This window comes from Genypterus blacodes, unplaced genomic scaffold, assembly GCF_046128005.1.
Source record: "Genypterus blacodes isolate CSIRO-AG114 ecotype Tasmania unplaced genomic scaffold, CSIRO-AGI_Gbla_v1 ptg000118l_1, whole genome shotgun sequence".
Lineage (NCBI taxonomy): Eukaryota > Metazoa > Chordata > Actinopteri > Ophidiiformes > Ophidiidae > Genypterus > Genypterus blacodes.
The window spans coordinates 414419-529130 of NW_027466921.1; the positions used below are offsets into that span (position 1 = coordinate 414419).

General features: G+C 41.7%; 2 protein-coding genes and 1 long non-coding RNA gene across 3 annotated transcripts; 1 reads left to right on the forward strand and 2 right to left on the reverse strand.

Moving 5' to 3' along the window:
* Positions 1-2771: 2771 nt before the first annotated feature.
* Positions 2772-9331, reverse strand: LOC143009822 (uncharacterized). Its single transcript, XR_012964732.1, has 3 exons — positions 9197-9331; positions 3974-4085; positions 2772-2974 (listed from the first exon to the last, which is right to left on the reverse strand). It is a non-coding gene; the product is annotated as an uncharacterized LOC143009822 (long non-coding RNA).
* A 1029-nt stretch (positions 9332-10360) lies between these two features.
* Positions 10361-103155, reverse strand: LOC143009841 (glycerol-3-phosphate dehydrogenase, mitochondrial-like). Its single transcript, XM_076161937.1, has 7 exons — positions 103041-103155; positions 96616-96769; positions 42161-42248; positions 33532-33618; positions 33132-33202; positions 14136-14253; positions 10361-10524 (listed from the first exon to the last, which is right to left on the reverse strand). Exons 3-7 carry the CDS (start codon positions 42168-42170, stop codon positions 10361-10363), a joined length of 450 nt encoding a protein of 149 aa, XP_076018052.1. The 5' UTR covers positions 42171-42248; positions 96616-96769; positions 103041-103155.
* nr4a2a (nuclear receptor subfamily 4, group A, member 2a) lies at positions 26521-30658 on the forward strand. Its single transcript, XM_076161987.1, has 6 exons — positions 26521-27390; positions 27805-27934; positions 28133-28296; positions 28639-28841; positions 29051-29229; positions 29344-30658. Exons 1-6 carry the CDS (start codon positions 26521-26523, stop codon positions 29598-29600), a joined length of 1803 nt encoding a protein of 600 aa, XP_076018102.1. The 3' UTR covers positions 29601-30658.
* Positions 103156-114712: the final 11557 nt, after the last annotated feature.

Sequence of the window (114712 nt, forward strand, 5' to 3'; positions counted from 1 at the left end):
TTTTGTTGTACCCTGAATGCTACTCATGATATATAACGGTAGACGATGCTCAGTCAATAACCAAAACTCCAGATGACAAAGGGAAAAGTGAAGATGAGGTAAGAAGCTGCTACAGTTCAACAAGCCCTGAATCTGCCAGAGCAGGTCAAATGCAGAAAAATAGGTATTTAATATCAGAATTTGATTAAAAGATTCTTATGAATATGTAACTTCAGTATTTGCTGGTGCAGAAATGTGTTTAATTTAGATATTGTGTTGACAGAAACTCCCACACGAGCCCTGCAGCAAACCCACAGCTCAATTAGCAGTGCAGCAGGTTCACTTAGAAAGACCTGCCGCTACCCTGATGTGTTTACAGGTGAGGCAGAGGATGAGGAGTTCATTTGCAAATTATTAATCATTTCATATTTTTATTTTGCTTTCAGGGTCACATCCATCAAACCTTGTTTTTTGTGTTTTTGTGGTTGTTTTAGATTTGTTTTCACCCAAAATCTGTTTGAATGATGTGACTGTGAATGTGCATTTTGTGTTCATATATTTAGACTCACACTTACATTAAATAGTTTAAACCGATGACAGGAACATATTACAGTTTTATTTTATACCCCAGTGGTTTGGGAATACCACACACTGAATATTACTGTCAAAAGATACTTGCAGTGTTACCTCAAAGCTTTAAGTTCCCACCTGAAATAAAAGGGTGCCTAACACGGCGTGACAATTACATTTAGTAATTAAGACAGCCAGTAACGCTGCCGGATCATTTTCCCTGCTGCGTCTATACGCACACCAGCAGCCGGGAGGATTCAGACTGGGGCCATAATGCTGTGAGTCCTACTACACCAGATGAGTGTCATCCTTTAAACTCTGTGCCTTCCTGTAAAGTGCAGACTTTAAACTTGAATGACATTAATACGCAAATGCTATGTCAAAAGAGGAAGAAACAGAAAAGGGACCAGAAGTCATTAGAGACATGAAACAGTGACGGATGTGAGGACGTCTGTGCCCTTGTGTGCATATATGAAATTCTCTGGACCCCCCAAGCATGTTGATCTACTATGTGGTTAACGTGTGTTCCATGTAGTAGACGTAGTTTAAGTTCACACATACACAAAACTTTAAATCTCTGGTCATTATATTCCTCCTTATTGTGTTATCTGACTTTTATACTTCAATCAAGCATGATAACATGTTCATATTTCAGCATGTTAAGTGTAATCAGCAGCTGCTTAGCCCCCCGATCGTTGTTTAGTCATTAAAAAATTGACGTTCAAATCTGTTTAACAAGCATACGTACAACATCTCAATCTGTGTTTATAATGTTTATATCAATGCATCTATACTTTATACAGTACGGGAGCACGCTCATACAGAACAATGTAAACAACATGCATGCCTCACTAGAAAACACTGAAACGTAGCAGTTCATCATTTTCACAATATAGTTACTTCTTTTCAAATATTTGCTATTTAAGGCATTTGTTTTGGATGTGTTGAGTTATATGTGGCGTGTTTAGAAAATGTATGTCCCGGGAAATATCTGGTAAAAGCACCTAGGCACCTAAACTGCTCTGCCCGCCCTGGGAGAGACATCAAACACAGTGTTAGATTTCTCACAACTCGTTCATCATCTGATGGTACATTTCAGCAGCACTGTTCTGTATAATCCTTCCTCAAAAAGCAAAGTGCTAAAGCGGATCATTTACGTTTCCCTTGCAGATGTTTTTTGCAGAATAATGCGTGGCTCTTGTGCATTGGCTCATTAGCATGCAGATGTTCATTGGCTGTTACCTGCTGCACACCTCACAACAACACACCAGTAACAGGACACCGGTGCACTAATTAATGTAAGGGAAGCGTTATAGAGCACAGTGTTTCCACAGTATTATGTGAAAAGCTAAGTTGTTCTTATGGGGTGTATTCTTCAAAGGTTTACAAATAATCACATTTACACAACATATCTTGGTGAATGTTTTGTATATGGGAGGAAATATGACAGCACTGATGTGCGGTGAGGCCGATGGCTTCATTATGGACGTGATGAGAGCAGTATACTGTGTGTGTGTGTGTGTGCTGTGCTTGTGAACAGCTGGAGCAGTGTTAGTTAACTTGCATGTGCCTGTGAGTCTGAATGTCATGGTTACTGAGCTAAAAGAAGATCATCAGCACAGGGTTTCTATTAAGCTGGAGAAATCTTATACGCCCACTGGTGGTACTCGCATACGGCCACGCTCACACACACACACACACGCACACGCACACACACACACACCCACACACCCTGATCTTCACCTCCAATATTACTTCAGCATTAATGTTTGTGATAATGCCTTTGTTTTTTTGCATTGACTTCACTTTTGCTTATACAGGCTGAGGCTCGTGCCTATGCAATAAAGCTGTGTGTGTATAAACAGAATTAAAAGCAATATGCATGGACTCATATTACACAAGACATGCTGCATATGGAAAATTACAGCTCAGTGTGCATGTTGAGCGCTACCTGGAAGGCTTTAGGATTCAAAATCATAATCAGTATGATTACATGCACTCAGGGCTCTGATTATTTGTCTGTACTGCAATTAATGCAAAAAGAGAGAGAGAGAGAGCGTGCGTGTCATGTGATGGTGTCTTACTCTGAATATGATGTTTACATGCCTGAATAAAGTGACTTACAATCACATAATCTTAGTCTGTTACTTAGAGTAAACTTATTTATTGCCTTACTCAGAGTGTATCCATATATAAAAGAATATGCATATTGAATGTCGGCATGAGGTAAACTTTCACAAACTTAGGTACTTAGGTATTGGCTCTGTGTGAAATATGACATTCACAGACAATATATGTTGGAAGTGATTTGTTTAGATCTCTATGTTTACATGCACAAGGGAGAGAGAAGTGTGACTCAGCTGTTCAGAACGGACCTGTAGCTCAGCTCACAGTCGAGGTCCCACCTGGCTGCAGTGTGCTGCTCCTACAGGGGCACAGGGGGAGGAGGGAGGCAGAGTTAGTACCATACCAGATATAGTAAACACATATTGCAGTGTGCATAACAACCACTAATGCCTGACACACAATTAATTTATGCCAAGCGAATCAGATTATCAAATCATCACAAAAATGACAAAGTAAATAGTTCACTTTGCTTCTCGGAAAGGTGCGACAAGGAATGCAAAGACAGCAATCTGACCAACATCTGGAGAACACTTCAGGTTACTTATTATGGAGAGAATGACAGGAAGGGTGCGGTTTCATCTAAACTCAGCAGAATCAAACTCGATCAAAAGTAGCGCTAGGTAGGGTTCTATTAATAGAGCAAAACAAACAAAACTCCAGACGGGAATAGAAAGATCAAAACAATACCTATTTAGTGCTCACACACAAGCAGTGTGAAAGGCTTTTGTGTGGTGGTTATTGCGATCTCAGTGTAGCAACGGTACAGAGCAAATCTCAGTAATTAACCTATGGTAATGACAAAAGCCAATTTATGGCTCTTAAAGATCAAATGTATCTGGGTTAATGTGAGGTCAGTGTAATGCATGTGTGGGAATAGCACTGCAGAGGCGGCTGGGAGCTGTGCTTTGGGATTACACACAGTCTGAATAGTGCTGTCAGAAACATCCATTCTAAAGACACCATAATGCACCGGCTTATGTCAGGCTGAATATACCCTGACACAACAATGCACAGTCAGTGAGTACATTTGTAAACCACATTATTATCCTGTACATGGTGAGATTCACAAACAAAAACACCCAGAACAAGACTGCCTGAATAGAAGAGTGAGAAGAATAAAAAATAAATAAAAAAGAGATTGAACCAGATTCTAATCTAATGCCAAAGCGGCCACACATCGTCCTTTAAAGAACTCCCATTGACTACAGTCACTACACACACATCTTCCTCCAAAGACTGCTGACATTATCAATACATAATCTGATGACAATATCAATAAACCACTTGCTAAACTCACTTTTGATGTCAAGAAATTCCAGAATGAGCCATTTGTCACCTCTTCTCTGTCACGTGAGCGATACTGACCACTTCATAGGCTCTCTGTACATAGGAGCCAGATGTTGGACCACCTGGACACAGTGACAGACAAAACAGTCATTAGCTATTCAGCCAGACTCCAAACAGAACCCGCTGACAGATCGTAGCTCCTGGGGAGTTACACTGCATTTAAATAGCACCTTTTGATATTAGATCAATACGACGGATTAACAGTCAAGTCACTCATGGGGAGATGCTGAGGGGAGACAGCATGCTTTGACTGTGATACATTATGTGCCAGAACTAAACAAAGAAGTTATTTCAATTCCAATGGTTTTGTTACTTTTTTTCACAAAAGGTCAAGCACTGTCAAAAATATCAGCATACTGACCTTTTTAAACATTCCAGAAACATTGGGATCATAGATTATGCTTTCTTCTCTTCTTCCTTGCTAAAAAAGGGTTAAAACTCATTCACACCAAAGTCACAGGGGGCTGCAACTCTCCGTGCTTGTCATTTGCAGGTCATTGTACAGTTCATTTGAAGTCTAACACAGCACGGATCACTCCGGTGACGTGTGTGTGTGTGTATCGCCAAGAGGACAACCAGACACGGCGGGATGACAGTCGGCTCTGACGGGACTTTTTTTCTCACACACTGGTGTTTCTTTCACTCGCTGCTCCAACGCCAACACTCCATCAGTCTCATTATCAGTGGTTTACTGTTCGTATCATATCTGGACATGTGGTGCAGGACACACTTGTCAGTTGAGTTTACAACTCTTACCTCTGCTAGAAAGTTTTCTGCAGGTATACAGTAGCTGCCTGGCCATTAGCTACTCCAGAGTTGTGGTCTGACATTGATGAAGTAGTTTGGAATAAACATGCTTTAATATGGGAATGACTAATCCTCATCATTAACATCAATTAAATATGCGTAGCTATTAATTAAATGAACAAGGAAAATACAACAGTGGAGTAATCATTCAATTGTGAAATGCCAAAATTACATTTAACGCATTCTTAAGCATAACGAAAATATATAGCTCACCATATACAAACATCATTGACTTACAAAGCTTGACTTCACTATTAAAAAATATAAAAAAATAAGAAACAAAGAAACTCCCAACCAGAATTCAGACCTCAGCATCTGCTCTCCTGATTTGACCCCACTCAGACTTTAAGCTCTTCCCAAATGAGACTAAGGCCTTAGCTGGTGACATCATATGGACCGTGAAGTAAAGGGTTAACGTTCCTCCATCATCTTTAGCAGAAATATCTTGAGTTGGAAAAATATTAACATTACATCACTAGATTATATTGTTCTAATGCCAAGCTCAGAACTTATCAATCAACCCAGATCTCTAATGGGACTAAAACCAACAAATCACTGCGACTTTCATGTTGACTTTGTAGTTTCTGCACACGGACGCCGTCCTTGGTTTGTGACCACGGGACAAAAAGCACTTCAGGCTGACTGAGCCAACAGGGACAGGCATGTTAGCAAACATGCATATGTGGACACCCATGTCTGAGATATGGAGACACACACGTCCTGCAGCAGTGTGTGTGTGTGTGTGTGTGTGTGTGCGTGTGCGTGTGTTTGCAGGCACACACCCCTGAAGTGAATTGTCTGCTCTCTCTAATTCACGACCACAGCAGGAAAACAAACGAGCTCCAGCTGCTGCTCCTCAATAATCCACTTTTGCTTGTATCGTAGTGACATATAAAGGATTAAATATTAATACGCTATTGTGTATCGATTGAAAGAATACCTGTCACTGTAATGGGCCGGTTGATATTTCTGAATAAAACAATGACAAACTCGTTATCAAAGGGCATTTTTTAAACATTTATGACAGTTGAGTAGCTGTGGAGCAGAAGGCCTCACAAGGGCCATAAAAAGCCTGCAGATGAAGATAATGACCATTTATAGTTGTTCAAAGTGAAAATTATACATGATAAACAATGTCTCTTGAGCGGAATTAACCTTGGAAGACCTAGCACGAAGGATCCAATGGTCCAATTGATTATTTTGATGGCTGAAAATGTTGCAGGGATTCAACTGATGCGCCTCCTGAACCTTAACAAGTCGATGCAGTGTGCAGCTCTGCAGACAATAAAGCACATTTAATGGAAATGATTACAGTGAGGGAAGCAGAAGCGCTCTTTTGGATGTGGAGGCCCAAAGAATCTAAGACTGAAAGTATTTCACTGAAAAAGAGTTTTTTCATTGTGGACTTCAGAGGCAGAGCGAGCTACACTGATGTCCTCTTTGTTGGGCTGACTAATGGTTGGGGAATGGAACTGTTGTGTGGTGTGGAAAGATTTCACCACAAGACAGAGAGAGTCCACTTCAGAGTGCAGGAGCTGAACAAAGAGAGCCCAGTCCTTACACATGCCAGGCCAGTCAGTGGCGGCTGGATTATACTCACACTGTGGACAGTGGAGTGAGGATCCGCTGCTCAACGTGCATGTGTCACTGCAGACGCTGGTGTTAGAGTGTGAGAAGACACGGAGAGCCCACTCCCGTAAGGGAAGGACTGGGAGAGACACTGGCTGTCCACTCTGGGGCCAGTGTCACCGCCATACAACGTGACAAACCCCCGTGGTATGACCTTTCTTCACACCCCCATCCCCTCCTTCCACTTGCACAGACAGATGAGTGAAGACCCCCGCACAGGCACTACCACAGGCAAGGACGGAGAGCGTATGGAGTCCGCCAGTCACAGCCTCTCGCCTCACCACTTCACACGTTGCTCCCCCACGCTTCCCTCTTTCCTCTGTTCCCTCTCTCTTGTCTTGTCTGGGCTTCGGGGGCTTCTCCGCTCAGTTTGTGGCTGCAGGACTTTACCAGGGTCTCGCCCAGACATACGCCGCGTGTCACCCTGCCGTCCCCGGCCACACTGCCTGAAGCTGGATGTCGTCTGGGGCCTGAGCCGGAGAAGCACAGTGACACCTCCAAACATCCCACTCTGTCTCTCCAGCTCACACACTTATGGGTTTCTATCCGTCTTTCTCTCCCTCTGTTCCTTGTGCTTGTACTGTCGTTCTCTCTGGACCCGTCTGATGATTTGTCCTGCAAACCTTACAGTAGATCTTACAGTCGCTCCATTTTTTCCCTTTAGCATATAGGGGGCAGAGCTAATATTGAGGAATGCAAAAAAAAAAAATCCTTGAGGACTAATCTTGTGCTGAGTACAGCCATGATAATGATGATGGATTAGAAATACGGCAGTGTATTGGGATTACAGTGCTATTAACTGGCCAGGGGAGGAGGATGAGGAGGCAGACCAGTATCAAGCTAATCAATCAAATAATCGGGACAAGCCCTTGTCTACTAGAAACAATTAGACCACTTCTCCAAAATCAATAGCTTCGCATTCTGTTTAGATGCCCACTGGTCACTCATTCAATAAAGCCTCCCTGGTTTTGATAAGCCCGCCAGTCGGCAAGGGCCATTTGAGGCTCCGAGTGGGAACAAAATACATCAAAGAGGCTCCAGGAAGGCCTCATAAAGATTGCAAATCGAAAACAATATAATTTAATGTGGCAAAGGTTATTTTTCTACTTGTTCATTATCAAATGTCTCATGTGGAAGCATTGCTATAAAGGGGAAAAATCCATTTTGTCTCGAGTGTTTGGGGAAAACAGAGGGGACATGTATTATATCTAAAGGAAAACAAAATAACGATGAAATCAGAGGGGTTCATAAAGTTGCTCTGAGAAATAGTCCTTCTAGTAGAGGTGTCTCCTGCTTCCAGCACGGCTCCCATACATAATTAAAGCAGAAATTTGTATCTGTCTGCACTCTGTGGCCTCCTGATGAATTAATATCTGGTGGAAGTCCTACACAGCCATCAGATTAGCTCATTTATTTCTGTCAGCTGCTTGCTCTATCAGCTATTTGTAAATCAGAGAGGGTGGCTAGGTAGATGGGAGGGTGGTGGGGGGGTTGTTGAGATTGTTGGACGTGTATTTATTATCATAAATGGCTGTTATGAATTAGCTATGATTCAAACATCCAAGCTATAGTGCCTCAAGTGTAAGTTCACAGTGATGACTCATTTTTTTGCCTGGGAAAATGTTATGTTGACACTGTTGTGTTATGTATACCATAGCATCACGGCCTTCCCATACATTTAACAACATCCTGTATGGAACATGGCAGCTTTACATGGAAGGTTGTGAAAAAAATTGAGAACAATATTGAGATTTAATTTGTGCTTATTGGTTTTTGCAATATTTGGTGTGCATGTGTTCATTTGCTGGATTGGAATGGTTGGGTAGTCAGCAGGGATGGGGCGCTGTGTTGGGGTGTGTCTGGTGTTCCGGTGATTGGGCATCCTGTCCCAGGACCGTAAGATGATGACGTGAGCGTTGGTGGTTCAGGAGCTCTGTATTGTTGGGACTGGAAGTGTGTGTGCGTGTGTCTGTATTTGTGTGTGTGTTTTGTTCTTATGTGCACGCGCCTGTGTGCGTGTGTGTGCGCACGCGAGGGAGACTGGGTAGGGAGGGGAACAAACAAGAAGACTGCATTAACCTTTGGTCTGCTGGGGAGGGGAGGGCACGAACGGGCCGGCTGGTTGAAGGGACACCCCATAATCAGGCTCCTGTCAGAGCTGTTTCCGAGAGATTAATTCAGCTGGTTTCAATTCCAGCCACTGCTCCCCAAGCTTCAACACAGAGTGCACACATTGTCCTGTTTAAAACACATGCACGTGGCACCGACTCAATTTAACACAGGAATAGTGGAGGGGGAGAGGCTGGGTCATGGGAGTAGCTTTCTTCCATTGCAAACACAAATAACATGCATCAACAGGAAAGCACAAATCCCAGACCTGGTAGAGGGAGAGATGGATTCAACCTAAGAGTCTATGTACACTTCCATAGAAATCTGCATATGCCATTAATTAAAATCCACATCTCCAGTTTTCTTGATGCATTTGATCGTCCCTAATTTCTCCCCCAAATTATTTGGAACACGACTTCCATGAAATTACACCCAAACCCTAAAGCCCTGCTCGGAGCCACACGGAGCGGCAGAGACAGCAGGAGCTGCCAGACAGTGCCAGGTTGTTGTGGCCAGAGTCTGAGGAGTCTCTGCTGGAGCTAGCTAATGAACTGATGAGACGGTGGTGCTAAGGAGCATGTGATACAGGGGGACAGTGACAGAGACGTAGGGGCCCACCGTTAGTTACCTGTAATAGCCTGGGATGACGATGTGCACCCCAGCACTGAGCTGACAGATGTCGGGGTTCTTCTGATCATCCATTTTCCGCAGCGCGTCTGTAAAAGGTCCCGTGGCATTGATAACACATTTGGCTCTGACATCAAATTCCTGCCCTATGAAAGAAAACAGCATCAATCACCAGGGGCTATTCATCTGTGGCTGGTGACAAGCCGGATTATTAATTTATCAGCGAACGCCCCCCTCTCTCCGTAATAGAGTGGCTCGAGTGTGTCCATGGGAGACTTCCCAGGATTGTAATTAATAGGAAACAGACATACCTAATTTCCCTCTTGCCTCTTTGTGTCACAGAGTAGCTCGGTGGCAGTGACTGAGGGAGTCTTTTGAAAGTGTGGAAAGGAAATGTTTGTTAATGCGATGCTTGATGTTGACGAGCAATATAATGGGCCGAATATCAAAAGATACCATAGGATAGCATATGATGTGTTATGACAACAAGATGAACGACAGACTACCCTTTCTAATTTGACACGTGGCGCCGCTGCCGCTAAAGCAGCGCGACGAGGTTTTGGAGCAGACAGGTTCTATGAATTTACCATTGTAAGCCTAAACTTCACAAATTTGCAAGAAAGGAGGAGAAATTTTGAGAAAAGATGGGAGAAAAAAAAAAAGAAGTGATGACAAAACTGTTATTATCCTTTCAGTCTAAGCCCTCTCTATGTGGGGCCTCCCTCTCACATTGTGAAAAGTGAGACATGTCCTCTGAGAGCACACTTCCATCTTTTAAAACATCAGGGGGTGGTCATGTGTTGAGATCCTCAAATCTTGGTTATTCATGAAATGTTTCAGAATACCATCTTTGTTCCTTAACTGCTTTATTCTTCCAAAGCCAGGCCTATGCATGACATTTAAAAGGTAAGTAAGGCCATTTGGAGTACGCTAATTCCGTCTTATGTTCCTCCCTACCAGATCTGAAGGAGCCCACTACACCATAAAATGCTTATAAAATATTAAAAGCCCCTGCATTAGATGTGCTTTGACTATGTGCAAACTAGCAGTGAATAAGAGGCGCTGGGAGGGCCCCTGCTGTGAGGGTTAGAGAGAGAGGGCAGAAAAGGGAGGCAGGAAGGGAGGCAGGAAGGGAGGCAGAGGCTTTTGTTGGATTTACCTGTGATCACGTCCCCGCAGTGCTTCTCCGCAGACCCTCTCCCTCTTCCCCCGTCTGAGACTCTGCCCTCTTCCGTAGGTGCACCACTTCAGTGTAATTGGCTATGGCAGCCCCATACCTGGCAGCAGTGAGGGCGATGGCAAGGTTCATTCGAGCATCGTTGTGTTGTCCTGCAGCGGGGGGACGGGACCAGAGCAGGGGGGATGTGAGTCACCCCGAGCCTGTGACTGGTGGTATGGAAGTGTGTCGGAACCGATATGTCACATCTGTCCCTGTCACTTCGCATCAGGGCGATGGCTGCTCCGGCCACACAGCCACAGCACACTTAAAGCCACAGTGGCCCTTTGGCCTGAGAGCGGGGCCAGACCAGCCCTCCCCTCCCTGCTTCACCCTCCCACTACCTCCTCCTTCACTGGAAATGGAGATGTATTGGGGGGGCGGGGTTTGGGGGGAGAGTGGGGGGGTGGGTTCAAAGGTAAGAATTCACAAACCTGTTCTCTTGTCGAGTGTGCCTTGACATTATTACATCACTCACAATGTGCCATCACCGAGCTTCTATGCATTTCATTCCATTCTTTTCTTATTAGTGCAATTAGGTTTTAGAGAGCTCACTTTTCACACATTTTTAAATACCGACAAAGGATAAAAACAACGTGGCATGAATCTGTACCGTGCTACCTTTAAAGAGGAAAGAACAGGTGACTGAAAACAATCACTCCTTTCCTGTTAATCACATCCTTTAATCTATCAGGGTGAAGGCAAACCTCTCCTGACAGCAACTGATCTGCTTGTAAAACTGGAGATCCCTCGGCAGAATCCTTTTAATGAACAGAAGAATCTAGTATCAAGATTTATGGATTAATCCCTCTTCAGCTTTAAAATACCAGGGATCTATATTCAGAGTCACAAGGTCACAAGTTTTGTAATTTAAATGAAAGGGTCTAAAAGGTGACAAATGAACAAAGCCCAGTTTCATTAGGAAGTGATTCTTATGTACATCTTTGAAGATTTATTGCTGGACAATCCCTTGGTTCAAAAGTGAGGAGAGAATAGAGATGATTAATCACTTTTAATGTTGGTGTCTCGGGTGACTTTCTTTCTATTTGTTATTGCCAAGGAAGTTCAAGTCTCATTGTTGGCCGGGGAAAATGTTGCTACTTTGCAGGAATGAGCAGGGTCCTTTGTGCCCTGATTTATTTTACGTTTGAGCGACTTGAGGCTAGCTAGCTGCTGGGCTGAGCTTAATGCTACAGCACGCTGGAAGCCATTCCACCACTATGGGAAATAAATAATTAAGTTGAAAGTAAAAAGTACAAAAAAAAAAAAAAAAGCACGGAAACAACAGATTTAAAGGCCACATTTTAGAATGAATTACATACAAGACTATGCACCCTGCCATGATGTATTAGAAACTCTGTGGAATCCACTGCTTCATCTCTGTGGGGTGAATGTGACCATTATAGTATGTATTTAGCAAACCTATGCCACCGGTGCTGTGTGTGCGCGCATACGTAGACACACACACACACAGACAGCCAATGGTAAAGACGCCCTAAACACCAGTAGGCATTTTGTGTGATCCCTGGTGATTGCTGAGCCTCCTAATGACCTTTGACCCCATGATTCACAGTTCTCTGTTGTGAGCCTGTCACAGATTGGCACCGGACAAAGAACAGGAACATTAATACAACATTAAATGTCAGGAATTTAAGGATTAGTCAGATACGTGGCGGCAGGATTTATGAATGAACAGCATAGTATGGCTGTAATAATAACCTGACATACTGATGAAGATAACAATAATGATGATGATAATTATCATGTGCAATTAAAAGGCAAAATGGCGAATGACAGAGCAGCGCTAAATGAGCATCACAGCTCCCTGGAGGACAGAAGCCCCCCCCACTCCACCCCCACACACACACACAGCCCCTACCTCCGCTCGGCTCGGCTCACACCAGCGCTCGTTTCAGCCTCCTGGAGGTACGAAACTCAGTGGAGTGAGAGGAACTCTTCGGCTGGACAAAATGCTGCAAAATGACAGGGACAATAATGACAATGAATTTCATGTCTCCCAGTCATAGAGCCAGAGATGCTTGGCTGGGCTGACTTGTCCAATTAAATTGTTACAGGTACAGCGGGAGATGGAGTTATTATCCCAGATGCTTTTGTCAATTACTCCTCTGGCAAAAAGGAGAAGGGCACGGCTGAACGGTGTATCAACACATAAGAGGGATATTTCCTTAAAAGATTTAAAATACAGCACATAGAATTATTTACCATATTATTTGTATCACTGTGTGCAGTTTCCATATAAAACTACACAATATTCATAAGATGTTTGCTGCTTTTCGAGTTGAGTTGGGTTCTTTAGATCCTTCATGAAGATATTTGTCTAAACACGTGCTTGAAATCTGACAATCTGCTGTCATTTCTTCCTCAACCGTGTTTACAGAGGCTACGCTTTCTTGGGCTAAAGCATGTCCACATTTTGGAACTACTGACCATGATGGCTTGGAAAATCCTGAGGAGATGAAGCAGCGAGCGAGCGAGCGGGCAGTCAAAGCCCCATCCCAAGTACAGAAGGTCAACAGAGAAAATGTCACTGCCATAATGTACCCAGCTGCATATGGGAAAAGGGGTGGAAAAGACAGCTGGAGGAAATATTAAGAATATGTAACCTGCCTGATGTTTTCGCTTTTAAATTTGTTCGTCCCTTTGAAAATATTTGGAAGAAAATATTTTGGAATTTTTTTAATTATTGTAAAATGTTATTGCTGTTATTACAAAGCTGAAGGGAAATAAACATCTCATGTATTCGACCCCCCTCTCCTACTTACTTCTGCTAAATGAATAAGCTTGACAGATCACTGCTCAGATAGCAGCCGTGCTCCCTCACAAGTATGTTGCCTCTCTGCAGTGCATGGGAATCCACATGTCCTCAAATGCTAAATGAAGTCTGACAGATAGCCTAGAGAAACAAAGTTGGGAGTTTGCAGCTAAAAGGGAGACCTTAAGTGAACAGGACATGCTATGTACACCCTGGCTAACAATCAACATATGCTTTGTTTTGCTGATGCCAACATGAGGCACGGATAGCCTGGAGAAAGATGGGTCCTGGGACCGGTTGGAACGCGATGCCTACTGGCTATTTCCCGTTTTAAAAATGTTGTTTCTGATTTGTTTACGCTCACATACACAGCAATTACACAGCCGCAGCAGAGACGTTACACTGAGGCGATAGTTTAGGATTTACCATTAGAGATGAGCAATAATAAAACACACATTTTGGTGTTTGGTATGTATTTCCTTCTGTTTTATTTTTTATAATGCTATAATTATTTAAAATGTGCTTTTAATTTCAACTGGTTTGTCGTCATTTGCTGGGTTTGTTACTGCTTGATACACAGAGAACTCGAAATGCAATAAATAGCATAGAGCTCCTTTACGTTTGGTAATAAATGTCTTATTGCTGAAGATCTACAAGGCTGTTGTTCTAATAATCAGGTAATTAAAACGACTCTTCACACTCATTCATTTAAGACCAAGGAAACAGGTTTTGCAATCATATAAAAGCACTAACAAGGCAGGATTAGGTTTCCTCAATTTGCAGTTAGATTGCTGCTGCCAGAATAAAGAGGGCGTCTCCAGCTGTGATAAGTGCTATCATTCTTAACACTACACAAAGTGTTTCATACACTTTCATGCTGCATGGTAATGTACAGTACACACCATCCAATACAGGTATGCTGCTCAAAGATGGATGTGATGATTGGCCTACCGTCATCATAAATAATAGCTCCCACCAGCTTGTATTGCTTGAGCATCTTTGGGCTCTGGGCTCCTGCCACCTGGACATACATCTTGATCCCGGCCCCACAATAGCAGCTGTCACCGCCCTGCAATAATGGCAGAAAAAAGACCTCATCAGTGGTGTTGCGGAAGACATGTTACCACGGAGTCATCAGAGAATCTTTCCTTATTGCCTTCACCAGAGAGGTTGTGTGTGGATTTTTTGTTACTGGAAAAAGTTACTCAACCGATTTTAATGAAACTTGGTGGAAGTGAGGGGCATGACCCAGTAAAGACCCTAATACATTTTGGAGCTAATCTGGATTCAGGAATTAAAAAAAGGGGTATTTTCAATGTTTTGTCAATTTCTATCCAGACAATCAATGACTGCAATTTGGGATCAAGAAATACTTTTTCTTACATTTTTCTTAAACATTTACGGATTTGTGGGTGTCGCAAATTCAGGGTCCTGCTCCTGCCCTTGGGTTGTGTGGGATTGTTTGGTATTTCTCTTCTCTCCATATTTAATACAGCAATGGTCTGGAACATACAACCCCTCTTTCCTTATTTTTGTTTTCTTTTTACATCAATATGTCCACATTTACTCATTCTCTTCACAGTCAATCATAGCTAACACATTGAATAGCTTAGTGCAAAGTAAAAAAGGGAAGTGTAAGATTGGAACAGCCCAATCAAAAGATCTTGCATATTTGCCTATCTTCAGCATCTTAAGGCAGTTATCACATTTTTACAGGGGACACATTTGACTATACAAATCAAGGGAGATTAAGGAAGTCTTGGATGGGACAACTGTTTCATTCAAAGTTTAGTGCTAAAGCAAGAGGCACAGACATTTTAATTCACACACGGATGGATCAAGTTCCAAAACAAACAGCTGTGTCTGGTCATGCTCCCCTTATACTCGATCTCACCTTTGCACTTCATCATAATACCCGCCTCCCTTAGAAGCTAAACTCAGCTCTTTTAAGAGATGAGTCATTTTGTAATGTGGTATCCAGGGCTTTTCATAACTTTCTTGAAACAAATAAGATTCTACATCCCCATCTCTACTCTACTACTTCTACTCTTGGAAACACTTAAGGCCATCATAAGAGGGGGAATTGCATTGCTCATTGCTGAATACGGTTAGAAGACAGAAACAGGAACGGCTCACAAACTCTATTATTGAGTTAGACAATTCAACATTTCCATCCCCCGAGTTATAAAAGGAAAGGTTGGGGCTACAGGCCCAATATCACCTACTCTCCATAATCAAGACTGAGCAATTACAACTACGCTCTCATGGGTTTGTGTATGAACATGAAGAAAAAGCTGCCAGACTCTTGTGCACCATCATAAATGCAAAACTGCATTCCAACAAATTTCCTCAAATCAGAAACCATCCCGCAATCTGACTACAATCCCACCCGAAATTAATGAGACCTTTAAGTCGTTTTACTCAGATTTATACTCCTCAGAATTCCCTGTGGACAACTCGGATATGCTAGAATTCTTTAATAGCTTTGAAGCTCCCACAATAGGCTGTGCTCAGAAAGAGGAAGTGGATCAACCACTTCAGTTGAAAGAGATAGTTGATTCAATGAAGTCTATTCAGCATGGCAAGGCATCTGATCTAGATGGTTATCTGGTCAAATTTTACAAGACATTCTCAATTAAGTAGGGTCCTTATTCCTTGAAATCTGGAAGGACTCCCTGGACCAGGCGGCATTGCCACAAACACTGTTACTCTCCTACTGAAGCCAGGTAACGACACAGCCGCATGAAGATCCTACTGCCCAATTTCGCTGACAAATGCCAATTATAAAATCTTAGCCAAGGTCATCCTGCTTGGGGCCTCTTATGGCTGATATTGTTTCACCTGATTAAAGGAATCACAACTCTTTTTTAAATATTCTGTTCCACTGGTCTACTTTAAGGATTTGGGCGCAGTTTAGGATGAATTTGAATTGAATACGATGCCACGATGCTTCTGCAGACCTAACTCATATGTATTGGTCCTGTCTCTTCTGGGTGGCCAACTGGGCGACAATTTGAAGACACTCTCTGAGGCAATGGATATAGATTTGAAAGCCAACTTTGCATGTTGAACATAGGGCATGGACTGTGGGTAAAGTGGCGAAGTAGTGTGTAGCAAGACCTATGGACAGGGTGGGGGAGATAAAAATGTGGAGAGAAAAAAGAAGTTAATTGTTTTGTATTAATCACTACTCTTGTTCAATCAACACATTTTCAAGGAAATGTAATATTGGGTAATAATGTAGTATTAGAACAAGATCAATTTTGTCTATCCTTATTCAGCCTCAGCAGAGGTGTGTATTCCATTGAGTGTCTTTGTAGTTCTTTGTAATACAGTCTCAGATGAATTCTTGCTTGCTTAACACTGCTTTCATGATATTTCCTTGGATTTCGTGACAGGCCTGTACAGGGTGTACTGAACTGTGGTGTGACTGATGTTGTTTGGGTCAGATATGGCTTCGTGCGAGTGAAGGAGGGGGTCTGTGATGGTGACAGGCAGTATGATAAGTTAAGACGCTGCCGCAGCCCAGCAGTGAGAGAAAAATCAGAAAATCTCCTTTCCCCCTCTCAGTAATGAGCCACACCTGTACACTGCTTTAAATACCAGAGAGAAGCTTTAAATGTCAGGTGCAATTAAAGCTTATGATTCAAGGCTGCACCAATCAAATCAAGGCCCCTGAGTTCACCCAAGTCTTGGAAAGCTGTGGTGAGGTGGTGCAGAGATGCCATGGACCACTCTTCTTTTACCCTCCACTTCAATGGGCCTCTCAGTGCAAAGGTGACTGTAAAGTTTACTGCCAGTCTGCTCAACTTCTCCATCTTCTAAACTCCACGTCTTCACCAAAGGGGAAGGTTTACGGCTTTTCCAGGTATATGGGGTGAAAAATGATCAGGGAGATGGGGAATGATGAAAGAATATTGGTCTTACTGGTACACTGAAGCTTATGGACCTGGGCGCTATAAGATGGGGGTACTTCTCTCTACATCGTAACCACTCGCAGAACGCAAGGTTCTAAAATGTTCTCCAGTGTCACAGTGTGATACTAAGAACCACAACGACTTCTAATTAACACAAAAAAATTAAAATAATTACCATTATGTACATAATATCTGTAATTATTATTTTATTCAGCGTGTGATAGAGTGTGATGATAACATTACAAGTATACAACAAGGGACAATTAAATTCAAGGAAGAAGTAAAACCACTACCAATAGAACAGGTGTTACAAATATAACAGTGCAACATGGTGTGAGAGGGCAAACGCTGAGGCAAGTAGAGGTAAACAACTGAGTTTTCGGTCTAATTTTGAACAGTAAGGCGGCAGAGTTGGGGTGGAGGAGTATGGGAGCTAAAAGCCTGTGCACCAAAACAGAGAGGCGGGCTGAGGGAGGTGTGCAGTAATTCAGACGTAGACAATCGTCTTGTTCTAGGAGGAATGTTTTTTTGTTGGAGATCACTGAGGTAAGGGGTGTGAACCATGAAGTGCTTTGAAAGTAAGTAGGACAAATTTGAAGGCATTTGTTTGTTTTATTGTGAACCAGTGAAGGTCACAGAGGATTGGGGTAGATGTGTTCCAGTGATAATGCAAGCTGTAGAGTTTGGAACCTGAATGTATTCATTAGTATGGTGGGTAATCCAGCAGCATTGCAACAGACCTGTCGGGAGATGGCGATGATGTGGACGAGGGTTTCTGAGGGGCGGCATCTTGAGATATTGCAGAGGTGACAGTAAGCTGTGTGGCTCAGGTTTTTTATGTGGGGTTCTATAGTCAGGTTGCCTTGGATTTTAACATGGGTTGATACAGGGATCTGGGCGCCATTGACAGAGATGTGGAGATTCTGTGACTTGGTAATGGTGATGGCAGTGGAGGGCAGAAGATAGCAGGTTTGGTGGATATTTAAGTTGGTTGGGTGTCATCAGCATATCAGTGGAATGGGATGCTGTGATATCTCATGATACCGCTGAGGGGAAGAAGGTGGATGAGAAGAGGAGGGGACCCAGTGCTAACTCCTGAGGAACACCATGGGTGATAGGAGCAAGTGAGGGGTGAATGTGATGAACTGCTTTCTACGACAGAGATGTAAGATGAATATTTCTTTCCTGAACCTTTGAAGATAACGGAGACCATCTCACACTAGACACTGGAAAAGACATTCATCAAATCACTACAAAGTTCAACATGTGTGAAACCTTGTCACAAGTGTCACTAGAAACCACTGACACCTCAGTTACACCCTGTAGCACAAGGAACACACTGCTTCCTGTGCTTTTGGGTGGGAAGAATTGTGGAGGCAGGTCTGGGGTGCAGCAGATATTTTCCCACACACTCCACAACCTGACTGCTGATTTAATTTCTTTCTTTATATCTTTAAGATCTGCTCCGAGTAACAAATGAAACTGAATCTGTGCATATACTTGGAATGACAGCAACGACCTATTACAGTTTACCAGTCACGCTAATATTCTGATAAAGGATTTGACTTCTTCCCCGTGCTTCTTCTCTTGATTAGATGAGGCTGATAGACTTGAATGACACCATAAGTCTGAATTTCTTAGCCCCAAACTCTATTGCCTCAGTTTGCCCTCTGTGTTATCACAGACATGTAGCATAGCCCACATTTTACTCCTGAGCTGCTGACTAGGCAGTTGCGTTTCTTGCAATCACACTAATTGGTCTTTCTGCTGCTCACCTCCAGGACCCTCGTATGTTCATACAGATCGCAAAATAAGGCTCCCAAAGAAAACACAAGCTGAGAATAATGAGATTCCTCAAATACTGTGAAATGTAACAGAAATATTTGACATTTCAGCTTGAACCTGGGTGACTTGTCTTCTACGATTCACAGATAAAGGAGGATCTCTACCCATTGCTGTGAAATAATTTAATCTATTAATTCAAAATACGATAACAACAGAGATACTCTGCCAAGTTGCAAGAATTCTTAAAACAACTTGAGAAAATTCCAGGCAGGCAGTCATTCAAGGCAAACATGTCAGGGCTTCCCATGAATGAAAAATGAACATGGGAGGGTAAATAAAGCAATATGACCAGAGGGACCAGGAATTCTGCGGATAAGTGTCAGCTGCGGAGAAAAAATGAAGCATTTACCTGTTCGTAATCTAATTTCATGATGGCTTTCTGTAGATATCGGACTCCTCTGTGAATGCGCTCGGTGCTCCGGCTGCTGGTGCCTGATGAGAAATCGCCTCCCTGCACAGGGACAGTTTTGAGATTTGACAATGGGAGGCAAGGAAACACATCAACATTTGGCTACTTATTGTACCAAATATTTAGAAAGGGATCAGATGCTACTCACATATGCACAACCTTCCACTGTAATATTCATGACCAGAACAATATTGTGAGGCCATACATATTCCATTGGTTAAGAACAACAATCATTTCTACCAGTATGACAGCAAGAGTCACAACAAAAAGAAGCCACATGTTTGGAAAACAGGGAATGAATCAAAACTTTGAAAATAAATCAGTTTTCTTCCATCCAATCTTGTAAACTGCACAACATCAATCTATTTGAGTGAAATTATTTGACTTTCATAACAATTTTAAGACCGAAATTGCTCTCTGCTTTGCCTATTAGAAGCCTCTTTGCGGTCCCTGATGGTCTGTAAATCCCAATTTTGAAAAGAAGAAAGAAAGAATGACTGAGGATTAGAAGACGGGGCTGTAAAACCCCCTCTACACCACCATTAGACAACAAGAGTACATACAGTAAAGGGGCAAAACAAATTGAAGAAGCCTCCAACCAGCAGCATACATAATTGATTTTGTATGTAATGGTAACCACTAGAGGACACTTCCCCTTGTTGGAGACGAACAAAAGAATCATCTTTAAATTTTGGGGGTGATTGGAGTGGAGCCTGTAGACTTGTTAAGGGGAGAAATCCTCCCAGTCTAACCATTGTGCAGCTCCAGACTTACAGATGGAGCCCCAGAGAGACGGCATGGATGCAGCATCCTCACAATGACAAGGAGGTTATGCAACATCAGGATGGAGAATGCCCATTTGAGGTTGTGAGTAGGGGCTGAAGAAGAATGTGCTGTGAAAATTCCTCTCAAAATGCAGCTCCCAAAAATGATGGCGCTTGTGCTATAAATAAAAGATGTGATTTACACCCGACAAACTGCCTCGTTTAGCAACTTAAACACTCATATTATGAATAACGCTTGAGTAATCCTGCTATCTAAGAAAAAAACAAAACAACAGACCAACAAAGCAAGTGGAGCACACATCACAGGGGAGTGGCAGGAGCTTGAGACGGAGAAACAAGCTTGTTCTGTCATCTCTATAGAAACTGGTAAAGGGTATGCGGTGTATATACTGTAGGTGTGAGGCTAAGGCCCAGAAACAGCCAGCGGACTCAAAAAGAGCAACTTGCAGCTGGGATGAGCTCTACACATTGTCTTCTGTCAAACCTGGACAAAAGTATCTCAATGTGAATGGATGTCTGCAGGTTTAAAGTGAACCAGGTCGTTCCTCCTTCAACCAATGAACCCATCAAACTCGTCCAGTCTGGATAAGGAGCTCATCCATGGAGACCATTTCTACCTGTTCAGCCACCTCTACATGCGACACTCCAGCCTATAGCATCCACGCAAAAGAAAACCAGTCATCCATTTTATTGTCACATGACTCCGGGGGACAGTACACATTAATAAATGTGTTTCATTATTTTGCATATGTCTTTATATTTCCCATGATGGATTTAGGAAAAAAGAAGCCATGTATTTTCTGTGACAAAGCCGTCAGACACCATCATGCAATAAAAAACAATACATCACTCGCTTATTTATATTCCAGTCCCAATAACATTTCAAAAATATTGTCTATCTAAATTAATCACAGAATCTGCATGTGGCAGGCAGACTAAAGATAATAGGATAATATGACAAATAGTACGACTTGTACTGGAGATGGTGGCAGATAATCTAAAATTAACAAAACACAAAAACAACAGATGATGTGCATTCGCAAGTTCACTGTAACTGTTAGTGTCATACACACACTGCAGTTAATTTACAGTATTATAATTGGTACCAAATGGTATAAAGCAGAGGGATATGAACAGGGTGCAGTGTGACTGAAATAAGCCCCCATGTTGCTTTTCTTATAGGGACAGTTTTGGAAATGGTGTCAAAATATACTGTTAACCATATCTACTGTGATACTGCTTGTACGCAGATGACGAAAATTCTTGAAAAGGACCAAAACAAACCATTCAACAAACTATCCAGAGGCGCAACATTATCTTAATTACAGAAACACATGAACCATTCTCCAGCAGCACACTTTCTCCTCTTTCCTACCACTTGAGTAAAGCTCTCAAATAAAACAAACAAGCCTTCTCTAGCAAAGACAGCAGTTCCCATTACTGCCCTGCAGAATCCCACGCATCCCCCTTCAATGAGCACAAGCAGCTCAGCTAGTTATCAACATGAAGAAAGAGCCAAAGAACACAGTGTAAGAAATCCATAACTGAAACAAACTGCATGCAGCATCTCTGCTAAGGCAACACAACTGCATCCTTTCTAAGCCTCCTTAAGTTTCGATTTTATCAGAGAAACACAACTGCTATAGCGCTGACTTGTAGCGCCTCAGCTGTTCTGGAACCATTTCCCCCTCTTAACACTGCAACTTGAACTGTGAAACACACGAAAACGGAGCCACAAGGAGGAAAAATCCTCCCATCCAGCTGCTTAAAGGAGAATCCATGCAGCTTAGGCAAAGCTTTAGCCAATTCCCTCATCGTCTACTTTGGAACGCTTTAGTGGGACCGAAATGGATTCCCAGCAAATTCCGACACAAACACAAATCTGCCACAGTGTGCCCACTATCAGGCTGTACACACTGCTTACGCTACTCACACCTCGGGTAACCTGCATAAAGGACAGAGTGAATGGTGTGTTAGTACAGAGCATATTACACATCTAGATAAAATGATCAGATCATCTCGAAGCAGTAAGATTTTTTTTTGTCAGAGTCAAATATAATCAATACATTGTAACAGTGATCTTTTAAAAGCTGACCTTGCCCAATAGCCAGTGGCAATGACATGGTATATAGATGTCCTTAAGATCTACATACATAACAATTACAAAGAGATTCAGCTTAACCTATTTGGAGTCATCTCACCCTTTTATAATTCAGATAGATTATTAATCAAAGAGATTGACAAAGAAACTAATGGTTTGTCTGATTTTCACTTAAGTACAATCCAGCCAGCAATTGATTGTGGCACCGAGGACACCTGCAGCTTCAGAATACATTTCCACTTTGAGGGGGAAAGAAAAAAACAGCACCGTGAGGAAATATTGCCCCACTACATGAATATGCAGGGACTTGATGCCAGCAGTGTCATTACTAATGTTGCTGCCAATTACAGAGCATGTCATGACACTGTGATTCATGAATATTCATCGTTGACTGATATAGACAGCAGCACTATGCAGGGGCCTCTATCCCCATTTTACTGTCTCATTGTGAATGGTGAACAGGTACCTCCATCATGCCATGGAGGCGCCTTCCAGCTGCAAGACAAGCTGTTCCATAAGGCATTGCTAGTTAACAGTGTGTTATATAAAGGTGTATAAAAGTGATGAAGTGCTCCCTGGCTCTAAAGAGCAGGCATTAAAGCATATTAAGTAGACATTTAAGCTTGTAAAGTGGGATTCTAGAAATGGAAAGAAGACACTGGGCAAAGGGATGCCTTCAGGGATGGGCTGTTCAATTCTCAGAAAGTTTGATACCCGCTAGTGCTTAGAAATGAAATGAGGTTTGTGGGACCGACCGGCAGATTTTGCAAATTAAGTAAAGTGGAACAACCCCCACCCCGCCTCCCCACGCCTCCCCCTATGCCGAGATTCTTTCAGCCATAAGGAAATTACACAGTTCAAAGTAATGACAAAGGGTGACTAAGGAATTGTTACATCTAGTTTTGAAACACTGCTATATAAATTACTTGCACAGGCCAAGATCATATACAGTATGATCCACCCAGAGCTGTGCACAATTATAATATGCACCAACTGGATCAGCTGCAGATATACTGTATCTTATAGTCCGATCTGCTTATTTTCTAATGTCAAATCACTTTGTATCCATCTTACATGTTAGGGTAGGGATCACGTGATGCTGACGGTGGAAACTGAATGTCAACTTGGAAACTGGAGACGAGTAACAACCTGCTAAAATGAACCGGATCCCAAGGTGACCAAAGCCTAGGTAAGTACCGTCACATCTGGGACATGTCCAATTTGCTACCAAGCATGCAGAGGGCAAAGCCAGTAAGATCTATAAATGGAAGCATCCTATCCAGGGAGTGGAGTGTGTTGACAGACCAGTTCACCTGCTTTGCTGGCGTGGACCCCAAAGCAACAGATACTGATACTTGTGAGAACATCTAGCGTCTATGGAGGGATTAAGAACCTTTGCTGCAAATTGACTTCTTTAAGAAATGGTTACATGCAAGAAATGGAATGGTTAGCCAATGAAAGGGAATAGATGCATCATGAACCCCCCCCCGCCCCCCCTCCACACACACACACACACACACACACACACGCACGCACACACACATTCACTCTCTTTCTTGAACACACACAAACACCTAGACTGGCAAGTGTCAGTAGCGATTTCTTCAAAGAGTGTTGAGTATATATATATCTCAGGAAATATCTTGGATGTGATTAAAACTAGCTCCCCACTTTTAAATGACTGTCAATTAATTGCGCATATAAATGGGAAGTTAATTATTCCTCAGTAAAATGGCCAATTAAACCGCTAATTGTTTTCATTCTAAATTCTAAATGGTAAACGGACAACAGCAGATTAAGCCTATTACACCCTGTGACCAGCGACCTGTTTGGATTGTTTTTCAGAGAAAATTGTTTTCGTATTTCATATTAAACGGGCAGATCTTTAGCATGGAGAGTAGATATACAGTATCTATATGTATAAGGACACATCTGAACTGGACCAGTGGAGTATGTGGAATAACCTGCAGCAGGAACTGGACTAAATACAGCCTTCAGCTCAAAGCATGCAGGCTTTTTCAATTTACAAAGCATATACAATAATTATATCCTAACTGAAATGATTGGATGTGACCATTAAGCCTTAATGGGGTTAGGTTAATTAAAAGGTTCATTCGAGGAGGAGGAGGTAAACAGGGGGGTTGATGTATGGGTGGTGAACAATAGTGTCCTCTAGAGGTGAGTGTATCCAAGAGGAAGAGTTCTCCTTTTTTTTCTCTTCTCCCCCCATCTTCCACTTTCTGCCCTTGTGTGTAAGGCAGAGAGTGGCTGTGGTACATAAAGAGCAGCACTGAGGCAGAATGTCCCTTTAACATAGCAGTAGTATTTACTTGCCCTCTGGTGCTCTGTCCTCAGCTTGGATTGCTGCCCAGGTCAATATGCACCTACCAAAAAAAAATCAGACCTGCTGGATTGGCTTCCATGTGTTGCAGTGAGATTACACCCAGATCAGTAATTCCATCGCACTCGTGTCGTTGGAGAACAATAAGGCCAAAAAAAGGCTCTTTTGGCGACTGCGTCAACGTGAGCGTTTTCTGCGTCACTCTCCATTCTGGTCGCTCCTATCACGTTTCCCTCTCTGGGGACTAAATTGGTTCGCCCATGACAACTGGCTACAGGCCCACTAATTATCCCCCTTTCCTCCCCCAGCAGCACACACACACACACACATTCACACACAGTATACGGGGCTCTATGAATAGGCAGCCCCCCGCATACACACACGCCATTTGAGGTCTAAATTTGGAACACAATTGAAATACAGAAGTCTTGTCAGAAGATAGCGAAGAATAATATTGACCCCTGCTGCGGCGGGCCTGTGCGGGTCCACGCACCTCAGCTTCATTGTGACATAACTATATGCCTACATGCGGGCAAGCGGAATGATCCATCTCAGCTCAGATTTAGACTAAACAAATGTCAATAAATCAAATTATAAAATGAATAAAATCTGTTATTCGGCTTGAAAAGTGTTCCTGAAGATATCATCTCCAAAACACACCATAAGATTCGATTAACAGGTACATGCTAAACTTTTATATTCGGTTATAAATGCGTCAGATTCAGTGTTTTGTCCTTTGACGTGATAGCAGTCCGGTGTGAGCCAGAAGAGCAAAGCATGAACCCGGTATAAAGTATAAAGTTACGTAGAGAATAAAGTATTAAATGATGATTCTTATCCGCTATATATCGTGTTAACTCTCTGGTATGAAAGTCTTCGGTCGGGTCCGCTGAGTGTCCATGTGCAAACCGACACACGGCTCCACACAACATAAGACAAACATACTCACCACAAACACCGCCGAGGCTCCGGCAGCAGTCCCGGCACGCTGATTGGTCCGTGTCGACGGCGACGCGGATGACGTCGCTCTGTGAAACACGTGGGCCAAGACAGCCGGAGCTCACATAAACAAAGCCACATTGGTCATACCGCTAGTCGAAGCTTGTGCCGCTGTCAGTGCGCGGACTCGCACCGTTTCCCTTGTTGGCTACCGACGCTCATGATTTGGAACTTTTTATTGAAATTTGATGAACGTCCAATGCAAGTTGATCGCATGGACTGAAACGCACGATCCTGATGTGAGAGAGGTAAGATTGTTTCATCTCTGCTTCTTTTTTGCTTTACGCGTCACTTTGTGATTTGAGACATTTTCTGTAAAAACTCTGTTCCGCTGTTAAACTGTAATGATTGAATATTATTACATTTCGCTCAGATTGCGGGTGAGATTTACATTTCAGGAGGATTCGCAGCATTAAGTTGTCATTGCGCGAAGTTCATCGGTTCCAGCTGCAAAACGCGCTCCTATATCATAACAAATCTAGAATTAATACTTATTCGCGCTATTATTAAACCCAAATCCCTTTAACACCTTCATGTTGTGGTGATATTAAAGCTGTGCGCGGGTACAAACTGCACCGCTACATTTTGTGCGTAATTATCCGCCTTGATTTGGATCGTCTTGCTCTTCTTCAGAGGCTGTTTTTATTTTTTTAATAATCTTTAGTAAATGGTGATGTGTTTTATTAGGGGAAGATTCACAGCAGAGTCGATTTCCGGAAGCCTGACACCCATACAGCAGCTGGTATCACCCATTTCAAGAGTCACCGAAAAACTGTCAGACTTGAGGTAGGACACCCGGAATTACCCACTTACTACAAATGCTATGTAGTTGATTCTATTCTGAAAATCTTGCATGACAACTGTTTGGATTAATTGGAAATTTGGGAAATGTCTTTGAGTAATTCTGAGTGTTTCTTCCCCCCCGGTTGTTCTGCAGCCATGCCCTGCGTTCAGACCCCGTATGGATCATCACCTCAAGGCGCCAGTCCTGCTTCCCAGAGCTACAGCTACCATCCCGCAGGAGAGTACAGCTGCGACTTCTTAACGCCCGAGTTCGTGAAGTTTAGCATGGACTTGACCAACACTGAGATCACGGCGACTACATCTCTCCCTAGTTTCAGCACATTCATGGACAACTATAACACCGGTTACGACGTCAAACCGCCCTGCCTGTACCAGATGCCCCACTCTGGAGATCAGTCCTCGATCAAGGTGGAGGACGTCCAGATGCACAACTACCATCAGCAGAGCCACTTGCCACCTCAGTCTGAAGACATGATGGCTCATTCTGGGCCTATGTACTTCAAACCCTCCTCTCCGCACGCCCCAAACACGCCAAACTTCCAGGTGCAGCCTAATCACATGTGGGAGGACCCCGGTTCCCTCCACAGTTTCCACCAGAACTATGTCGCGGCGACGTCTCACATGATGGACCAGCGCAAGAACCCCGTGTCGAGGCTCTCCCTCTTCTCCTTTAAGCAATCCCCGCCCGGCACCCCGGTGTCGAGCTGTCAGATGCGCTTCGACGGGCCGCTGCACGTCTCCATGAACCACGACAACCCGGGCGCGCACCGCGGCCTGGACGGCCAGAGCTTCGGGGTGCCCAGCGCCCTCCGGAAGCAGGCCGGCCTGGCCTTCCCGCACTCCCTGCAGCTCGGCCACGGGCACCAGCTGGTGGACAGCCAAGTGCCATCGCCCCCGTCCCGAGGATCTCCGTCAAACGAGGGTCTGTGCGCCGTGTGCGGGGACAACGCAGCCTGCCAGCATTACGGAGTGAGAACCTGCGAGGGCTGTAAAGGATTTTTCAAGGTGGGCTGACAGAGATCATGAATCAGTGTGACTGTTATTCTTCAAAGATATGCTGCGCCTCTCATTATGCACTTTATTATCCACGGCGCCCCGCGTGTTTAATGTGGAAACACACACACACTCACACTCACACACAGACGTTGCATTTTTCAGCCTGAGCCACACACACACACACACACACACACACACACATTCCAAAATGCTGCTCGATGTTTTCAAGTGCGTAAAATTGATATCAGAGTCAAACTGTAAACGTAAATCTGACATGACAGTGATGTTGAGGGGAATATGAATATGAGCACAGCAGCTTTAAGCATTAAGGGAAAGTCAAGTGCTCACACGAGAGACACATTCATTCATCTCCTTCACACACACACACTTTCTGACACTGTCTCTCTCTCTCTTTTCTTCCAGCGCACCGTCCAGAAAAATGCAAAATACGTGTGTTTAGCAAATAAAAACTGTCCTGTTGACAAACGCAGAAGAAATCGTTGCCAGTTCTGCCGTTTCCAGAAGTGCCTTGTCGTCGGAATGGTGAGAGAAGGTACGTTTGGATCAGCTGATGAGTTAGAACACAAATATGGATGTTTTTATTTCCGAGTCATCTGTGCGTAAAAACACAAAACTGGATTATAATAGTTGATCCAGATTGAGCCGTTTTTACGCGCGGTTAGGAAGACAATGGTGGTTTCTGTCTCACTCACTCACTCACTCACACACATTCATTTCTCTTTATTGTCAGTTGTCCGAACGGATAATCTGAAGGGTCGGAGAGGCCGCCTGCCATCCAAACCTAAGAGTCCCCAGGAGCCCTCCCCACCCTCGCCGCCGGTCAGCCTCATCAGCGCGCTGGTTAGGGCCCATGTGGACTCCAACCCCTCCATGTCTGCCTTGGATTACTCCAGAGTAAGTCACTTTACACACTCTCTCTCACACACACACCTAAATAAAGTAACAGCAGGACTTGACGGCCTTTTTTTTTAATTCAACTCCTACTTTTTTGGACACAATTTATTACCATGGAAACTTTTTTTTTGTGCAATACATGGTTGGATTCTTAACTTTGTCAGGCTTTTAATGTGGCATATTTTATTAAGTAAATTGCGTTGGAATAGAGAAGTCAATAAAAAAAAGAGAAGAGGTGAATTTAAAAGCTCTCTCTCTCTCTTCTCTCTTGGAAATTGCAATTTCACGGATTATATATTTTAAAGGAGCTCATTAAAGGCGCTGTTTTAAATTAAATTCCAGTTCCAGGCGAACCCTGACTACCAAATGGCCGGAGACAACACGCAGCACATCCAGCAGTTCTACGACCTGCTGACGGGCTCCATGGAGATCATCCGGGGCTGGGCGGAGAAGATCCCGGGCTTCTGCGACCTGCCCAAGCAAGACCAGGACCTCCTCTTCGAATCAGCCTTCCTGGAACTGTTCGTCCTCAGACTGGCGTACAGGTAAAAAAAAAAAGACGCGTCAATATATGAGAAGTGAAATAATAAAAAGATATAAAATAAAAATATAACTTGAGCTTTGGGTTTGATCAGCTTTTTCCTTCACGCTCCACTGCTCTGGATTTTACGAGCTGCCCGATAATTAGAAAAGCTCTTAAATCCTCATTTACCGCCGAGCTGTAATTAACGGCACTTGTGCTTGTTAATTGCAGGACCAACCCGGTGGAAGGCAAACTTATCTTTTGTAACGGAGTGGTGCTGCACCGGCTACAGTGCGTCCGCGGGTTCGGGGAGTGGGTGGACGCCATCGTGGAGTTCTCTTCCAACCTGCAGAGCATGAACATCGACATCTCGGCGTTCTCATGCATCGCGGCTCTGGCCATGGTGACAGGTGTGTGTAACGGGGGAGACGGGAACTGGGAACCGGGAGCCGATCACTGCTATGGAATAGAGCGTCTCATCCTCTCTCTTTCTCTTTCTGTGTGTCTCTCTATCTCCGTTCCAGAACGACACGGGCTGAAGGAACCCAAGCGAGTGGAGGACCTGCAGAACAAGATCGTCAACTGCCTCAAAGACCAAGTGACGTTCAATGGCGGAGGACTGAACCGGCCCAACTACTTGTCAAAACTCTTAGGGAAGCTCCCCGAACTGCGCACTCTGTGTACCCAAGGTCTGCAGCGTATCTTTTACCTAAAGCTCGAAGATCTGGTCCCTCCGCCCGCAATAATTGACAAACTCTTCCTCGACACGCTCCCTTTCTGAGTCTGACCTCTCGAGCGAACTTCCACACGAACAAACAAACAAAAAAAAACAACAAAAAAAAGAGAGAGAAAGAAAGAGAGACATTTTTCCCCACACACGTGATTTCTGAATATTTGCCAGCTTCGTATAGGCTCATAGAACAAACTATCATATTACGAGGCTCCTTCAAAAAAAATATTAATAAGAACGTTTTTGATTGTCACGCAGGGAGGAAATCTGTGATATGATTGTGAGGGGGATCATCCGCCGGGGACAAAGATTCCATCCAACCACTCACTGTTTTATTTCACATCGACTCCCAATAATAATAATAATAATGACGCAGATGTAATATATTCCATTTATATAAATATATACACACTGTATATTATTATGATAGATTATGTGATGCCTCCAATTGCAGCATCGGTTTATATCATGTGTACAAAGTTTGTTATAATGAGAAGATTTGGATTTTTTTTTTTCCCCTTTTGGTGCCGATGTGTTTCTGACAGGATCCAGAGGAAAACAAAGCGCATGTTCTCTTCTTTTCTCCTCGTTTCTCTTCATTTCTGTTCTGTTCTGTCGTTATAGGCACTTGCTGAGGTGATGTCTATATACTATATATACCGGACACTATGTAGTCTGCTAGATTTGATACAGATTCGTAGTACTGACACACCTTTTGTGTATGACGCATATGTGGACAAATGTCTCCATCTGTATAGAACATGAGGGACTCATGGTGTTTGTAAACCTGTCACACATTCCTTGTTTGTATGTGTTGTAAGTATATTGTTGCTGTTGGATATAAACGTTTCTATATATTTATTATTTCTATATTGCCAAGAGCTACACTAAGCATGGTGCAATTTAAAAACGATTCAACTCATCCGAATTCATGCTGAGCACGTTGTCTATGTTTTTATGTCTTATTAACGTCGAGCTGTAGTTATGATTTAACACATTTGGAGATTCTTCTTCTATCGGAGGCTTACAGGTGTGTGTGTGTATGTGTGTGTGAGGCCCACATGCACCCGCGCCACCATCCTGTTCTTATAGGCTCCTGTAACGCGGTTTTGGTGCCCGATCCTATAACACTTTAGAGAGAAAGAAAGAAATATTTAATGTTTACAAATAAAACTTTTGGAAATCGATTCCTTGCTAAATAATTTTCTGATTTTCTGGATTTGTTATTCAAATTTAGACCTTTTATGATTCAAATCAGCCACTGTAGGAAAACTAAGTGTAATTTTAAATCTCCAAATTTATACATTTCTAATTGAAGTATTATTCTGATCAGCGGTCTGGATGCGCCAATAATAACTAAGAATAATAATAATCACGCAACTGGTTTTACTTTAACTAGACGTAAGATTAAAACCCCATCACTAAATTAAGACACTTTTTTCTAGGGCCTATACCCGTATAATTTAACTACTTTGTTTGATTCAAGTAAATTCTTTCCCTACGTTATATTTTTATTGTTCATTCTTTTCAACAGCTCGCGCGCTGCGTTATTCGGAATATTTTAACAATTCAACAAGAGGCTTTTATTTTGTAAATCAACCGGACACTTGACTTATTTTCTAAGCGACTATTATCTGAAAAGGGAAAGAGACGCGTCGAATTAAATCGCAGGAGTCCCATCAGTTTAGTTTCACAGCGATCAGATCAAATCCCTGTAAAGTTCAGTGTGACGCCGCTTTGGTTGATTTGCTGGTGCGGAAGTTACTGCAAATAAAAGTTTTGGTTTGTATTTCAACAGAACTTTCCCAATTTCCTTTATACATCAAAATCAAAGCGTCAGAACTCTTTTCATGTCAACTTTTGGATTTTTTTGGCCCCCCCACCCCCCTGGTATTTGATGACGATGAAGTCGCTCGCTCCTCCTCTTCCTCACCGTTTCATTTCGTTTCCACGCAGCGATCTAACAAACTCCACACACACTTCATAGGCTCGACTGTAATAACTTAAACTAACCAAAAAAACGTGTATTGTGAAACGTTAAAGGTGATAGGTAGCGACCACACACACACTCACACACACTCACACACACTCTCATACACACACACACACACACACACACCTTCCCACGTTTGAGCAAGTGATAAGGAGAGAAAATCAGACTTTATTGGTCCAGATGTGTCCAGAGTGAGGCTTCTGGCTGATGTTAAAGTGTAAATAGTCCAAACTGAGCTGTTCTTTGATTGCAGTTTAATAAAGCTAAAGTTATTACAGTGAACCTCTACCACAAACCCTCAGGGGACATGGAAGTCCAGCTACTGTGAGACTACTGTGCGACTCCTCTACAAATAGACTGACCACTCCATCTCGTATAGAACACACGGAGGCAAACAGAACCTTACACCTGCTTTCCGAAGCCCTTTTGACGTGCGGCTTTAATTTGCTTCACGCTCGACTATAATTTAAAAGGCAGTAATGTTAAATTTGTTACAGAAGTCGGTGGCGGCGGCGGCGGCTGCGGTTGCCATGCTGAGCTGCTGTCACACTCCTTCCCCTTCAGTCTGTGGCAGCGGCGAGGTGACACTCTGGCTCTGAGGCATGTCTGCCACTGATCCACACTGATTCCACATTTATCACATGATCCAGACGAAGGGAACAGCTTCTTTTGAGAGACATTAGCAGCAGGCAATAAATTGTCTAAATAATTAGACGGTAAAGTGCTAATTCCAAGGCAAATTGGGATTACGTTCAGAAGCAGTTTGCTGACATTTAGCAGATCTGTTGAAAGGCTGCGTTACAATGTCACAAGTTCCCTCTATTGACTCAAAGTACAGTTGGGTTTTAACTGCCGCCGCACAATACAACACCACACACGGAGAGGAGACTTTGTGCAGTGTCTGTGTAGGAGAATACAGAATAGAGGATTCTGGATCTAAATTCATTAACGCTCTTAATTTCCTCCTTACACATGACATAAGTAGGGGGGTGGGGGGGGAGGGTTCAGGCGTTATCATGCCAGAGGAAGTGGGGACACGAGCAAAGAGCAGAAATAAGATTGTGGCTGTGCAGGTGTTTCTACTATGGAACTACAAAGACGACAGGTGAAGCTGCTCGTCGCCTCTCTGTGTCCAAACTGAGGGAGGGATCAAATATTAAAAGCTGCTCAGACACACACACACACACACACACACACACACAGACAGACAGACGCACGCACACACACACACACACACACACAAGCCCACGCACACACACTGTGATGATAGCGTATTGCGTTGGATGCTCTGCTGCACTCTTGTCTTGGTCTGTGATGCAGTGTGACAGGTTCACACGTGTGATATAGGTGCGTGAGGAACCCTGCAGCCGTTTCGCGTGTTTAAACTGACCGTCATCACCTACGGATACACCGAGAACAAAAACAAGCAGGGGATAGATTTTGTGTTTTAGGGGTAATGTGGAATTATGTGGACCAGCTAGGAGATTCTATACCGCCGAGGCTGTAAGGTTGAATGTGTGAGGTACCAGAATGAGCTCGTCTTTCGCTTTTCGCTGTTTGGTAGAAGTGGAGACGTGAATTTTACTCACTTTGCTGCTGCAGCTGAAGGAGAAACGCGTTGCTTCTTGCACCACGGAAGCAAAGGCGGCGAAGATGTAAACTGATGGAGAATGAATACAAAGATGTAGAAAGACACAACAGAAAATAGTGTTAATTTGTGCAAACCTGTGTCTGTTGATGACCTTTGATAGTTGGATTTCTCCATGTGGCACAAATGTTTTGGATAGAATTTGTAATTTTCTTCTTATTAAGATAAATGGAACCCTGGGTAAATTGCAAAGAAGTCTGATATTTTAATATATATTGTTATCAGAAGATATTTGAGGTGTTCCATTTAAGGCCAATCCAGACATGACACAGACCCATCAGATGTTTTATAAGCTCATCTCCGTGAGATTTGACCTGCATATGTATTTATTTTCCTCTTACTCTGGTCTTTCCTCATGGCTGCATTCCTCCATGTTGCCTCTCCGTCTGCGTCTGTTGAGGTGCGGGGCAGCAAACCACACGCTGAACCTGCAGTAAAACATGTTGATTACACAACTTGTGAAGTCCCGATGACTAAAGCACTGACCGGAATGAATGAGTAATGAGCTGAACGGCGGCCCTTTGGATACGAGTGTCTATAGTTATATTACTGTGACTATTTGATTTACCATATTGAAATGCTGATGATTGTCCGATAAATAATGCAAAAAGCTGATTTTCTCGCGGCCGAGCCAGGAAAGGAAATCCACCTTGCATATAGATGGGAGGCGAGCCGGTGTGTGTCTCTCTCAGCCTGTGGCCCAGAGCAGCTTTATCATTCATAGGACTAAACAGACAATCAATTCAGCAGCCATGTATGAAGGATGAAGGGATGCGACAAGCTGTGAATGATGAGGAGCCAAAAATCAAAGGCCTCACTCCTTCTTAGCTCTAATGGCCATTACCAGCCCAGACAGCAGCAGTAAAATGAGGTTAATCATTGGCACAGATCCTTTCAAAGAAGATTGACTGAACTTGATGCCTAGTCAGATCACTCATAAATATTTACTTCATATTAAACAGCTGTGTATAGTCTGTTATTGCACATTGATTTCTGACAGATGCCATCAAATTGTTTCAAGTGTGCTCAGCAGAAATCCATGAATGCAATGCTTGTTCCCAGACTCAATTGTGTTAACCACAAGAAATTAATAATGCAACGGAATCGGCGGGATGTTACTGATGGAAAGGGCTTTGTTCATGTTTCTGAAGAGCTAAAAAGTGAAAATTAGGTAAATGAGCACATCATCACCGCAAACCACAAGCCTCTGGCTGTTACAGCGTCCACCTGAATGGATTAGCTCTACACTTTCACTTTATGGACACAGCGTGTATCAGTATTGAACACATGGGCTCAGTCCTTTGACCTTATTGACAAAATGGAATCGGAAATTTCCTTTATAGAAACAGTTAATGTTTCCTCAGGCAGACATGTTTCCGATTCAATTAGTTTTAATGAAGCCCGTGCTCAGTGGTTACTGAAGTAGAAAAAACAGGCATAAATGCCTGATGGTAATAGAGGACATATTAAGGAGGAAGGGATCGGACACACGGCACGTGTTTCTAAGTGGCGAAAAAATGCCTCTATCAGGCTGGTAGGAGCCAGTGGCTTAGGACGCAGTGAATTGTATGAGCCTCAAATGATGCATTAGCTCTGCCAGGCGAAGCTAGAGGAGAGCAAGGAGCGACCGGGGAAAGACACATTTCTAATGACAGAAGGAGAATCAACAAGAGCGTAGCACAAAACATTGTTTTTCCAGTTAAAAACAACAAATCTCTCAAAAATACTGCTCTGTTTTGAAATGTCTAAAATAATTACAAAATTCTGCTTGTTACCTGCTTTTTTTTGCGGTCTCCCCTAGTTACACCTCACACGTGACTGCATGCAGGCATATAAACCATCCCTCCGTCTGATGGCACTGTGCAAAATGTCAACATGGTCAGAGGCACCGGCTCACTTCCCATAAGGCTTTGCCCTCATCCGGTGTTATGGTTTGTGCCGCTGCTCTATGTGAAGTGAAACACATTAAACACACCCGTGCACATGTAATCTGCTCAATGTCTTTGAGTCAAATCGGCTGCCTGTGTGTGTGTGTGTGTGTGTGTGTGTGTGTGTGTGTGTGTGTGTGTGTGTGTGTGTTAGTGTGTGTGTGTATGTGTGTGTGTGTGTGTGCGCGCGCGTGTGTGCGTGTGTGTGTGTGTGCCGCACAAATGCATCTGCTCTGGATTTGTGGCGTTCCACATAAGCATTTAGTTGAAATTATTTGAAATTAGGACATAGGAAAGATCGATCTTATTTGCCCATTTTGCTTAATTTCCCGACTTGGGAACAATTGTATGTTTTCTTAAGACAAAAGTAGAACAGTAGAAGAGTAGTCCTATTAGAAAGAGAAACCACCTAATGGAATGATCACTTTCTTGACTCGGATTTAAAAAGAATATAGAAATGCTGTGCTTCATTTGGACCAAAGACCTTACTTGTTCTTGAAAGTTCAACGAGCACCAAGCAAAAGGCCTTAGCGTGCATCAACATAGACAACAGAGGAAGCAGAGGGCGAACACGCCGCTGCAGGGTCGAGCCTTTAGGTGACACAGCTCCAGCACCCTCACCTCACCGCAGTCCTCACCTCAGAGTAAGTGTGCTTCAAAGCAACTATCAAACTATCAAACCAGCTCAGGTCAAACACTTAAACAGCACCCCAGTCAGACTAAATGGAGGTAAACAAGCTTGAAATTCACTCACTAAGTAGCAGAATCCTCTGACATACGGGCCCTGTCTCTGATCTTTTTTGCGTTAGTGTATTGCAAACAGAGATATTTTATATATGTGTGTGTGCGTGTGTGTGTGTTTGTAGAGGGACATGCTTTTGCAAACACAAATATATGCATGTTGTGATGGTTTTACAAAGCTCCCAATATCAGGTCTATACAATGAGAGGGCACCAGCAGGTAGCAGGTCCCTAAAGGGTCAAGAGGGGAAAATGAGTCCGTCTCTGTGTGTGGTAGTGTGTGTGTGTGTGTACGTTGAACAGGCGGCAGAGAATGGGGGGAAGGGGGTGTCGTGTGTGTGTGTGTGTGTGTGTGTGTGTGTGTGTGTGTGTGTGTGTGTGTGTGTGTGTGTGTCACAACAGACAGAAGAGATCCGGCCCAGGCTCCCACACAGCTTTGTCATATCACTGGGAGATTAGGAACACACACATGTCAAGCTAGGCACAGCGCCTGCTGCAATAATGCACCTGCCAGCTCTCTGGATCCACTCAACCCCTGTTCCACCCTCCCGTTACGACATGCTAACACAACACACACACACACTCTGCAAAAATGCAGAAGAAGAAAGGCGCAGGCACCCAGACCGACCAGTAGAAGTCGCTATAGTGCAGAGACAAGGACAAGACAAGCTGGGGACATGAGCAATTGTGTCTGCAGGAACTCGCACGGCAAAGCTGGAGGTTTCCGAAATCGGAAAGTGCACCAGATGTTTGTGGTGACGGCCGACCGCTGTGTGCCTCCATTTTGAAACACTCACATTGGGCTTGTATTTGTACACATTGAAACAAAACATTTCACGCACGTCTTAATATTTCTCACAACATCTTCAAAGATCTTAACCCCTCCCCCCGTCTCTATTGGGTTCATTCATATCCGATGAGAACTAGCTAGCTATCTTACAAGCTAGGTAAGCTAACAAGCTAGCTAAAAAGTAACCTTTCATACGGTTACGACGCAAAGTCAGAGATCTTTGCAGCAGCTGCTGGTTCAGTGAAGTATGTAGGTGGATGTCAGGTATGTTTATGGTGCTTCGGTTTGTGTTACACTTTTATTTTATCCAGGTAAAGTTGTTAGGTTAGGTTAAATATTTTTCTGTTTTCAGTTGTTGACTTCTTTATTTTTGTCGATTTATTTGTATTTACTTTTTTCATTTACACCACAACAAACAGCCACACAGAGATCCCAGCAGCCAGTTTCTCTGATCCACCAAACCCCTGAGCAACCCAGTGTTCCTGTACGCTAACACCCAAACACACACACACACACACACACATCCACACACAGAAATGCAACTACACCTTTTCTGCATATTGACCCTCTTCTTTAACACACATAAAGAAATATAAGGATTCTAAATTATCTTGTGAATGTGGTTAAGAGATGAGACAAATGAGGAATCGTCAGATATATTCCGATCGTATTATATTTCCACGCGTCTACAAAAACCAACACATGAAATATCAAAGGCTGTGGAGAGCTGGGAAAAGTGGATATTTTACATGAAAGCCGTGAAGAGAGGAGATTGTTGTCTTTCTTCATGACAGAGTTACCCGAGAAAAGGAGACCGGCAGGATTCAAAGAGATTCATCTCGACTAGGATTCAAGGTCATCCAACCTCGTCATCCTAGAAGCACTTGAAAAATATGGAGTGAAGACCGGAGGTATTCTTCCCCCCAAAAGGAGTATGAAGGAGGACTGACTGAAGAGAATCACTGACCTTCAAACAAGCTCTCTATCCATATAGAGTAGGGGAAGACATGCACAATCCATCAAAAATGCACATGAACTTTCCCTCTTCAAATAGTTCCCGCTTGAATAGCAGTCAATGGATCAACTATGAATATTGCATGTAGTGAAATGCAGGGGATCGGATTGGATTCCTGGCGCAAAAGAAAAATCTTAATCTGTGATATTAAACCAAATATTTTGAGAATTTTTGAGAATCTAAAAATAGCAGTATGAGACATGTTCGCTAAATGAAGTAAGCAAATATAGAGGGGAAAAAGTGGGGTAATTAAAAAAGTGGAAGGAATTCTAAATTCATTCTGCAGTTCTGCAGAATTGCTTTTCACCACAGTCCCTCTTCAGGAATGGAAAGAGCAGTGTTAATTTTCAGCCCGGCTTTGATTGGATGAACCTGCCTCCATCCTGCACGACATGGCTACCACAGGTCAGTGGCTGGTGCAGTGTAGCATGAAACAAACAAATAGAAAAAGGCACCTTGTGGCACTCCACTCTCACCAGTATGCAGCTGACGGCAAGCCCGCCGGGGTCCTGTAATAACGCCCGGTGCGTCCTAACCAAAGAGTGGGAGAGGGACGGAGGGGATGGAGGGCAATGGCAAGAGGAGAGATGGAAAGACCGGGTGAGAAAGGGAGGAAAGATGATTAAGAGACAGAGAAAAAGCCTTATATCAGACTCTCCTTATATGGAATATGAAAAGAGAAAAAAAGAGATGTTAAGAGTTAACGTCTGATTATTTCCCACTCCTTTGCTTTTAACATGTTTCATATGACTTATCTGTACAAATATTTACGTTACCAACTTTTAAATGAGGTGAAATGGAACTAAACATCATGAATTTTTCCCTCCCCTTTTAAATCAACGCTTCCACAATACTAAGATTTCAATGCTGAGTTTCTCTGCTTTCTCACACAAAATGTGATCATGTTTACATTCTTTGTGGAATCTAAGCGGTGAAATGGAAATGTATGTGTTAAATATGGAATAAAATGGAAAATTATGCAACATTGCAGACAAAATTGTGCGTTTTGTTGAATTTGCATTGAATTCCACAATCACAGAATTGCGAAAACCTGGAGGGGCTGTTAGAACTTCATGATTCTATTTAATTGATGGAGTTTGGTAAAGTGTAGCAAAATTACAGCATGATGTCACCCTCAGAATATCAGTCAAAATACCTAAAAACATTTGTGCGATGGTGCCGGATTCAATGGAGTCAAGTTTTTCCGAAATATGATACTGCTCCTTAATGTGTGCCGAGTTATTTTTCTGCCTGCCCATTGCACCAGTCTGTTTTTGTCTCACAGCAATTTTATAAAATTGGGTTTTAAGGCTGTGACCTGACTGGGAATAAATCTGATATCTGCAAACCTCCGGGCGGATTTTTGCACCATATGGCCACTGCATGAATACATTTCTTTAATATTAATTGGCAAAAATTGGCAAACCCCTCAGCACCATTAGGCAGCAACACATAGTTCATTAAAAATAATAATAGGAATCTAAGAAATTTAGGTCATTGGAAACTTTTTTTGGTTCAGGTAGGCGAGGATGCATTCAGAAATGAAGAGTTACCTGAAGAAGGCTTATCTGAACATATTTACAGACCGTTTCCTTTAACAGTCTGTGCAAAAATAAGAGGAGGCAGGAGAGGACAAGGTGGAGAAGGTAGGAGGAGGGGGGAAGAAAGACAGGAGAAAGGGGCATGGAGAGCAGCAGAGGCAGGGCGATCATCCTGTGATAAGACAAGGAAAATAATTCTGATTATCTCTGAGGCTGGGAGCATTAGACAGACAGTTGGGAGTCATCTCAAAACTCAGGAGGGAAGAGGCAAGACAAGAGGTCACAATTATGCCCTGCTAGCTGCACTCCCCTCCTCCTCATGAAGTCTTTTAATATATTCGGTTAGTTCCTGTATGGCACGGAGGGGAAATTCTAATTAAGGGCGGGGGGGAATTTTGACACATGTGAGGCAGAGATCAATATTTAGCACCATAATCAGCCATTCCTGATGGTTTGACGGTGTCACTGTGAGCAGGCTGCAGCTCTCCATTAGAGCTGCCTGGAAAGGAGCAGGCAGGCAGCCAAGCAGGCGATCTGGAGCGGACCAACAAACTCCCAGCCATCATGAATCAAAGGAAGTGATGCCTCTTGTGTTTCCTTTTCATCTTCATTCATCCCTTTTAAAGAAGAAAAGTGATCGCTGTCACTGGTTGGTGGTGGGGCCTCAAAGCGGGTGGCAAGAAAGAAAAAAAAATGACATATTGCGGAAATGGTAGAAGAGGAAGAAGCGCAGCTCTCAGGACTTTGGACTGTGAGATGACTGCAACAAAGGCAGCTGGAAGTACAAAATATTGGCACTTTTTAATTTCCTATTCTGTTCAAAGTAAGAACACGTCGAGTGCTAGAGGGGCACACATTAGAGCACATACCTCCTCCAAGGCTGAAAAAGTGCGTAATAATATACTGACCAAAACAGAAATGACTATAATAAGCAGTTTGTCATAAACATCATTTAAAATGTATTGGGCTAAATTGCACTTGCCCATAATTTGACATAAAACACATTACAAATTGAGATTCCTTTTTTTTGTACAACTCCAAATCAAAGATTATACTGTTGAGTGACTGAACAGATATTGCATAATGTGTGAAGTGAACCCTTAGCTATTTCTCATTCATTTTAAGTCGCGTCTCAAATAATGCACAACTGATAATCGTTCTTATTATTTACATGTTAGTTTTGTAAAGTGCATCATATACTGAGTAGTTGAAAGTGGACCGTTAAGTGGAATAATTCAATACTTATCTGTTATATAATCGTTGAGTTATCTGGGAACTACAGAACTATTCTGTAGTATTACAGTAAATAGTATACAGGGAACTATTCATTCGTTTTTTTTCCTCATAACTCATCATTTGTTTCTTGATAACTACTAATGGTTTTGTGTGTTTGAGTGCTTTATTTTAACTTTATTCTAACTAAAATGTCATTTATAATTACAAAAAAAACTGTACTCCTGTTGCACTATAAGTACGCAGTCTATTTGATGCTCTGCTGGATGCAAAATCATTATATTCTATCCCCAAACACACACACCCACACCCTCACAAAGATTTGTGGCACGTGAACAAGGTTTTCCAGCTGACATGGATAGTGACCACTGACTCAGTATCAGGAACACGGTGTTGTTTCCAGAGGGCAAGCAGAAAGGCCGAGGGGCAACGGAGGGGGCACGGGGAGGGGTGTGAAGGGGGGAGCAGCCCAGCTCAGGGTGTCCCCTGTCTCCATGTGTCAGCCCATCTCCTTGTTCTTGCATGTCACTGACACACACGTGGATACTTACCACCCCAAGTTGCTCCAATTAATGGCTGTCCCACTGCGCTGTCCGTTGCGTTAGCCTGGGTGACAAGATATGGTCTGGGATCTGTCTCCCCACTGACATAAGCAAGGAATCTTAAGAGGGGAAAGTGATGCAAACACACACCGCCTCATGCTGCGCCCAGATAGGTAGATAACAAAGACGGGTGTAAATGAGTGGCAGCGAGGAAGGCATTGAGGATTCTCTAATTACTTGCTGCAATCTATCTAAGTCACTGGCCTTCTAATTTGATTTATCAGAATGCATGAAATGCCGTGGAATAATGCCCTTATTAGAAAGACGGAATTGACGGGGGGACAAGAGGTCTGCCGAGCGGGGGAGGGGAGCAGAGATTTAAGCATCAATTACAGTCAAAAGGAGAATTAATAGTTATTAATCCACACAAACATAGCCATCGTCCTCCCCTACCTCTGCCATTTGGAGCCAATCCCTTTTACACTCACTCTACCCCCCCCCAACACGCACACACACACACACAGGCAAATGAATACACACAGGCATGGTTAGTCTGACGGGGACACACCTGCATGCAGGAGGACACACATGTCCAAACAAGCGACGATAAAAATAAACCTATGAACCTGTACACATAAATTATTTTGAAAAGTGAGCAAAGCAAACCATAGTGAATAAAAACGTGCAGATGAAAAAGCAGGACAGTAAGACCAGATGGGCATAAATACATCTTACTCTGATCGCATCGTTTTGCCAACTGCTAGATCAAAGCCCTTTAACTCTTTAACTAAATTCTTGACTGACAAATTCAATTGCTGTCAGTCTTCTAGGGCCCTCAATGTAATATGTGCATTTTGATTCAATTTGCCCCACAAATACATACATATACATATTGTTTATCTGGTTACGGGTACAAAAAAATCAATACTCCTATCTGTACTTCGTCATTCCTAAGTGCATCATGAAACAGCACGATATGCCTCTAATTTAATCCGGCGAAACCACATAGATTGTTAATTTTGCGCTATTACGCTTTCGAAGCATTTACAATGTCTTCTTTTGCCTGTTGATGACTGTTGTTTGTTCCCTTGCATGGAGAAATAACATTTTTATATATCGAAAAATTTAATTTAGAAAGGTCAATCTCAAAACAAATAACAATACATCAAAGAGGAGACTACCTTGTGCCATTTCCAGGGGTGGTGTATTCCAGTACACATGGAATAGTTACAGGAGGAGGAGATGTGGAGTGAAAGTCTGCATGCAGACCTGTAAGGAACAGAAAAATGGATCACAAACACAGAAAATAATCCTAAAAAACGACTCCAATGACACGTGTAGGTTCTTATGTTACGACAGCATTTTTTTCCCCCCAGACCCACAAGATTATACTGTATGTAACAACAATGAGGTGCAGCTTGTCATGTTTAATTGAAAACACAGTGACAGCAGCAGTTGTGTGACACGTTGGTGTGAGTTTTATGTTAAATCCTTTGGTTTTGGTTAAAGGCTCGCTGAGTGGCTGAAAGGAGAATGCCAGTGTGCTGTTGCCTTGCTGTCAGTCACACAGAGGCAGTATTTAGACAGGCAGCTGAGAGGTCTGCTCCGCTGCCAGCTCCTGCCTTTTAAACAGCCCTTTCCTCAGAGAGACAGCTTAGCGCCGAGTGCCAGTCAACTTTGCCTGCACGCCACCCTCTCCTCCCACCCCCACTCCGCACCCCAACACTCTGAGAGCCTCTCCACTAAAGAACAATTTGGCTGAGGGGAGAAATGATTGTGTATGACCGGACCCAAAGGTACATCGTGATGGGTTTATCCCCCTGTTTCAACAAAGTGGAGCAAAAGGCGTCTGGACAGCAGATTCATCAGCATTACTTGAATGGAGGAACAAGCTCATACAGCATTACGTGGCTGACAGGGAAGATGAATCTACGCGACTCAGCGCATCGGGAATCCTCATAGACCTTCAGTCACGGCCTGTGGTAAAGACTGAAGGATGAGAGAGAGGTTAGGGAGATACACATCATGCACTGTCTTGGTCCCATATTATGGTGCTGTCCTGTAGAGTGTCTGGGACAATACTGTTAGCTGCCACAGTGCTGCTGACACACTGACAAACCACTATGGTGTCAGGCAGTCAGTCACACTTCCACAGCGTGTCTGTCATCATGCCCAAACAGTCAGGCACTGACACCTTTTCACGTGAATGAAGATTCTCCAGTGAGTGACAAAAAATAGTGGATGGCCTTTAAAGAGGAGGGAAAAAAACACTGCAAGAATAGCACCTCTCTGCAAAGGGAGAGACTTATAATTTGAAATAATGGCACACCAATAGCTCTTAGAAAGGAAATTACACGAAAACGCCGATCTGAAGTCCTTTTAACTGGCAGAAACACATTCATTGTCGACAGAAGTCTTGTTTACTTGGTAAAATGGCATCAATTAGGAGCGGATGGCAAAATTTGCATATTCTCTTAATGGACTGGCCTTTCTTGTGCCGTGCTCTCGCACTGATTGTATGGAAGGGACATGTTAAGGAAGACTGAGAAAAGGTCAGGTGTCTGCACCGTTCAGATGATCATATTTTTCACCAAACAGTTGTGCATTCTCCATGGCTATTGTCATGTTACACTGGAGCTCAGGGCAACATTCCTGTATGCAGGGAAATGTTTCTGAAATCCTCATGGAAAAACATTCACTCATTCTGACACTTTCAAAACAATGCACATGCAGCATTCGCCTAGGACTGCAGAGAGAAGGGTTATCCAGGAAAATAGTATTAAAATGTCTATAAATGTAAAATGTCAATTGAATTTTAAATTGCACAATACATGTCTGGAATGCAGAGGGCCAAAGGCTGCTGGACCGAGCTTAATACAGATCAATCTCGTCTGTGAATTACAAATGCTCTTTCATTCATATAGCAACAAATTAGAGAAATTAACGGGCAATTTAAAGACATGTTCAATATCCTCAGCCAAGCTCTGAGCTAATCAATTTCAAATGATTTGTCAATTTATTTTCATTATTAATCGCCACCCACCACTGTGGACGCTAATTAATTCTCAAAATGATATTTCATCATCAATGCTGCAGTATTCACGTGCAGAAAGGCTCTGCTCCTCCCAGCCAGACCACAGAGAGACCGCACACTCTCCTCTTCCTTCAGCCCTCACCCCTCCCAGCTCCTCTCCTGCCCCTGCTCCCACCACCCCAAATTGACTGGTCTTGCACAGTTGCAGCTGAACAAGAAAGGAATTGCTAGTGTCAAGACACAGTTTACAAATATGACATCTCCTCTGGCATGGCTAGAAATATGAAATATTGATTTATGTGCAGTAAAAGGTCTTATAAAAATGATCACATACACATGAGGGATTAATGCGCAGAAGATCAATAGAAATTTCATTCTTGACACTAGACTGTCACCTATGGTGAAATGCTAAAATAAAGAAATCAATATTATCTATGAAATGTCAAATTTATTATAATTATGTGGATGAAAGCTGGCCAAGTGGCTCCCAGGGGGCTGAGAGGGATAGGTTACCACTCTCAAGCATCCCTCATGTCCCTCCTTCACATGCTGCCAATTTTGAGAGCAATATTGGTGTAAAGGGTTTTCACCCGTTATGTATGGCCTTGTTGTAACAAATTCCTCCTGGAATATTTAACTGTGGAAAGACAGACAGTGGACAGAGTTGCAGTTCATAGCCTGCAGGTTGTGTAGTTAACAGCTGTTAGCTTTGGCACATGTTGTACGTCCTCCTATTTGAAAGCTACTTGGCAGCTGCTGTTGACATGGACAAGTCACAGGCCACTAAAGTATGACATCCCAGCATGCATTCTGATTGAAGGATGACACCTTAAGTCAGGCAGGGTATTGATTTTGAAAGTAGAATGTGCTTTGTTCTTAAGCCTTAAAAATAAAACATTAAATATCTCTTAAAAAAAAAATAATAATAATATAACATGAGAGCACAAAAAACATGCAAACAATTTAGATTTTTGTATTTTTTTGGGAGATTGCATGGCATGATTTTTTCAAACCAATTCCTGGGCTGGTTTCCTCTTTTTGCAAATGATAACAAGTGACTGACTCCAGCTCTGGGCATGTTATCAGGCTTTCTCAAATCCCCCTCCTTCAATGTTTTATTTGATATTGCATTTAAACTAAGAGCTATTTGTGTTCATTCACTTGTTTTCCGCATCTAATTAATATCCTTTGAATGTGGGAGGATCAATTTATTTAATCAATGTTGGGTAGTGCCTCTGGCCTTCTAAAGGTCACTTAGATATGGAATGGGAAATCATCAGAGTCAGATCACAAAGGAGAGAGCAGGTAATTTGAATGTGGCAGGCAAACTTTGCATGTGAGATCACAGATTTGCGAAAAACTATCTGAAATTATTTTCCTTGCCTCGTCTCCCAATTTCAGGCAATTGTCTTTTTTCCACTAGAGGCCCACTGTAAACAGTAGAGTGTGGCAGCTGTGTAATCCCTTTAACAACGGATGGGCTATTAAATGAACCGGCGGTGCAGCTGCAAATAGCCAATAAAACCGGCACAATATCATCCCTATTAAACAGTAATCTCGGCAGGCTTAAGAAGTTCGCTGAATAATGGGAGAAAAACCATAACAAAATGTAATCAAGCAAAACATGGGGATTTTCCCTCAACAGAATGAGCCAAACAATTTTCACAGCATCTCACATGAAAGATGTTGAGCAGCAGCGGTCCTGCCTCAGAGGTCCTCTCAGCCCCTTCAGGTGACCACAGTTTGCCGCCTTATCACACAGACACACAACAAGTAAAAAAAAATGAGCCTGTCAATCGAAGCAATTTATCGCCACGGATATTAACAGTGAAAAGGGAAACGGGGGGAAAATAACAAATTGTGTAGTTACATTTTAAAAGTGACCAAATCGAATTCATAAGATCACAATTGGAGAGATAGAACCCCAGTTTATTTTTTCCCTCCCTTTCACGGGCTTATGTGCTCTGTCAGATGAAAGCGGTGCAGAGAGCTGCTGTTGATGGAGCCTTTGAGCCTGGGAGAGGAGGCAGCACAGCCTCTTGAAGGGCTACCGGGGACAGCGATAACCGGGGGAGGCCGCGGGAGCTCCCGTACGCAGCCGAGGGAAGGTGCTCCAACTTATCAGAGTCTGCACGCGGAGGATGATTACCCCTCTGCCGGGACGATTACTGCTGGCTCTCCGGGTCAAAAGCAGGCCAGGATAAAAGGGAGAACTGAAGCCTTCAATCCTGCCTCCAATCATCTATTAGCACTCAGACTGAGGGGCTCGTCTGGCCCTCCGCGCTGACACCCCCTCAAACACGGGCTTGTCAGTCTGCTGCATAAGAAGAAAAAGGGGGACGTAATCACAGGCAGGACTCTAACACACTGATGTCACCGTGGATAGCGTAGGGCTTGAGAGGGGTAATTCACGGAGCTCGGTCTAAGCTCTTCCGCGACGTATTATTTATTCATCCGAGTTTGTTTAAAAACAAACCTCATCGTATGCTGCCTGAGGAAAAGTGTTGAGCGGTGTTTACACTGACGCAAAGGCATATATGCTGATCTACAAGCGCATGAATAAGAAAGCGAAACAGGCCAACACAGTACAAAACAATCTACCAAGCGAAGCTACATGAAAGGACAATAACTGATTGCAGAACGCACAACATCCTACTTTTTGTTTGCACTGTTCTATTCACATAAGAGATGCAGGGAAAGGGTGTGAGAAATGTACTCAAGCTGGTCTTTGCGTATTCTTGCTGTGTGTGCAGTATATAGTCCCTCTAAGTTTTAATCATGACCAAGTCTCCCCTGAATACAAATGGACGTGGGATTCTACGTGAAATATCACTAAGTACTTGAATAAAGCATAGGCTTCCCCCGCGCAGGTGAGTGAGACGCAGCACGTGGAGTATCTACATTTAATGCCTCACTCTGTATGCATTCCCCAGCTGATGTCACGTTATGGGTGGACAATGGGTTTGGTGCAGGCACAGTTGACCAGACTCACCTCTGCCTATAACAGCATAACCCTTCAGATTAAGGTCAGCGCTCCAGCCAGATACCTCTCACTCCACTTTCTTTAATACCGGAAAAGGGATAGGGGAAAAAAAACTGCGAGGCAATTGTTAGTGGCACCTCTGATGAATAGAGTGTAAAAATTCTCCTCCCTATGCTTCCATGCACAGGTCAGCGTAGGGGTCTTTACAATACAACGCTGTAATGCCTTGCTCAGGAACCGCAATCGTGCAATCCCAGTGACCGATCTATTAGGTGATACGAAGAGCTGGGTGTCAAGGGAGTGCTGGTGAATTTGGGGTGGATGAGTGGAGAAAAGCTGTTCCGGGGGAAATCTGAGAGATGCTGCAGGTCAGTCTTAAGTCTTGAGGAATGGCCGCTGTCATTTACAGGCTGACCTTTTGTTTAAGATAATATTGCTCCAGAAATCATTTAAGTAGCAACTCTGACTGAGTACTTCTTGGTGATGGGGTATCAACATGAAGTCTCTGTCTCAGGGCGGTGGCGAGTGCATTTCCTGAGTGGAATCAATCGGATAATTACCTCCACCAGGGAGGTCGTGGTCTGTTGGATGGTTTGTTTGTTTGTTAGTGCGATTACATAAAAAGTTATGAATCCATTCTGACTAATGCAAGGGGAAAGATTTCTTAACTTTGTGAGAGCATTGCTTGATATTTTCTCACAATTTCTTAAAGAATACACGGGTGAATAAGAATATTTATCAGTTGTTAGATACATTTTAGTTACAGTTCTAATAAAACAACAATTAAGTCTTTTTATTATAATTATAACTAGTTGTTGGTTTTTAAGTTTGTTCAGTCTAATATCAAAACAACACAAATGAAAACTAGGCTTGCTCAGTTTGGCGGAGGTATGACCTGTAATGAGAGACCATCCTGTTTCTAATATGACTGATGATATTGTAATCGGGATTGAAAAAACAATTTAGAGTGCTCATCTATCACTGATAAGTATCAGGGGATGAAGAAGTGATCTCTTCCCCGGCCTGACACCGAACCCATTAGCGACTATGTTAATAATGTTACTACATCTCGAGGAAGATGCGATCCCTTGGTCTGAGGCAGCGTCTGAGGCGGCGTGTTCCATTATTATGATCAAAAGGACAGGAAAAGTTAACACCACTGGAGTGATCCGGTCAACGGGTGAAAGCTTTTGACTTTACCGATCCTTTAAGAGAGCGGCGTACTGTATATAATTATCTTAGGCAAATAAATGTACAAATAAGCAAATTAATAGGAAAGAAATGTGAAATCTAAATACAGGCATCAATCAAGATGAGAGAATGGAAGCGAAACATTCTGAAACAAGGCTTATAAGAGACGGAGAGGCAGACTTCAATACAAGGGCAGACCTGTGGAAATGCTGTTTTCAATGATCCAAAGCATCTTGTCTTGTCGTTTCCACGTGGTTCCAATGAATTATGTATCCGCACAGTGATTTATGGTGCGCCATGCTCAGCCCTCTCCCTCTCCCTCAATGTGGAATCCTACATGGATTTTCCACAGGGAGCCAACTGGGGGAACCAAAATTGCTCAATTTAAGGAAGTAATTAAAACTGTCCGCAATCAATATTTATCTTCAGAAGGACCCTGGTGGGGGTTCAGGGTCCCTACCATCCCCCCCCCCGCCCAAGCCTGGCCCGTGTCTAGCCCTATGTTCCTCTGCTGCTCCCGTTGACAGCTGTTCATCTCCTCACAAACTAGAGGCAGGAGCAAGCTGTTCCCACTCAAAGACTAAAATGACATGTGTTATGAATAATGAAGTGTTGGGCTTACTTTCAATAATTCTCCAAATCAGATGACCCTAATCTGTAAACTGACATAGAACATGTTGAGGAGGTTTGGTACACTAAGCCACTGATCAATTTGTGGGAGAGGGTGTTTGTAGAGGGATAACTTGCCCTTTATTTAGTATTTAGTGCAACAATTAACTATAATGTTAGAACAGTCAATCTATCAGTTTTTTCGCCGACAGACATTTTTTAGATATTGTGACACTTACGTATGAAATTCATGAATAATCAAAAGCGAAGATGTCGAGCACTCTCCTGTTTTGATAACCTGCATTCAGATAATTAGTTTGACATTATCCGATCACCTGTGCATAAGTGGAGGAACTACAACAACTCCCATTCCTTGAAAGTTATCTAAATATTTGTAGAAACTTGAAAAATCAGTATTCCAAAAGTGAAAATGACTTCATTGATTAAGAAACTAAACTAAAAAAATGAACAAATGTAAAGCGATCTCACATAAAGGGGGTACGTTTTGTTATGATATGGTCTTATTTTCATATACAAGTGTATTTCGCTTTCTCCTCTCCCTTGCTGCACCATCACTGAGCACACTGAGTGAAACCAGGAAATTGTGGGCCAATAATATTTGCACTACTGCCTTTAGTGGATATCATACTTTGAATGTCTTTGTGGCCTAGTTTAAAAAATCTAGAATATTTTCAGGATGCAGTGTGTACCCCTCCCCAGTGTCCAAATATGTCATAACACGTCACAGCAAAACACATCTTGTAATAAATAATAATAGCAAAATAAAATAATTAATAAATGAAGAGTAAAGATTTGAGTTTTAAGGGAATATGCCATGTATTCACAACTCAACTGGTAAAGTCTTCAGGGCTGTAAGATTTCACAAAAATGTGAACTTCCGACCCTGGCAGATAAATCTACTTAACACTTTGTATTTATGCACTTCAATCCAGTAGAGTATTTACTTGCGATCAGTGAAGGGAGGTGAAACAGCGATGTAAAAACAGAGCCGTGGTGGCACGACGAGTTTGCTTAGGTCGTCTTTGGAGATGTCTTGCTGCGGGCAGAAATCATGTCTCTGTCATTCTATATCATCAATTTTAATTATCCTCACAAGCGCTCATTGTGCTTCAGGCACAAAGCGAGGAGGCCAGAATCTGGGAGAAATGTCTTTAATCTATCTGGGACCTGAACTGAGACCCCTGTCTGTCACGGATCGCACCCCCTAACACCCCCCACCCATACCAAAATCCACACACTGTCGCGCTTGAATGCACACACACACACACACACACACACAGACATACACACGCACACACATACAAGCACACAGAGTAGAGGGTCACTCACACACACACACACACACATTAAGTAATCTGTAGTTATACAAAACATTTTTTTCCATTCTTGATTGTTGTTGTTTCCAGGGTTGCTGCACCCTACTAGTAGGTCAATATAGCAAAGGTCATGCACCTCCTTCCCCACCTCCTGCAGTAAATGAGCACTTCCAACATTTAGTGATCATTATGAAGCTCCCAGTCTCTCCTGTCCTTGCCGACATGGCAGGGGTCCCATCGCCCTCTGCCCACCCCCACTGGGTAAGACCACCTTCTGTCCAGCAATGAGACCATACAAACCGCACAGTCGTGTCAGCGGGGTTTCTTAAACGGTGGCTTGACTTGGACCTGGCTATAGTATCTTATTGGCAACATGAGGATCTTCGCGGACAGGAGAGAGCTGAATTTCACATTCCATGCTCATAAATTCTCAATTATATATATATTTTTCCTTTGCTTTTTGTCTTTGTATTTGCAACAACAGGCCACACATTCAACGTCCATCCAGCTCAGCTTGGATGGAAGGTTCTCCATCCGTATATACAAAACACATTTACGATCTCCTCGTCACTCCACTGAACAACGGACAGAAGCAATTCATATATTTGAGCTTACACTGAAAAAGAAGTATAGACTCGTGTCTGGAGTAGAGTTTGAGAATGTCAGACCCCAACACAGAGTAATTTGATAGTAATCAATATTATCCTTTGGAGGCTCCAACGACCTCAAGACAATTAGAACGTCTTTTCACATGTAAAATTCAGCAGCAACAGAATAGAAGGTTGGTGTGAAGCTGAGGGACGAACGCTCTGTAACTCTGCTTTATGACATCATACACAGTCATTATGGAACGGATGTGGTATTTCCAAACTGTTTCTATTTACTAGTGTATGCATTGTCTGAAATTCAATAAATCTTACAGACTTGCCGAGATCGGAAATCCCTGCAACCTAAACATACAATATAGTTAAATCCAATTGAGGCAAATTGCATGCATTTTCAGGGCTCATTAAGCTATTAGCGACACCAGAGGGGGCATAAAAACACAAAGATTTCTCTGTTAATTGCAATCAATTCTTTCTTTTCAAATAATCTTCCGGTGCCTTCCGGTTGGATGGTGGATTTCACCTTTTACCTAAGCAGGATGTTATCAAGTTTGAAGGATATAAGGATAAATATTGCCTTTTATTCTAGACAACAAAATGCAAATATTCTCAATAATGGGATACATATGCCTGATTTGTTTTTCACTGAGTCAGCTAGCTTACCGAAATGTTGGAAAAACCAGGGAATGTTTAAGAAATAATATTAAAAATCCATGGATCCGCTCTTGGATCTGGATCAGCACCAACATTAAACAGGTTCTTCCCTGGGCCACGCTCCAACTTTCCACCAAGTTTTGTTAAAATTGGTTCAGAGGTTTTTCTCGTAATCCTGCTAAGAAATAAACCAACAAACCAACAGATGGGGGTGAAAACATAAACTCCTTGATGGAGGTAATTTTACAGAAAGGGGGGGGGGGGGTTGCTGATGTTTGGCAACCGGCGAAAAGTGAAACAGGATGAGAGATTCTTAATTAGCTCCTGCCTCAATGAAAAACTCTCCTCGTCCCAGGATAAAAAAAAAGAGGCACAACCTTCCCTTCATGAAAAGCAAAGATGGAAGGAATAAGTTTGAGGGGGAATCACTGGCCGGCTTTGATGTCTCCCTCTGTCAGCTGCGTGTCAGGGATTTGCTGTCATAAAGATAGTGAAAGCTCAAGAGCTGGTGCTTACCAAGAATTAATCAGTTTAGGTTTTGGTCCTGAGCAGAAAATGTCACACATTCCCTCTCAACTCTTGTAGGCGATTTCTTTGAGCTGAAGAACACAATAATCCCACTTTCACTCGCACTGAAGGTCAAAGTTGGTCAGTGAGCCAAGAAATATCATATCAGAGCTTCCTTCCTCCTCAATTGCTCCTAGTATAAATTATGGAATTAGTCTATTGATTGCCAACTATGACTTCGAGCAATCACTTTTACAGCCGTGACAAGATTGTTTTATCCTACTTTTCCTGTATTATTATATGTTGCGTTTGAGTTATTCTGCCAGCATGGAAAGTGACAGCTTGAATTTATTCAATAAAGCGAAGCAGTTAGGAAAACCAGTGAGGCAAAGAACAGAAGACAGGCCATGAAGAAGAGAGACGGCATCCCTGGCTGCAAGCCTGCCATCCCAAATCAAGACTGATTCCTGCCCAAATAGAGCGCTGATCAATACATTCATACAAACACCAGCGTGCCATTTGTTACGTCTTGGATGGTAGCGTCGATGTGTTGCACGTGGAAAACGGTAGAGACGAAGAAAAATACCAGAAATTATAAATAATAGAGTTTGTTATGATTTCTGGAAGGAAAACTAGATAACAGATTAATCAAAATCAAATTATAGTAGCATTACATCAGTAGTGAGCATTTTTACATGTACTGGACTGGAGTTAAGTCGGAGCCCAGGCTTATACTTAAATAATAACTGTATAAGCACTTCGCCGTCTTTGCTAGGCAAGAGCTCCGATCCTCGCTAACATACATAACATATTAACTAGAGTAATAAATAATATATCCACTAGGGGGCAGTATGGGGCATAAACAGAAATCATCCTAAAAACACAGCCTATTAACAATTTACGGTTTTTCTCAACGGTGTAAACAAACATGGCAAGTAGCCGATCATATTAAATCAATCCTGCCTCGATTGATCGGCTTCTCCTAAAGCTACGTTCATACCGAATTAAAAAAACCACCAATATCTTCCTATATTACGTCATGAAATATATCGGCGCTTTGTTGCAAACCTTAACATTTATCATTTGTATCTTAATTTCATATTGCAGTTGGTTGTAGAGTTTGTGTGTTTACGGCAGCCAATTAGTGGAACAGCTTCTCAGCAGTGTAGTAAAATCATACAGAGCCCACGCCATCTGTCTCCCTCTGCTCAGGGAACTACTTTCTCTGCCATACTCCAGATGTTAGGCTGCACACTAGTGTTAATGCAATGATCCATACAGCTGCTTTACACACACTCAGCCTGCTATGCAAATTACTGTCATTTATAGACTGTGAACTTCCAGCGGATCTGGATGCCGGAGAATGGAGGAGACGCCGAATCACCCCCATTACTCACACACACACACACACACACACACACACACACTGTACACTTGTGTCCAGTTTGCACAGTGTGACCTGTCCCACAAAATATGTGGCACGTGTAAACATTGATCAAAGAAATAAATACATAACTTAACATGTAATAAAAACTGATTTAGCTCCCATAAAAGTAATTCAATTAGCTGAAGTTGTTGTTGATGTCATCCCCGGCCGTTTTGAGGTTAGGGGGATAAAAGCAATATTACACGTGAGCTCTGATTGATGTACAGTCCCATTTATGATCTAATTTGTATTGGCTTTCCCCCCTAACTGCACGCCAGATACTTGAACGAGTTTCTTTCTTTGTTAATTTCATTACCGCGGGCTTACAAACTGAAGTGTAGCACTCAACACGGTCATCAAAGACAGGCTAGGCCGCGACGAATGGGAGGGCGAAGGGTTGAAGACCTTGTGGTCGCAGCAAGGAACACCGAGGAGCCGATCGCTGCAAACAGTCAGCACGTTTTGCACGAGATACTCAAGGTTTGTGTGCCGTAACGCAATTCCTGGATAAAATCAATAGGATTCCGTTGTTGGCTAAACATGCGTGACTCATTGCTTATTCGGCTTATGAAAGAAAGTACATCAGTTGAGGAAATGCATCTACAGAAAGCTTATGCCAATTATAAACTGATGGAGCATTTGCATACAAATTGAGGATTTTTTCAAACAAAACGGATGCACTGTAATGTGATTTTGAAATTGGCTTAATGTAAGTAAGCTTGCTCCGGATAACAGACCTGCATTATCTGATCAGCGGATTCTCCTGTGTATTTCTTTACCTTAATCACAGAAACAGTGCATGTAAACGAAGCGAGTGCCGATTTCAATCCGATCACTGTGTTAACACAACACTTGGGTAAAAATATCTTGTGTTAAGGAATAAAAAGACAGGCTTGGGCCAGCAGGTGACAGACAGCATGCTTGGTGTGCTTTGGCATCACAATGACAGGACCAACACGAGTAATCTGACACATCTTGATCACAGCACAGTCCTGATCTTTGTGTGACACTGGGGATTAAAACAGAAGCAAAGGGCTAACAAGGGTCAGATATGAAATTTCAAGGATGTGACACATGACAGGACAAACAATTAAGTGTCAGTACACTGACCTTAGGGCAACAGTTTTACACCATGACCCTCTATGCATTAGTCATTTCACCAGCAGCACGGCTGGCTTGCAGAAGGGACGTCATCTTGGCGCGTGCCCAGTGTTGTTCATTGTTTAGTTGTTATGATTAGAAGATGTACAGCACTACGGAGATGATGCAGCCGACGATTTGTCTCCGTCTGGCCCGCAGCTGACACTGTAAAGTGTGAAATGCAGATCTGCAAGCGAATTGAGGTCTTTATCCAGCCTGTGGATGTTCATGTTCAAGAACATGAACACACACAAATGTACTGTCGTTCCAGTGACTAAAAGGATATTACTAATATCGGCTGTAAAATAAGGAAGGAGCGGAAAACCTGAATAATATCACAATAAAAAACCTGAGCCTTCAGTCTTTAGGCTTTCCTGCTGTGGAGGCGATACGACTGCATCTCAGAAATCAAGGAAGTAATAATTCATGCAGACAGCACAAATGAAGTGAAGGAAAAAACATATTCTGCTGAGTATTTATTTTGTAGCACGCACCCAAACAAGCAATGGGAGCTATAATCAGTCAAACATGACTGCTAATATTTCAGGCGGTGAAGATGGTTGCATTTTTATCTATAATAATACCACTGTCCCTGTTTTGCACACAAGTACAAAAGGCACGCACACACACACACACACACACACACACACACACACACACACACACACACACACACACACACGGAAAACAGAAGTGAAGGCGTCTGCAGGTTTATAGAGGACGATAAACCAATAAGTAGATATCTAAATTAAGAAACTTACTGATGAAAGATTCACACATGTATTGCTGCAGGAGCGGCTGATTTGGAGTTCAGACCAATCCCCCCCCTCTCCCGCTTCAGCTTACAACATTCACACACTTCCTCTACAATACCAGTGACTACCACATCGTGCCGATTTGTTTTTAAACATCATTTCAAGGAGAGTAACCATTACTGACCCTCTAACTTGGCGTTTGGGCCTTCCTTATTTTGACGTGACTAAGCCATTTTGACAATCAATCCAAATTTAAGGCTTAACTTTGATCAACAGGTGGAAGAAATCCCCATAATTGTAAAGCAAGTGTGTAAATAATATGAAGATTTTGAAATTTTTCACAAAAAAAGCCTGAAACATCTGAATCCTGTATGTCACTGTACTAATGTCATGCATATACAGGAATATTGGCTAATTAGTCATTAATTTCTAAATGTATTTTTAATCATCGGAGACGTGGGCCAGCATGGTCTAATTTCTCGGAGACAGCTGGTGATGCTTCCCCTTGATTCACAGTAATCCACTTTTTATTATGAAGGAAATACTGGTATTTCTTTATACAGCGGGGAATGAATAAATATTATACGTGGCAGGAACATATGGTACTGAACGCTGGTCTATAACAACGCAGAAATTAATAGACATTCAGAAACAAAACATCAGAACTCGTATGCGGTGTTTATTACAGTAAATGACTTTAAATTAACTTAAGGATATAAAGCTATGGGAGAAGGTATAGGAGCTGTTTACTGACAAAGAATGCAGATGGAAAACAAAGGGCAATAACCGAGGCAAAACCTAATCAAAATTAAAGTTTCATTTACTTAAACACACAGTTCTGATTGGACAAAGTTATGCTTGCTATTTATCTTTCGATCCATCCCTGCTGGCAGATCTGATAACGCAACATAACTACATTTAGACCAAAAAGTGCTTTGTAACTTTGCCATTACGCAAAGAAATCTGGTAGCGTCATAATTATCACACAATTACAGGAGAAAACGTCTCTAGCTGATTTCTACAGTGTTATATTTCCTTTTAGCGGACCAAGCGTAAATCCACGCGCGCTTGGAAACCAACAGAATCTCACAAGACGTACATTTATTTTGTAATTCATGATAAAGTGTTAGCACTTTGCCCCGTACTTTACTTTACTTGTTTTGATAATGCATACTATTATGTAAATGAGGATGACGTGACCCAAATCCGCTCGGCGTAAATGAATGTATTTTACCTTTCAGATAAGATGTGTTACATCCCAACCAGCCTTTTGCGCATTAGGGGTTAACAGGGAGGTAGAGCTCAGATTTAGTCGTGAATAAGCAGCATAAATTACATTAAGATGAAGCTGCTGAGCAATTCTGCAACCTAATGATTTCCATAAGAAAACAGATCTACCATTCTATTAGCAGTAAAAACTGTTTTCATCCTATAAAACAAATGTCGTTAGTCATCTGTGGCCTCTGTGCTACAATGGGATCTTATGTCAGCTTCACTAACTTGTTCAGTAATTTAGTTTGGAGCCACTAGACACAAACCTAAATAAAGTAAAGTGCACTGGTATTAACTTGGATTCAGTAAACGGGCGTAAAGTCACGATGCAGAACTCTCCGTATGATGTGTGTTCTATTAGAGGTTGTTAAATCCTGCTTGTTTATTTGTCCCTGTGGTCCTGGTTCCTAATGACAAGCAAAGCAATTAAGTCCTATTAATATCGTATAGGATATTCCTCTTCGGTCATGGTGGTGGTATGTGCTCTAATGAGTGCCCCCCCAGTCTTCATGAATGTCGTAGTTTGACAGAAGAGCTTGACTTGATGTTGCCTTGTATGTTAAGATTAGCTAACCGGTTTACAGAGAGAATCGCGGCGCTTGATCATAAGCTGGGGGGGACAAAATGTCTTAAGATCAAAGAAAACAGGGAAACGCCACGGAATCCTTACAAACGTAAACCTTAAAATCACAACCACACAAAGACAGACTACCGGGGCTCTGCGGAGGACAACAAACACACCAAACAAATAATCAAATGCACACAAATTTAAGAAGCTGATAAGTGGGGTTATGACCGCTACAATATGAAGCTGGGAGGGTTGACTGGGTGGAGACGGGGGGGCCGGGGCTGGGGGGGCTGGGGGACAGGGGGGGCTGGGGACACCTTTTTTTTTAAACTACTTCTCCTGCAAACAGCATTATCTTGATTAAAGTTTAATTAAGGATCACATTTGGCTGTGCCTTTCATAGCGATCTACATGAGCAGATTTCCTAGGGCTTAACTCTATCGCTGGGAAAATCCTCCTTTATTACTTTCAACCTGTTGTAAAAGCTGTTGGCACGGAGGGACGGCTGCCTCATTCACTGGCCTTGTTTGCTGCTGGAAAAATCCCAAGTCTCTGGAGATCTCCCCACAGTGGTTCAATTTAATATCTGTCCTATCACTACAAGGCTCGGGCTCATTATTAATGATACTATTCATTAATTTCTTGTTGGGCTGATGTTATTTATTAAAATATTAAAGAAAGCTCCTGAGACACTCTCACGTAATGAGGGATGTGTCCTCCTTCCGCACACCCACACACCCCCTCCAGCCTCCCCCCCGCCCCCCCATCTGCTGGATGGATGGAGGGTGGAATTACCCCACTCGGACGCTGCTAGCCTGCGCTCCCTCATTAGTCGTTCTCCAGGGCTGAGTGACACCATAAATCCATTCTACACGCCGACCAATGGCAGCCATATACAAACGCACGCCGCCTCGCCTCGCCCCGTTAATGAGCCATTCCCATGCACAGGGAATTGACTAGTGTCCATCCGCCATAACTGGACAGTATTTTTTGGAAGAGCTAAATTGCAGCCGCGGTGTAGATTTAGAGCATTGGAGAAGTGTTTCCTCTCTCATTAATTAACTATCATGATATAAACTTGAAACCACACTGATTGGCTGCGTCTGACTTAGTATACAGTTACCATGTTTGCTAATTAAATTGGTATATTGTAAAACTAAAACACTCACTCTGTCAGGAATTCATTAAAATTGTTTCTAAAACAGTTTCATCTTCACCAAATGATATTAAATTACTGAAAACAAACCCAAATACGCGCAGAAACAGTTTTTTGCATAGCTGACAACACTGAAGAACCTTATTAGTACTTCAAAGAAAACTATTGTTGCCTGCTTTTGCTGGAGGAAAGTTGAGTGTGAGGGGAAACACAGACTTCAATCTCATTGACAAGTGTGACACAAGCAACAACGTAGAAGTGAGTGGACCTAACACACTCGGCGAGTATGAACGAGGCACCTTCAATGTGTGTAGTGTGTATGCTGTCTGTTTCAAACTCGCAGTATTAATGGTCACACATGGAAACCAAGAGTCCATTCATCATAATAATTAATCTGATCCAATTATATTGCAAAGAATATAACAAATTGCTGGGGAAAATAATGATCTATCACTGCCATGTCACAGGGATGTGGAGCTAAAGCAGTAATTAGACAGAGGGAGTTTAAATAGTACACAGCAAGCCAGCAGCTGATAGCTGTGCTGTTTGGATCTGATGATGTAATTAGAGATGAAGTTTAAAACAGTGTTTTTGCTGGTTCAACTAATAAAAAGGTGCAGCAGAGGTTTAGCCGGCTTCTCAGAAGTAATTAATGTTTTTGTTATAATGCAGTTCTTGTTTTTATTTGTACGGTCCAATGACGTTTGTCTTCGTTAGGTGAAATCTGGACTTTTATGCAGGGACTGTGCCTTTTACAAGTCATTATCTGGCTCCTGCACGGTGTTAAGGTTTGACCCTTACTCAGAATGGGCTCAATATTGATAAATTTACAAAAATATTGTTGTCCTGCTTCCTCTACACACCAATACCGGGCATAATAAAGTCCTAAATTCAACATATCCTCTTCTTCTTCTCTCATACTGTATTATTTCTCTCTGGATGCTCTCTGAAACCTGAATGCAGAGTAATTAAAGTAATATAGAGATTAATTAGGAAGAGATGCTTTATGTCCAAATGACCTGGTCCATACTGCTGAAGAAATATGAACAGTAAGGGTTAAAATAAAGGATTAAAATAGTGTATCTGCAAGAGGTTTTTCAACAAAACGTGTCAAGGTTTTGGATTTGTAAGGGATTGCTGTCAGTTGATGAATGGCGCTTGTGGAGGGAGAATTCAACCAGAGGGCCTCACACACAACTTTGATCTCAGACATCAGCCGCTTATCACAGAAGCTGCAGAGCGTCTCCACAATAAGACCTCAGAAACGGTCTAATACATGTTAAGGTGCAATAAGAATATCCTCAGTTGGCAGATAAGATCCACAGAGCAGGTAAATCCCGCAGCATTAACCGCCTCCCGTATAAAGCCAGTGTTTTCTCCATTAGACATAACAAACCACCTCTGTACAGTGTATACTCGGAGACAACATTATCACTTAATCATGAGTAAACTACCCTTAATAGGGAACTATAAAATTCAATAAGGAAATAAACAGCCGACAAAAACATAAAGTAAAGAGACAGAGCGTTCTCAACCAAAAGCCCAGTAGAAATCCTCCCGTGCTCGGAGCCAATTGTTGGCTCCTCGTGAGTACAGAATTAATCACCTGCCTGCTTTCCCTCGGTCTCTGTGCTAGGACCCGGGGACGGAGGTAATAAGACAAGCCCTTCAGGGATGCACCAGCCGAGTATAAATATCAGCTGCTATGCATATGTAAATCACTCCCCCCATTTATTTATTTATTTGTCATTTCTCTTCTCAAAGGCTCAAGTGTGCTAATATCAAATTGCAAGCTTTTAGGGGAGTGTTAAATGCCTGTTGGTGGGTGGTAAGAGAGAGCGACGGACTCTGGAGTGTGCGGCAGTTCATGAGTAATTAAGGGGTGTTTTGCTGAGCATAAATAATGCTGTTTGTATTGGCCCCTATGCAGGAGTCGAGCGTGGTGAGAAGAAAGAAGCAGGCTTCGGCGCAGGACAGACGCGGACGGCAGGGGTTAACCGCTCGGCACACCAACCTCTCCACGCCGCTTCGGCTGATCTCAACACGACACGCAAGCTCATTTGTTAGTTTTATACCACTCAGCATTACTTAAAGAAAATGATTGTCCATAAAGATCAGTGTGATGCGAGGACGCAGGGAGAATAGCTGCCTTTTTTATTTTTTTCTTTCCCTCCGCGCTCCCTAATTGTTCTTTGGTTAAATAAATGACATAATTGGGATGGGGAGGTGTGAATATGGCAAAAAGCTTTTAAACACTAATACACCGTTTCCCTGCTAAGTGCATGCGTGCTTCCCATGCTATAACGGTAGCCTCAACTTATCCCTTTATAGTATGAACAGACTGAAATACACTTGTGAAGAAAGAATCTATCATTGTACGAACATTTTGTTGACATTGAAAGATCGTCCTTAAGACAACCAACAACCAACAAGACCACCCAGTACAACTTTTAAAGTCTGAACTACATGTGTGTTATTCTAACATATACTGGCCAATAATAATAATAATAATAATGATTGCTTTGTTGTACCTTTATCCAGATTAGATCATTATACATGCAGCTTTTTTTTTATTGAGATCAGTGTTTTATATGTGAAGAAAAATATCCTCAAATTGCCCTATTTTGCCCTTTCAAGAATTCGGACCCCCGTGAAAACTGAATGGCTTCTGCTCTGGGTAATGGAAAACAATGTTAAATTATCAGCGTTATCGTTGGACCATTACGGTACATTCACCATCGTAGGAGTGCGTGCTGTAGTGTTTACATCAGAGCAGGTGGCTTTACAGAAAGAGTTACTTTCTTACAAATTAACGTGGGAGTTGAGCGGCACTTGAGCTCACTAATGGTCGGTGAGTAACACCCCCATGGAGAGACGGGAGTAAGAGCTGCTCAGACGCCTCCCTCGCCAACACAATCATCTGCCCTTAGAAGAACTGCACCACTGTATTTACCAAGGAAATCACTTCAGCAAAAGATGGGACAAAAACACATCCTTGCTTTAGATTTAATTTAGGTGCAGGAGGTTTTTTTTTTTAAATGATAATTAACGCAAGATCTGGGCTGCTTTTTCCACAACACACAACATTTGTCATGCACATGAAAAATGCATCTTGTAAGCATTAATACAATCAACACAGCAACTGCAGTAGTACTGCCATGTGAGAAAAACAAACCTCTAGAGGAAATACATGAGTCTAAATGGTGCTCTACTTTATGAAACCGTGTTCCAATATTGTCTCTAACAAAGAGGGAATACATAACCGTCCTCTTACTACTTTTAGGTGCCACAAAGGACCGCGCTCTTGAAGAGAAACAAGCTCACAGTATAGGCTTACAAGTTCCTCTGGGTACAATTATGCTGTATCTCTCTAGTAACAAGTGACTTAGGTAAAGGGACAAAGGGACAACCTCATGAGTGAAACAATTTAGCTGTCATGACTGTGTGGCAGGACCCAGTCCTTTTTGGGAAGCGGGCTGATCCCCAGAGTGTGAAGATAATCATGTCCAGCCCAAAGAACCAATAAATCAATCTGCTTTTAACAACCTGTTTTCAGTGGAACTCCATCAAAAAAAAAGGAAAGAAAAAGACTTTGACATTTTTCACGCTGCGAGATCTATAAACATCAAATCATCTAATCGGATCATTTCTTTTCTTTTCAAGTGAATTAAAATGATATATTTCTGATTTCCAATGGTGCCACATGACTGCAGCCGCATTAAAAAAACCAGGTTACTGATAAACTATCCAAGGCAGCTAAGAGAATATCATGTACACAATGATGATGATCATGCACACAAAAGCGGTGTTTATTCATTAGACTCTTAATAAGATAGGGTATCAGAGCAGATGCATGCTGGGATTGTTTGTGACTCACTAGGAGGTACTGTAAAGCTAACAGGGACTGGCAGCACCTGTGCCCCCGTGTGCAAGCTGCCAGCGTTGCGCCGAGGGGCCGAGGAGACGCACATTAGCCAGGGCTGTGACTGCAGCTCCACTAACCCGGTCATGCTGAGGAAATGTCAGGCGCGAAGCAAGCCGGGGTCCTCCGAGCCCTGAGCCTGCATCCGGCGCCCAGCGTGACTCTGACGTGATCACGGACGGCGGTTGTGACACATGTAAGCAATGACTCCACACGGCTATCTGATCACCATTACGCCTCTGTCAGAAGGCTCTGGCTGCAGGAGCGTGATGGGGGCTGCGATAGGGCTCCGTCTCTCATCCGGGGTCAGACACGGAGGTGACCTGTCCACCTCCCTAAAAAACACACTCACACACACACACACTCCTCCTTCCCCGTTGCGTCGACATCATTACGGCGGACTGATCAAGAAAAATGTGTCTGTAACTCCACTCACTCATTCATTTATCTGTTTATTTAGCCCGTCATGTATTTCTTTTTAATGAACACACAAAATAAGACTTAAAATATACCGAGAGCAAAACAAGCATGATTTGTCATAAGCCTGTGTGTGCATCAACCATCAATCATTGCCATCAGAATTGCCACAGTCTGCTGTCAGGGCCTATTACTGCTGAATTCATTTCCCTCAATTAATTCTAAATCTAACCCCTTGGCAGCCACCAATGTATGTTTTTTTTTAGATCCATCCACCCACCTATTTGTCAAAATGGACTCAGTGACAGTACTGTAATGCTTTCATTATAAAAATGAGAAACAATAGTGCACACATATCATTAATTAAGAATTATAGCTTTTTTTTACAATTATTCTGGTTTAATCCCAATAACCAGCATTTAAATGTCTGTCTTAGAGTTCCAGGTTGGTGGATTGTTATAAAATATGAAGCCAGAATAGGAATAAAGTGCTCTGGTCACATTTGATCTTCCTTATCGCTCTTGACACGATTCTTCAGATATCTACGAGCTGGCAAAGCAAACATGTGAGATCCCATCAGTGTCATATGAAAGAGGAGAAGACAAAAGAAATGTCATTGGACTGTGTTGCCGTCTGATAATCTGTCCTATTTAAATTGCGTGCACACACACTCGTACACGCACACAATGACACAAGAGCACATCATTAATAAATAGCACCGAGAATAACTCGCTTATTACGGACGCGGCTGCAGCCTATTACAACAGTTGATTCATTGAGTACAAAGAGATTTAATGCTTCAAATATAATGTTTAAATTAATTAACTGTGAACATGACTTAACTTCCGGATATCATTTGAAAGTATAATTGCCCATAGGCATTAAATGAACTCTGTGGGCTGCAGTGTCACCCTGCTGAGCTCCCCGTGTTGGGAAATGTCCAGTTTTAAGTTTAATTAGCATTTTTAAGGGAGAAATCTTAATCTCACTCTTTAAAAGACATTATAAGGGGAAAAGAAATCTCGCTTGTAATCAGATGCCATTTGACTAAAACATTCACCATGCAGAATGCACAATTAGATTGTTCCTGTGCGTGAATCCAATCACTTTAGCGGCTGTGCAGGGAACATTTCAGCGTGCATATTAATTACACAGGGGCTTTGTCATGTGAGGGTCTCGGCAGCCGCACAAGCTAAGTCGGGTCATTTGAACTCAGAGTCCGGCTTTATGAGCCTGCTGTGCACATCACGTCCTCAGTCAGGAGGCAAAGGGCTGCAAAGAGGTTGCTGGCATGATTACCGGTTCAATAATAAATACCAATTTCTCACCCGCACCTGCACAATTCATGCATATAAGCGGCTCACAATGGGATTATTAGACTGCGTTTATTAGTGATTAATTGTTCAGCACTGGAACTGATTACAAAGTAAGGACAAATGATTCCTCTGTCCACTTAAAAATGCAAAAATACAAATTGATCCTTTTTCTTAAGAATGATGGAACTGGGGGTTGACGCAAGCTGTGCGACGCTACAGTTTTATAGCTTTGAGCATTCTTTAGACAAATCACTGAGCTGTGTGAGCCAATCAGTTATTTTCCCCATGTGTTTGCTGTGATGTGTTGGTTGACAAGAGCTCATGTGACATTTAGGAGGACGGATGGACACAAGTGTGGCCTGGTTAGGCGTACAGCACTGACTCAGCTTGCTGATGTGTGGGGCATTTCTCACATCTCTTTAGGCAAATCCCCCACCAACAAACAGCTCTAACCAGCTCTTATTAATGATTCCAATTTTTTTTCCCCCGCACTCATTCCAAAGGACACAAAGTTTTAAAAATGGTATTGTAATTGGGATACACCGTTACGTTATGATGTAGGTTTGAACTGTGGTTTCGATATGTTCAATGCACAATTTTAAGTCGCTATCTTGTTGTTCACTGTCCGACTAACTTTGTTTTCCTATCTCATAACTCCGAAAGTATCCCTTACTTTATCTGCGAGTCGTCTCAAAGTGACCCACTCAGGTCTGCTGGTGTAATGTGATGTGATACGCCGGGTGAATATAAATTAGAGAAAAGTAATGTTTGCCCCGGCGAAAGTTTACACTACAAAGAATAATAATGAGATGCTCAAAATATACAGTATAGTATTTTCAGTGGTATTTGGATCAGAAAGCCACACCTGCAGGAACTCTTGCGTCCTTGAAATAATTACTCTTGTAGCGTTACGGAGGTCATAATTCATCCTCATTGTCCCGAACTTTCCTGTAAGGGGGGAAAAAAAATGTCCACACACTCTGCTAATGTCCGTAAAGCCTTCATTGTTCAGTGGGAAAGTATTAGGCCCCCGTTCAGTATGTAGAAATGATATCCAAATCCTGTGATGTGTCCTTTTGAGGCACACCTAACAAGTTTGCCCCATTTCTGATTAGCTCAGCAGAAATGGTGATAGTTTACCTTGATAAATTAGAGGCGGAAAGATTTAATGAACGGAACATGGGGGTCACCTTTGTTTCTTGGGGTGATACAATAAGGGGGAAAAAAACAAACAGATTTTTCTTACTGCCACATGCCTCTCCTTAATAATCAGATTTCTCATCCTCCTCGTAATAGAGGGTGCACGGAATCTCATTACCTTCTCTAGCTGAGGGGAGAGAGGCAACACTTCTTCTTTGACTTCCTCTATGAACTGGGGGGGGGGGGGTGTTGCGGTTGGGGTTGTGGATGGGGGGTTGGCGGTAGAGAAAGCACGGGACACACAGAGTTCTGCTTATTTGCACATACATCGACATCCCCATACAGATATGTAAATGACGCAGGCAAAACCCAAATGCTAAAGTCTACACCATTAGTTTTCCACTTCATAATCTCCGCATGGGGCCGTTAGAGGGATAATGTACCATACAATACATGGTTTACTTTTAATTAATAGGGAAAGTGTGTTTTGAAATGAATATTAAATCTAGATTAATGTGGAAAACCTCCCAGCTCTTTGTAAATGTGCAGCTGTGGTGCAAAAAAAGAGGAAAACAGTGAAAGCAGCCCTCTTGAGAAAAAACAACATATATAAATATATATATATTAAAATTCAAGAAGCGTGAAATTGTTAAATGGAACAATAGGAGATCACACGTATATTTTTCTGTGTAATCCAAGGATATTGTGGTGATCTTGTCACCATAGCAAAGATGAGAAGCCTTTACGTTTCAAAGGAATACAAGGATTCATGAACAGCAAAGTCCAGTTCCTTTTCAGGTACACGGTTCCTATTTATCTTGCCTAGTCAAACATTCCCATAGCATTTCAATACTGTACGGAAAACAATGTCACAATTCAACATATAGTAAGCCTCATTGGTGTTGTAAAATGCCAACATACGTTTAGAGACGGAATATAAGGTTTGGTTATGTTTACAAACCAGTCTTGACACCTTGATGCATTTTGTCCAAAAAGGACAAAGAGTCATCTATATATATATATATATATATGTACATATGTATTTAAACTACATCAAGGAGTTTAAACTTGCGCACAAGCAACACCGATCCAATTTCTATTTTTACCAATACATTATTAGAACAAAACACGTTTTTGTTATGGCTTGTTCAGCCTTGGCTAAGGAATTTTCGCTGACCTTTTACACAAAGAAGAAACACTCATACAGAGTGTTGGTATGGGTATGGAACCAACATCAGCCTTCCTCTGAGGTTCCAAACAACATGTGTTTGATCGCCTTTGATCACTCCGGCCTGCAGAGTAAAAGCAGAGCGGACGGCTCCTCGGCCACAGAGAGAGGTGGAACCTCTGCTTCCTCTTCGCTCTCTCCAAATGCCAGACTTTATTGCCAGGTAGTGCCCAGGTTAGGCCAATCTGCACTTCTTACAACCCCTGTCCCCACTTTACCTGTCATCCCAGAGATCCATCATCGCCACATCAAACTCCTCTGGTGGACGTATGGCATGGCGGTGACTAACAAGCCTATGTGTCAGAGAAGCTTTCCAACTGAAGATAGGAAGTTTGTTAACAAGTGACGGAGGTTCATATACTGTACAAGAGGCTCTTCTGTTCTCAGCAAACGGGGTGCTATGACTCGCCTCGGCAGTAGGTGACAAAGTATTTAGCAGCTCCTCTACAGTAACTGACACATTTAGCTTCAGTTTGTGTTAAGCACAACAATTAATGCATGTTAATTCTTAATTATGCTAATTTCATTTGAAACGGGCTGTGAGGTTCTAACAGGGTGGCTGGGTGAGAGAGAATCCTTTGGCAACGTGTTGTTGTTTTCTCTGGTAATGCTCCCAGCACATTCACATCACCTCTGGTGTTAGGGACCCTTAATGAGGACGGAAGCTCCGACATGACATGTTCTCGCCTCACGAAAATAATTGGGCTGTTTTTTATCTGTCAACGAATCCGAAAACAATGTACACAATGCACCTAGATGCATCCCTGGAAAATTTAAAAGATTATTTTAAAACACTACCAATTGTGTTTTTAACAAAAACCGCGCTGACGCCAGGATTCCCTAAAGGTCTTTTAACACCAGCTCAGGCTCTCTGAAGCACCAAAGGCAAAATGGCTCAGTGTGTCGAGAGTTAAACCCCCTCGACCAAGGAGGCGGTGTTTTCACCAGCATCTGTTTGTTTGTTCGCTTGCAGGATAACACAAAAAGTTACATCAATCTTGATGAAACTTGGCGAAGAGGTGGGAAATGATCAAGGGAGGAAATTTTTCAAATGATTTCTTTGCTCGTGAGAAAGAAATACACCAAAATAAATGGGTACAAACACATGGTTACATATTACACACAACATGATGATAACTGTTATCCCATATATTCTAAAACAACAACCACAGTTTGGTTTCTTTTTTTTCCGGGGGTAGTATATTATTAGATGTGACAAAAGCTGCTAGGATTTTTCATCCTTGGTGGAGGATGGTGCTTAGGTGCTTAATGAGTGTCTTTCTGGTTGTGAATGAAAACAAACAATCGCTTAATTCAACTTAGGGCAGAAGTGCACTAACCTTGTGAATGGATTAACAGACTTCTTTTAATGACTTAATGCTTAATTAAATGTAAAGTGAGGAGCAACATCCACCTTCCTATAAGCTACACAAAGTAACTGCTCTTACTCTAAATATACCTCATTACCCCACCACCTCCCGACATTGTTCTCCATTTATAATATGCTACCTAAGAACTATTGTACAAAGCTTCTTGTTAAACAAATAGGTGCTAATATTTCCTGTCTCTCCTCGTTAACACATAATAATTGCTAAACGCTGATGCTAAAATTCCTTCCAGCTCATAATCATCCTGCTTCGACCATTTTGTCTGTGAAATTTTCAGCTTCACACTCAGCGTCTTAGTTTCCCTGAGGATGAAGTCCTACAACTGTGTAATCAGTCTGGTGGGTAATGTACTGTACACACACACTGTAACAAGATATAATCAAATTAAAGCTAACTGTGTCAACAGCTTAATGTCTGTAACATTCATTTTTTTCTGTTGAGTGGTGTGTAAATAGACTTAACAAAAGATGCATCATTTCAGAACTCAATCATACTTAAGATCAGAAAAATGTCTTTTTCACTACAATAATCTTATGTCACCGACTAAAATGTGGTAAACTGAGCAATGTTGGCTTTACCGTTCCATTAATGGTTTCTAACTCTACATATTCTGTGTTGCTTCTATTAAAGGAAAATAAAGACGATGTGTTTTGCACAAAGACTGTGGCAGTCAGAGTATTTCACCTGACATGAGCTGTGCAAGTCGCATGGCACAACCAACCACAACTGGGCCATTAAATATATGTAAATGAAGAGAAACACAAGAGAGCTGGGGCATAATAGCACGCACAAGGGAGAAATGGATCCTGGGTAGTGATTAATTTATTTGATGATGCCTCTAGTGAGGAATTTTAGGTCACAAATGAAGTGACAGGATGACAAATTACCATTTTAAGGAATTTACTAGGAATTATTAACGAACAATTGTCAGGTAGTTTAGAGCAAGCAGAGAAGATGGAATAAATTCAGATCGCCTTCCTTATCTAAGATGAATTATTTTTTTCCTTTTTTTTGTGTTGTGACGGTTGTAGCTAAACAGCTCCTTAATTTTTGTAAACCATCAAGCAGAATGCTGGTTTATGGAAATTCAACCATTACAAAAAAATCATATTATCCATCCTTATTTGTCCAAATGTTGGCAAAACACCATTTCAGATTTCAATTGGCTTGATTCTGTGTAAAAATGTACAGTTATCTTTTACATTGCATTAACATCCACAGTTATACTTCAATCACACTAGATTAAGAAAATAAATGGACATTTTTCAAACAGAACTAGATGATGCTACTGTAATTCCATTTAGTTCCTTCCTATGTAAACGTCCCATCAGTTTATATTCCATGTAAGACATCCCTGCATGCATTTCCTCAATGGGTCGACTCCAAGTGAACTCTGCTCTTTGGATGGACTCTCATCATACTGCAATTACGCAATCGGTCATGTATACGCAGAATTCTATCTATTCCAAACCCGGCTTTAGTTGCATTACGGACAAAATGTTGTGTATATGTAAACATAGCGGCTGATTTGGGATATCCTTTCTATTTGACCCTAATGAAGCGATGCGTAGTGTAAATCAACATGTCTTACCGAGAAAGACAGAAACACCAAAGAAGTGTGAGGGGCGTCATCACTGGGCTGAGGTCCTTTGGGACTTGCTTCTGGCACCTCTCAAACTATTTGGCTTTCTCTCTGACAAAATAAATCAATTCATTAATTAAAACTACGCTCATGTGTAAAAAGATGGTATCATAGTTTATTTAAGTGCTTAAAGAGACAGATGCCGTTTCAAGAGTCGCTGTCAAGCTTGTCTGTCCTATTCAGTTTCTTGCCTTGAAATGGCTTTTAAAGCCAGTGGTAAAAGAGAGCCGGGCTGACAGGAGGAATCTTCGCTGCGTATATTAATTCGACAGATTCCTTGATTCCCCTCCTGGGCCCCTCTGCTAGAGCCGATGCTTCAGCAGCTCGATGGTGCATTACAGTAGGTGTGACAAATATCTGTGGTTTAGATGTGCAAGTGGTATGTTGGTTCACAGCTGACATGTCACTGGGACGTCTAAAAGGACTCATAATTGCACTTTCCAAAGGGAATCAGCCTCCCAATTTAATGTGCTTTGCATTTGTCCCTGAGAGGAGTCTGTGTGTCCGCTATAGTTAGATCTGTGTCATATATGAGGCTTTAAACCCGAGGAGCAGAGTTCACTTTGAGAGCCACAAAATATAAACTAAATAAAGTAGACAGTGGCTTTTAGCAGTTACTTAAGGTCACGGAAGGCTGATTAAAATGTTAAATGTTTCAAACATAATTGTGATGAGGCTTCACCATGCAATCAAAACCTATGGAAGCCACATTCTGAGCCAAAAGATGGGAATGCCTTCTAAATAAATCTGTTTTCTCATTAGTGATTTGTCCTTACTCCCCACATGTATAGCTGCACAACATTCTCACACAGGGCGACATAACACAATGTACAAACTGATATAAGGAGTCACCCGAAAGTCACCATATGATAGCAATCTAGGATTCCAGGGTAAGAGGTGTTGTATGTTGTTCTATGGATCCATAGGGTTCTACAGATTATGAACTTAGTACATGAACACAAATATCTCACCCACAAATCTTTATTACAGCCCTTTCTTTCTCTTCCAACCACTATATTTTTCCAAACAATCTATTTTGTCTAGGCTTGTTTGGCCTTGGCGGAGGTATGCACTCTAATTACTGCCCTCCCAGTTTTGTGAGTTTCTTATGACCTACAAAATGATAGTAATCCCATCTCCTGGTGAGACAGGAGTGGCGCCTTTGCTTGTGTCTAATTTCACTGACAACTACAAGCTAGGCAAGGGAAACTGTCTGACACCGTCTATATAAGATGAAAAGCTCTCTTCTATGGGACAATATGAATAGTTAAAAATAACTGACAACTTCCTTTAACATAACATTTCCTGGAAGAACTACTCTTGATTTATGTGACAGTACATAGCAGTAGTGCACCCGTAACCCTTCCTCAGTCCCAGAATGCATTAAATCAAGTATCACAGTGGGGCAACGTTGGTGTGTTACTACGATAGATCTGGGTTATTTTGCTCACATGTTTCCTCTAAAATTAATTACATGAATGATTACTTTGCTCAGAAAAGCAACGCACTTAGTGAATGGAAGTCGGGGCGGTAGTAACACAACAGCCTATCACAACTCAGTGGTGCAGACAAAGCCTATTTTTACTCGCTTACTTTCTGGGTTTCTGTATCGCATTAGACGGGGGAAAAGGGGGAAAATTGGATGCTGAAATTGAAAACACTTCTTTGAGAAATCAGCTACTCTGACGAACGAGCCCGTTCTCATCGTCTCCTTTCAACGGTCCAAAAATAAATACAGAGTCGTTGATGAGATGAAATACACCCACAAAGCCGTCACCCCACCCTGGTTTCTAAGGCTACCTCGCACCCTCATTCATAAAGTTACTGCGTGTGGAATCGGGAACCCGGTCCGGCTATTATTTACCTTAAAAAATGATGATTGTCCACAGAGCATGGAGGTGGGGTGGACCTGAATAACATGATACACCACCTACCAAGCATGCCATCGCAATACAGGCAGCGTCCAGGATTTATGCAATGTTTAAATAAACGCAAGTCCTGTCATCAGATGTAATTATCCAGATAACGTGTAAGGACAGAAGGCGTTTGTAATGCGAGGTGTAAAAAGGGGCCAAAGTCTCACAGTAGAACAAGTCCAATTAAGTCCTCATTTTCTTGATTCGAGTCCAAGTCTCCAATGATTTAATTAAGATTGATAACACAGATAAGATAAGACAGACAGACACATTTTTAACACTAAAGCCTTATTTGGGTTGTTTTTTTTACCAGGTAAGACATTGTTATTGTACGTCTAGATAACCTCTGACCAAACCTATTTGGTGTCACAATTGAACGGATGAGTGAGCGGGGTAATGTTCACACTCTGCATTGGATACACATTGCATGTAGCACGAAAGTGACTATGAGCTTCTTTCCACATTGTGGCCAATTTCATGGTGCTGTACACACAGAGCATCAGTTGATCACACTGATTTGGCGTATGCCCAGTGATTTCTCTAGTTCAAGGTACAGTCTGCGGCATGCCTTCTCACTAATGGTAATGCAAACAATATTATGTTGTATTTTAAGTCATAAAATGGATCCTGTAAGTAGAAGCAAAGATCCCCACAAACATTCAAACTAAAGAAATGTAAACATCTTCTGTGCTATAAAGAAGATCTCAAATTGTCGAGGACTGAATTCAATATGTTTCCTATATTTGGCTAATTCAAGAGCAAAGAAATCACAATACAAGAAGCTCCATTAAATTCCATTAAATATGCACCCATGGTGACAGATATAATCTCCCTTGGTGATACAAGAAGAAAAAAAAGCAGATATCGGTATTCATTTCTCATTTTCCTCTTTCTTGCTCTTGGCCTTTGTGGAGAGAATAATAAGCAAAGCTGGGTGCGAGTGATGTGTGTGGTTGTGGTTTGATTAACCTCTGCTCCAAGCTGATGCTCCACACAATATCATTGCCTATTGACCTGCAGATGCTCAGAGGTAGGGCCGGTGCAAAGGTCTGGAGATGTGGGACTAGCGGTGGTAACAGGCCCCGGTCTAATTGTCTGTTCTGTGTAAGCTGAAGTTATTGGCAGCTGCCACTGTCTCAAACACTCCGTCCTGGCTCCGGCAAAATGAAGCAGGGGCTGCTAATTGCAATGGCCTTTTCATCATCTCAAATCAAACGCTTCCATACAAGCTCAGAAGCAGCATCCTCTCAGGCCATTAGTGAAGTAGGTAGCTACTGTTAAGAACAGCACAGAGCTCAGAGCTGGACGGGAGCACCGCCACCACTCCCTGGATGTTACACACACTCACTCACTAGCTATGGGAGTATTTAGCCCACGGTCCCATTGACCTCCCCTCCCTTCCCTTACCTGAATGCCATAACCCAATTTTACCAGTCATTTAAGAGGGTGGTTGGCAGGAGAGTGGATATGAGTGGGGATGGCGGGTGTAAGTGGGGGCGTGATGGTGGGGTGGCTGGAAAGTTCAGTGGTGCTGGATTGTAGGAGAAGGCAACTGGTCCTTCTGACAAGAGATCAATACTGTCCTCAGAGTGGCTGGAGTCAAGCTGCTGGGTCTGACAGGGGGCCGTGTGGCGTAATTGGATCAGGGGGCGCAGCAAGTCGCCTGCCCACCCCCCTTCAGCACTGTCACAGCTGTCACATGTCATCCCCCTGCACTGCTGTCACCCCAGGAGGCTAGTGGTTCTCTCCCTCTCCCCTTCACCTCGCACCCATGCAAATGTCCACTTAGCAGATGAATGCCGCCGATATTAGGCACATTCTTCATGCTTTTATGCAAAAGTAAAATCTATGTCATTTGAGAATTTCATGGAAATAAACTCACCATTTATTCGGCAGGCGAAAGTGAAACAGCCTGTAAAAAGTGGAAATGGTTTGGTTCAGCTTATTAAAAAATGAAAAGAAAATAGGGCTCGGGAAAAACAAACAAGGAAGGAGTGGAGGATTAGAGGAAATAAAAAGAAAAGTAAAAACTCTGCACAACGTACAGTAATGAAAAATCGCTCGCCTCTATATTACCTCATAAAACTCCCCAGTAACAGCTAATCCTAAACTATTGATTTACTGATGTGCGAGCTCTCAGAATGTCTGTAAATTGAACGTTGCATTCTGAGCTCTGGGTTGTTTTCCCAACTAATTACTGTAATAATATCATCAGATCTGCCTAACAGTTAACGAGTCCTTTAGCGCTGTAGTTTAAGGTGAGGTCTCTTAATTAACTTTATACTAAAATAAACCACTTTTATTTGTCATTTTTCAGCACAACACGAGGGAGTTATGATTGATTTCAATAGGGAAGATTGTGTGTTGTTCAAACACAATAACGGAACATAATGATTGTCTTTTCTTAATCTCCTACAAGAGAGATTATATTCAACTCCTGCAGGAAACAGAGGGTTTTGTCCCCGTGACTAAAATGCTTTCCTTAAAAATCTTACAGTTTGAAAGCAGCAGTAATTGTCACCATTTTATCAAAAGGAGCCTGAGCGTATTTGGAATAATCACGCATCATGTGACAGACTGCCTCTGACTGCAGACATCACAGAGCTGGCTGGATTAGAGCCTGGTTAAACATTAAACAGGAATCCATATGTAAATTTACAGCACCAATTAGGAGATGCTGTCTGTGATGTAATCCTCCAAGAGACTGTCTGCCCTCAATTTTCACACACTTAATCAAATTAAAAGCTTAAGAGCAGCATGATTACTGGATTATCAATGATACATGTACAATTCTTGTAGTTTGGGCAAATAATGGGTGGAATCTATTCACTGGCTTCAATCGAGGGTTGTTGTGGATGTCTGGTGTTTTTTTCTTTATTTTTTTTTTCTTTTCTAGTTGAATATCACATTCAACAAGAGGAGAACTCATTCAAGATTATACTTCTGCCAAGGCTGAACAAGGCTTTACAAAATTGTTCTAATATGATTTGTTTTGTTTGCGCTGATCCTTAAAGGCTGTCGGCAAATTCGTCCCCTGCATTTGCTTACTAGAGTTCCTACTATAAATGGATTATAAGAATAAGAAAAAGAAAAAGAATAGTTGTCCTCCTCATCATAATATCATATGATATCATAACATCAATCGAGTCTTTCGTTGCTTTAGAAAAATGCCATTTTTCTTGATAAGGTTAAACGATACCCCAGAATTGGTTCCCATGAAATTTTGACAAAACAAACAATCCAAACCAAAACAAAAGAAAGGGATCAAAACAATGCCACACATTTTACACTTGTCCCAGAAACAAATCCAAATCTTCTTGCTAGAATTGCATTTTCACACTGGTTTGACTTTCACCACAAGCAATGTTGTAAAGGTGCAGACAAGACCACCATTTCTACTTTTTGTCCCTGGTGATGAGATGATTGGTTCCACCACAGTTCAGATAGCACTGCTTTGATCATGTGACCTAAAGACTTATGGACCTTAAGGCTGGAGAGGCTTTTCACAGAGGCAGAACACGAACAAGCAGCGCACATATGGCTGCACACGCATACAGACCCACAGACCCACACACACACACACTACATGGGTTAAAACACTAATAGCACATGCACAACTGCACAACTGCACTCAGAAAAACACACGGGTGAAGCTGAATCACTGTTTCACTGATCTATGAAAGCAAAGCCTCCTTCTGGGTCTGCATGTTCACCTTGCCAGTCTCAACGGTTCAGCAGCCCCAAGGATGTGGTTAACAAATGGGGAGAAAGCTCTCCAACTTCTGGGCGGTCACAGGCTTGTGCTAAGTGATCTGTATTCCCTGTGAATCTGCTGTTCCTTAACCCTGTGAAATTAACAACACTTCCTGAAACTTGCCCCCCTGACCTTTCACATAATACAAAATTCAAAAAGCACCATGCATGAGTGTCTTTGTTGTAATGTAAGATGGAAAAAGGGTGCCAGAGCAGGGCCAGAGATTTCTCCACCAAACATTGTTATGAATAGCTGTACATAATTCACACTAACTGCTCCACGATGTGTGCACATTGGATAGCTGTTTAAATAGTGTGTTTTTTTCCAAGATTGTCCATCTTTTTTTGAGGCTTTTATACACAGCAGGATTCCACGAGGCTTTACTTACGTTTTGATATCTGGAGGAGAGAAAAAAAGGAGTGTTTTCTTGACATAATTTACCAGACACTGCCTGGTGTAAGACAGTGTACAATATAAAGAACACGGTTCTCTGAGTATCCAGGAAAGTAAAGATTGACAGGTGAAAGTGAGGCTTACAGGCTGACCTACACACAAGACCTCTTCATCCGTGACTCATAATCACTACTCTGGGGGAGTCACATGGTCTGCTAAAAGGCAGCCAAAGCCATTACGGGAGCGCTTAAAACTCCACTTAAAGATCACTTTATAGCCTATTACTTTAACTATTGCTAGGTATTTACATGACACCCCCAGCAGCTTTTTGGTTTAGTAATACATTTGCTCTTGGATACAGCACGTTATGTGAAGGTTCGTCTCTGACAAAAGTTGTCAATGTCCGGGTAATGACAATACACTGACTGTCACTATTTCTGATGCTACAAATGCAAGAGACTGATTAATTTGTTGAAGAACATTTGTATGGTGGCATGAAATGTGGCTGATTTTTTTTCGTCTAGCTTGGATCAGTTGAGACAGCCCTTACCCTGGGGTTAACCATGACTACGCGACCACACCGTGCTGACGTGATGTGGAGCTGGGCGATGGTGTGTAAACAGAGCAAGAGGAATTGTGAATCTTGTCATGGCTGCACGAAGCGAAGATGGTTGCCCGCAAACCTGAGTGGGAGGTGGTTTGTGCGTCTGTGTGTGGCGGTGGTGGCAGGCTGACTACCGCACCGTCAGTTTGTCCCCTCTCGTTGCTTTCCTCCGGCCTGACAGCTGAGGAGCGATTCGCCCAGCTCCTCTGCTGACATATGACTTAATCACCCGCACGGACACTAATGAATGGCCGTATGGAAACAATTATGGCTATCAGAGCGGCCGTGGCAGGTATTTTGTTGTTAACAATTCAAGCTTTTTCTCAGCGGCTTAATCATATCTGAGGGACGTGTGATCACATATATATACACAGTAGTAGTTGTCCCTGGTCACTGACAACTTCCAATTACAACTTTCATTTTTTCCTGCCACTTTTAAGTATGATAGATAATCACCTGAAATAATAGGCCATTATCAGGCATATTGTGACAATTATGCTCCGGATGGATCAGAATTATGATTTTACTTCAATATTTCAACATCCTGCTCTGTGTGAACCCCATGCATTGTGCAAATGCCTCTTCAACAAAGGATTACAATCAATTAAACATTTATGAAAATGGCATCTCTTCCTGTAACACAAGGCTATTTCCTTTGACATTTTGCACCCATTATATTTCCAGACATTTGATGATTTACCCCCTCACACTTGGACATTTTGATAAACACCGGCAGGAAGTGAGACAAGCTCAACCAGCACATGTCTCCATTCTCTTTTTAAGGTTTGTCAGTGTCTGTCAAGAGTTGTTACAAATGCCAAAAACTCACACTCATCACTGTCTTATCACAGAGTAATTACAATGGCAATTATGTCATTTGCAAACGCAACTCTAGAAAGGAAGACAAACTCAGATGTACAAATATAATTTAGCCTGAGAAGCGTAATGTCGACCTAAAGCTTTTACCAAATACACAAACACGACACTCATTAATGTGATTACTTCAAAGGGAGGATTTTTGACTTTCTTTTGCGGAAAGAAAAAATCGGGTTCTGTTTAAAAGCAGCGTCATTGTGTTTTGACTGATACATGCAACAGCCTGATGGAAGGAGATGTGACTACATGTAAGGGTGCTTAAGGCTCCGACTGGCAGATGTGAAGCAAACTCCTTTTTCTGAGTTAGTCCAATATGACTGAGGCCATGGAGGGAGGTTGTCCATGTTTGCCTGTGGGTTTATCTACAGATGAGACTGTGTTGGACGCATCACCTCCCTATAAGCAGGAGATGCGCTTCTAATTCATTCAAAAAACAGCTCATGTGCCGATCGAAGCGATGAAATTTCACAAAATTCGGACTTTGAATCTTTCAATAGGGGAGATACGACTTCCAAAATGTAAATTGTTTAGCATGTTTGCCTGTGATTTATAACAGCAGTGGTTCTACCTAATGTTAAAGAGGCAAGGCAAACACTGGTCTGATATATTCATTCTACATCTCCCATCAATAATGCATTATTTCAAGAATAAACCTTGAAGTCCTGCTTGCCTTTTATGTATTTGTACACTGACAAAGGTCTATAATTCATGCTGTTATTCTGAAGAGAGGAGAGTTTGGATAAACAGCATGGTTCATTCCTCTGTAATTCTTTATTCAACTGGCATATCATGGAAATTTCAACAGTCATAGCAGATTAACCTTGTGTGAGCTTCCAATGGTTCCCTTTTTGATTTCCACGCGTCCTAAGGAAAACTCTGTTTGAAGACAGATGGCTTATTGCTTTTCTATCTTTTTCCTCACCATTCCTCACCATTTTGACCTTCTTCCCCACGCAACACTGGAATATTTAGCCATATAATTATATAAATAAAAAGCTAAGTTTTAATTGTGAAAGCAAATCTCCAAATAAGGACCTGTAACTATTGCAGCTGTGGAATGTTGAGGAAATTGGAATGAGGCATTAGCGGTTACAGTGGATGATTCAGATGACATTCTCATTAGAATGTCAATTCACGGGCATCTTATATCACTTGGATAGTTGGGAGCAAAAACCACCATCAATCCACCAGAAACCAGACGTACTTTAAGTGATCACTTCATGCTAAATGCTAAAACTCTTTCATTTCTCATCAAATTACAAGATACTAAATTATAATTCTATATACAGTATGTGTCAGAATTTAATGATATCTTATTTAATGACTGTAAGCCACTTATGAGTGTAAGGCACTTGCTTGTATTTATATTCCAACACAGAACAAACATACTTTATGTAAAACACCTCACTCAGGATAACTGTCTGACTACAAGATTTATTTTACTCCATATGGAATTGGTGGTATTAGCATTATAATAACTTGAACAGAAAGACAACAAAATCACGTAAACGCTCCTTCCAATATGAAAATGCTCAACAAGATCAACATTCATTTTGAGCATATTTGCTCAGTGACTTGAAAGGCAGAATCCTTAATCCAAATGTAAACAAATGGAGATCCCAAAAATCAAAACAGGATTGGAAGCTGCACACTGCTCCACATTAAAATGTATTGATTGGTCTTTCAATACAAGGACGAGCAAACCACTAAAACGTTTAGCAAATACCACAATATTGTAAAAACAGAATTGATGGAAATAAGTAGAAAACACACATGTAGCCCACTATACAATGTCCCGCCAAATTTCCATCCATTTAATTGATGTATAGTAAATATTGACTATGTGGCCTGGCATTGTTCCCCTCTGAATGCTCACAAATCACACTCATTATTTATAGCTTTACTAATATAAAACAGAAAGCTCCTTTTTTACTCACTGGCAAGATAAATCATGTCATCAATGCTCCACTGTTGATGGCTGTGGATGAGCATAAATCTTGGTCCACCTTAAATAAGATGATTGATCAATTTCTAATCAGCTACACTGGAACTGAACCGTGGGTATGTTATGTCTCAATTGGTCAGCATGTCCAGGTTTAGAGTTAGAAGGTTTTAGAAGGTTTGTTTTGTTTCAGGGTGGACTATCACTTCTCATTTTGGTTGAAAGAACACATGTTCTATGGAATAATGCTTGCTTTGGTTATTTCCCCTTTGCATAAATGTAAAACGAGCCATGGTGTCTTTTCTGTCCCTCTGTCAGCAACAAGCAACCGCTCCCTCACCGGATTGGTTTGTCCTCTAGGCAAAGTTTCTGACATTGTTGAAGGATGAGTGAACACACAGCTGAGCAGTGCTTGGGAATTTGCTTCAGATTTGGAACCCATTCATACCACTCTAAACAAATTAGTAATGGTATCCCTAGGTGTATTGCACAATGCATGACTGTGTGATTACAATATCCATATGCACTGCAGGAACCAAGGTATGTAGCAGAAGATAGGGATCCTCCGCACAAATATGAAAATCAACAGTGTCCCCCCTATTCCACATATATAATCAGGTAGCCCACTGTGGGAAGAGATATCAGCCTAGCATTCCATTAGCTGATAGTGGCATGCAGCGGCATTAAGAAATCACCCTGAATGTGCTGGGGTAGATAACTGAACATGTTGGGTGTCTTTGGGAGATATATTTACACAATACAGGGAGCAGATAGGGTAGATCTAATTGACTAGGTAGCGGTTTGCAGGGGTTGGTGCAGCAGGTTTCAGAGTGGAGTGGATGGGGGGCTTACAGAGAGGCTGTCGGAGAGCAAAAGATTAGTGCTGACGTCTCTGCCACATCAATTACAACACGCTGGTTGGCTGGGGAGAAATCCCCACCACCGTCTCTTCAAGGCCACCTAGCACAAACTGGGTGTGTCAGGGGTCATTCAGCAGAGGAAGCGCGCGGCCTCGGCCCTCCCAGTGGGAGTCGCTCCGCTGGACGGGTGGTTCAGAGTCCCCTGTGGAGGGAGGTGCCACAGAGAGTTTCACAGCAAACACCAGATTCGTCATTCAGGAGAGCTGCTTGGTACCGCACAGTAGGAGGGGAGTGGCATGGAGAACTTCCCTCTCTGTTATTGTGCCTCTTTTTCTTTTACACAGTATGTGCAGACCTAGTGATGTTCTCATACTATTTTTGCACAAGTCAACATTGGTCTACCTAGATTATAGCTCCATTTACTCATGTAAACAACAGAGTGTATACAAACCCTTGCTTTACTATTGGCATATACATTTCCTCACCTGTTATGCATTCTCTCTTGAGATGAATGAGTCGTAGATATGGTATTGATTTCAACCATGTGTACAATTTGTCTAATTCGCAATACAAACAAAAATGGGATTATAATGTGATTGAAAATGCCAGTTCACCAGCACAAGAACATATTAAGCATGTACAATTTCCAAAATATCTTCAACAAGTGATTTCTGTTAATCTCGATAAATAACAATAGCAATGAGAAACACACTCTAGACACTGCAGTGTGCAGTTCTCCAGACTGCTGCTGGAAGCCACCAGGGCCTAACGGTAGGAAGCCATCACACAGCGTTAGCCTGTCCACACCGGCTACCCGTTGTTCTACAGCCTGCCAGCCAAGGCCCAGTCAGAACCCCCGCCTCAACACATGCAGATCGGGTTCATTGTCAGTGGGGGGTTGACACCAGGAATTAGCAGCACCACTTTCATGTACAGCCTGACTCTCAAGCACAAATGTCCACCTAGAGCCACATCACCACCAAAACAGTGTTTTTGTTTATGTTTTGTTCCTTGGTATCATCAGTAGTTTAATGTCAGTGCTCAGACATGATACTTCCTGAATCCTCATAAGAGAAAATACCAAAACACCATCCCTTATCCCCTATTATTTATAGTTCTGGGGGAAGTGGACTTGCTTCAAATACTATGATACTGTTATCCAGTCAGTCAAGCAAAGTGATTAGGGCTCAAACAACAATTTTAGTTGTCCAAAGCACTTTAAAGTAGGGCAGCAGAGATGGGCACAATGGCATCATAATCCCATTAACTTTAATTAGATGAAAAGTGATGCGCACCTTTCTTCTGTGACAACAAATTAATGATAAGCCCAGAGAATTAAAGCAGTGGTAAGTGAAACCCTCTCTGTACCCCCTAAGGCTCTCTACTGGGTCCCAGCCTCACCTAAAAGCTCATGAGAATTTAGATCAAACCCCTCCTGTGCAGAGCCGAGTGAGCCCAGCCATAAATTGCTAATAGACTAAATGAAACGAGGTAGGAGGCTCCTGCTCTGCGGCAATTACCCCTTAGATATAGTCATTCATATCCCTGCGTGTCTCGTTTCATCAGGCTAGCGCCGGCACTTTGTCAGGCCGGTCTACGCGGCGCAGCCCTGCGCTGGTCAGAGGGCTGACCGTGCCACCGATGTGCAGGGGAGCGTTTAAAAACAACAAAGTGCCTGTTTGACTGTTTGGCCATTCACACAAGTGCTACCTCTTCCTGCCTTTCATGTGGCACGGGTTCATATAATCAATTATTAATCAAAGTTGCGTTTTGAAACTCAAACTCAAAGACACATCTGCCACACTTAAGTATCTCTCTGTTATTGTGTTTGCCGGGCTGCCCTTTTTATGGTTTTCATTTACGACGCCCTCATGTGTTTTTGATGTAATGCTACGGTGCAGACAGATGCAATGGTAGGTTTACTTTCAGAGGGATTTATAGACAAAAGAAACGCAAGCAAACAAATCCCTACCGCTAAATTAATTATGATCTTAAAAGATCTGACACTGGCCATTCAATCACACTTGATGCGAAATCCACACACTCATTCTGATGTACATTTTCATTTTCAATGTTGGATTGGACTGATTGAACTACATATCAGGATTTACTTGGAAATAGTTTTTGTATTATTACACATTATACCAATGATTAAGCAGTTACACAAAAAACTAAACCAAATGAACCACATGACAAAACTAGATGATGAATTATTATTATTTTCATTACTGGATTTAAATTTTTGTTTCCTCCTGTCCTTTCGAGATCAAACATTACAAAGCATTACAAGCAACAACCGGGAAAATCAGGAAGGACCTAAGTGATTATTCAATTATCCTGATTATTCTCATAGGGTTGAAAGTGGGTAAGAAGGTCAAAGGAAGTTGGTATGTACTGTATAAACTACTGGTAGAGTGGAGTGTGGTGTGACTGTGTCAGCACAGGATGAAGGAAACCTGGAGCTGTGTTGCATGGGTCACTCTCCAACGGAACATCCCTGTGAATAAACCCCTATGAATAAATATTGTACCACTTGCAACTCAATTCATCCATTCAATAAAAAATTCATCCATTGTTTGGGCGACTCCAACTCTTCTGTCCACCTTTTATTGTTAGACAAATTGAAGTGTGCACTGGGAGGGACGCCGGAGAATCTATTTAGCCATCCCATTCCAGGGCTGTGAGGAGAACTGGGCCCCTTCAAAGACAGAGGCAACAATGTGAGTGACATCGGGTCATCCTGCCTCCTCACAGTCACCTGGCTGATAGAATTGTTCTGCGAGGAGATAGGAGAGCCCTGTGAAGCACGGCTTTTTTTTTTTCTCTTCCCCCCGTTGCCATATCTTATGATTGATGGCTTCGTGGCCACAGCGAATCTGCCCTTTTTAAATAATTTATGTTGCCCATCGCTATGGACAAGTAGCTTATAACCGCGTTGTTATTTTCCCATTGACTGGAGAGATCAATACTTTAAAGACATGAACTACTCCAATGAACTACTTAAATGGCTCTCTGGAGTGCAAAACAATTGCAGTGTTTACTGAGAGCAAGGGATGAAAACCGTTTGACTTTATTACATATTGTAAAGTTCTACCAGTTTATTGTTTAAAGACAAAGACACAGGCCAGAGTTGAGGTTAGTTTACTTCCACTTAAGCTGAGAAGGAGAAACTGTACATCTCCAAATAAAAAAGACTGCCTGGTAACAAAATCTGACAAATTATATTAAAGCCCTCAAACAGTATCTTTGATGCTTGCGAGCAGAGAGCCCTCAGAAAGGCTGTGTAATCGTCCAGGAGAGTTATGTGTTGTAAATCAAGAGGCCCTTGCTCATTCTCCTCCTAACAAAGTGACAAATTAGCTGAACAATAGTGTTTGAATTTCTTATTAAAGTTGATTAATTCTTATCATTAGTTGATCGCACAACAGCTCATAAAATATAGTAAATTAATTTCTTTACTGTGATTAATACATGAAACACTTGAATTAACATCAATAAATCAATTTGTGAATCAATTACATTATCATGTTTAAATACAGAGCTAATAGTGTACATTAACTACGGGTGTAGGAGTGATCATATATCATTTGACAATGCAAAGGGGAAGAGCAGAGGAGCATTCTTAAATGATCAATGATGAAAGAGATCCAACTCTGGCCTTAATTGGTCCCAATATATTTAGCAAGACATGACGGTGAACGTGGGCAAGTTCTCCACCAGCGAGTCAATATAAGTCAAGCTTCCTTTAATCTTAGATTTGCTGTATTTGACCGATTAGAGAATATATATTAGAAGAGCGCAGCGCTGCTCTTATTAAATAAGTTATATTTAGCGGCTGAAACATAGAAGTGATTCCAACCACTAAAGCTATTCCTTCGTAAGAGCAACTGTCAGCATAGGAAGACTTATCTGGAGAAACTATAGCATTTAAGTGGTAAAAATGGTTCAATCCCATATACCTTTAGAACAAGTTTCATCAAACCGAAACATTTAAGTGCAGTTCACAAAACTCCACACTAAGAAACAGCCCAGCTCATCCTCATGTGCATGCCTGCTGTGAGGAAGAGTCGCATTGACAAGTCACTAACTGAAGTGCCTGGTGTGCAAATAGAACAAGTTGCAGCATTTACAATTCTTCATTAAAAGAGAAAAATACTTCAAGTTAAACAGTTTAACAAAACCAACTATTTCAGAATAATTTGCCAGGAACAGAGCACACACACAGGGATGCTTCACACACACTGTCTGCGGTACACATACGGAGAACCACCTTCCACTTTTACCACACGCTGTATGCTAAATTTTTGAACAAGAGCTTAATCTACGTTAAAATATCTCATGCTCTTGATCTCCCGGGTTGCTGAGGTTTACACGAGGTTCAAACGAATATAGAATAAAAGCAGTAGCTGAAGTGGAGGCACTTCACTCGCTGGAGCACTTAGAAATTGCCTTGTATAGGACTTCCTGCTCCAGTGTGAACAAGCCAAGTATGAAAAATCATGTCAGGGCTCTCTGGTTGCATTGCAAAGAACTACAGACATCACTGCTCCCTTACAGGCTTGCTGCTCAGACAGTGTGAGAGGTCCTCTGAGCCAGCTGTTGTGCGGATCAGTCAACAGAGGTAACGTGACACACTTTGTAGAGAATTACACCCGTAGCACAGTGAGCTTTGGGCCTATATGGTCTCGCTAATAAACCTGGACCTTGTAATGGCTGTCTGATCACTCAAACATAGGAGCAGGAGAAACCAGAGGACAAGAAAATGTCATCCAACAGAAACAGAAAAATGTACATTCACCTTTGTTTAAAGTGGAATTTGATTGGTCTCGGTGTTTGTGCCAGAACTTGTTATGTGTCACATTGGGACAAGACCAGATTTTTTTTTCTAACCTTACTTAGGAACCTGGTCTTTGCAGCAGAGTTGGAATGAATGCAGCACCACTGTAAGGTGCCTTAATAGCATAAGGTGTGATGCTGCTGATGATACAAGGAGAGGAAATGTAGAATAATACAAGGAGAGGCTTTCACATAGAACTATTTAAAATCGCTGCGGCTTCACTGTACCTGTGCTAAAACTAAAGACAAAAATGGATCAAATTAAAGAATAAAACTTGTGTACCTGCAAGGTTAGTTTGTGCTTTGGGTTTGCCTCTGACATCATCTACAAGACAGACACGTGCCCATTGCACCATTCCAATATTTGTATGTAGTACATGTCTATACAGTTTACATTTGAACTACAATTGGCTTTCAATGTTATATTAATGATTTAAGTGGGGCTCTAAGCGTCCTCATCTGTCTCTTCAAAGAACTCCTTGTAGTTCACTGTGGACATTCCACAATATTCCCACATCTTTTATCTCCTGATGTGTTTTATCACATTCTAAGAGGACATACTGACAAATGCATTACTGAATCAAAATCTTTGCTTACCAACTTCAAACAATCCATTATTACAGATGCGATTGAATTATCCCAAGGACTGCCAGGCGCTTCTGAAGATAATTTGCCATGTAATTCCTTTTACCTACACACATTCTGCCGAAATACAGAGCCATATTCTTATTTTATTCAACACTGGTAATAACCGACATTAATTCATTGGGAATAAATAAAATGTTTAGTTGGAAAGGGACATTAATTATCTCATTCATCTGCTTGCTGTTCCCAAACTGGGCTATAATGAAATGTGCTGTAATAGAGATTGCTCTTGGGGAGGCGAGCCGTTTATGAATCGCTAGAGGTGCAGCAGCTGCCTTCCCCCTTGAGAGATAGAAATTTATGCCGTATACCCCGCTGATTGTTGAGAAGGTAAAGAACCAATAGCAGCATGTTCAGAGGTTTAATTTAAAGTGTGTTTCTCACTAGGCTGCTCACAACACTTAATTAAACTCTGCTGTTTTGGCAATGACAAATGCTGCGGTGCAGGAGGAAGCTGGGCTGCTGTGACTGAGAGGCTTTTGTAATTTCTTTCATGTGCAGCGATGGCCAGATCCAGGTCAGAAACTGTAGAATTAAAGAACTAAACAAGATTTAGACATGGGGAATGGGAGGGCAGGGGGGTGGGCGGTTAGTCATTTCGTTCTCAGGAATACATCTTTTTTTCTCTCTCTCTCTTTTTATGTTTGCTCTCTCTACTCTAGAAAGTTCTGTCATAGATTTATGTGTGTAGAGTTTCTGAGCATAGTATTCTGCACTTATTGCCTCCCTCGCTGTCGTTTCCTAAGGCATGTGTCTGCCTGATGTGAACTTCAACATTTCACTGAGAGGTACCATGAATAAAATGAATAGTGGGTTCCTGCACAGCTTATTGTTCCCATTATTCAAAATTGTCTGATCATTCTATTAAAACTCTTCACGTGACTCCAAATTTCCCTAACTGTAGATTCAGCAAAAGCAGTAATATGTTTAAAATCGGTAAGTATAAGGGGTTTAAGTTTAGAGGTGTAGTGCATTAAAACATCAAACATGGAGCAGTCAACAAACTGACAGGCAGTGACTAATAGCTTTTTTTCGGAGTAGAAATCCAATTCATGCCAAACAAAATCCTATTTTGTTTCTGTAATGGTATGACTGTATTACTGTGCATTTCATGAGATCCATTTAAAAGGTGGAACTAGTGTAGCACACAGGCAATGTACGGCCCTGCCTGCTGCTGAACTCTGGCTATACTACCAGGAAATAACCACAAAGATGCCTGCGAGGCACAAGCAGGAGCTGGAGCATTTCATTCAATAATGTAATCCATACTTTTAAGTAAAAGACCTCAATGTTTATGTCCTTTTTTATTACTTTACTGAATGGTACAGCGCATTATTTTTTCTGTCACATGCCAGTCTTTGTAGAGAGGTCTATCAAAACCTGTATAAATAAATACTGATTTTACAAGCTGTGTAATGTGGAAAACATTACATAAGGCAAACCATATCACTATGGACAAGCTGGGAAAGTTTACCAAACAGTACACAGGATAAAATAAAGTTTTATCATGAAAGAACTTGTTTAAATCCATGCATTTCGTGTCATGTCATTTTTCATCGCAATGAAACCATCTCCACGTGGGGAATAATTAAAAATTGTGAATTCATTGGAAAACTATTTCAAGTAAACAACTTTCATCTGCAGATGATCATGAATTCTGATAAATCCACAAACACATTTATTTTATTCATTATTCTTTTCCACGCGCTAAATGTTATTTTTATCAGTCCATTCAGAAATTTTGTTAAAACTCCAGAAGAAATTAAAAACCTCCTGAGCAGAAATAATAAAACCCAGTATTATGTTGGCTGTACACATATGGAAAAATATTTATCCTATTTTATATGGGATGAAAACAGCCCCACATGTATTTTGGTGTTCTGTAAATGCCAGGGAGACACAGCAGCATCCGTTGGAGTTAACGGTGCAGCACTTTTGTGTTCAGTAGCACAAATCATTAATCATGAGGCCGGCCATATTCTTGTAGTGCCTGTGCTTTCATTACTGGGCCTAATTAAACAGTTCTGTGAACTGGAATCTCAGATTCCTCTGTTACAGATTATCATTAATTATGGTGAAAGTGCTCAGAGATGTTGGACTCAATTATATTCTGCTCAACCCTGGCAGCGGGGTGATTCATTGTTCTGAGCACTCCACAGCCGTACTGTCTCTGCTTATCACCAACCTCCACTTTTGTAAATTGGGCTCTGCCAGCCAACAAACTAAGAATTATGTGCTGCTTTTTTCATTACAAACATGTTGGAGAGCACAGACCAATTAAGGCTGGGATATTTTGTGTGGAGTGATGAGGCAGGCATTGGTGCAGGGAGATGGCTGTTGGATGGGGGGGCAGTATGGGAATGAGCTCACCATGCTGAAGTTGTGGCTTTATTACTGTTGTATGTGTGGTGCAGCCTAACACCAGGTCTAGTGACTGATCATTCACTCTCTCTGCTCTCTTTGCAATATTGTATAGCTCTCTGTATAATGAGAAGGGTGAGAATTTGGGTGGAATATTATATTGATATCTTCCCAGAGTGATACACAGATTTACGTTATCCTGGAGGAGGGTTCGCTTGGAGATTTCTATTAAACTGGCAGCTATGCCTGCACAAAGCCTGCAGGAAAGTGTTAACTTTTCATAATATTTGTGTATGACATGCAATGTTTTACACAGCTGAGCAGTGTCAATATTACTTCTTTGGTCTTCTGTAGGATACCTGAGGGGTCTGCCATAGAATCCGTGTGTGAATGAGATTATTGGCCACCTTTTTTTAGGGTCACAGAATCTGAAAGAAAATCTGAATCAAAGAAGAGCAGAAGTTGCAGTAGTAAGCCTGGGCCTTAGTGGTTTGCACAATTTCATATTCCATAGTAGGTAGTGATTTTAATATATATGAAAATCAGCTAGAGCTGTGTGCATGTGTCTCTTATAATATCACTGCAGGGAGATTTCCTCTGCCTTACAAAGCAGGACTGTTTTTGTTTCGCCTCACTACAGTGTTGACTCTGCGCCACACAATAACTCTGTTTGAGTTCCACTGTTACCAAGAATTAACATTTTGCACTGTGAGAAGAAAACAAAACTAAATTTAGGATTGGAATTTTTTATATTTCACAATTTCTTTGTTTCTTTCTCAGTTCCTTAAACTATGCCGGGCCTAATCCTATAATTCCCTTGGCAAAGGAGCAGGATGTGGGATCTTTCCCTGTAGTGACATACTGTAGCAGCAGCTCATTGAAAATGTAATACCCTACTTCCAAGTCACAGGTCAGCCGGCAATCTGAATTTTAAAATGACTGTGAATAATATTCTGTTTTATTTTGAAAATGAACTTTGTGGCCTCCATCATGAATCCAATATATGTCTTAATCTTCTGGGCTCTTGAAGCCCACAGCTCTGGAAGAAGGCCTTTGACTCCTGAACCTAATAAGGAAATCACTTGTTTTCTCATCCATCTTCTTATTTTTATAGGGGATGACACAAAACAGTCCTTTATTCCAAAGGTAATTGACAAAGCATGAAATGTGTGTGATATGTTGGTCTTTGTGCAATGCACCATTTCACCTGCTCACACACATAAAAAAAAAAAAAGATGATCACGAGCAGCACTGCTATTATAGTGATTATCATTATTAATATTATTATCATTATTATTATTGGCTTGTTCTATGCATTTGTATAGGTCAGTGTGCAGCAGGGACACTCTAAAAAGAACAGATTAACATCCGAGCATCTATTGTTATTCTGAACTGAACATGGCTGACAGTGGCAGTGAATTTAGCCGTTAATTACGCACTAACCTTTTCAGATCGCATATTTAGACATGCTGTATCCTGCAACTCTGAATGTTCAGGAAATGAAAACATCTAACAACCAAATCAGCATCTGCACACATTAGCATAGTCTTTTAAAGCCCAATGCCCCCAAAACATGGCACTAGAGTCCTCTGCTATTTATCTTAAAATAGCCACTTAACTTTGACTGACACTAATTCTTACTACATGAAACTGTAGAAATCCCTTCATTTCCCCCTTCTGTCTCTGTCAGAAAATTACAAAAGACAGAGTTTGTGATGTCCCCCCCCCCCCCCCCCAGTGTGCACACCCCTCTATTCTGTCAGATTACAGCATTTGATATGACGTAGTGCTGCATTCTGGCTTCACACGCCTGCCAGAGAGAAGGGACCTGTCAGCAGCGGGGGAGAGCGGCGGAGATCATCACTCTGACTGATCTGCAGGACCAGAGACTGTCATCTCCTCCGACTGTACAAGTCAACACAAATAAAAGTGAGGAAGCAAAAGCCATAATGGCTGGGAGAGATCCAGGCTCATTGTGGCCATTACTTTTATTCAAACCTTACAGATGACATGATGTGAAAAATGAGCCTGTGTCTAGTCGGGTGCCCATTAGTGAGTGAGCACATTATCTCCCCTTTTTCACATTGAATCTCCTCCCTGCATGCAGTGGCAGATGCTCCCGAGGAGTCACTCACTTTTATGGGCTTTTGACTGCCGTACTCTTTTAAATACAGGGGCCTGCACCAGGCACAGATGACGTATGGCTGTCAGTGCTCTTTACCTCACTGACAGATGCATTCCTCCTTAAACCTTCCCTTTCAAACTGAGGGGGACAGCTAACCTCTTCCCTCACAGGGCGGACGAGCATGCATCAAATACATTATTACAGAAAAGGAGGAGGTCGTTTCCAAAAAAAAATAAAAAATAAATCTATTACCGGATAATTATGGTGCAATTTCCTTAACTGCAGTCTAAAGGCAATTATGACATACAATACCAAAAAGAACAACTTTAGAATGTTTGATTTCCATACTGGGAAAAGAAAACTAAATATTGTAGCTATGTAAATACACTTTATGAGGCTTTGCTGTTAACAAATATCAGGTTCTGGCTGTTTTCTCTCTCACACCTCTAATATTGTTAAAACACCTCCTCTAGCTGATGAAGGGAAATCAATCACTTTGGCAAATCACTACGTCCCTGTCACATTGTTGTGGCTGGAATTGACATCGAGAGTGACGAACAGAAGTTCACACCTCCAGAGAACCGGCCACGATTTGAAATGCACAGACTTCCTGGCACGATCTTCCATGGTTAAAGAGAAACTTCAGGGTCGTCATCACACCTCAGAAATATCTCAGGTAAATAAAAACACTGGGACATTAGTATTTTGCCAACAGAATGCCGTTGTTAACTTGTAGCTAGACTGAGCAGTGAGAAAACAACAACTAAGGCAATATTAAGAAATTACAATTCTAGGGGGCCACCAAGGCAGAACAAGGTGGTTCACTTTTGGCCAAGCTGGAGGAAAGCAAAAAGGAATGATGCCCACGCATGTACAAAATGTTTTTTCAAGACACCACATTCAAAAAGAGGGATAGAGGAACCTATCAACCAGACACTGGGAACGTCAGCAATTTATTGTCTGTAGTGCCAAAGTTATCCAGCACCATGGGAGCATGTCTTATCGTCGTGCTAAGTTACCGCTACGTGCCGTTAATGGTGTGTTGCAGTGGGCATGAGCTCCAGACTCGCTTTTGGAAGTGCTCAGCCGAGTGTATTGTTTCCCAGTAATTGTTTCCCAGTATTAATTAATTCCCCCGTCCCCGTACACACACGCTCCTCCCCGCCTGTTCAAGGATGACCACCAGGCCAGGGGGGGGGAAAAAAAGAAAAATTCTTGGGAAATACCGGCATGAGAACCCCCAAGGAAGGTTGAGCATATAAAAGATCATACAGTGTATTCTACAATAAGAAATATAACTGAATGCAGTACTGCAGTGCAAAGCTCAGAGGTTGTGCTCAGTGATAGAGAGTCCTAGCTTCTCTCAGGCATGAGTGTGAACCACAGCCGCTTGGTTCAATCTAATCTCTGACAAGAAACAACCAGCCTTTGGGACACCCTCCCGGTCCACCTCTACACCGCACAACATCATAAGCAGCTCAACACAGGGGGTTAGATCTACTGTAGCTGTCAGGGGAGAAATATGTTTCCATTTTACAACTTCAGTGGCAGAGATACCATACAAATGCTCTATTTCCCTCACTATTGCTCACTCGTTTGAATCGCTCTCCTCCCTCTTCTGCTCGTGTCATTTTCTCTGAGTACACACACTCAAGGATTCCCTGGTGACTACGTCCCATTACTATCCAGACTCTGCTGCACAACAGTGCTGCAGCACCAATGTCCCCAGCGATGCTACTCTCACACATGTCAAGCAGTGCGCAAGGCAAAAAGGATTGTATTGTCAAAACACCAGCACGTCACCTCTGTCCTTTTACTTTAGTCTTCTTTCTTTCTTTCTTTTCTGCAAATTCCTGCCTAGTTCACCAGAGTGTGTGACTGCCTGCAGGTCTGGCTCTGCATTCCATATTAGAATGAATGAAATGGTCCCAGGGGCCATGTTCAATGGTGCTTCCTTCCTTCAGCCACGACCCCACATCAGGATATTGATTAGATGAGAAACACCTAATATTCCATAAGGACACAGATTACTGGACGTAAAACACCGCTCATATTTCAGCAATAATTCCACAACGGCCCTCCATAACAAACCAACTCATTTACTGTTATATTGAGAGTTCTGATCAAGATATTGTTTTAATCTAATCATGGCCAAGACGTCTAATAAATAAAGAACAAACTGATAACGCAATACAAAGTAATGTCAATCAGTTCTGAATTATGGGGATGGGACTTCAAAAATGTCCCTTAAATAGACTGTTCACCTTACAGCCACCGCTTCAGTCAGTTGTGTTATCAATGTTTATCCAGACATACCAAGTTGCATAGATTCTATAAGGATCTCCAGCATGATCGTGCTAATCACCTGACACACCTGATTTTGCGATTCATTTTCTCCATTCATCTTCAGCAAATGTAGTGACAGCTTGCAATCTGTTTGTTTTCACTTGTCACAAAGGAGCCAAAGGCATGTATCAACATGGAATAAATTCTACTGCAAGATGTCACTACCCTAGCATATGATATGATGAATTACAATCATATGTTAATCAGCGGGAGTTGGAGTAATGGGTTGTTTACACGCCATTCCATCACAAACCCTTCTCACACTGTTTTTCCCGTAGACAGATATGGTTTCTCGAGCAGACACTACTAATTTTTCTCCAGCCGTATGAGAACAACTAAAAAAGCATTTACAAAATAAAGTGACTTAAATTAAACATTAACTGAATTTGTTCATGCATTCATAATTACTTTGTTCAAATCCGCTTGGCTGTTGTTTTGCTATTCGTACACACTCCATATAAGACAACTGCTGCATAGGAGAAGAACGATAATATTGGAAACACAATACTGTTTTCATCCTTCATCACTCACTGTAGCTCCCCCAGACATGCATGAACACCCATACAATATGTGTGCGTGTGTTTGTTTGTGTGCGTGCGTGCGTGCGCAAGTGGGTGGGTGGGTGTGTGTGTGTGTGTTGTGAAAAGGATGGCTACAGAACAAACAGGAGTAGGTCCTGCAACAGGGTCAATACCGGCGTAAGTACCTTTTTATTTCCCCAGCCACCTACAATGTTAGATCCTGCAGTTTGTCCAGCAAACTTCCTAATGACTGGGAGAGCCCTGCTGCCTCACTGATGTTTCTTTATCTGTCTGTGGATGAGCGTTGACGAGCTACCAGGTATTTAATTAATTGACACAGATAAAGGAAATGTTTGTATGTATGGCCTATTAACTTAATGACAGGATTTAGGGTCAAATCTATGTTAAAAAGGACTTAAACAATCATTTCTGGCTGACAATGTCTCATATTAATGGAAATAACTGAAGGTTTATCCACTTCTTGAATGAATTATACTTGAATAACTAATGGAGTAGACATGTTTGTATAGAGTGACTTCTAATCAAAACGTATAAACAACTCATCCAAAAGTGAGCTTCTAGATGACATCCCATAATGCAAAGGAATTAAATGGATTGGTTCTCCTCTACACAAAACACACAAACACACTTTTTCTTTAACAATGCTGCATACTCTCTGCTATGGCATCACTCGTCTCAGATACGCTGTTATACCGAACATATGGCATAACGACAAATGATAAAACCTGAAAGTTTTTAAGTCTTTATTGAACTTGAGAACTTCAGTGAAACCCGAGGACAATAGCCATATACTCCCGGGGATTTAATAAATAAGTGAATTGGCAAACAAAGAAATAGGGAATGAGGAATGCCAATATAACTAAAGCAATTATTACAATATCATTTGAGATGTGAGGAAGGAGAGTACTCTGCCGTGTGTAAATAAATGAAAATCAAGAGTAAATAGAAACATCACAAGCACAGATACACTTATAAACTATGCCACAACTAAATTGCTTCCACACACCATGGGCTCAATATATGATTTAAAGGAGCCTGGCGGTGGCAATATTTCTCTGATATGGTGTTTAGTTTTAATAGGAACTCTCAGCTCAAATACGAGCTGACAAACACAGCAAGACAAACACAGTCTCTCTCCGGCAATGAAATATACACTATCAAATAGACCTGTACCTTTTTGAATCCGCTGTGTGGGTGAAACTAAAGCGCAGAACAAACAGCATTCTGATATGGCTTTGAGGGTGATAACAGCGTCTGACAGGGCGGGGAGAGCAGGCTTTGGGCTCGGTGCGAAAACACAACCTGGTGATTGACATGATTCCCTGGCCTTAGAGAAGTTTACCTTTTAATAAGAGCTCAGAGAGGCCCGCTCAACAACCTGGTCCGAGGCTCTACCCGACAGCAGGCGACGGCTGGGGAGGCGTGTTTGTGTGTGAAGGCGTGTGGATGGGTGCCGGTGTGTATACACAAACGCATGTAGTGTACGTGTGCGGGGCGTGCGTGCGTGCGTGTGTGTGTGTGTCCGTGTCCGCCCCGTACAAGATTTCAATCAAGGATTTCAGCCATGCCCAAATATCCCTTCTCTTTTGGGCCGAGGCCGTTTGAAGAAAATGAGTGGATTCAGGATCAAGAGCCTTTCTGGAGGAATTTAAGTCTGTTTGAGGATTATGACTTCTTCATCCTGTACAAAGCCTGCAGACAGAGCTATATGCTAGCGCTTGGAGGCTGGGCATTCCAGACGGCGATATAGGAGTGATAAAACCCCGGCAAGACGGGCACAGATCTTCAAAATACATGGGGATGTTGAAAACTTTTCAGATCTGGAAATATAAATCTTACATGTCGATAATATGCATGCTTATAAAATGTTATGGAGTTATATGGAGCAACAATAGGAAACCAGTGATAATAATGATAATAATACAGAAAAACATTAACAGTAATGTCGCTTCAGCTATTCAGACTTCATTAATCCTCCTGCCCGTGTCTCGTTTTGCTCCTTTCTGTCGACGCAAACAAACCACGTCAGAAGCCACACCTACTTTTCATCTGCCTTATGAATTCTAATTAGCAGACCAACACGTCCCCTGCCAGCTCTGATCAGCATCGTCAGGTTTCAGCCAGACCTCCAGTAGCACTGACAGCATGCCCCGATCTGTTTCTGAGAGCTGTCACCACTGGCCTAAGCCTTCACCCAAAAAGCTGAGATGAGTCACACGACTGCCGAGTGAACACACAGCTAAAGTCTGGATCATCTCTGAAAGGACCTCCAGTCAAATCTGTCATTATTTACCCTGTTTACAGCACAGGCCGAAAGCAAAACAAGAAATCAATAGAAAATGGGGACAAATTATTGTAAGTGCCGATATTTAAGACAGCTGAGATAAAGGGCTCCCAGCCTGTAATAGATTCTTTCCATTTACCTTAAGCTTATCGAGCTGAGGCTTGCTCAATTGCTGATAAGACCATTATTTAGTTGTTGATAAAACAGTTTAGCATCATTATAACGCTAAATGTAACAAATGGAGATGGTTTGATCTGTATGGGTAAGATAAACATCCGGCAATTACAATACAGATATTTTTACATCATAGATTTGTTTGCCTGTTTGACATTAACTTACGATCAATTGTAAGTTTTAGTATATCTCCATGAGCCAAGCTTTTGAGACATTTAAGCATGTTAAACGAGCTCTACTTAGGGAGTAAAACCCACCTTCTAAATTCTAAAAACCTTTTGTAATCATTAATAATAACATAATCTTTTCAATTTAGATCATGAGAGGATATTAGTGATTGACAGTAATATTTGGCGATCAGTTAGACGATGTGTTGTGGCTGCCAACGATCACACCGCAGAGAGATGCAAAGATTTCTGATCTCAGAAATTCCCGAGAGCTTGCTTTGTTGAGAAGGTTACAGGACTTTGGAAGACTTCAGAGCAATGTGGCAATTTTGACTTCACACTCATACACATCTTTTGTTCTTGATCTACTGCACCCACCCCCGTATGAACCATAGCCAAAGAGACCAAGCGAGGCGATCACCCTGAACAAGGGGAGCTATGAGCCAGCCAGAGAGGGGAAGTAGCATCTCCTACAGACAGTCACAGCAGGGAAAGGACTAACTATAGCCACATCAATGACTAACTCTCACAGCAAGGACACCTCCCTTTACTTTGAAAAGAAAATAAATTAAACAACAAAGGGGGACACTGACATTCACTGCCTTTCAGTTTGTTGCAGCAAATAACTGCGTGTAGTATGTCCACAAGCGCATCATTGTTCATTTCAGCATCCAGTCGGACAAGGGAAATGAGAAAGAAGCATTTTAAGAGCAAAGTTTGCTGCCTAGCTGAAATGATGATTGCTGTATAGACACCTAGATGACGCAGGAAAAGTTACCTCGTCCAACGGCCCTAATATGGTCATTCCAACACAGGAGGAGACCCATCTCTGTACTTCTTCGTGCATTACACACACAATCAATAATGGAAAAATATACACTGCAGAAGGCCTTAGTCGCACTGCCGACGAGAGGCATTGATAAATGATTTTGTGCCAGTTATGACAGCAAGGTGCATGCAGTGAAGAGAGTGGAAGGCCTTTTTAATAGTGCAAGGAGAGAATTAAATCAAACCCAGGAGGGCCTCCACTGGAAAGGAGGGATGCTGCATCTCTCTGCTCTAAATCAAAGCTCTACTTAAGCCCAGCCCTCTCTTTCGCCATTTTTCTACATTATCAGAGGAAACCTGTCACTGCTGTCTCAGGGAAAGTTTACAAATCATGATTTATCAGAGTGAGGATCTTTCAACACCTGTGCAAAAAATAAGCATCCCCTGCATTATTATTTATAAGCCAAAAACTTTCTTTAAGTTGCCTTTGAGTTGAGGAAGTAACATGCTGCAAATATTTTTGCATTCTTATGAATGCATCCGGTGCAAAGTTATATGATACGATGAAAAACAAAGACAAAATACACAAATTAAATATACCAATATTCAACATGTTAACTGTATAACTATATACTTGTGTTCATGCCTAAGTCACATTGAACACACCTCCTTATTATTTCAGGGTGGGAAAACTAAAAGGCTTAAAACGGAGTGAAAAGTTTCCAAAGGTCAAAAATTAATCAAACTCATTACCTGTGGTGGAGAAGGATTATACCTGGTTGCTGCTAACCGATTTAGCAGATTTTTAACCTCTATTTTCTCTTCAAAGGTTCTCAAGATTCCCAAAGGAGCAGATGTCCAGGGCTCCTCTCAACAGGATAAGTGAGTCATAATGGTCCTCCAAGGCCTGTTGAAGAGACGGCAAAAGAAACAAAAATCAGAGGGCGTGATGTCACCTTACATGTTGTGTCTTTAATTGCTGAGAGCCACAACTTCATTTCGGCGTTTGTGCAATACAGTCAAAACTACACCGGCTGAGAAGAGGAAACTTGTACTGCCTTATGCAGTAAACACAGCAGGAAGAGTGACAGAGTGAAAGACTTGAGAGAAAGAAGTCAAATCAGGCTGTTAGGCTCTCTAGTCTACACTCCAGATTCTACTCTCTCCGTTATTAATGTAGAACTTTCGACTCGATTTTAATGGAAGACACATCCGACAGACAGAGGAAGCTGATGAGATACGTAAGCCTGAATAAATAAAGACCCTTTTGGGAGTTGGAAATATTATTACTCCAGATATTTTACAAATATTTTTTTTCTGCCAGTGGCAAGAAGCAAGTAGATAGAAATTACTTATTGGAGATATTTTCAGATAATATAAACAAGTATGACAATTTTACATCTGTATGTTGACTGTGAGGGTGTGTGATTCAACAACAATGAAATTAAAATATCAAACACACGCACGTGTTCTGTACACTGCGCAAGAGCACAAGATTAATTATGTAAGAACATTTCACAGAAAATACTTTCCAGTCTTGCTCAGTGTAAAGCTATTTGATTTTTTATTTTTTGTTTAGCTTTCTTTTATTTTTTTATCTCAACATTACATTTTACATTTCTGTGCAGAACTATTACAAAATAGAAAATTAAAATAATGTCTTTATTTATTTATCAATCCTCTTAGAGGAATAGCAGCAATGAGGGTCATTTCTCATGCATAAATGGCTACAAGACTAATTTGAACTTATTTGGATTGTTAAGTTTATGGCAAAACATGCTGAGTGGCTTGAAGATATTGTGATGCTCGGTAAAATTCTCCATATGGTGGCATTGTGAGCTTTAAATAAGATTACACATGTACACAAAGCATTTAGCTTTCAACCAAAACATTTGATTTCTTTTAGACTTTTAATAATTTCAGATATTGGATGTAAAATAATTTAGATTTAATTTAATTCATTTGAATGTTAAAACATTAATAAATTGTATCTTAAATATTTTATTTTGAAAATGCCTTCACAAAAACACACTCCTAAAAAGGAACCTTTCATGCTCTAAGGGAAGTCCAGGCTGTAAATGTGCACAATATTCCACATTATATACATGTCATTTCAAAGTGCACTCCAAGTGACGCAGTGTCAAATCTGTGTGACAGATTTAGGTGAACGCGGTTGAAGGGAGCGCGGCGTGGGGAGAGCAGCTTAGGGCTGACTCAAGCAGCCACTACAAGGTCTCCAGCAGGCAGGAAGGAACCCTGCTCACTGCAGAGCTGCCGCCTGTCCAGCCCACCAACACTGACAGCCAGGCAAGCAACAGCCTGACACCATTGCCATCTCCTGACTATGTTCACACATGACTCCAAGTTACAGTTTGGAGCCATGAGAAGTTAAAGCACTTGTTTACTGATTGACGAGAAAAAAAACAGCAAATGCACGGGCAACATAAATGCTGCAAGTAGCAAGTCTGGCATGTAAGAACACGTGAAGATATATAATAACAATGGCTATAAGTCAGTTTTAGAAAATTAATGACCTAAAGCACTGAAGGTGTTAAGGATGGAGACATTGTATGAGACACATACCACATGTGGAGGATGCATATGAGGGGCCTATTTAGGAATTTAGGATATTTCTGATGTAATGGCTCCCTCTTTTGGCTGATGTAGAATGAGATCAGGCTGCATAATGTTTTCATGGAGACAACAACCACCCTTTGTTCAACGTATCAAAACAGGAGCTTTTTTATAGTTCTTTGAATCATTAATTAAAAATAAATTGCCTGAGTTAAACATTGCAAATTTTCTGTTTCCATGCATTTCAATTTTCAAGTCAATTTCATTTGTATAGCCCAAAATCACATACAGTGTCTCAAAGGGCTTTACAGACCCACAACGTCAGGAAAATTCCCGACCCCGCCCAAAGCTCTCAAGGAAAACCTTAACGTATAAGGACAAAAGAAAGAAACCTCAGGTGAGGCAATTCAAAGAGAGATTCCCTCTGCATGAATGGCTGGGTCTGCATGGATTTGTAAATTGTTGTGCAAGACATATATTTTATTTTATCCCCCAATAAAAGTGGCAATCTAATCTAAAGGAGATAGGCTGACATCATCTCTTTAGGTGGGCCATGTTTACTCAAACTCAAAAGTAAATGTACTTTACCACAACTGTGGCTTGAGGCAGGGGAACCCATTGTCAAATCTAGTGGACTCCTGACATCTAGTGGACAAAACCTATACTGCCTCTGTAAGGAGCACAGGCCTACAGCAGTGCAGTCAACTAACCTCCTTTAGTATTCACACTACATGCACAGGTTCAGCATTCTTATGGCTCTCACTGTAGATACAAACACAAATGCCAACCATTCCAACATTAACGCCAAACCATTTTCAATTTTCTACCTAAACATCTTTTGTATCCATAGTCCATGTTTCACAAACAGCATATGAACGTCACATAACAACAAAATGTATGTTTCTTTTCCCAGTTCTCCTGAACCACAACTTCACATTTGATGCATGTATACAATACAACATTTAGAATAAGAAATGCATTTCCTGGAGAAAGTGTGCTGTGATTGCAATAGCTGAAGGGTTTTGCCAAATGCTGAAGAAGTGAAAGAAGAAAACAACAGAAACATCTTAACTTCTGATATTATCAGAGAAAAAAATGTGAACTTTAGCTATTAAAACCAAACACCCATCTTCCATGGCCTCCATTGTTAAATTTAACAGCTTCACATAAGTAGCATTATTGCAGCTCCACTTTATTGGATTACTTTATATTGTACAGATGTTGCTTTTATTATGTCCACACCCTTCAGCCACACAGCACCTATCTAAGTAAAGTCCAATCCAGCTTTCCTGACCCATTACTGGGTCAGGCCGCCTTGGGCCACATACCTGTATTTTTTCCCTTTAATAGTCTTAAACCGAAGAAGCCTCTGGGATGAATGGCAAAATATATTCCATTAAAGCTTTGGTCCAGTGAATTGCACTTAACCTTTCCATCTTACTACCTGGGTGACTGAGACAAACCTCCATGGTATTTGGAACACAATGGAAATCCTAAACATCTGTCATTTTAGAATAAAAATGGATTACAGAGATCATTAGCGGAGGTTGGCAATAACTAGACGTCATACAAAAGGTAAAGGCACTAGTGCTCTGTTTCTATCTAATATTTACTTTTTGATTATGAATGTGTCTCTGGTATAACACCGATTGCTAAAAGAAGATATATCTATAATCTTCAATACACAAAAACAGATCAAAACTGATGAGTGAACCACCAAAACTGGATGTTAAATATAGAGTATATCAATGTTATCAGTCATGTATAGACCAAAAATGAGTGCGTAACAATGGAAAGTTGGTGATGGAAGCATTAATTATGATATTTGAGAATAACTTTTTCTATCAAACAGTTACTGCATACTTCAATCTAAGCTGAGTGATGTTGCAATGAAAGAGACTCCGTTCCCAAAACTTGAATTCTCGGGGGAAACTGATGGACGATGAAGTTCATGTCAAGGTCAGCAAAAACAGCACAACTTGCCCTCAATGTGTAATACATGTTATCAGGTTTGTGGACTAGAAAACGTGTGGGACTTTAACCCTCTTGATACTCATCATCCAACCAGTTTACTGAAAGTACCAATCATGATCAGTGTTGAGATATGAGTCATTTAATTTACTCCAGAGGTGATTCCAGAGTCAATGTTGGGGTCCTGCCATACGGTGCTTCATATAGGATCTGTGCTGTAGCTGTTGGTCATTCTGTTAAAGCATTACAGCTATTAATATCATTTCACTGAGTTCATCCACTGAACGCGTTATCGCCATTCTACCATAAACGGCTCTATTTTATTGAAGGGTCCATTCTACAGACGTGGTAAGTGAACTCCAAATATCTCCAAATATCAACAACTAACCTGTTTTACAAGTCCTTCAATTAAATGTCTATGAAAAAGAACACAAGATTTTTCAGTGTTTGCCCTGTTAAACTGCTAAGCTGCTTCACAATAAATGTTTGGTAAAAATGAAGTATTAGGATTTTAATAGGTGAAAGGAAGGGCATTAATTACAAATTGATAAAATATCTGAGTGCCTAGAAATGTAAACAAAGCCTCTCAGCTATTAACAACAACACCTCTCCCTGCTACTGCTCCAGTTTGTGACCAAAACACAATCCCACACAACACATCCATGACTGCTCTGCACTCATTGTTGTGGTCTGGCTCACTCCAATCGCCTCGCTCCATTTGGTATAACAATGGGTAAAAATGCTTAACTGATGTAAGAGGTGAGGGGGACATGGTTACAGACCTGCTGTAAGTGTAGAGAAGAAGACGACCAGAAGAGAATGTGTACGGATGCCTGACAAGCAAGGCCAATCATTTCACCAACACAGAACACTGGGAGGAAAATACAGTTGGTTCTAACAACAAACAAACAAAAAACACTCAAACATTGCTATAGCGATACATTATCTGGCTCTTTCAAACATCCAAATGTGTAAAAACATGTCTAAATATCGCATATCCCTATTCAATGGGTGTTTAAGATTAAATCACAAACTTCTAACCTATTCTGGCTGATTTTAGCCATTTGGTCAGGTGTGCGACAAAAACAGAACAGCACAGTTTGTGCCAGATGGGCAGAGTTTCCACTCCATTTAAACTGGCACACAAAAGGCCACATGCCACTTACACCAATCAGAGCCTACGGACTTTGAGGCTAGAAAACAGAAACACACACGGACCAACAGCAGGGTAAACAACAGGAACAGGTGAATGCATTTCACATGGCTTTTCATGGCTGAATCCATCTGGAAAAGTTATCCTACATTCACTGTCCAAAAGATGACGTACAACATTTGGCTGCGGTGATTGTTGTATAGAGTTCCATAAACCATAAGAGAAAGAAGGATAATCTCTCTAAGACGACAGCTTCCCTTATATTGAACTGTTTCTAGCACAGTGCGTCATGAGAGAGCTCATCCTCAACAAAACTGTTACCACATCAAGCCATGTTAACTGCTGCCATTTATTATCAGCAGATCGAGATTAATGTGAAGGCTGTTGCCTGGTGTGGAGCCTCAGCCTGTATTCTATTTCAGCAGATTTCTCATAACATCCAGCACAACAGACCAGAAAAATCGAGCACAGCTTACAAGCTGTAGTTGGACCTATGCTGGGAGCCTTCTCAAGTCACCTAACTCCATTTATTCAATATAATGGGTGTGAAATATCTATCCCAACGACCAGTCAAGAAAAATGGGAAGCTAAACAGTCTTGGGAAGAGGTTTTATGAGCCAAGATAGGTCAAACAAAGGTCTATTCTACGAATGTTCTAATTGCTTTGCCTTCTGTTAATAAACAAACAGTATGTGATGATTCTGAGGAATAAGCAGACACCAAAACTGAGATAATGCAAGTGAATTCAAGTCTTACAATCATTAGTCGGACAGAAACACAACTATAGTGATTGGATAAAGGAGACGAAGAGCACAGAGCTTTGTTGACAATTTTAGCGTAATGGCCACAGTCGAAAACAGAGAGAGATTTCAAATAAGAGCTGATTCACATCCATAACCTACTGTCCATGTGTAATTGGCTCCCACAGTAAGGACGTGAATGAGGAGAAAGTATATGCAGCTTATTTACTGTGAGTGTTCCATTTACTGAAATAAATAGCCCGACATGTTTGAATGCACCATCAATTGTTTGCATCCGTGGTAAAGCAGGTTTGTTTATAAGAGCATAAAACAGCTCTGCATTACAGACAACTGGTTTGTCCTTCTGTCCCTGGTGGCCAATAAAAAAGATTGACGCAGCTTTAAAGCTTTAAGCAAGTAAACTGTCAAGGTTGTGTTATATTGTATTATATTTATATTTGGTATTGTACATCAAGTGTGATCCACGCAGCCATAGTACTGCCTCCTTGACCTTGTTTTATTCATATTGGCTGTGCACGTTACTTGCACCAATTTCCTTCATTTGTCCTAAAAGCAAACTAGCTATATTTTGTTAGTTTATGTTTTTTATTACTTATTTTCTTTCAATTATTACTCACTTTCCTCTTATCAGCCACAGTTTAGCAAGCGACTCGGCTAGCTAGATTATACTACCAACGTAAATACCAGTAACTTAGAATTCTTTAAATTGAGCAACTTACCTGTAGTTTATTCTTCTTCAGTAGTCAGGTTGCATCAGTAAGTGGCAGACAGCCAGTGACAGACATTATTATTACGGTTATTTTCTGCAACTTTCAGGTGTTTGCTAACTATTTGCGTGTCGCGGCAACGCAACAACGCCACCTATTCGCCTCGCCCACTTTGCAGCTAACGATGATTGACGGTTCTTCTGACCAATTGGAGAGCAGCAAAGCCTCACCGCAGCGAATTCAGCGCCGCCCCTCAAAAATACAAGGTAATTAATAGGATCATTAATGTCCATAATGATAAGCACACACACACACACACACACACACACACACAAGAAATGCATTCTAAGGTCAAAGGTAAATATGATATTATATTTCATATCTACTCTAACCAAAAGAAAAATATGTGACTGATGATTGTTCTAGATTCATTAAAAGACAAAATAATTTTGATGTAGGATGCTCAAACTCGGAGGAGGCGCAAAAGTTTAAAGACAAGTTCTTTCATTCGAATTGTGCAGCATTGCTGAGCAATTCTCCTTTTGAGCAATAGATGGCACTATTGTGTTTACAATGTGATTGCCGCTACAGTCAAGCAGTGAGCGTCTTTCAGACAGCACAACTGCTAACACCAGAAGGTTCCAGGCTGTGTCTTTTATGGTGTCGAAGATGCTTTCAGTTTTCATCTGAACGGTTTTACAGGCTGTGCATGTGTTGTATAACACGATTACCATTTGTGAATGCAATTTTTAGTAGGTGATGGATGAATAAAATTACATATTGTCAGCGACTGCTGCTAGATAGATTTAAGTGAAAAGAAAAACAGCACGAAACATAAATGAGCATGAAATATGGAACTGTGTTGAAAAAGACTTCTGCATATCAGTATATAATTACTGAAAAGATCACCTACTGTTATATCACGAAAACCAATTGATTCTATTGCTCACATTCACAATAGATTCTCTTTCAAACCCCATCTGAACAGCAGGTATAGCAATCATTTAATCTACCTCTAGTTTTTTCATTCTTTTCCTGTAAAAGTTAGTAGTGCGCTTCATGTACTTGAAATTAATGCCCCTGTTCCAGCAACCACAGGGTTGTCAGTTAGAATGAAGATGTATGGAACTAACAGACGCACATCCTGCAGCACTTAATCTTCATGTGTTCATGCTGGATTTTGAGGAGGTGAGGATTACCTTGCTTTTGTATGTTCCCAGTTTGACTGAGATTAGCAATTGTAAACATATGGAGAGCCTCTTCAGCGTGCCCATGGAGAATACTACGCAATCAAAGAGGAATAGACATTGGAAAGGCAAATCGTGGTAATCCTAATTGTGAAGGTAAATAAAAGAGGAAAGGGTCAGATCTGTATCATGATGACAGAGAAGCAGAAGTAGTTTTGTAAAAACATCATATGAATGCAGCGTACCAGATGTAAATCTTTTATTGTGTTCCAAAAGAAAACAAACCTCTCTGTGTCATACTTGTGACACCCACTCTTTGAAAATAAGTGATTAGTCAATATTATCAAAACAGTATGAACATACAGTCTAAATGGTCACATAGTAGGTGAAATGATTTCATCATTATAAAACACACAACATCCACCTAGAAACATTTTAATATCTAATTATTTGTCCCAAAAATGAATTTCCCTTTAACCGAGGCCCTATGAATCCATCCAAACTGAGCATATTTCCAGAATGACAAACACTTATGGTTCTATCATGGATAATTCATGGCTGTGTAATGAATGGTTGTATGTAGTCTCAGTCATTTCTTCACATGAGCAGCTTGGTACCAGGTGTACAGTATGAACAGCCGGGAGATTATGCAGGGAAGGTGTCTTGTGGTAAACATCAAAATGGAAAATCTTCTCCACCTGAGCTCATCGGACAAAGGGAGAACCGAGGTGACTCATTATCTCATCTGCTTTGTGTGCTGTGTGTGTGTTTGAGGTATATCTGCACATCTGAAAGGTATGATGAAGGAAAACGCAGCGTTCTTGCTGTTGCCCCAAGGGCATTTACCCTTTGAGCATGCAAACACCTAACATTCTATCTAAACACACAAAGACCATCAAACAGAGTGTAACTTTTATTAAATTGACCGTAAAAGGTCAAAAAGGACAAAGGAGTGCATAATTCTCTGACCTTCATGTCCATTGTTGCAAACCAAATATGTATCTTGCAAAATGTGGTGATCTCTTTCTCATTCTCTTTCTTGAACTTTCCTCCGCCGTACAGTCTGTCAGCAGGTGTGCAGCCGTTTGAGGTCTGGCTGCACCGTAGCTCTGCTGCACTGCATAGACCTGTTCTCAGCCCCCAGTTTTCTCATTTAAATGGGCGGCGTGGTTATGTAAGCAAACTACCACGTTTATCATTGGAGTGGCTGTAAGGATGATATTAATTAACATAATTGCAATGACCATGTGGACTGAGATTATTGTGTGGCTGCTAGGCGGTCTGTTCTATTGTAGCTCCTCTTAGAGCCTGTGGATTGCTCATTGACTCATCCAGCAGTAGCGTTTCCTAGCAACGCCTCTTGAATGTACTGTACAGTACTTCCCCATCTCATGGGCGCCTTTAATAATATGCTTTGCTATTTCCATGAAAGCTTTGTTAAAATATTTATCATGCATTAAAATTGTGCCTATTCTGACTTCTGTTCTTTAATCAACACTGTAGGTACCTAGATAGATTAGGGTGAACAGCAGGCTGAACCATTTTGCATACATTCCTTGAAATAGTGAGAGGATCAAAATGACGCAAGAATGTAAAGGAAACTGCTGACCACTGCAATGAGCTCTGAACGAATTGCCCCACAGTGATAGCAATGTGCTGCTGAAGAATGACTTTGACCTGGATAATTTCATTAATTGTACCACACTCCTGATAGACAGTTTTAATAAGTGAGGATAATTGCATTGATGTCCCTGAAGGGACCTTGCGGTCATGGCCAAACGGTCTGAATGCATACATCACGGTGTTATGCAATGCTACAATGTGTTTCTACAAGTATCTTCTGGTGGAAAAGCAGTCGTCCAGGATTACAAAAGCACAGCTTATAAATGTGCAGAAGTGTGTTCGTCAGTCTGAGATAAGGTAACAAGAATTGGGGAAAGGTTATCTACTTGCCGGCAATGAATCCTGGTGTTACGTATATTGTTGTTGCCTGGGCCAAGCCGTGAAATTTATGGTCCATATAAAGCCTCCTCATCATGTCGTCTGACGGATAGCATATATCCTCTAGGACAGGAGATCATGACTCCTGCTGCCTTGCGAGAATACAACTGAGATCTGTCTGAATCAACATGCAGGCAATCTGTTTGCATGTATCATCGTCTGTACCGTTTGAACCGTCTGTATTGTCCTGGAAACAGACACGTTTTCGATTTTCTTTCCAGCTGACTCACCTTCCTCACCTTGCTTTTATCTTGGAAAATTTATTTGTAGGATTCCTCCTATTGTTATTTGACCCTGACACCACCCCAAGACTAAAATGGGCTGATAAGGATTCTTCAGGGTCCTTTCCAGCATCAAATCACCTTTTACAGCAGACTAACTGCAAATGCATAAATATGACAGTCTGCAGCTTCTCAGCATGCAGCAGGAAGTGTCTTTGTGAACTCAACATGTTTTTCCACATCCTGCTCACCTTGTTACACCATCGTTTTTCATATTTTTTGCTTTTATTCATGTCTCATATTGAACTTCGTCTTGTATCACCTAGATCACTAACCTGGACCCATGATTGCCGCTTGACTGCTGGATCCAACATCCTCGTAACAGACCTAGAGAGAGCCCCGGCTTCTCTGTTCCCTTCTTTTTTTTATCACTCTCTCTTTCTTCAGATGTTTCCGTCCAGTGCTTTTCCCTGAGGAGAGGATGTTGTCTCCCATCTGGCTGACTTCACTGCAGACTGACAGTGTGCTGCAATGCTCTCCTTGCTGTGCCTTGTTCATGGAGTCACAGGATGAATCCAGCCACATTGTTTTTGAACTTTAATAATGTTTGTTTAAAGGTAACCATTGACCCTTATGTGTACAGCTACCAAACACCCAGTATTAGTACAGAGCATTCTGTTTAGTGTCTTGAATTAGGAATGAGTTGATCTAAGAATACAATGCTCTCTTGCTTTCCGCTAAACTTGACAGCCATGTTGAATGCGTAATCGCTCTCTCGTGTCAGTGGCTGCAGGGGAGAAATGTGACACTGACATTACCCCACTGTGATAAGATTGTCCTCCAATCTGTGCCTATATTTAATTTGTTTGCCTCCATCCACACATCACGTTTGGAACCACCGTTTCACAAGTGTTCAACAATCCTCCGAGTAGTAGCTGAGAACTGATGCATTCTATATGTGTATTTTATCCTAATCCTTTAGATGCATCCTATATATTCTATAAGGTGGCACATGCTTGAGCTTGGACATGGACAATTGCCACCTTTCTGCTGTGGTTACATTCAGGGCCAGGTAGTTCTATTGGCAAGGCTAAAGTCAACAGAGGAAGAGTGCGTCAGCAGTGAGAATTCACAGTGAGGTGATTAAAGGTAGTGGTGAAGGCCCTTTCTGGGAGCAAAAGATTAAGACCACGCCACTCTCTCATCTTCCTCAAAGTCAAAGCCATTTGATGTGGTCCCTACAGGCGACTCAAGGTTTCTGCTAACGAATGAACACAGATAGTCAAACATATTTTTGATGACACTGGCTATCATTAGACGATAAATTGAAAGATTGGCCTGACACATCACACGGTGCGTTTGAAGATCCTCTCGCTGATGATTTAACATCAGAGCAGATGGCAAAGCAACTTTATTAATCCAACAACATTTAAACAGAACATTTATATTTATATAAATGTCATAACCAGCAGATCTCTCTTTACACTCGATATGGTTTATCTTTAAAATGCACATTTTCCAAGGGTAACCAGCTTAAAGGACTTAAATCTAATTAATCTTTTGTCAGACTTTTCCTTATGGCAGGCATTTGTATTTTAAAAGGGAAAGTTTTCCAGTAATTTCCATGGGCTTTCACCTTGTTTATGAAATGCTGTTTAATGTTTGATTCATTATCATAAAATGTATGTGTCAACCAATTCCAGGCACAGTACATGTGTGGGCGTGTGTGCTGATGTGTATGTATTTACTGTATGAGCGTGTGCATGATTCCATGAATGTGAAATTATGCACAGTATTCCACTTCCACGCGTCCCTTATACTGAGGGGTATAATCATATTTCAGAAAGTCACACTTGACTACCCTTGCAGAGGATCTATATAAGATGATAAATATTGCTGTGGTGTGGTGAAACTGCTGATACGTCACACACACACGTATATTTGGTTAATTATTTGAAAATGTGAAGGTTATGATAAAAAGAGAGCATCCATTAACTGTTTCCATTTATTTCAGCCATCATTATTCATGGCCATTGTCAAGTGAAAGCGATGGAGCAAATGATGGTAATAAAGGGTTATTTTGAAGGCATTCATACAGTCACGGTCCTTCTCCTTCATGTCTTTCAATGATTTCCTGATGTAGGGATGGCCATTGTACGTAGTTGACGCAATTAGCACAGATACATTAAACATGAGCCATGAGCCGGGCACTGGAATAAAAGGGAACAGATGGTAATCGTATTTCAAGTTGAGTTGGAATGAATAATTTCTTCATTTGATGGGAGACCAAATCGAACAAAAAACAGCTTTGAAAAAAAGTTATATTTTCTATATTCAACTTATTTGGCACCGTGTCAGGAATCTTTAAACAAAGTATTTGATTTTGACAAATCTAAAGCTTGAAAATGAACATAAGTGTGAAATGTGTGAAAGTGTTGGTGTCTATGTCATCCTGAACACGCAGTGCCCGTTTAAGACCCATTTCATCTTTGTAAGCCGGTCCATGCTGTGTGTGTCATTGTGCTTTTCTTCGTGAGGAGGCAGGTTGAGTTGCCAGTTTGAGGTTTGGATGTTTGTCCTTGAGGGGATAGTTGGCCTCAGACCTGCCTGTCAGTTTAGATAAGATGTGTCAGAGCAGCACCCATGGTACAATCCATTTCCAAAAAGTCCTAATACTCACTGTTTCCTGCAAAGTGAACTTTAACACTGTTATATTCCAACACATTTCTGACATTTGCTTTGACAAATGATCACTCAATAGAGTCAGCAAACCATTTATTGAATTGGTGACACGGTGAAGAGTGTGTTATATCATGGCTGTATGTATCGAGGTCACTCCTTTATTCAGCATGGGGTGAGATGTTCAGGAGGGGCTCTGCTTATTACCACAACACTTATCACTGACAAAGCTGATGGTGCAGCAAGCTGTCCAGCTGCTGTGCTGAGCTACAGAAGAGATATGTGATGATGATGGAAAGAAAGCAATTAAGACAATACAAGATTTAAAACATACATTATATCATATAGAAAAACAAAAGGGAGGAAGTGTGATCATACATGGAAAGACACAGCTCATGAATAAATAAATATTTTACATTTTCATCAGATTTATTCATCATAAACTATCTCGTCAAACTTCGGAATTACATTTTGAAGACACTTTCAGATCATTCTGTCATAGTCTTCATACTGACCTGATCTAGGAAATACATACATCACATACTGTACATCCATACATTTATAGGGTTTCTATTTATCAGATGAAGTTCAAAAGATTGTCATGGGTTGGAAAATTAAGTAGTAATTGTTGAATGTATGCCTGAAAAATATTCATAACCATCAAATATAAGTATGTATGCAGAGGTGCACGCTGGCCTGTTAGTTTAAAATGTCTATATTGGATTTCCATGAGCACTCAATAAACTGACATACGTCAATCTGAGCAGCTGAGTCTCCATTGTATTTGCTTTAGGAAGCTTACATATTGCTCTCTCTCCCATCTGGATTGCTTTTGACGTTTTTGACGACGAGGCAGCCTCACCCCCACATAACCACGCCGATCATTAGTTCCCCTAAAGTGTGACTACAGTATGTCTCGCTGTAACTTTTTGCAGCGCTACATTATGCATTGGACTGGCTGAATGATTTATTCTGTCTGGCAAGTAGCCCATAATTGAATGTAGCCTTCATATGCAATGCTGTGAAAGCTAGCTCACTCACCCGCATCTGACTCCATTGCCTCCAGGAAGCGAACTCCCCATTCTACCCCTATTAAGATTATTTCTGCGTGTTATTACTTTCAGCATAACTCCCTAATAATGAAATAAATGGAAAGAGGTGGGAGGAAAGAAGGGTCAAATGTGAGATTGAACCAACCAATTAGTTGGCATGGTTTTATGCTGCAACAGTTCTCATAATAGTTTCCTTTAACCGAAGGGTCAGTTCATTTGTCTAGACAGAGACAAATGAAATGTTCTTTTTTTCTGCTATTGCCTGTATGGTGATCTTTATATCTATGACACCTTTTTAATCAGGAAACCATTGATGGGTTGAAGGTATAACACAACACTTCGATCAATTTAATGAAACTGTATTTGTTCATTATCACAGGCAAGTTCGTTTAAGCGCAACTCAGTTATTACCGCACGGAACAAAAGGCTCTGGTTACAGCGACCTTACCTTCTTCAGCTAATCTCTATCTTCTTTGTCCCAGCTCCTGTCACCTATCGATCCTGCCTGGCCTTCAAAAACAGCTGAGGTGGAAAAATTAAGGTCTTTTGTGGTTTACGGCAATGATAAGGAAGGCAAAGGCGAAAAGAAAACAGTGTTTCATTCTGCAACATTTAGCTCAATCAGCTCCCTGTGGCTGAGCACTGATGGGAGGTTTGACTCCTGTGGTGAGGGAAAGTGGAAACTGTCGTCTGTTCTATTTTCCTATAGCATCAAAAATGCATGTGGGTGAAGTGCATTACGGATTACATAGAGCACTAACGTCTAACACATCCATGAAGCCTGAGCATTTACCGCATTGATTAACAGGCACTTCATAATGAGATGCATCTTCATAAAGCTTCCAGCATTGATTATTGACTGAAAATGATGAAGTGACAAATGCAAACCTATAATTATTGTGCACATGTTCACTTGGCAATGATTAATGGACTGGCAGTTTGTGACATGCTAATCAGTATGGTATATAATAGAACGCACTTTACAATGTATAATAATGATAATAATAACATACCAAACATGATTCACTGTTTATTTTAGGTTAATTCCATGTTTTGGCACGCTGAATAATGAAACAGTGAAACATTTTAGCCTGTCTAAAAGCTGAATTATGTTGTAATTGCATATTAGTGAACACAGCCAAATGTTTGAGTACAGTGAACAGAGCTCTTGGCAGCATTTAAGCACCTGACTACCTGGGGAAGAGTACAACACGGTTTACAGCCCAGAAAACAAATGGAGCATAATGCAACCTCTTGAAATATTCATCCGTCTGTTGCAGAAAACAGTGGAACATCAGTGAGTGGCCAACAGCAGGACAGAGTCGTGACCCCGGCAAGGGAGACCATCTTAAACCTACTGTGGTTTCTATTCCAGCTGCTCATAAGATAATGCGAAGCCTTCCTATCGAAATCATAAAGAGAGAAGGCTTTAGTTAAATTAAACCATGTAAAGTCCCGGCAACATCAGGATACAATTTAATGTGGTTGCAGTTTGCAGTTGCTAGGTAACAAGTGCTTCAGGGGGAATCCTCATCATGAAGTATTTAAAATGCTTCATTAATTGCACATTTTCAAACAAAAGTATTTGAATACTTCTCTTAAATGGCAGTAACCACCTCAGTAACAGCTTGTTGTGACATTCCATTGATTTCTATACAGTTTTGGGTTTATTTCTAAGCACAACTGCTGTAGTGAACATTTGATTTTTATGCATGTATGCCACACAGCTGGATGGGACCCTACTGTGTTATATACTAGATCAAAAGCCTCCATCTGTATTTCAGGCTCATAGAGGAATAGAGAACTACTGTTTACATCCAGTCTCTTGCTCTTAACTCCACACTTATCATACCGTTGCCTCCACAGCAACTGAGCTGAGGATGCGCGCCGAGAATCCACCACCCTCGTCTGAAAAGGCTTATTTTTAGCTGCCATGGATTGTGTGAGAACACTTGTTTTATTTCAGTCCTACTGGCTCTGCTTGAAGCACCACAATTACTTGTGCCCTTCTAGTATGCAGACTTATTTTCCTGAAGTGTATATTCACAACGTGGATGAACAAAGGTGACACGAGTCAAAGAGGCTCGCTGCAGTATTTGGATAAACATGTCTTGTGCCTTTATATTACTCTGCAAAATAGCTTCTCTGACCTGAGAAATAGGATAATGCAAATTCAGTCCTTCATAGAATCCCATGCATTAATATTGTGCTATAATATCTGCCTTGCTATTAAAGTAAATACACAGAGAAGCTAGAGGTGCAACAGACACAACGGATAAACAAGGTATTAAATTAAACCATAAATCATCAGTCAGTGATGAAATACTGCGCTAAGTCAAGCGGACTTCATGCAGTGGTTTTTCTCTGGCTGGAGAAAATTGAACAGAATAGATTTCTGCCCCGCTTGCTCCTTAAAGGGGATATTTTTGGAAAGGGGGGCCGACAGTTGCTCACTGATCTTACAGCAAACATGAAATGGAAGGGAATACATGGATAAAGAGAGCATCAGGCTAACAGGCGCAGCATTCCACAGAGAGTGGGCTGGTGTGATGTGTCCTCAGCTCATTTTCCTCTGCGCTGTTGGCGACTAAAGCAGAGGTGGATTTTGACTCAGGTGCAAACGGAGCTGTTTTGCAAATGCCCACGCCAGTTTTTCGTTCAAATACAATACACCAGAGACAAGGCATCTGTGTGCGTGTGCGTGTGTGTGTGTGTGTGTGTGTGTGTGTGGGCAGAACTATGATTATTTTCAGACTTGTTTGACTCGTTTGACTCGTTTGTACCGTTCCGTATCTGCCAATACAAATAGATCACTGATTTTTTTTTTCAGTTGAGCTTCCCATCTTTTTGTTGCCTTGAGTAATGCAAACTCCTGAGACAAAAAGTGAGACACGTATAAATTGTCTTGTTTACGTATGACTCATACGTAAACATACGAACTGGACAATGTGAGCACATTAAAACGAGGATGGAGATACATGAGCCAGATAAGGAAAGGACTGCTAGTACGCACTAAACGTAATTTGATCTGTATGCAGTCTGATGTGCTTGCACTGTGTTTGGCTCTCTGTCAGCACTCGCCAGGTGTCACACAGTATCCTCCCACTCTCTCTCCTTAATCAAGCCATTTGGACACCTGCAACCTGTAACAGGGGCAGCAACAAGCTAAGCAAAAACATTTTATTTGTGTTATTTGAATACTCATATATACGTTAATAATGTGTAACTTAGGCTTTGTTAATGCATAAGTTACTATCACACATCTACGTTGTGTACAATAATGGTGGGGGGCAGTGGACACTAAGGGACAGATTCACTAAGGGTTACAGATGGTAACCAGACAAATACTGTCAATATTTACTTAAATGAAGACCTGGGCGGTTGCACTCGTAAAATGTGCATGTTTGGGTTAATGTACATGCATTTTATGGTGTTTATGATGTTAAAATGCAAACAAATGGGAGAAAAGAATGGAAGTTTTTGCATATGGTTCGCTTTTGAAAAGCAGTACCAACTTCTTTGCGGCCCTTTTTGTAGACAGAGCAGCTGTTCTAAGGGAGAGACATCATCAGTGCAGTGCGGTACGTTTGAGAAAGGTGAGAATGTTTCTGAAGAGAACACTCATATATGGCCATGAAACCGTATTATGCTTCCCTGCTAGCAGAATGTAAGAGTTTTGTCAGCCATGTATTAGAATAGCAAGTAGTTGAAGCGTTGGATTCAGTTCTGGCTGATGTAGAAGCTGGATGTAGCTTGTCGATGGAGTGAGGAGGAAGAGCTGGCTTTAATAGAGCAACGAGCCTCCTGCAGAGTCCTGATCACAGCGGAGGCAGCGTCCCGCTAACGAGAACACTTTTTAATACAAGGTGTAAAAAGGGAGTCTGTGTTGTCTCATTAGCAGCTGCATTTGGGCCCGGAAGCTGTTTCCACACCGGATTACGCTTAAAAACTTATTTGTATTGTTGGTATAGGAGCTAAGGGATCAAGAGGAAATGGTGCAAATGTAAAACAAGCCGTGACAGAATCTGACAAGAGACAGAAATATCCTCTTCTCCTCTCTGGTGTTCTCTTCTACACTCGCTCAACCATTTTAATCACCCCCTTAATGCCATCTCCAGCAGACTCAACTTTGATCACTGTCATTTTGCAAACTTACAGGAAGGAAAAGGATTGAAACAAATGCATTATTCATCCCACACACGCACACCAATTTAGGTCTCCTCTGCCGTCTGTAATGCACTTCTCTCTTCCCACTGTCATTTTTGTCTTTTGTTCAATTGTTTTGCCATAAGACAGCACTGATCTTTGGGGATATGTAATAGAATACAAAGTTTAAACCGAAAGGGATGTCTCACAAAAAATGGGACTTCCTGCAGTTTTATAAGAAAATGTAATAATACTTAAATGTGTTTTCTTTCCCCTCTAGGCTTGTTGGTAGTAAATATAGTAATGTCATTTCTATTACCTGCTATGATTTGGCTGCAGCATGAATACCGTGTCAACAATCATGTTGATCAACAAACAAAAAATGCCTCCATCACATT

What these genes read in the sequence shown, in the direction of transcription:
- nr4a2a (XM_076161987.1), top strand. Translation starts at nt 26,521, where the DNA reads ATGCCCTGCGTTCAGACCCCGTATGGATCATCACCTCAAGGCGCCAGT. An exon ending in CGTCGGAATGGTGAGAGAAG is followed by an intron (nt 27,935 to 28,132) that starts GTACGTTTGGAT and finishes CTTTATTGTCAG; the next exon opens with TTGTCCGAACGGATAATCTG. An exon ending in GGCTCTGGCCATGGTGACAG is followed by an intron (nt 29,230 to 29,343) that starts GTGTGTGTAACG and finishes TCTCCGTTCCAG; the next exon opens with AACGACACGGGCTGAAGGAA.
- LOC143009841 (XM_076161937.1), bottom strand. An exon ending in AGCCATGAGGAAAGACCAGA is followed by an intron (nt 33,203 to 33,531) that starts GTAAGAGGAAAA and finishes ATTCTCCATCAG; the next exon opens with TTTACATCTTCGCCGCCTTT. An exon ending in CCTTCAGCTGCAGCAGCAAA is followed by an intron (nt 14,254 to 33,131) that starts GTGAGTAAAATT and finishes CCATTATTGCAG; the next exon opens with GGCGGTGACAGCTGCTATTG.